General features: G+C 33.1%; 4 protein-coding genes and 1 non-coding gene across 6 annotated transcripts; 4 read left to right on the top strand and 1 right to left on the bottom strand.

The window, feature by feature from the left end:
• Positions 1-527: 527 nt before the first annotated feature.
• Positions 528-65,405, top strand: Tmhs (Tetraspan membrane protein in hair cell stereocilia). Of its 2 annotated transcripts, none has more exons than XM_088234949.1 (4): positions 528-1,424; positions 40,272-40,370; positions 48,520-48,675; positions 62,247-65,405. In XM_088234949.1, the coding sequence occupies exons 1-4, from the start codon at positions 1,022-1,024 to the stop codon at positions 62,471-62,473; spliced, it is 885 nt and encodes a 294-aa protein (XP_088091075.1). In that variant the 5' UTR covers positions 528-1,021; the 3' UTR covers positions 62,474-65,405. The 2 variants fall into 2 exon arrangements, with proteins under 2 accessions (XP_088091075.1, XP_088091066.1); XM_088234940.1 differs by having other exon boundaries at positions 62,241-65,405.
• Positions 12,092-18,793, top strand: LOC148284777 (uncharacterized). The gene is made up of 2 exons (XM_088234929.1): positions 12,092-13,142; positions 18,658-18,793. The coding sequence occupies exons 1-2, from the start codon at positions 12,231-12,233 to the stop codon at positions 18,661-18,663; spliced, it is 918 nt and encodes a 305-aa protein (XP_088091055.1). The 5' UTR covers positions 12,092-12,230; the 3' UTR covers positions 18,664-18,793.
• TRNAM-CAU (transfer RNA methionine (anticodon CAU)) lies at positions 24,589-24,660 on the top strand. Its single transcript has one exon. It is a non-coding gene; the product is annotated as a tRNA-Met (tRNA).
• A 424-nt stretch (positions 65,406-65,829) lies between the features above and the next one.
• On the top strand, positions 65,830-68,295 carry LOC148284774 (pre-mRNA-splicing factor 38-like). The gene is made up of 2 exons (XM_088234958.1): positions 65,830-66,531; positions 68,019-68,295. Exons 1-2 carry the CDS (start codon positions 65,852-65,854, stop codon positions 68,221-68,223), a joined length of 885 nt encoding a protein of 294 aa, XP_088091084.1. The 5' UTR covers positions 65,830-65,851; the 3' UTR covers positions 68,224-68,295.
• Positions 68,296-75,034: 6,739 nt separating this feature from the next.
• Mon1 (vacuolar fusion protein MON1 homolog) lies at positions 75,035-86,759 on the bottom strand. Its single transcript, XM_088234924.1, has 9 exons — positions 86,341-86,759; positions 85,160-85,314; positions 83,008-83,208; positions 81,559-81,729; positions 81,208-81,280; positions 79,141-79,316; positions 78,301-78,421; positions 75,922-76,305; positions 75,035-75,310 (listed from the first exon to the last, which is right to left on the bottom strand). The coding sequence occupies exons 1-9, from the start codon at positions 86,617-86,619 to the stop codon at positions 75,170-75,172; spliced, it is 1,701 nt and encodes a 566-aa protein (XP_088091050.1). The 5' UTR covers positions 86,620-86,759; the 3' UTR covers positions 75,035-75,169.
• Positions 86,760-109,266: the final 22,507 nt, after the last annotated feature.

The following is a 109,266-nucleotide window of genomic DNA, read 5'->3' as shown; positions in this document are numbered from 1 at the left end:
AGTGCCATCTATGAAATTCAGCATAAAGCATTTGGCCATCTTATACAAGATGTAAAAAGGAAACAAAATTATTCAGGGTAAAACTTTTAAAGATTATGATTTTAATATACACAATCAAACGTGTGATTCTACGTTATATTTGTTTTATAAAAACAAAAAATACTAATTTTCATTTATTTGTAGCTAAATAGCGAATCGGTTAATAAAATAATACTCACCTATTGATATTATCTAGAAGCTTTTTACCTTACACTTAACTATTAAAATAATATCCAAGTGAAATACTACGTTTTTTAAAAGAGTCACTCATTCGTTCAACTCATATATTATGCAGAGCTTTTAAAATAAGTGTATTTAATGTTCACAATGACAAAATATTTATATATGTTATTTTTTTGACCATCAGAATGTTTTACTGCCATCTGTTGTTAAATTTCTGAAACAAATTAAAGACCATCTTTCAAAACTGACAGAAATGTGTGTGTTTTGTGTTATTTCTTGTTTCCTGCCTCTGGCCGCTGGTTTTTGTTATGATCTTTTCCTAGTTAAACTGCTGTGCTTTCTAAATGGGTCGGGCAAATAATAATAATGTGTGGAATTTTAATGCAAACTATTTTGTATCGTAACGCAGGTGTGTTCAGGTATTCGGTATTCAGTGCATTGTGGGTTTCGCGCGGTGATCGGTTGTCTTACAACTGCGACTGTTGGAAACTAACTTATAAAAAGTTTGTACAAAGTCAAGAAAATAGCAATTTGCACCGTAGTTTTGCTTAAGTTTTTCTAGTGAATATTTTTATAATACGTGTGCAATGTACAAACGGTTAAATACATCGTAACATTAAAATATTATGTGAAACAAAACTTGTTTTTAAAACTACACGGTTTCGAATGTGAACAGTAATAATTATTACGTGTCCTGATATCTCGTATTTGACGTTTAATTTGTGCAGATTGTTAGGTTAGGAGTAGGCCATTGCGAGGCTCATTTGTTTTGAAGTTTTCTTGTTTTTTTTCTTCCAAAATGGGGTCCAAAATTGAGTATGTTGAACCAACGCACATGTACGCTACGAATTACGTCAGGAACGCCAAAGCAATTGGAGTCCTTTGGGCCATTTTCACAATTTGCTACGCTATTATAAGTGTAGTGATATTTATTACTCCAGAATGGATCGGAGATATGGAATCGGAAAATTCCGGAAGGTTCGGGATCTGGCAGTTCTGTAAAGTTGTTGACAGCGGGGAGGTTTGCACTGGAAGGCTCGAAGACTTTTTCTCTATTCCTGGAATGATTTTCCAGATTGTGACGGTTCTGATGGGATTTAGTGTTATTGTGGCACTGTTTACAATCTGCACTATGTTTTTGTTTTTCTTCTGCAAATCGACAACCGTCTTCCATATTTGCGGATGGATGCAGATGCTGTCAGGTAAACAATGATCAACATGATCAAAATACTATTTTTTTCATTAATTAACTAATATTTATTTAGGTATTTATTATGTTTTTATTGTGTCCAAATATTTTTGGGCAAGCACTGAGCCCTGAATTAAACGCAATGAATTTCATAGGTGCGAAGGTTTTCATGATCACTGTTATCAATATGTTTCTTTTTTAGGTGATACCGTGTGTGTTGGATTTGTTTCGACGTTTCGGCTACCATTGCAGTAGCTATCTTCAAGGTAAATTCAGAGTTACCCTGAAGATGGCTCCTGCAATGGCAGTTAAAACGTCGGAACAAATCCAACACACACGGTATCACCTAAAAAAGAAACCTATTGACAATGAATATCATCAATACTATCAGCGTATATTGTATAAATCAGTAATGTATGCTTTTTTATATCATTTCTGTTCTAAAAATCTCAATATTTTTTAGGATATTTACTTTCACACATATGTAGTATGTATGTTTTAATTGGATGTGAAAATTCCATAGACATTCATATGTTTTTATTTATAACCCCTTACGGATTACATTCATTCAACGAAATATATATATTTTTTTAAATTTATAATTATTCTATTGTTCATGAAAATATTTTTTACATCTGTTGTTAATGTGGTCCGAGTCTTTTGAATATTATTTTAGTTGAGGTTTCGCGCCTACTTGGACGTCCCTATTTCCTATACAAATATTATTATTTTACTTAGGGATAAGAATTTTCGAGCTGGTTGTTTCATTGGCCCTAAAGGGCTCGGTCAATCGGCTCTTTGGACCTCATCTGGCGAACCACTTAAATTTCCTCTTTGTATTTATTGGAATTGATCGTACAATGTCCTTCTCGGTCTACCTCGTTTTCTGCATCTATCAACATTCGCATCGAAAATCCTCTTAGCAGTTCTTGCGCTGTCCATTCGCTCTACACGTCCAAACGGACGCAGCACCTTACATGCATGTCTTACCCTTATGTAGTGCACGGATCTCGACATTTGTGCATCTATTATACATCGTTTTACCACAAATTCGCCCGAGAGATCGCATTTCGACAGCATTCAACCTACTTTTATAATTATGTTCCCAATTCCATACTTTGACCTCAGTCATATCTCAAAATATGACATTTGCAAATAACTGCCTTTTTAAATTTATTTTAACAGAGAGGGAAAACATTTTTGAGAAGCGAATATGGAAGTCTAGGCATTTACAGGGCTTATGACCTGTCATTGGCTGGTTTGCGCATTGGTCATGCGCTTTGTAGCTGCACGATGATTGGTTATCTAACTTTTATACATCAACTTTAAAATACCTAAATTTTGTAAATGGGGTCTAGAACTCCAATCGTCTATGCGCTTAATAGCTGCAGGACGTGTTGTAATCTTACTCCTTTTTATTATTCATATTATTTTATTTTTTTTAGTATCATTAACACACTAAATTTATTTGTCAATTTTTAAAATATAATAGTGATAAATAATGTTAGAATAAGTATAGATGTAAATATTGTGTTGTAAATATATATTAGACTATGTCACATAGAACTAAATAAATAAACAAAATAAAAATAAAATAAATAAAATGTGTAAATGGGGGCTAAATTTCTAACTGTCTATGCGCTCTGTAGCTGCAAGACGTCCTGTAATCTAGCTCCTATCTGTTATAATTTTTTATTGATCTTAATTGAAAACGAGGAACTAGAATCCCAACCGTCCATGCGCTCTGTAGCTGCAAGACGTACTGGGATTTTTATTAATTGTACAGCGCCCTTGAGGTGGTTTTCACAAAAATAGCGATATATAAATGATCCAATTATATATATTTAAGTGGCCACTTTACACACTGTGTAACATTCACCATTCTGTCCATGTTTGAACATCCAAATTTCCTCAACTCTTCCATCTGTTGACTTTTGTGAAGTAAACGAACTGCCTTTTTGCTTATAACGGCAGTATAGCACTAAAATAGTGGCTACACTTTCAGATGCCTATTTTATTTTGGCTAAAACCTGATATAGGCACTTCTAGCTCTAACCCTGAGATTTAATTCTCCAGATCTCCAGACAGTCCAGTTAGGAGAAAGTATTTTTTTATTTTTTGTTTAGTTTTTGACGGGCTTGATGCCAAATGGCAATTTCCAATTAAATAAAAGTTCAGTTTTTATAATTTAAGTAACAAAACATATTAAATAGAAAAGAGATAGTCTCTCTGCTGTCTAATTTTGAGCCATTTCAGTTGTCTACGAAAATCAGAAATGTGGTCATATTTCCTAAGACCAAAAATATACCTTATGCATTTATTCTGAAGTCGTTCAAGTTTATCGAGTTGCTCACAGCTTAAATCAGTCATGGAAACATCAGCGTAATCTAGAATGGGTAGTAGTAATGCTTGTACCAGAGTGCATTTAGTATTAATGGGTAAGAATTTTTGCAACCTTCTAAGAGAGTGTAAACTGAAAAATATCTGCATGAGCTCGCCAGCATAGATGTTTATCCATTAGTACTCCTAGATTTTTTATAGATTTCCTGTATTGGATATTTGTACCATTGACATTAATAGGATTAAGTTATGATACGTCTAACTTACTAAGCAATCTCCAGCAATTTAATATGGCCGTTTCTACAATCTCTATTCTGTTAAGTAATACGTAATACTATTTGTATTTACGTAGGTTATGTAGGCAGTAAAATAACTAAAGGCATTTATGACACAAAACTGACAATCGCGGCACTGGTTGTTTCACAAGACTACTCTTTACGGTAAGTATTTGTTATTTTGTTGATTCAAACGCTATTGTAGTACCGATAAACGACAGCACTAAATTGCCTGAAGAAAGTGCATTGAAAAAATAAGTATATACTACGACTATACAGACAATATTGCTTCGAAAATTTGCTTCATATAATGATAACATTGATGATTCAACGTCAAATGGTGTATAAAACTGCTTCAAAAACTGAAATAAAACTAATACAGTTTGGTCCATTCGACCTAATTAAGTGTTTTGGGTAATCCTTAAGTTCGTAATAATGTTCTGAATGAAAACCATCATGTTTGATTTCACGTGTTTATATTTTTTTAACGTTAAATCATCAGTGAGGCCATGTATGAAGCAAAAATTAGTCGCATGGAAAAAATTTTTTTTTTTTTTTAGTGAAAAAAGAAATATTAGCGTTCTTATAATTTACACAAATATTTCAATTTTGGTGGCCATTTTCAACGAGTAAATAACCCACTATAAGAAAATGGAAATCAAGTTGGGGTAGAGTGGGGTTTGAACCTTGGGCCTCTGGCCCGTGAGTCTGCAGCACTAGGCACGGAACCACAACCCGATTCAAATTAATATCCCCAAATTAACCACTCTAGAGAGTGCCCTAGAGGGCAGTGGTCGGCAAACTCATTAGTCAAAAGAGCCAAAGATCAGCATTACGACGATTAAGATGTTTTTTAAAAGCCAAATTTATTTTCTTTAAACTGTTTCCTCTTCAAAGCCAATGAACCTTATTATGCAGTGAAGATCTCCGTATTCAATCTCTGTTATTGAGTAAACATTCTTTAAATTAGCGATGTAAGAGATTTAATGACAATTGTGTTGACAATCTTGCTCACCAAATCCAAGACATTTTTTAATTCTTTGCATCTTGATAAATGAGGCAATAGTAAAAAGCATCCCATGATTAATTTTTTCTTCGAAAACAGAAAAATAATCATTCTCACTTCGGTCATAATTTTAGCTCCATATGTTAAAAATTCAAAAAAATTCATCAAGTTTAATATGATGCTTCTCCATGCATTCGATTACAGTATTTGCAATATCTTCAATAATTCAAAAGACGATAGTCCTAGAAGTTCTTCGGTAGAACCTGTCGACTAAATAATTTAAACTAAAAGTGTTACTTGCGTTGAGCCGCACTCGAGTGGCCAAAGAGCCACATGCGGCTCGCGAGCCGATCACTGAATTGCACCCCAGGGTCCCCAGGTGAGACATAACATGACAAGACCTTAAATATTTCTTATAACCCCAACGGGTTTTTAAAAACAATAAATAGTTTTTTTTAAATGTGGGTGAAATCAGTAGTGTGATGGCAAAATAGCATATCTGTCACTTTTTCCAAAACACTCATCTTTACATAAAACGTTCTAAAATCAGATGTTATTTCATCTAACAAAAAAACATATCTCTAATATGTGTTAAAATCTACACTGTGCATAATGGCAAAATGGTACAAAACATATGTCTCTTTTGCAAAAACTGCCATTTTTACAACAAATAAAAACTTGCGAAAATCTGAGGCTGTTTCATACAAGGAAAGGATATATCTCGCTAGAGTTTCTTTTAAAATAATAGAAAAAAATGGGATTCATCTGTTATTTTCACACTTAAAGCTGTGTGACAGAAGGAAATTTTTCCTTGTCCTGTAGAGTTTAAATAATGACGCTATCGCACTACCGAAACACAGAAAGTCAAAAGCTCAAAAGTCAAAGTCAAAAGCACCCGTCCAGGATTCTGGTTGGATTTCACAAAGGAAACCTTCATCCCCCCGGACACGGCCAATGTACCATCACCAGGTAATAATATTTTTTAAATTGTGCTAAAATACAATACATGCAAGGCCGTTTACAAGTGAACGATACAATACTGTTCTGTCCCAGGACTTGACCATTGTCCATGTGTAAATAGCAATTTGTAGGACAGGACATTATTCCGAGACATTGTCACGGAGATTAACGGGCAGGCTATCTTCGCGGAAGAATGATTACCCTCACCACCGCGCGCGGCTGCATTGTCCTCGTGTGAACGCGCACGTACTGGACCTTATGACAATGACGATCTACTCGACGCGTGCGTGTCGCTCCCACGCTTTTTTTTTTGCCGAAAACACGGGAGAAAAAAATATTTTTTGATATGTAGTTTTGCTTTTAACAATTCCAATATATCTTGGTTTAAAATAAATAATATTTTTCGTCGTGTATCCGTTTTCGCAGGGATCACGTGTGAACTTCGGCAGAATTTTCGTATTGTCCCAGCGTTCTATCTTGCGCTGTCGAGGCTGTTTATAGAGCTGGTACAAAACAGTATTATCCTTTATATTGTATTGTCCCTAGGTAAACGATATTTACCCATGAGAATTTCACCAGTAACATAAAATAGAGGAGTTGTCACATTATATCATTAATTATGGTTCCGTAAATTATTATTATGCCCAGATGTACTTATAGTTACTCACACGATTCACTCACACCTTGGTGTCAAGATTCTTTACCGTTCGCGAGCATCGAACCCATGACCTCGGAAATAGAAAGCACACCTTTTTCTGAGTTGTCTAAAATTGAGACTACAATAAATTAACCTTGGTATTTCAAAAAATCACTCAAGCTATTATTTATTTATTTTTAGAACAAAAACCAAATTACTACCGGCAGTCATATAGACCCGTATAAAACAAAATATAAATGGGCCAGTAATCCTTTATAACTCCCACATCATGGGAGTTACAAAAATAATAGGGATTTTTAAAAATAATAAAATGCCAATAACTTTTAAAACAAACAAAATGAAAGCAAAGGGTTGGTCTATGTAAAAAAATGACCTAGGAAAGTGTTGGCAAACCTTTTTGAAAAGTGGTTAAATTTGTAATAACAATTACACAAAAATGTTTTAAACAATGTTACTTCCCTAAAAAAAAGTAATGTAAATTTTATAATTTCTTATTCTTTTTTGTGTTAAATTATCAGTAGTATATTATTGTGATGGAAAATTTAAAGTAAAAAATAATTGAATTGAAATAAAAGCTTCATGTTCTAAACCAGGCATTAAAAATACCTTGGGGTTTACTTCCAATGAGAATAAGGAAATATAATTTTGATAATTACTAGCCACATAAAAAATATTTTTAAATTTGTAATTTTCAATTCCCACAAAAACGGTTATTCCATTGGCCACGCCCCTAATATGTCACGATGCATGTTTATTTGTTCCTGGCCATTGAAATTTGTTAAGAACATTATCACGTATATTTTTCACAACTTCCTTCCATATCCTATTTCCCACCTGCTGACAAGCCTCTAAAGAGGCTTAGTGGGTTATTTCTTTTTTTTTTAATCTTGACGTCACAACACGTCGCGTTTTTCTATCAAAGTATTTTTATTAAATTTCAATCTTTACATTTATGTATGAAAACATTTCTCCGCAATATCCATATTGATTTAAAAATACAATTAATTATTCTAAATTCATTTCATATATTTTATCGGTATTCGTAGTATGTGATATTTCCTATTCCCAAATTATGAGGAACTTCAGCCCTACGGGAAATTTGATACAATAAATGTTTTATTGCGCGCGGTAAAAATTGGAGCAGTAAAATGTGCAGCAGTTTCCTGAAAATGTACGAAAAAAATTATAAAAAACATTTTGATAAAAACGAACTACTTTGAATTACGCACTGGTTCATATGAATCAACCAATGATGAGAGAGTTATGGAAGGTTTCCGGTTTGCTTTCCGTGAATGGACCAATGGGCAGAACTGATCGAGAATAAACGGAAGAGAACCTCTGACGCCACACGCGGAGTTATTTCAGAAATACAAAACTTTAAAAAATCGTAGCGCTGATAATACGACATATACATTTTTTAATATTTTTTTTTGGCTTAGTTTAATGACATTAACAAAAAAAAATAATTATTAACAAAAAATATATAAACCACCGAACTTCTTCATTGCATGGTTTTTGGTTAACACACCGAGGTATAACAAATAATATCTAAACTCATCACGCTATTTTTTCAAAGTAAGAATATCACTTCTACATCATGATACTAACTTTTTTTTCGACTCACGGGTTGATAAACAATCAAATTATTCTGACATTTTAGTACTTGCGGATGTAGATGCCAAAGTTTCTAAAGTTTAGATTACCAAACACAAGAACGCTCGTCTCGTCGTGAGTCGAGACTTTGACGAGTTATTGGCGATATGGTATCAAGTTTATGATTTGATAAGATAGAAATGCGATTCATTGTAAATTATATCAATTTTAATAGGAGAAAGTAATTAAACAAAACATATCGTTGACAGAAATAAAAAATGCTGTAAGATAAATAGAAAAAAGCCTAAAATGAAAAAGAAAACAATCAAAATATTAACATTATTTTGAGTTTGTCCAAATTTTTGTAGACAAGGACTGGATTCAACTCCCTGGGGAGCTGTTCATATTAACATATTACAACAGAGATGAAAAACAATAAAGATAAGGTAATATAGAAGTCTAGGCATCTACAGGGCTTATGACCTGTCATTGGCTGGTTTAAGTGGCCACGTTACACACTGTGTAACATTCACCATTCTGCCCATATTTGAACATCTATATTTCATCAATTCTTTCATCTGTTGATGTTTGTGAAGTTAAAGAGCTTAAACCTTTATTTATGCTATAAATAGGTACAAAATATTTTATTCTAAACATGCTGCCTATAGCTGTTCTTAATCGTTTACATAATTTGGTAATATGTTTATCCTATTTTAAAAAAATATCAATAGTAATGCCCAAATACACATATTCATTAACTACATAATTTTTTTCACAGTTACATATTATGACAATATAAGCTTGTATTTTATTATCTCTAAGCTTTTTATCCAGCGCAAATCACGTAGATGTTGTGAGATGTGAGAACATTTACTCCCGTAATAAGCCTTACTGCTGCATTGAAAACAAATCGAAGTTTACCAGTTTGGTATTTTGGGAGATTTGCGTATACTCGTACATGCATTGCATTCTTTTTGCATTCCATCACAGCGATATGTGGGATGTGGTCTGCAGTGACTGAACTTACAAATCGGACATTTAAAAAGTGACAATCTATTTCTGACACCTTTCTCTCTCATTTCGCGATATAATAATATATGTCCATGCTAGATTTATCTACTTGCAAAATCACCGGAAATCGGCGATCTCATTGATTGCTACTCAAATCTTACAACGTATGTTTATTGCGTCGTTAAATTGCAATGAAATATTTCCAGAAACAGATAATCATGAAGTAAGATACAATACAATATGTAATAACGTGAAAATCGTTCTCAATAATCGTCGGAAAATAAATCTTTTAGACATTCACTAATTTTCTCATAGCACGTTGTTTACAAAGGTACTATTTTAGATTGTTTAACTCTTGTGTGGCTGGCTGTGATGTCACACTAGTCTACATACGATACTTGTGTTTTTTGTAAACTTTAATCACCCTGGATTTGGAAAGTAAAATTTGTATAACTACGCTGATTTTTAATACAAAAAATATTTATCCTTCCTGCGCGAAGAATAAATGTGACTCCAATACAGCAATAAATATGCAGGTTAAGTAAATAACAGCATTTATCGATATTATTCCTGGCCGATTACCTTTCGTTCCCATCCTTCCTTTGACCATCCTTATGGTACCTACCTAACATCAAGATATAAGATATTCAAAATTAGAAGATTCGGATTTAGAACAAAAACAATACAACATTTTTGACTTGACATAAAATCGGATAAATAGTGGTTGGAATCGTCGTGCGTCGTGGAAAATATTGTAATATTAAAGTGCATATGTGATCCAGTGCCAGAAATTTAAGAACATTCAGATTATATTAAAGGTAGGTATCCACTCCATGTACCTATTCCTTTCTCAAATATTTCCCAATTCACAAATCTGAATGAAATTCGATTTTCATTTACGGTCCGCCTTTTCGTTAACAATGCACAAGAGAAAGACCGAAGATATAACTCATAACAAGAAGACTGAGACGCTGTTTTTTGGGCGGGGTTTGTTTGAAAAAAGATTCAGTTGGTTATTGTCAGCGATAGGGGGTGCACGCACGCACGTAAGATGACCGGCGTATGTAGGATTATGCTGCAGATGTCTTAACCCAGTTGCGGTTTTTTAGTTCTAAAACAAGTTTCGTATTACAAATATTATTCGAAGATTCTCTATTTGGAAACTAGTATTTCGAACATAATTTCCGAAGGGCTATTTTTATTTGATATTGTGCCGTTGACATGTTACGTATCACATAGGACATGTGGCGTTCGCAGTGACATTTTCATTTTAAAAGGAATCGGCAAGTGCTCAGCGTTGACAGTTAAATTCTAATAGAAACATCTGCTGAATGTAATTGTGGTATTGGTCAATAAACTTTTGTGCAAGTATTGTATAAGAATAGTGTAGAATTAATCTACGTATGTCGCGTGGTTAATAATAATTTAAGTTTAAGTTTATTTTCACAGAACCACAGAAAAAATAGTCATTTATAATTATATTACTTATATATTATGTACTTATACACGGTTTTTCAGGGCCATACCGCGAAACTTCAGAGGAATACTCCTCGTGGTAAGCTTTAAAAAAAATCTTAATAATTTTTTTCCAAAAAGTCATTTTAAAAAAAAAATTGTTATCTCAAAATGTAGTAAATACTTAATTTCTCGGACAAGCAGTCCCTCCACAAACCCCTACCCCTCTCCTACCCAGCCACTTCCCTTGTCCGTATCTGGTGCATATCGCTTCGTTGGTCAAATACGTTTTTATCGCATTTTTTTTTGTCGGGGAGGGGTAGGGGTTTGCGGAAGGGATGCTAGTCCGAGAAATTAAAGATTTACTACGTTTTGAGATCATTAAAAAAAAACTTTTTGGAAAAAAATTGTAAGAATTTTTTCAAAGCTTTCCACGGGGAATGTTCCTCTGAAGTTTCACGGTCTGGCCCTGAAAAACCATGTATGTAGCAGTGGCGAATGGTGATTTTATTTACAGGTAAGCTATAAAAAATATCATATATTTGTACCTACATAGGAGGTACATAATATAAAGTAAGTAATATATACCATAAATAGATATTTTTCTGTGGTTCTGTGTGATACAACAACTCTCATCCATGAAATCAACTCAAACGATGTAACTTCGTGATATATTATATTATATAGATATTTTGTCCAACACTTTAATATATAATTCATTAAAAAATAAATAAAAAATACCACTATGAATTCAGTCGATATTGGGTATTCAATTGAAATGTCAACTGGCCGAATTGTTTCTAGTAATTAATAGTTCTAAACACGGCCGCGTGGAGGGCTATATGTCCCGCAATATGACGCATGTCAGTAATTATGGTCTTATGTCAAAGGTACCATCTCAAAGAAAAATAGTCCTTAAGAAACAATGTTTGAAATACTGTTTTCTAAATCAAGAATCTTCAAACAATTTTTGTAATATGCAAGTTTAATCTAGCAGAAAAAACCCGCACATTCAAAATATTGTTACGACCCATGACGCCAAAGAATTCGAATTTGGCGCCGGGGTCTAAGCTTACATAATCGACCACTAGATGTCAGGTGTTACTAAGGGCTGGGGTGACGCCAGCTTGGTGACGCCACTACGAATTGCTAGGGGAAGATAGAAAGCTTGGTATCGAGAGAGAATTGTGCAAAGTCCGATAAGTGTGAATTAAGCGATAATTGATAAATAAACTATTTAATTACTAGTAAAAACCGTGTTATTATTTAAGAGCCGTCATAAATTCAGAAGTGGGATTCATCCAAATTGCGAAAATCGAGTTAAATTGTGTGTGCCTTTGTTCTCTTTGTTTACTGACGCTACACTACAACCGGTTGATTGTTTTTGTGTATGCCACCGATTGTTTGGACGTTTTCGCCACATCGTGTAGGACATTATTTAGTTTAATATTTCTTGTGCCTTATTCGTGATTTTCGGACAATTTAATTGCCAAAGTTTCGGATAAGAACACTTGTGCGGAAATGGATAGTTACCACCCGGAGGAGGCTCAGCGTCAGCGGCTCGAGACGGATAGAGATTCGGAGGGGGAGTCAGCGAACACCATCCTAAGGCAGCTGATGGAGGAGAAGCTTCAAGGGATGGTGCAGAGCTATTTCTCCCAAATCCATTTTGCGCCGCCGAGGCACGCGTCGTCTTCTTTGGGGCAGGTGCGAGGGGAAAACATTATTCCTCCTTTCAGTCCAGAGGACAAGAGCACTAATGTCGTCTTATGGCTTCGCAGAATCGACCAACTGGGCGCCATTCACGGATGGGACGACTACACCAAGTCGTTCTTCATGCAGTCCAAGTTGTCGGGCCAAGCCAGAGACTGGTTCAACCGGCTCGACAACTACGATCTGTCGTGGGGCGCCTGGAAGGTCAAGCTTGCGAGGGCTTTTCCGAGACGGCATGAATTTGCGGAAGCCTTGGAGGAGCTAGTGGCGAGGAAGAAGACCAGTGGAGAGTCCATGACTCACTACTTCCACGCCAAGCTCGCATTGGTACACCGATGCAAGATAGACGATGAGGATGCGATATCCTGCATCATTCGGGGTCTACCAGTCGAACTGCAGGCGAACGCCAAGGCTTTCCAGTGCTCGACTCCGCAAGAATTGTATGCAGGATTCTTGTCTTCACTGGATGGGTACCAGACGCCCTCAGGAAGTGCAGGTACCAGAGGTGCTGTCCGATCAGCCCCACAAAGGACATTTGGAGACAGCCGTAACTGGTCTTCTCGTGTGCTGCCAGCCCCACTGGTGACCTGTTATAACTGTGGGAAGAGGGGGCACATTTCGAAGGAGTGCCGCCTGCGGGACCAGAGGGCTTGCACCAAATGCTCGAAACGGGGACATTTGGCCAAAGATTGTCGTAAGTCAGTCCCGGAGAAGTCAAAGGTAATGTTGATCGGAAAGCCAGATAATATATTTTATAAAGTGGGCAAAATTAACAACCACGCTGTGAGGGTGTACTTGGATAGTGGCAGCCAGGTAAATATATTATCATCAAAAATAGCAGAGGCCTTGAAGCTAAGGAGATCAGTAAAAACTGAGCCTCTTATTGGGTTTGCTGGAGGTATCACTTTCTCCTTAGGTGAAGTAATATTCCGTCTTCAGATAGACGGGATCGAGATGGATACAAGGGCACTTGTATCTGATGCAGATATGAGAGATGCAGATCTGATTGTTGGGCAACCAGTCATCAATAACAGTGAGGTAATATTTACAGTTAGTCAAGGCATGGCTCGGTTAGAAATGGATCAAACACACCACTTAGAGGAGATGGATGTTTGCGAAGATCCTCGCATCACAGTGGAGTTGCAGGAAGATACTGTGATAGATGTTGGGGAATCGAGATATGTTCCGGTGATTATTAAAGGTAATGCTGGAGGTACGGTTTGTACGAAGCCACGATACTTTGAGTTAGGTAAGATAAGTTACATGTTACCAGCCACCATCATGACTGGAGAGAGAGGATTGATGTCTGTCTCCAATATGGGTCACCAACGAATTCAATGGAGTGCAGGACAGGTCATCACTCGTGCTGACTTATGTGCAGAACATGTTCTGAGAGAAAAAGTTAACCGTGAGAATACATCTATGAGAGTCATGTCAGGCCAAATGCCACATACAAGTATTATGAGAGTGAGAGTAGGAGATATCCAAGTTGGCGAAATACCATCTGATAGTATGAATGAACTGTTGACAGTTCTAAATAGACACACAAAAGTGTTTGCAGATCACGAGTACGATCTGGGGACCACCAATATGGCAGAGATGTCAATTAGTTTGACTACAGATAAACCTATATTTTACAGGCCTTATCGTTTATCCTATGCAGAAAATGAAGTTGTTCGCTCCAAGGTTAGAGCCTTGTTAGACGCAAACATAATAAGAGAATCGAATTCAAATTACGCATCCCCTGTTATTCTTGTTAAAAAGAAAACTGGCGATTACCGTCTGTGTGTTGACTATCGAGCGTTGAACGCCATCACAGTTAAAGACCGTTTCCCACTGCCTCACATCGAGGACCAACTCAGTCGATTGGGAAGTACTAAATATTTCTCAAGTTTGGATTTAGCTCAGGGGTATCATCAAGTTCCAATCGCTGGGGACTCTATTCATAAAACATCATTTGTAACCCCTGATGGACAGTACGAGTATGTGAAAACACCATTCGGATTAGCCAATGGTCCGGCAGTGTTCCAACGCTTAATTAATAGAGTACTAGGCAAACTAAGAGATGAAAGAGTTCTGGCGTTTATGGATGACATTCTCATTCCGTCAGCAGAAATTACTGAGGGCATTAATTTACTTGAGAAAATACTTATACGTTTATCAGAGGCTAATTTAAAACTTAATTTGAGTAAATGTTTCTTTCTTAAAACCAGTATTAGTTATCTTGGTCATGAGGTCCAATCAGGAGAAGTCAGGCCAGGGAATCTAAAGATTGCAGCTGTTATGAGTTTTCAAACACCCATTAACGTACATCAAGTTCGTCAATTCATTGGGTTAGCTAGTTATTTTAGAAAATTTGTTAGAGATTTTGCAAAAATTGCACAACCTCTGACATCGCTTACAAGAAAACAGACAGACTGGAGTTGGGGTGAGCCCCAGGAAAATGCATTTCAAACACTGAAAAGTACTCTCACTTCCAGACCTGTTTTAGCTCTCTATGATAGAACATCAGAAACAGAAGTCCATACGGATGCATGTAAAAATGGACTCGGAGGGATTTTATTACAAAAGCAACAGGATAATGCTTTAAAACCGGTATATTATTTTAGTAGAGTAACAACAAAAGAGGAAAAACATTATCACAGTTATGAATTAGAAACACTTGCTGTAGTAGACTCACTTAAGCGCTTTAAAATATATTTAATTGGACTACATTTTAAAGTAGTTACTGATTGTATCGCAGTCAAATCGACTCTAACAAAAAAGGATATAATTCCGAGAATAGCGAGATGGTGGTTAAGTATTCAGGACTTCGACATGGAAATTGAATATCGACCGGGAGATAAAATGAACCACGTTGATGCGTTAAGTCGAAATCCTATTGATTTGCTTCCAGCAAATGTTAACGTTATTGCGCAAGCTGACTGGTTCTTAACATTACAACTGCAGGACCCTAAATTACAAGCGATCATTCGCCTTCTGCAAGCAGAAGAGGCTGATCAACAGATGATTACAGATTTTGTATTTAAAAATGAACGACTTTATAGGAAAACATTGCACGGGGATAGATTAGTAGTACCAGCCGGAGGTCGCTTTAGTATAGTTCGAAAGAATCACGATGATATTGGACATATTGGTTTAAAACGTTGTGAAAACAGGATTAAAAGTGAGTACTGGTTTCCAAAAATGACTCGGTTCATAAGAAAATATGTAAGCGCTTGTATAGAGTGTAGTTTTAGAAAAGGTAACTACGGAAAGGCTGAGGGAAAACTTCATCCGATTCCTAAACCCGACAACCCCATGATTTGTATTCATATCGACCATCTAGGTCCATTTAACCAATCGAGACGTAGATATAAATACTTACTAGTAGTAGTTGATTCTTTTAGTAAGTTTGTAATAGCAAAACCCGCTAAAACGGTGAGTTCGATGGAAACCATTAGACTTCTAGAAGAAATATTTGCATATTTCGGTACTCCATCACGTATTATTACAGATCAAGGTAAAGCCTTTACAAGTAGATATTTTAAAGAGTTAGCTGTCCGAAAACAATTTAAACACATAATGAATGCTGTGGCTACTCCACGAGCTAATGGACAAGTTGAGAGAGTTAATAGGACTATTTTAGATGCTATGCGTACCAGCATAAGCGACCAGACGAAATGGGAAGAGAGTATTCCTAGTATTATACGAGGTATTAATAATACAATCAATGAGTCGACAAAAGTGTGTCCGTTTGAACTAATGTTTAGTTTCAAAAGTAGATTACTACCGGATATGGAAAGCTCTGACCGCCAGGAGCCAGTAGAAACTTTACGCCAGCGGGCTCGAGGAAACATTCAGAAAGCTGCGATACGAATGAAAGCGCAGTATGATAGAAAACGAAAGCGGGCGAGAGTATATAAAGTTGGTGATTTGGTGTTGTGGAAAGGCGCACCAGCTTGTACAACAAGTGGTGTCAATAAGAAACTGGATGATAAATATTCAGGGCCTTATAAAGTATCTACGGTGATAGGAAATGATAGATATAAAATCAGGAGTATTAAAGGTATCCGGGGATATAAAAACTTCACAGCTATTGTGGCAGCCGATGCAATGAGACCATACGTTTCTTTAAACGCAGTGACGTCGGAGTCAGATGAAAGTGATGGAAGTATGAGGGACAGAGAAGATCTTATTGATTTACTAGAGAGTTAGTGTTTACTGAAACTGAATTGAGTTCTTTATGAAAAGTTAAAAATAAAGTATAATATTACATAGTTGGTTGCTCAACAAGTAAGTTTGATGAATATCGATTCATACGCTAAATTGAGTTTTATATGAAACGTTAAAATGGAGTAGACCATTACATAGTTGGTTGCTATATGAGAAAGTTTGAGAAATATGGATTCATTCGCTGAATTGAGTTCTTTATGAAAAGTTAAAATAAAGTATTACATAGTTAGTTGCTCAACGAGTAAGTTTGATGAATATTGATTCATACGCTTAATTGAGTTCTGTATGAAAAGTTAAAATGGAGGATAATATTACTTCTTTGGTTGCTATGTGAGTAAGTTTGATGAATACTGAATCATACGCTGAATTGAGTTATATATAAAAACTTAAAAAGAGAATAATACTACATATTTGGGTGCTATGTGAGTTGACGAATATGGATTCACATGCTGAATTGAGTTCTATGAGAAAACTTAAAATAGAGTACAATGTTGCACATGTTGGTGTTATGAGAGCAGCCAGATACATACTCAAGTCAAGTAGTATTGAGGAAGTTGGAAATAAGTATACGTTTGAGAGTTTGACTGCCATGTGGGCAAGAAATTTGAAATTGAGGCCTTATAGAGTACTAAGATTCGTGTGGCAACTTGAAATAAAAGTAGAGCAATGTGTGTGATCCAAAGTGAGTTTGGACACTGAGTATTTAAAGCTCCCATGAGGGTAGAGCAATGTGTGTGTGTATGTGTGTGATCCAAAGTGAGTTTGGATACTGAGTATTTAAAGCTCCCACGAGGGTAGAGCAATGTGTGAGATCCAAAGTGAGTTTGGATACTGAGTATTTAAAGCTCCCATGAGGGTAGAGCAATGTGTGTGTGTATGTGTGTTATCCAAAGTGAGTTTGGATACTGAGTATTTAAAGCTCCCACAAGGGTAAGCTAGGTGTGTGTGTGCGTGATCCAAAATGAGTTTGGGCACAGTATATTTCAGGCTCCCACGAGGGTAGAGCCTAGAGTGAGTGTTTACACCCAGCCAGGTGTATCCACTAGTGTTTAGCTTCCACGAGGGTCAAGCTAAGAGTGTGTAGCTTCCATGAGGGTCAAGCTAAAAGTGTGTACCAAAACAAGTTTGGGCACAGTGTGTTTCAGGCTCCCACGAGGGTAGAGCCTAAAGTGAGTGTATGCACCCAATCAGGTGTATCCACTAGAGTTTTAGCTTCCACGAGGGTCAAGCTAAGTGTGCTCCAAAATGAGTTTGGGCACAGTATATTTCAGGCTCCCACGAGGGTAGAGCCTAGAGTGAGTGTTTACACCCAGCCAGGTGTATCCACTAGTGTTTAGCTTCCACGAGGGTCAAGCTAAGAGTGTGTAGCTTCCATGAGGGTCAAGCTAAAAGTGTGTACCAAAACGAGTTTGGGCACAGTGTGTTTCAGGCTCCCACGAGGGTAGAGCCTAGAGTGAGTGTATGCACCCAATCAGGTGTATCCACTAGAGTTTTAGCTTCCACGAGGGTCAAGCTAAGTGTGCTCCAAAATGAGTTTGGGCACAGTATATTTCAGGCTCCCACGAGGGTAGAGCCTAGAGTGAGTGTTTACACCCAGCCAGGTGTATCCACTAGTGTTTAGCTTCCACGAGGGTCAAGCTAAGAGTGTGTAGCTTCCATGAGGGTCAAGCTAAAAGTGTGTACCAAAACGAGTTTGGGCACAGTGTGTTTCAGGCTCCCACGAGGGTAGAGCCTAGAGTGAGTGTATGCACCCAATCAGGTGTATCCACTAAAGTTTTAGCTTCCACGAGGGTCAAGCTAAGTGTGCTCCAAAATGAGTTTGGGCACAGTATATTGCAGGCTCCCACGAGGGTAGAGCCATGAGTAAGTGTATACACCCAATCAGGTGTATCCGCTAGAGTTTTAGCTTCCATGAGGGTCAAGCTGAGTGTGCTCCAAAAACGAGTTTGGGCACAATATATTTTATGCTCACCATTGAGCTATTGCATGTAGTATTGTAACAAAAATATTTTTATTGCAGGAATAAATTTGGATTGAAAATGTAAATGATGTGAGACATCAGGGTAAGGTCGAGCGTTGGGAGGACCCAACGCATTTCTAGGGTGGGAGAGTGTTACGACCCATGACGCCAAAGAATTCGAATTTGGCGCCGGGGTCTAAGCTTACATAATCGACCACTAGATGTCAGGTGTTACTAAGGGCTGGGGTGACGCCAGCTTGGTGACGCCACTACGAATTGCTAGGGGAAGATAGAAAGCTTGGTATCGAGAGAGAATTGTGCAAAGTCCGATAAGTGTGAATTAAGCGATAATTGATAAATAAACTATTTAATTACTAGTAAAAACCGTGTTATTATTTAAGAGCCGTCATAATATAGTATACTTCTTTGTATGAAAAAATAAGCTGGAATAATTGGCTAGTTTCTTGGCTTACCGCAGGCGCTGGGCGCGCTTGATTAAAATTTATATTTATATTAGGATAAAAATACAAACGGTGGAAATGATTTAAAATAAATGTTCATTATTTATTTGTTTTTCTGTAAATAAAGTTACAATAAAACATTATTATAGTTAGTCAAATATAATGGTAAGCTGCACATAATTGCTTCTGTACACGGTTCGCCCCTGGTATGTAGGTACAAATTAATTAATATTTTTGTAGATTACCTATAAAATAAATCGCCGCTCGCTACTGCGCCATCTGCGAAAACCATTAATTTGTTAGCTATTTCAAACTCATTAAAATAAAGTTCAACATCTATAAAATCAATATCATTGTAATTTTAATCTCTCTACTTACAATATTATGCACTCTCGAAAGTCTTGAACCTAGATCCGGATTATATTACTACGGTATGACTTTATATCTTCATAAATCGTAAGCTGATAACTGTACTCGTGACTTGCTACGGGATTAGAGAAAATCATTGTTATACTATTGTTTGATAGAGAAAGTCTTAAAATTACATACTCTCATGTCGCCTGACTGTATACTTGATTTTAATAGCTTTTCTTGGCAATTTCTACACAATATGTAATTAAGTGTAAATTTAAGTATAGTATTTATATGTACCGTACATAATATAAAAACACATTTTTACTAGAGACTGGTTATTTTGCAAACGCTAATGTTATTACGTAAATTTAGCAGGGTTCAAGTAGCATATTTTTATATTGTCGGCTTCGTGGTGTAACGGTCAGCGCGTTTGCCTACCATGCAAGAGGTCTCGGGTTTGATTCCTGACATGGTTGATATAAAATATTTATTTAAAATGGTGTTTTCACGTTAGAATAGTTCATAGTTTCTGGACAGGTACCTGAAGTGTAATACTGATCATCCTACCTTTATTTAACAAAATTGATTAAGACGCGCTGCGATTGGTGTACCAATGCAGTGCCCTATGCACCATTAGGTGTGGAAAGGGAATGATGATGATTTATATTTATACGTATTAGTGACTAACCGAAGTTTTGGCTGCAGTCGGGATTTGAATGGCGTGATGGTTTATTTATTTGTTTTTGAAAATGAAAACAATCCTTAATGTCTCAGGCTAGCATCCCTTACACAAACCCCTGTCTCTTCTACCCAGCCGCTTCCTAGTCCGCGTCCGGTGCGTATCGCTTCGTTAGTCAAATACATTTTCAATCTCTCTTTTTTATTTAAAATTTAAAAACCCGATTTTACAAAATAAATCATTAGGTCTTTTAAAATCATTATCATTCCCTTTCCGCACCTAATGGTGCACAGAGCACTGCATTGGTACACCAATTACAGCGTATCTTGATCATTTTTGTCAAATAAAGGTAAGATGATCAGTTTTACACTTCAGGTACGAGTCCAGGAACTATGAAATGTTCTAACGTGAAAACACCATTCAAATAAATATTTCATATCAACCATGTCGAGAATCGGACCCGAGACCTCTTGCATGGTAGGCAAACGCACTGACGATTTTTAAAAATACATCGTGAAAAATGTTCCTTTAAGGTTTCGTAATATGGGTCTGAAAAACCGTGCATATATACATTAAATGTATAAATAATAGTAGGTATTGATTATTACCAAATTTTTAAAATGCTTATTATGTAAATATATTAGGTTACAAAAATATTTTTTTGAAAAAGTTTATTGCTTCATTATTATTATTATTATTATTATGGATAAGTTAAACAGCGCCATTTTCGTAATAAAATACCTCGAGGGCGCTTTACATAGTGATTCTATTGTTAAATTAATTTAATTGAAGCGTTTAAATTTGTAATTTAATTAAAACAATTTATTTTGTTGTCACATGCTACGGATTTATTCAAATGATTTAGAGAACAAGTGGGTTTTAAGTTTTTTCCGAAACATCACTTCACTTTCACAGCCTCGCACCTCTGCTGGGAGAGCATTCCATGCCATAAGGCCTGCGACCGCAAATGCGCGTTCACTAAATTTAGTGTGCTGTTTGCGTAGAGGTATAATAACTTTTCCTCTCGCCGTAGACGTAGCTGATCTAAGCGTGGGACGCCTGTCAGCTAGTTCATCTGGAATGCATAGTTCCCTTAGATATTCCGGAGCAGAGTTGTGCAGTGACTTATACATCAGCCAACAGAGTTTGTATTCGACCCTCTGTGGAAAACGTAGCCAGTGTAGTTTCCGAAGTAGTGGAGTGATATAGAGATTCCGAAAATAAGTCTCGCTGCGGCATTCAATACATATTGTAGGCGAGTCATTTTGTTCATTGGTAGACCTGCATAGATACCATTACAATAATCGACTCTAGACACTACAAACGCATTTATTAATTGACGGGCGGCATCAACCGGCAAATTTTTGCGTATGCATTTAATTTGTCTTAGCTGGTAGAAGCATGAACTTATCGTTCTACCAATTTGAGCGTCAAGAGAAAGGTCAGAATTGAGTAAAAAAAAAAATTGCTAATCCCAATAAGTCCCAAACTGTTCGTAAAAAATATATATATTCAGATTTTAAAAAAATAATGTAATACATATTTGTAAATTATTTTTAAAAAAATACAAAAAAAAAACATTCAGGTGTGCATTTTTTTAAACATCATTAAAAACGGCGATTCATTACCGCTTCATCATCAATGTTTAGCACTCGCTATAATAAATCAACACTACGGATAATACTTATTGTTTTAAATATAGTTGCCTAATTAGCAAATGAGCCAATCTTTTTGTTATCATATTTTTGTTTTTTAGAAGGTCGTGCACGCCATAACAGCATTTCTGGTACCTGTAGCACAATTAAACTATGAAATCTGCATAGGCAATATTATTATTTTCAATTCACCTTGTAATAAAGTGAATGTTTTTAAGCTAGACCTGATACTTACATATATCCGAATTTGCCTTTTAATATTTGTTCACATTTCCTAGTATCTGGACTGGCACCTGATACGTACGACTGATCATATTTTAAATACTAAAAATGATCAATGTACAAGCAAAAAATCACGAGATAAAAGTCAGAATAAAGGTGGCACGATACTCCTTTTCAGGATGCGTGAGCTTCTTTGCAGTAGATACTTTAATTTAGACCTCAAAAAGCGCATTGTACGATGTTTCGTTTTCTCAATACCTCTTTTACGGCTTCGAAACGTGGACACTCGCCCAAAGCACTTCAAAAAGGTCGAAGCCTTTGAAATGTGGCGCTACAAGAGGATATTAAAAATCTCTTAGGTAGACCGTGTCCGAGTGGTCAAATGAGTGTTTGCCTACCATGCAAGAGGGTTCGATTCCTGACATTGTTGACATTAAATATTAATTTTAAAATGTGTTTTTACACTATAGTATTTCATAGTCCCTAGACTAGCATCTGAAGCGTAGTAATAATAATACCAAAAATAATATTCGGCTGATTTATATAGCGCCATTTTTTTTTAAATCACCTCAAGGGCGCTTTACAATTGTTTATCTAAACTTACATTCTAACTAAACTTAAGTGATATATTATATTTCCAGATTTAAAATTGAGGGTATGATAGTCTAAAGAAGTGGGATTTTAGTTGGGATCTGAACTGACTGAACGGACTGTCGATGATTCGTAAGTTTGAAGGCAATTGGTTCCAGGCAGAGGGGCCGGCGGCGGCAAAAGCACGATCTCCAAATCTAGTGTTTGGGGAGCGCCGGATTTCGACAAGTTTTCCTCTCCGTGAATCAAATGCTGACCTAAGAGTAGATTTTCTTCGACATGTATTTTCCCTAATACAAAGGTCCGATGGGTATTTTGGAGCCATTTCATGAAGGGATTTGAATACTGTCCAGCACAGCTTGTATTTTGTTCTCTCTGGGCTTTTTAACAAGTGCAAATCTCGAAGATGTTGTGAGATGTGAGAATATTTTTTTACTCCCGTAATAAGCCTTGCTGCTGCATTGAAAACAGATTGAAGTTTATTAGTTTGATATTTTGGGAGATTTGCGCATATTCCATTACAGTAATCTAGACGCGAAACGACATAAGAATTTACAAGAGCTTTAGTTGCATCTATGGGAATATTTCTCCGCACGGATTTGATCTGTCGGAGATGGAAGAAACGTAAGACTTATCACTTTACCTTCATGGAACAAAAAGGATTAAAATTTAAAAGTTGTGTTTTATCAGAAGAACGTCAGTTTACATTTTAATTAAAATCTAATCTACCTATAGTCGGGGTCTACGTTTAAGGCGCACGGAAGGAATGCATTAGTCACAGACTATGGATGTAAAATTGCGTAATTTTACCAAAAGGCGCGGTAGAATACCGTAATTTACGGTATTTTAGATGATTAACATGAGCGGTGGTCGTTCAAGGTCACAAACTTAAGATTTTATTAAGCGGCCTATGTCCACCGAGCTTGTTAAGTTTCAAAACAAAATAACATTTTTTTATCAAAAAAACGTTAAAAAAGTACATACCGAATGACCTTGAACGTCCCATAATAAATCTCGACAACCACTAGGTGGATCTAAACCTGGTTTTCACTGTCATCTAACGTGTTCTAAAACAAAGCTACTCGTATTTGTTATATCTTCGAAAAATAAAAATTAGTTCGTCATATTCGTTTTTTACCGTAAAATACCGCGGTAATTTTACCGCCTTGCATCTCTAGTTGTGACGTTGTCCGGTTAAGTTTTTTAAAAAATTAATTGATCGTTATTCAGGAATATGTTTTTTTTTGAGATATAAAATAATTTTATTGCTTTTTATATTTAATATATATATTTTATACCTCTTAAAAAAAAATTTCTTACTAAAATTTCAAATATTATAAGCACACATTGTTTAATTTTTATAATCCATATCTAAGCATGTTTTTTTTAAATATAAAACGGCTGTGTTATTTAATATTCATATTTTGTATTTAATATTTGTTATAGTGACTATTCTTAATTCTATGGTCGTAATATTTTTTATTTAATATGATGTATATTTTGTATTTAATATTATAAAATATATATTTTGCACCTCTCAAAAAATTTACATAACAATTGATTAAATTTTATATGAACACTTTGTTTAACTTTTTTATTATTTTTGTAATATATTATATCTAAGCATATTTGTATGAAACTGCCGTGTCATAGTATTTATGTAACATAATACTTATTTCTTACATTATATCGAATTGTTTATTTTTTATTAAAAATATGCATTTCTGAAAGGTAAAAGTCACTGCGTGCCTTGTATAAATAAGTAAATAAATACATATTTAAATATTATTGAATTTCAAAGCGCCAATTGTTATCGAAACTCAACCGGGCTTATGTGCGCCTTGAACGTAGACCGCGTCTATAGACCTTGTCTACCTCTGTCATATGCTTTTAAGATTTAACGTTTTGGGGTGAATATTGCATATGCAAAACTGATCCAAAATGAAAATTTTATCATATTTATATTACCGGGCTTTCAAAATGATTGTACACTAATTTAAATAGCGTAATTTTGACGGTGCCCTCAGTGAGCAGAGTGGCGCAGCGGAAGCGTGCTGGGCCCATAACCCAGAGGTCCGTGGATCGAAACCACGTTCTGCTAGGTATTTTTTTATATGTATTTTTATTTATTTATTGAAAATTACCACATATTACAAAAGTAGTTTACATTTTAACCCCTTTCATCCTGTTATATTTTTTAGCATTTAAAATTATTATTACTAGGTATATCTAAATTTATAACTTGCAACTACAAGTAAACAGCGGACGTTTTTTTCTTTCAGAGATACGCATCTATGATGGCACACAATACTTACTTCTTCCACTTTCATGCTTTATAGTTAGTATATTTTTTATTTTTTTAAAATTTTATTTATTACCCTTATGGATTACATACATTTAACACAATATATTTATATAAAAAAATCATATTCTACTGATGATAATATTTTAAACATATTTTGTAAAGGTTGTCTGAATCTTTTGTTTAGTTTCGTCTAGTAGTTTATTTATAAAATGTTCTTTTGTTTCTTGTTAGATAAGGGAAGAGTCATATACCAACATTAATATTTTGTTTTGCTGTCTTTGTTGCCTGTTTATGTCATTTCGATTTCCTGTTCCCCATAGTAGTTGCATATAATATATTTTAGTTTTTACATAGGCTTCATACATTCTAATTTTTTCCGGTTTTGGAAAAAAGTATTTTTTTTTTAAATCCTCGATAATGTCGCCACTTTACTAATTATTTATTTATTTTTATTTCACGTTTTACACTATACTACTCGATCAAGAGTTTATATATGATATAGTAGCTTAGGTGTAAATATTTAATTTTTTCATATATTTTCTTGTATTTAAAAATAAATTTATATATTATTATTTGTATAAACATGTTTATTCTGATCTTTCCGGCTGTTAATTTTTATATGTTATTCATGGTTTTTATAAATGTAAATAATATTATTAATTCAGTATAAATATAATCTTCACCAACAAGCTACAAAAAGTGGCTTGGTGAGATTTTAGTTTTAGTAAAAATATAACAAGTGAATTTTTTTTAAATTGTAAAAATGTATAATTATGCTATTAAATAAAATAAAATGTATACATAAAACTTTAAAAAAATATATATATGAATACCTCATTGGGCACAACTCGTGTCGAGGCATGATTTAATATATTTATTTATTTTATTGGGTAAACAAACAGTATGTACACAAATATTGACAATTTCTTTGTATATTAGTGTATTTGTGAAGGACACCTATGCATACACCAAAAAAATTTTTACACTTAATACATATATACTTATGGTGTCTAAAAAATATACATAAAATAATACATATTCATACTTAAATCCACACAGATATATACGGGGTGTTCATGAAACCCTGTCACATCCGAAACCACGATGATCAGTATGAGCAAGAAGATATATTGGCACATTAAAAGAAATTTTTAGAACGAATAAAATCTAAAAAAAAAAAAAATTAGAAAAAGCAAATGGTTTCTGACTTCTACAAGGGAGAGACAAGGACGGGGGGAGGGGAAGTCTGATACGCCAAAAATGCGCGGCCGCGCTCCCGTCGCTTCTCTGCAGAAGTAAGCAACCATTTGTTTTGTTTAATATTTAATTTTTTAAAATTTTCTTTGTTCTAAATATTTTTTTAAATATGCTTATATGTCTTCTTGCCCATACTAATCTTCGTGGTTTCGGATGTGACAGGGTTTAAAGAACACCCTGTATACATAAATAATAGTGAGAAAAAAAACATAATAATATTATTAAGTACAGCTCACATATTTTACTACTGTGCAGACATTAGGTCAAGTAACAAGCTACCAGGGGCGAATGCTCCTTATAATCGATTACATGCAGCTTACGATATTTTTTTGACATCGAAAGTAATGTTTTATGTTACAGTATTATTAGGAAAAAACACATCACCAAAAAATATATTACTTTTCATGGGTAAGTAAATTTATATCATATTCCTTTATTCCATATAGCGACCAGTTGCGCCTCTATTGGCCAAAATTAATATTACTGGATTACACGAGATTGCTCTGCTGACTTAAAAACACTCTTTTAAATACGTCTTTAACCTAAAACTTTAGAATCTTGTTCGAAAAATTACACTTGCGATTACAGTAAAATCTTGCAGCTTTCATTAATGCAATTTAGTCTTCCAATACTTTTTCATAAGGCCTAGTATTCTTTAAAATACATCAATTTGACTTACGACAGTCCAAGGGAGGTGACAATATACGCACTCGTTATGTGTGAGAAAGAGATAAAGAGTATATTTTGTATGTCTTAACACGGAAGTTACAATAATAAGTAAGCAATTGATCATACTTATGTTTCGGTGGTTTGAAAGTAAATTTGCTTTAAAATAAATTAATATTTTGATATTTTAATCGAAACGAATTGACATTTGAATCCATAATATAGTATAAATCCTTAGTGGGTTTTAAAAAACAAAGATTCGCTAATTGTTTTTTAATTGTAATTCGTTTTTGTGCATACGGTGACAGTTGAATATTGTAGGTTATTCTTCAGTATCCATTTAAACTTTAAAAATTAATTTAGGGTTATAATAAAAACGTTACTAGTGTACAGTGTTAAGAATAAACATATATTTTTTCCATTAAGCTGCAAGATTTTACTGTAATCGCAAGTGTAATTTTTCGAACGAGATTCTAGAGTTTTAGGTTAAAGACGTATTTGAATTAGTGATTTTAAAGTGAGCAGAGTAATCTCGTGTAATCCAGTAGTAATAATTTTGGCCAATAGAGGCGCAACTGGTCGCTGTATGGAATAAAGGAATATGATATACATAAATTTACTTACCCAAGAAAAGTAATATATTTTTTTGGTGATGTGTTTTTTCCTAATAATACTGTAACATAAAACATTACTTTCGATGTCAAAAAAATATCGTAAGCTGCATGTAATCGATTATAAGGAGCATTCGCCCCTGGTAGCTTGTTACTTGACCTAATGTCTGCACAGTAGTAAAATATGTGAGCTGTACTAATAATATTATTATGTTTTTTTTCTCACTATTATTTATGTATACAGGGTGTTCTTTAAACCCTGTCACATCCGAAACCACGAAGATCAGTATGGGCAAGAAGACATATAAGCATATTTAAAAAAATATTTAGAACAAAGAAAATTTAAAAAAATTAAAAATTAAACAAAACAAATGGTTGCTTACTTCTGCAGAGAAGCGACGGGAGCGCGGCAAAAAGCACACATTATGATAAAACTGTAATTACTTTTTAATATTATTATAAAATACATAATTTACTGCCTTAGAACGGGGAAGCTATCCCTAGTTAGGCAGTTTATATAAACCAACAGCAAAAATAAGAAATATGTATGTTTACTTTTAGTACTTAATTAATTTGTTGTATAAATAATTACTTGTAAATTGCTGTAATAAATATGTTAAAAATGAATAAATAAATAAATAAATAAATAAATGAATAAATGAATGAATGAATGAATGAATGAATAAATAAATAAATAAATAAATAGTAGGCAAACCAACGTTCGGGCAGGACAACGTCTGTCGGCTCCGCTAGTAATAAATAAATTACAGCAAAATGACAAATTCGTGACGGTTATAAAATAGTTCAATGTTTTCTACGTTTTTTACAAAATCGCTCTAAAATTCATGCTTGAGTACTCGTAACAAGCCGATAAGTGTGGTACATTTTATTCTGTCGTCTTTGTCACGTTTACGATTACTCGTAATATCCCCATGATTTTCTTTTATTTTATGGGTAAATTATTTCCGATAATATAAAGTATTACAAACCTTTTTTGCTTATGTTGTAGATGCTTTTGGCATGCGGTTGTTTTGATTTATGAGGAACGAGCTGAACCCGGAAACACTTTTCTATTGCTAGATCTGAGCACATACTGGTATATGGATTAAATGAACACAGTCGAAAGTTTGATATTTATTATTGTTTTTAGTTAAAATAGATATATACATATACATTATTATTTTCGTATTTTAGATTACATCAATTTTATTTATATAAAAAAAATATTGGTGAATAAATGAGTATATGAATAAATAAATTAGTCACTAACAGAGAATAAATAATACCAATGTATTAGATAAAAAGTAAGCAGATATATCTAATTCGGGACCGTTTTCACAATGCGAAATATCGACGAAAAATAAAATGTTCAGGTTTTTTTTTATGATAAAGAAATAACAACTAAAATAATAAAAAAAAACAAAAACACCTAACTCAAAGAATGGAAATCAATAATATAGAAAATAAAATCGGGTTGTGGTCCCGTGCCTAGTGTCTCGGACTCACGGCTCAAAGATCCGTGGTTCGAATCCCACTCTACCTCAACTTGATTCCCATTTTCGTAGCGAGTTATTTACAACTCGTTGAAAATGGCTCTCAAAATGAAATTATAAGAACGCAAATATTTATTAAAAAAAAAAAATAAGTGGAACTATTAATTTTAAAAATTAAAACATTCCGAATTTTCACAAAAATGATGTACTCGTATCTACGTAATATATTGTGATAGGGATATAACATTATTAATGGTTTTTGTTATATATGCCTATGTGTAGGTATGTTAATTTTGTTTTATTTCTCAATTAAATGATAATCTAATCCAATTCGACTCGCTGCAACTTCGCACATAATATTTATATCGTTTTGCTAAAATTTCATTTTGCCAATCGATGGATCTTTCGTATAGAATAATCGATTTCCGTCAAAAAACACGTTTTTTATGTAGATATTTCGCTTTGTGAAAACGGTTCTCAATTGTAAAAGTAACTACTAGATATGTTTAGGTAAATTAAGTATGTACAAAATGCAGGTACATGCGATGAAAAAAAAGTGAAACTATGAAAATATCGCCTTATGCTTTCTCCCCAGAATTTTAACCTAATGTTTGTAAAACTATGACGCATCATTATTTTCAATAAAAAGTAATATTATGCATAGTCGTCTAATTATAATTATTTATTCAGTAAAACTTTTTCGACGATAAATGGCGTTTTTACCAAATGGAAAGCTTATCGTTGAAAGTTTAATAAATTGCTACGTAGAATAAATAGGTTGGTACGTAAACGCTATTCACGGTCACTGAAATTCTAAGTACCGGCGAAGAAACGACATTTGAATGCGTTTTTTTGCGGTTTGTACTAATCGATATAATTGAAGATATAGAAATCGGAATAGTTCGCTTGAATCACAAAACGATACCTCGAATAAATTTACCTTTCAGACGTAGATTCATTTAAGATTAGGTATTATTTATTTAACCATCTGATACAAAATAATCGTAATTTTAATAAAGACTCTTGGTTAAAGGTTCTAATCTAGAAATCTTCGAAATTGAACGCGATAAATAATAACGAAAAAATAATCAAATAAAACTAATATATTTGCTTTGTGTAGAATCATTAAAATGTCGTTTAATATTGCTCTAGAAAAACCCATAAGAGATGCAAGAGTTGAAACAGCAGGAACTATGTTTAGAAAGACCACCCAGACATTAGCCCAGGCAGATGACCAAGACTTAATCTCCAGATATATAGAATTAAGAATAGTCCAGAAGGAGCGTAGAATCATATTTGAATACATCGGACTAATCCAAAATTCCCCCACCATGCCCTACTTTCGCCGCGCGCATTCGTGATGTCGCTGCGTAATGTTGCACGATGGGAAAAAATAAAATCATAACACAAATGTAAGATAACAAAAAAAGCAATCTGCTTGTTTCGCTAAAATGTTATTGTGCACGCGGAAATATTGATTGACACAACAGAGTAGATAAGTAAAGAGTCATTTAATAAGGGTAATTGAACTAATGAAATTTGAACTTAAAATATGTTAAAAATATTAGATGTTTTAAAGATAATGTCGGTTAAATGTCTACCACAGAGTTTTTTAATCCAAGGTCCAATTTTCATTAGTTCTCTCATTAGATGAGCAAAGCAGGGTACAAAAAAATACTACCCTGGCAACACTAGCAAAATATCAATTTTCTTTTCTTCGACAATCCGACATGGAAAAATAATTCAATTTTTAAGTAATGTATTTGCTACTTACACATTCATTAGTTAATTACAATAAAATGTTATCCCATCCTGTTTCTTTAAGATCCTAGCAGTATTTCTACACTTTAAAAGTACACAACACGGCATAGTTGAATTCAAATCAGGAGTTGCGTACTGAGCGATGTCTACAATGAAACTAATGGGTTAAAACGTAAACCTACTCATTTATGAGTAGCTGAGTCGCCTTTTGTTTGATGTGCGTATGCGGTTTCTGGACTATTCTTAATTATATGAGGTAGATATACGACCAGTGGTTTTAATTATTGTTGTACACCTATCTGCGTAGGAACATTTTTTTTTAATTCACCAATACCTACAATAGGTGGTCTCGACGTCCGCCTTGGACGCTACTGCTGACAGTTCGTCTTTGTTGAGATATTTTTTTTATCGTTTCATTTATTATTATTAATAAGTTTTAAATTAACCAAATCTGTTTATCTGTTATTTGTGCGCTTTTACTTTTTACCTCAAAATGATTAGTGAACGAGTTTTTTTACATAAAAAATTACGTGATAGAGTCACGATGACTTTTCTGCATACATTTTATAGAAAGTTCAACATAATTCATTTTACTGCTTATGTCATTCAAGCTTATGATCAAAATGAAAAATAAATTATGTACACGATGTTACAAAACTTAAGGCTTTCAATAATCAAAATAAAGTTATTGAAAATAAAATTACTAATAAATGTCTCTTTTGCTTAAGAAATCAAGAGATGAGATTTTTTTAAAGCATGTGGATGTGCATATATGGAAAAAGTGCTGAAATGTTACGCGGTGTGTATAATAACTTCCGGTACGTGTAAATAGTACTTTAATTTTAAATACACCTTTTTAAGCGATGCATTTAGTTGTTCATATTTAATAGAAAATGTTTTTTAATTAATTAATTTATTTTATTGTAAAAGTACACATGGATAAATATTAATACACAAAAAATAAACTAAACCTAATAAATACAAAAACCTCACCAAGCCACTTTTTGTGGCTTGTTGGTGAAGTTTACCCATATAAATATTTATCGTACTTAAAAATAAATATCTTTACATAAACAATTATAGTCAAAATAAGGGGCAGTAGTTAGACTGTATCCGCTCAATAAAAAAAAAGAACAAAAAAGCAACAAGAAAAACAAATATATCATGAAAAAAAAAATACATATAAATCAAATTTTAACACATTATTTATAAAACATTAATATGAAAACTCTTGATGACGAAGCCAATTAATATTTTTTTCTTACCTTTATACATAGAATTCCTCTGTACGTGTGATGTCACCTTACTCCCCCTAAACGGCTAAACCGATTTACGTGCGGTTTTCAGAGAAATATAGATCTTTGCGCTGTGCGTGTTCGTAGATATTAATATCTTCAATCTAATATGTAAAAAAGAAGTAAGGAGCATAAATGTTTTATTCATCGATCTACCAGGGTTGCATTCGAGGAGAATGCATTTACAAAAAAATTGAAAAATGTTGTTTTTTAGTGTATAAAAAAAAAGTTTTTTAATGTTTACAAACAATAATATTTTTTTTGTGGATCTCAATCAGATTCTTTCCTTACATTCCTTATAATTTCTACCCATTTGTTTCTTTTTACTGGAATTTTTATAATACTGAAATAATATTAAATTCAATACATATTTAAAAATCGGATTTCTACATAAGTACACACCTCTGTTGGTGAGAAGACCGGAGTTTGACGTTTGAAAAAAGAATGCCATATTTGAAAAAATATTTATTTTATGTTTTGAGATTAAACCATAAACAAGTACCCAGGTTCCTACTTAAATTCAATATTTGAATATTATCCATTTTTAGTTTTGGAATTTAATCACAAACAATTACCTAGGTACCTACTTATCAATGAAAAGTCTTTTTTCAAGATAATAGCAGGCAAACCAACATTCGGGCAGGACAACGTCTGTCGGGTCCGCTAGTTACATATATTATTAAATCTACGGTCAGTAGGAATCAAATTAAAAATGTAAGGTACAATATAATTTAATGTTCTACTGCCATATTTATTACTAATTTTAGGGATGAATAAACTATCATTATAAGTAAAGCGAGTGTTATAATTATGATTTTGATAAATTTTAAAAATATTAAAATTATATTCCTTTGAAATGATGATATTGCCAGCAGTACAATTCATACAAATTTTATTGCCAGCAATGACGGACAACAAATTTACGAAACTAGGCAAAGACAAAAGACAATACTTCTGCTCCCAAAGAAAAAAACAAATTACGGACAAAGGCATTATACTTTTCTGGCCCCTAAGCTATACAACTTTTTAAGCAAGGACATAGTGGTGAACAAATTGAAAAACAATATTTTCAAAGCTCGAGTCCATAAATGGATTGCTAAAAAGACTAGACAGGAAGCTGAGGAATATGTTTCAAATATAAGAATATAATGTTAGTTTCTTGAAAATACTTTTTCGTTTTATTGCGGTAGGTATGTTTTAATTTTTTTTTTAATTTCTTTTGAATATTTATACAATTGATGTAAAAGTATGTACAATTATGTATAAAATAAATAATACACTGACACTCCGAACGTGCCAGTGGGCCAGTGGAGTGGCTACATCCATAAATAAAAATAAAATTATACTGAATGTACCGTACCTATTGTATAAATATTTTTGTAAACTATGTATTTGTATTTTATATTGGATTAAATAAATAAAAAAGTTCAATACACGACAAATCATCACCCGTCAAAAAAGGATAAAGAAAACTGACCTTTGAATATCCAATGGCATCCACTTCGATCCCTATTTTGTTGAGAACATCAATGTGGTGATTTGTGTGGTTTTGGTGAGCACAATGCGTGATGAAAATTTTGAAGAATAAGTTACAGGAGCAAGCGTAAATTTTCGAGTCCTCGTGTTTTTTCGTTCAGACTACCGGATCTTCCTCGAGCGCTATCATACCAACCAAGCGAAAGCGATGCCCGCCATCTCTGGGCTAGGGATTCAACTACACGTTTAATTCAAGAATTCAATTAAACGTGACGTCATAAATCGATTTAATTAATCCTTTAACAGGGACAATCATCGTGTAAAATTAACCGCTGGCCACGACACGGTGTGTAAAGTGCTGACAAACATTTCAACGTGGATTTGGAATCTCTTTGGGACGGGAATAAATATGGAAAGCTATGCATTTTCAAGGCATACATACATTCTACCTTCTCAGTCTACATAACGTAAAGGGTTTAACTATCCATGATGCTGACTACAGTGAAAATACTTGTTGTTTTTTTTAATTTGTTGATAAACTATTAAACTATGTCAAAAAAATATTCAAAAATATTTTTATGTACCGTATTATGATTGTTCATCGGCCTCGTGGTGTAATGGTCAGCGCATTTGCCTACCATGCAAGAGGTCTCAGGTTCGATTCCTGACATGGTTGTCATCAAATATATTTTTTTAAACGTGTTTTTACACTAGAATATTTCATAGTCCCTGGACTGGCACCTGAAGCGTAAGACTGATCATTTTACCCTCATGTAACAAAAGTGATAAATATACGCTGCGATTGGTTTACCGATGCAATGGCCTTTGCATTATTAGGTGCGGAAAGGGAATGATTATATGATTGTTTAAAATTTTGTGATTTTGAAATCACTCCGCCTGTGACGTCACAAGTTCTCTTTGATGAGTTTTCCTGACTGGTGGGTTGTCTTCCTGGTAAGAACAAACGTGTAACGGACGGTTTCAGTTTGCGTTTGTAATTCTCGACCTGAGTGCCTACGGCCCGTTGTATTGCCGTACACTGTAGCTAACTTCGTGGTTGATAATGGTTTTTGTCCGTATAGGCGACTCTGTAGCGGGTGACGAATTATTGGTCTTAGGAGGGAACATTATTTTTAATTAGAAAAAATAATGATAAAAGTAGGTAATGCGGTCGAAATGCGATCTCTCAGGCGAATGTGTGGTAAAACGATGTATCATAGGTGCACAAATGTCGAGATCCGCGAACTATGTAAGCATTGTCGACAGAATCTAGAAAGGAGTGAATGGACAGCGAAAGAACAGCTAAAAAGATCTACGATGCGAATGTTGATGGATGCAGAAAATGAGGAAGACCGAGAAAGACATGGCACGATCAAGTCCATAAAATACTTGAAGATGGACATGTCAAGAGTAGGAATAATCGGAGTGCGTACATGAGAAGATTTATGAATTTACATTAAAAAAAGCGAGCTAGCGAAAAAAAAGGAAAACGAGAGAAAAAAGGAAATGAGGTCTGTATGCAATGACAGTGATGTGGCGTTATATCCTCTTTGCCTACCCCTACGGGAAAACGGCGGGATGGTTTGTTTGTTTTATTGTTTTGTCTATATTTTTTAAGGGACCGTGTTAAGGTACTATACCGCAGTATCGCAGAAAATGTAGAAAGTTACATTACAGTAATTTTAATAAATCTGTTTTATTATAATAAACGCTCTAATTAAATATCGATGACTAAAAAGTGTTGTAAGCCAATGAAAAAACCACAAACTTAGTAATTTTTTTTTCATTAGCAACGTTGTCTTTTTAGTACCCATCTACTAACTACCTTGGAAATTTGACCGTCATTATATCCGTAAATAATAATTTATTAAATTTTCTCTACATGCCTCCGATTGATTCAGAATCCAAGCTTATTTTGCCGTGTCGTGTGGATTTGTAGGATACGTGTAAAATGGGACAACAGCTGTTAAAATGTGAAATTTATATACCCCTGTAGACTCAGGTAGATACCCTACGATATTTTGAGTGTGTTCAAATGTTTGCTGACAAACTCTGAATTTTACCGCGAATGTTACACCAGCCTGTGACAGGTCTAAAGCCTTGCAAATGCCTAGACTTCCATATTCTCTTCTAAAAATATTTTATATTTCTGCTGTAATATTTATCAGTCGTGTATGTTTGAAATAATTAATGAAAATCGGTATTACATATGTGAATTCAGGAAATCACTTTCTATTTCAAGATTAGCGAAGCCTTTTTTTCTGAGTAACTTTCTTTAGTTGACAAAGTTGCTTAATGAATTAGGATTCATTTGCTTTTTACGAAAATTAATTAGAAACAGGTTTATTTTCGATTTCTTTCTTGGCATTATTAAAGGCTGTCCACAAAAAATGGACATGGCTTGTTTATTATTTCATAAAGCGTGTATGGTAAACCCTGTCACATCCGAAGCCACGCTGATCAGTATGAGCACGCAGACATATTGGCATATTAAAAAAATTTATTTAGAAGCGTTTTAAAACTAAAAACCAATATTTAAAAAATCGAATGGTTGCTCACTTCTGCAGGGGATGAAACAGGAGTGCGGAGGGGGTAGCTAGCTCTGCGCTCTGCAGAAGTAAGAAACTATTTGTTTTTTTAATGTTTTTTTTTTGTATTTTGAAATGTTTTCAGGTCTTTCCAATGGCCATGGGTGTCGATAAATATAGGGGGAATGGGCAATAGGAAATACAACTTTAATAGGGAAATACAACTTCAATAGGGAAATACAACTTTAATAGGGAAATACAACTTTTGTAGGGAAATACAACTTCAATCGGGAAATACAACTTTAATAGGGAAATAAAACTTTAATAGGGAAATACAACTTTAGTAGGGAAATTCAACTTCAATAGGGAAATACAACTTTAATAGAGAAATACAACTTTAATAGAGAAATACAACTTTAATCGTGAAATACAATTTTTTAAAAACATTTTTAAAGTAATAAAGATCCTTATTTCTTTTTTATTTAATTTATATTTTTTAGATCTAAATTGAATAGGTACTTTAATTTCATTATTATTTTTATTTTTTCTGTAGATATGAATTGAAATTTTCGATTTACTTTGTTATATTTTTTATCTTGTTTTGATTACATTTATGAGCACACACTATTTATATATGTGTATATGTTTATTTTCCTATATTTAAAATAAAATCAAGTAAATGGCTTTTCTTTAATTTTAATTGTATTATTTTACTCTATTTTCTTACTTAAAAAAAATAATTTAAACCATTTTTATCTGGTTTTGTTAAGTTTTTATTTTCTGTCTTCTTAATAATATTTTTCAAAGCATCAAAAACAAAATAATATTTGTTCATTATTTTATACGATTGTATTATGTCTGTACTATTTTACTTGATTATTAATTAAAACTAATGTCTGAGCACCCGATGACAAACTATTATTTAATGGTTTATCGGGACAAAATATGTAATACTTTGTTTTTTTTAAATAATGTATTAATATTGTAATAATGTGTGTATTTTATTGAATAAAGACTCAAATAATTCTTCCATATTCTCTTCATAAAAGTGTTTGCCCTCTCTGTTGCAATAGATTTAAACATTTGACCTTTTTTATCTACGAATAGACGTGTACGGTATGAAGTATTCTTTATGCAGGGAATAAATAACTCAAAAAAGTAAATAAAAGTAACATGACACTAGCCTTGTAACCTACTTAAATAAAAACGAAACGGGTTCTAACTACGGAGAAAATGCAACTGAGAAACTACCTACCTGAGATAAGTAAGTCGAGCCTATCTAAACCAGATACGATCCCGGGCCGATCTAAATAGCTAAATAGATTGGAGGGCCGCAGAAACAACACTTACGGAATACAGAGATGTCATCATTTTCTTATTTATTACTGTCTATCAGTTTATACTTTTTTTATAGTTTTTTTTCTGTGTATTTTTTTTCAGTTTTATTTATTTGTTCATTTTCATAATTTTTTTCAGTTCCATATACTTTGACTGTTCTGATTTTTTAGTTCCATAATTTTTGTGAAATTATCATATTTTTTAATATTATTCAATTTTGTTAATTTATTATCTTTAGACATCTCCAATAAAAAATATGCGTTATTTTATATTTAAATAAAAAATGCTTTCTACCTCGGATCAGGTTTTTATTTACTATACCTAGTGAAAATAGACAGTGCCTTATATGTTTGCTTATATTTTAATTTTTATTATTTGTATATTTTTTACCTTCTTCACTGTTTTACAAACAGATCATAATAAAATTTGTTGCAACCGAGATAAAGAACACGAGATAGAGAACGTAATATAGAAGTCTAGGCATTAACAGGGCTTATGACCTGTCATTGGCTGGTTTAAGTGGCCACTTCACACACACACACACACACACACACTGTATCATTCACCATTCTGCCTATGTTTGAACATCCACATTTCCTCAACTCTTCCATCTGTTGACTTTTGTGAATTAAAAGATCTGAACCAGCCAATGACAAGTCATAAGCCCTGTGAGTGCCTGGACTGCTTACCGTCAACGGACCAATCGGCAAAACTGACCGAGAATAAGCGAAAGATAACCTTTGACGTCACACACGGAGTTATTTTATAAATACAAAACTTTGAAAAATCATAACGCTGATAACACTTCAATTTTTATCGCACGCTAGAAAACATTTTTTTATCGAATTTCCCATAGTATTTTTGTAATGAGTATTTTTGTAATGTCTATTTTTGTAATATGTATTATTGTATTGTGTATTTTTTTGTTGATGATATCATATTGTAATGTGTTGTACTTTGGTATAATAAAACGATTAAAAAAAAAGATTAAAAAAAAATTTAAAATCTATTAATCACCGATGTCTTATAAGTTTTTTGATTCGATATAAATTATAAAAACAAGTTTGCAGTTATGTATCATGTGTTATGAAGTCATACATATTAAATTAATTATAAATATCTGTCATTGAACTTAAATTTTCACTTCACGGTCACTATCGGTCGTGAAAGTTATTTAAATATATTTATTCATTAATTGTTGATTGATTAAGCAGTGATGTGCCGTAATCTATCCACACCTCTTCAATTATAATTTTAAATGTTTATGCTTCTAAGGCCAGTTGGTTTTATCAACAAATTTTTAATGTCCAAATGTTTGTAGACAAAAACCGGATTTTATCCCCCATCTATCAAGATTGAAAGATATTATTCAAACATGGAGAACATTTTTAAGAGGGGGATATAGAAATCTATGCATTTATTAGCCGTCAGTTGCTGATTTAAGTGAACGAATTATTCATTGAAAATGCACTTATTTCATTACCTACATCTTTTATTTATTTTTACTTTTTTGAACCTTATTATGAATAATTATTAAAAGTTACTCTTAATAATTATTGAAACATTATTTATAAACATATTTACCATTGAGATATAATATATAAAGATGACACCCCATACAAATCGGAGCTAAAAAGCAGTCCCCAAAGAAAAGGGAATGACCAGCGGAGGGAGCAAGTGTCGTCACGTCATATCACGTCGACTTTGGAAAGCAAAGCACGTAGTACAGTAAAAAGCACGAAATGTTCACTTCGGTCTAATGTAAGTTCTATTCAGTATGTCGCTCCCTTCCGCATACGCGTCACCTTTGTTTGTCGTTTCACTATTCGCCTGACTAACTGAGCAGGACAGAGACAGGAGATAACTCACGAATTGGTAACATATTAAGAAGATGTTTCTTGACATTAAAACTGTTTTAAACAAGTATTGATTAGGATAAGAACATTATTTACCGGTGAAAGGTTATACCATCGTTTTTCCAAATCGTGCAGTATCTAAGCGTACATACAGGCATTTTAGTAATTACGAGGAGACAAAAGTTCAAAACTAGCCGGGGACTGCTCGCAACAGATAAAAATCCGTTCTATCAAGAATATGCCAACTGGCCGCAAGTTGAGGGACCATATTTTGAACGCTCATGATTACTCTAGTAATAACTTATAATTACTCTATTTACTATGTTTCGGTAGTCAAATAGCAGAAGGGACCATCTGTAATTTTCGAAAATGATCAGGAGAGCTGAAAAATAACTCAATTTTAAGACTTTAATTCGAAAACTAAAGAAAAGTAGTGTTTTTTTTTTTTCAATAATTCATTACCATTTTAAATAACGCCTTTTTTAAATTTTATTTTTTGCGTGTCTACTGAAATATTTACTAAAACTCATGACAAATAAAAATCCGAAAAAAATACAGATGGTCCCTTCTGCCGTCTGACTACCGGTATATATACCTCAATATATACAGGCTGTTCTTTAAACCCTGTCACATCCGAAACCACGATGATCAGTATAAGCAAGATTACCCTTTGTGTTTCAGAAATCATAATTGACAAAAATCACACTCACGAAGTATGGGGCACTAAAATAAAATACTTAAACTCACTAGAATAGCATTATATCAACTCATTAGTTAACCAAAAAAATTTTGATAATGATCCTTAAGATAAAAATAACTTCATTTAATTTACTTTCATATAATTTTTAATTATCTATCCTTATCTCTGTTTTGTATCAATACCCTGAACTCCTTAATAAAGATACCAGTTTTGAAGATGTCGCGAAAGCGATGAAACCGGCCACTGGATATTCCAAATTTGTGGATTAAAGTGTCACTCGTCTATTATTTATATAATAAATTACAACGAACTTCCATCAAGAATTTTCACTTACAATCTTAAATGTTTTACATTGAACCGTTAATAAATAAATAAAATATATAAATGTATTATCATGGGAATTTAAATATATTTTATTTGTTTCAGCCATAACTCTTGGTGCTGGAGTAGCATTATATCCAATGGGTTGGGATTCTGCAGTAATTCGTGAAATCTGTGGACCAGATGCCAACCAGTATGGGATCGGTAAGTTTCTTCGTCAGGTTATACTTAAAAAAATAATTATTTTAATTTAATGCTCGTCCGAATATTTGTACGCACGTTGCAATCACCAAGATTATCAATTTATTTTTCTATTGTCTTTCTCATCATTCTTCATGATTTTCAGAAACATACAGTCAACAATGAAAAAAATACATCATAAAGATAAGGTTGAAAGACAGACCAGCAAGTTTCTAAATAAAATCATTCCCTTTACGCACCTTATGGTGCATACGGCACTGCATTGGTACACCAATCGCACCATATCTAAATATTTTTTATTACATGAAGGCAAGATGATCAGTCTCACGGTTCAGATGCCAGTTCAGGGACGATGAATGTTCTAGTATAAAAACACATTTTTTAAAATAAATATTTTCTGTTAACCATGTCAGGAATCGAACTTGAAACCTATTATATGATAAGGAAATGCGTTGACCACTACACCACGAGGCCGACTCATACAAATTTCAGGAATTTCCCACAAAATCCCTCTCACTAAGGAAAATCCAGTCCTTAACTCCTCTCTTAAAAATAGTTTTTGTCTTTTAGAGCTTAATACCTACGCTCTTCCGAAATATTAAAGAATATAATTATATAATAAATCTATATAAAAATGTGTTTTGTCCGTATGGGCGACTCTATTAGCCAGTGGCTTATCATTACTCTAAGGTAATAATACGTGTACAAGTTAGCATATTTTAAACAACTGTTTTTCGAAGATAAAGAAAAATGTTTTTACGTAAAACTTTCCATTTATAGGTACAGCAAGATCGCCATAAGATCATGGGATTTATTGTGAAATGATTTTTCAAACATGAAAATGATTATTTGCTGCATTAAGTGAAAATTATGACGCCATAGTATCAAAATACTTATCAAACGGAACAAACTATTACTTCCTCTAAAATATTCATTGGACATAGATCACGAATTCGTTCGATACGAATAGTTTGCGTTCGATGCGTAATTAAATTATTGAGAATAATCTCACCTACATCAGTAAAGGTTTCGGTTCTGTTACTGTTAAAATGAACGCGGCTTTCGCCTCATACGGCAAACGTTATTTTTTTGCCTAGGTTGATTTTATTGCACCGTAACCCCTTTTCCGTCACCCATTCTCCTTTCAATATTGGGTCACGGGTTGTGGTCCCGTGGCTAGTGTCGCGGACGCACGGTTCAGAGGTCCAAGGTTCGTACCCCGTTCTACCACAACTTGGTTCCCATTTTCTTATAGTGAGTTATTTACAAATCGTTAAGAATGGACCCCAAAATGGAAATATTTGCGTAAATCATAAAAACGCAAATATAAAGGGTGTTCTTTAAACGTTGTCACATCCGAAGCCACGATGATCATTATAGGCAAGAAGACATATTAGCATATTTAAAAAAAAATTAGAATGAAAAAAGTTTAAAAAAAATATATATATAAAAAAAACAAATGGCCGCTTACTTCTGCAGGGGAGAAGCGAGGGGGGTGCGACCGTACGGTTGACAGTGTGACAGACTCCCCCCTCCCCCCTCATCGTTTCTCCTCGGCAAAAGTAAGAAACCATTTGCTCTTTTTGAAGTTTTATTTTTAAAATTTTATTTGTTAAAAAAATATATTTTAATGTGCCAATATATCTTCTTACTCATACTGATCATCGTGGTTTCGGATGTGACAGGGTTTAATGAACATACTGTATTTATATTTTCTAAAATAAATCTTTCTCAGTATTTTCATCCCCAGTAAACATACTTACCCAATTCCTCTACCTGTTTCAGGCTAACCCCATTTATGTGTAATATATCGACCCCTCCTACGTATAATGTCGTAACCCACAAATTGTCGGTATAGGGTTTTATGTATTTCGTCTTTATATTATTATATCTAAACTTCCAATTTGTAACATTTTTTTGGGACGCATACTGTCGTATCTCATATTTTTTAGAAAATGTATTACTGTACGAACCCTAGATATAATTTTTGCTGGACGAAAACGATGACCGAAAGCGGCGTAAGTATCAGTTACGACTCTGTTTTTCGGACTAGACAGATATCCTCCGCGTTCATCGTTTTATATTTTTAAATGACGTTGTTCGTTTTTTTTTCTGCATGATCCATATCTGAAAAATAGAAGAATTGAGCTAACTAGAGCACAAAAATGCGATTTAGCATTAGAAACTTAATCTACACCAGTACAATTAAATAGCTAACAACAGATTCATCGTATAATAACCAATATCCATATTTGCACGAATAAAAACTAATTGCTTCATAAACAAAAAAAGGTTTATTGCACTATATTTGATTATTTTAGAATATTTTTTATAATTTAAGAATATTTTTTTTCAGATAATCCCGATGTAAAATCTTGTATGTTATTCATACAATATTTTACTTTACGTCTTTTCCGAAGCATAATATCGTAAGTGCATTTTTACGAAAACCGCAAAACAGTTAAAGTTTTTTGTTTACTTATATGAAATACGATATAAAAATAAATATGCTTACGTTTTTTTTTTAATCTCTCTATATTTAGATTTTATACTGGACAAAAATAGTTTTAAATCCTTCTCTTCTAAAATCGCGTTTTGTGGGTTACGATATTATGCGTAGGAGGTGTCGATATGGATGTACCAATGCAGTGCCCTAAGCACCATTACGTGCGAAAGGGGACATGATGGTAATGATGTAGCGCATGACATTAGGTCGCGCGGTCTTCTCTCTTCTGTCATTAAGATTCATTTATGCTTCATTTCACAAGAAGTCAATGGCACTTACGTTTAAAGTGACCTAAAATCCACAAGTGATTCTGTTTTCCATACACCGTGTTAATATCGAAATCGCGCATATATCATTACGATCATTATTGCCTCAGTGTTATGTAGATGTCCTATCGCATTTTTCATTTGGCATTTTCAGTTTAAAGAGGGCAGTCTGCATTAGGAAAAGTATAAACGATTTTTTTAAATTTAATTTAATTTTTTATTTATTTTTCAAAAATATTTACTAAATAGTCTAAAATTAAAATCCTGCTGAGCTGCATACTTACAACTTGTCAGCAGGTTCTTAATTCAACAGAATTTTGAAAAAAAAATAATAATATCATGGACAGTTTATATACATATACAATTTATATACGTACAAGGGCGGGCATATTGCCTTAAGGCAATTTCTTCCTACCTACCCAAACCGTTTAGTTTGAGAAAATTACAAGACATATTCTAGGTAATTAAGCAAAATCTTGTAATTTTATACAAAAACTTAAAACAAAAATTAACTAAAAATTTACACTATACTATGAAAAAAAGAGAGGAGAGGGGACGTATTCTAGGTAATTATGCAAAATTTTATAATTTTTACACAAAAACTTAAAACAAAAATGAACTAAAAATTTACACCATACTATGAAGAGAAGAGAGGAGAGGGGATGGGAAGGAAAAAAAAGGAGAAAGGAACGCCTCAAACATGCGATCAAATACCAAGTGTATTTATACGAAATGGTAGTAATGAGTTATGTATACCACTGCACATTATTTGAAATAAATCTCTAAATGAATGTATATTTCCTGACTTGTGGAAGATTGCAAATGTGATTCCAATACATAAATCTGGAGACAAATCATCGGTCAAAAATTATAGGCCCATTTGTATTCTATCATGTTTTGCTTAAGTTTCTGAGTCGTTGGTCTATGCAGTAATTTTACTTTACTTTAATCCACTCGTTTGTCCTCAGCAAAATGGATTTGTTCCAAAGAGGTCTATTGCGTCCAACCTAGTAGAATTTTGTGATTATATTTGCTCATCAATGAATGAAAGGTGTCAATTGGATGCCGTGTATACTGACTTCCAAAAAACGTTTAATAAAGTGAACCATCATATTCTAATTTTTAAATGGAAGCAATTGGCGTACATGGTAATCTTTTACCTGGGTGAAATCATATTTAGAAAATAGAAGCCAGATTGTTTGCATAAATGTATTTGAAACCAGTACCTGTGACATCTGGTGTGCCACAAGGATCAAATCTTGGGCCGCTTTTGTTTTTAGTTTTTTTATAAATGATCTTGGCTCTTGCTTAAAATGTGATTTTCTGCTGTATGCTGACGATCTAAAGATATTCCGTAGAATTGAAACATCAGCTGACAAACAAATGCTCCAAAAAGATCTCGATACTTTGAGTACTTGGTGTAATGTGAATGATATGCACCTAAATTTTCAAAAATGTTACAAGATAACATTTACAAGGAAAAGAACAACAAAATATATAAATTACAGTATTAACAATATGAGCATTCATTCAGTTAACACGATTCGAGATCTAGGAATAATTCTTGACTCACGCTTTACATTTACCACTCATTTTGATAATATCAAAGAAAAAGCCCTAAAGGTGTTGGGATTTATATTCAAAATATGTAAACCTTTTAAATCTGTATCATCGATAATTTGTTTACACAATTCATTAGTTCATAGTAATTTGGAATTAGGATCTGTAGTCTGGTCACCAAATTACATAACTCACATTAATTTAATTGAATCTGTGCAAAAAAATTCTTCGTTTCCTAACATTTGAATGTAACCTGGGCAGTACCCTTCAGTCTTATGATCAGCGCCTTGAACATTTTGGTCTAGATAAATTGGAATTTAGGAGATTTTAGACTTGATATATTTTTATAAAATATTAATTGTAATGTTGATTCTACATTTTGTTTGGAGAATGTATCCCTCACCTTTTATAATCGGGTTGTGGTCCCGTGGCTAGTGTCTCGGACTCACAGACCAAAGGTCCGTGGTTCGAATCCCACTCTACCCCAACTTGATTCCATTTTCTAATAGTGAGTTATTTACAACTCGTTGAAAATGGCCCTCAAAATTAAATATTTGGGTAAATCATAAGAACGCAAATATTTCTTTTTTAATAAAAAAAAAAAAATGTCCCCAGTCGGCGATTGAGATCGTACACAACATTTTATCTTCCAACCTTCAATAATAATATGGCGCACTTTAACGCATTATCACGTATGTTAAGATTGTATAATTATGTAGAAACAAATGCTGATATTGATATCTTTAACGATACATGAAATAATTATAGGAAAACTCTAATGCAATTAATAAAATGAAATAGTCACTTATGTCAGTCAGGTAAAATAATTTGTAATAACCATTTAGTAATAATTTATTGTAAAAACTTTTATAACAATCATAGAATTCAATGAAGCTAGCCAATTAAAAAAAATATCCACATGTTTATTTATTTATATTTTTACGTTGTTTGTATTCTTTTTTTTATACAGAATAATGTTCCCTCACTGGGGTGTCCCGTGCCGAGGAAAACATTTTACAATATGTGAAACATGCCTTAGATTAGCTATTTAACAAAGTCAACATAATAATAACAATAAAAAAACGTGATTAATCCAAATAATCTAATTATAATTAACATAATAAACAATAAAAAACTAAAATATTCATAAAAAACATAACCTGTTTATATAGGCATATAAAAAAAAATCATAAACACTGCATACATTTTACCTATTTGGCTTGATCCACTCATCGATCCGTGCGCAACCCACCTCCACTATCCATTTCCTAATACCAATTTTATATTGTGAGAACTTACTAATTGTCCTTATAGATAATGGAAGTATATTGTACACTTAAACCGAGTAGTAGGAAAATCCTCTTTGACCGAAGGTTGTTTTTATTTTTAATTTTTTTGCAGCATCAGGGTGGAGAATCTAGTAACTCTTGTACTTGTAACGGAAGGTAGACAATAATGTTTACGTGCGTATAGTAACAAAGTGTTTACATAAAGTTGTTTTATAGATTTGACACTAAGATTTTCAAATATACTGAGGGAGCTAGTTCTGATTGGGACTCTTAAGATATTTTTTATTAAAGCTTTTTCTGCAATTATTATTTGCTTGATCAGAGTGTCATTTGCAAATCCCCATCCAATTATCCCATATTACAAAACTGATTGAGTTATTGCGTAAAATATTTTTACAAGTTCTTTTAGGCTAATTATATTTCTTATAGCTTTCAAAAAGTAAATTTGCTTTTTCAATTTATTTTTAATATGATCAATTTGATTAGTCCATCTTAAATTCCCATCTATTTAAATTCCCAAATATTTAATTGAATCTACTCTGTCCAACGATTTACAAATACATTCAATATTCGGAATATGTATTGATTAATTTGGTGTTTATTTTGTAGAACTCCATATTTAAACTTATAATCTTAGAAATCAAACACTGATTTGATTTCGTTTGAAAATGCCCGAACAAGGCGAAACAATTGTCACGAAATTTTTGTTTTTATATTTTTTATATTTGTAAAAAAAAATAAAGTGTTCAGTAGACTCAAATCAGTGTTTGACTTCTAATATTATAAGTCATATGTATTGTTTGTGAACCAAAATAAATAAAATTACTGAGGTCGCACGTAACTGTCCCCTTAAAAATATGTATTCATCTCAAGTATTCAGTTAACTATTCTGGGGTTCGAACAATATTGTAGTGAAAGTGCGCCGAAATGCTGTAAGCCCAAAACCAATATTGCATCAAGTCTCCGATTCAAATTACTTAAACATTGAGTGAATATTTGATTATCCGAGTATTTTTCTTGTAAGCGTCTGGTGATGGACAAATAATTGCATTTTGATGATCTCCAAGATCGAAAGGCAACTTTAATGGAGTCATTTAGATATTATGTCTAATGATTTTTATATTGCAACACGTTACCTTAGTACTACAATATTTAAAAAAAATATTTGTTCTTTTACAATTTACGCATTATTTTTTTTACATTTTCTCACTGGGGTCCGTGCCGAGGGAGACATTTTATATAATTTTAAAACAAGCCTTATTAAACATAATTATATCAAATACATATAAAACATAATAAAAACAACGATATTTTGAGCTTGTCCAAACTCCTGTAGACAAGGACTGGATTCAACTCCCTGGAGATCTGTTAACATCAACGTATTACAACAGAGATAAATAACAATTAAGAGAACGTAATATAGAAGTCTAGGCATCTACAGGGCTTATGACCTGTCATTGGCTGGTTTAAGTGGCTACTTTACACACTGTGTAACATTCACCATTCTGCCCATATTTGAACATCTATATTCCTTCATTTTTTTCATATGTTGGTGTTTGTGCAGTTAAAGAGCTAAAACCTTTATTCATGCGGTTGAGATTCATCTCATTAAATTGTTTTACCTAAGTACATGCTAGGCAACGCCTGAATTTTTTTTTTCAATTTCTATACTTCTTCATGGACCAGGTGGATTTATCAACAATATTTTGAATTTAATTTTGAATTTTGAATCTGGCTGGGTTTCCTCCCTAGGGAGTCATTTAGCTTTAAATCTGTTACAACAGAGAGGGAAAACATTTTTGAGAAGGGAATATTGAAGTCTAGGCATTTACAGGGCTTATGACCTGTCATCTGCAAACATAGCATGTGATAACAAAATAAGTTCCCACTCTATAACAACTCGATTTCCATTTTTCCAGCATAAGTTATTTACGACTTTTAGGAAATGGTCCAAAAATTTAAATATTTAAGTAAATATTAAGAACTCCAGTATTTATCTTTAAAAAAAAAGTTGTTTTAATTAAACTACAAATTTAAAAGCTTCAATTAAATTTATTTATCTATAGAACCACTCTGTAAAGCGCCCTTGAGGTATTATTATTATTATTATTATTTATTTATTTTTTAATTATAAATCATATAACACAAAGTATTTTACAAGTATGATACGTTGAATTACATTCCTAGGAGTTACAACAACGCAATTCGGGACATAAATAATATTAACATTAAAAAAATAACACGTTTTGAGAACAATAAAGAAACAAAGCAAGTTCAGCACCTTTATAACTAAATATAGCACAAAAATATATACGCCGAAAACCTTTTCGACTAACCATTAAATTACGAAAATGGCGCTATATAAGTTATCTATAATACTGATAATAATAATTTGGACATACTCAAAACATTGTTGTATTTTAATCTTGATAACTCCGCAGGGAGTGAAATCCAACCTTGTCTACAAACATTTGGATATACTCAAAATATTAATAAAAAAATAATGTATCAATTTTTGTGGTTGTTTCCAGGTCGCTGCAGTATGCGCTGGGCGTTCCAGCTGTCCATCCTCGCCTCCCTGGACGCCCTGATCCTCGCCTCCCTGGCCTTCATACTGGCCACTCGGCACATCCAACTGCAGGCGGACTCCTCCAACTACCACACCAGCATCCACATGCCCTACCAAGGTTCTTTACCCTCATGTTCTCCGGGTGGAGGTTGCGCACCTTTAGCGCTTAAGTAATACCCGGTATCACGATTCTGGCTTCCCTGTAGCTCAATCACAAATAACTATCGACGTACTTCAAAACATGCTAAGCATTTGAGCGATCACAATGAACAATAATGAACATGCTCAAGTTATCGCAGTCATAAGTCAACGCTTGTGTAATCTCTAAGTCAACGCTGGTGTCGGTTTGTTTTTTGTTTTCCTCGTAAATAAATGCAGTTTATTGGCGAAAAATCGGCGTTGACTATAAAAAATAATACAATATATTGCATTCGCAAAATAGTAAAGAGTATCTAATACAAAAAAGTGAAAATGAAATTACTATGGCGACTGCTTTTCTTGACATTTGGCTTGCCAACCGCCGGCTAAATGCAATTAATAGCATGATAAATAATAAATAAAAATAGCGTTTTTACAATATTTTCCATATTTACACCGGTGAAATTCAAATATGTGATTGCGCAGCAGGATTATACGCCGCGAAACGTCAATATTTTGACATTTAATGTTAGGTGTTCACGGATGTTGCATTGTGATCGCGAATACGATAAGCAACCATGGTGAGAAATTGTTATTACGTCGCTTATTAGCGCGTCGATAGTTATTTGTGACTGAGCTACTGACATTTATACTGTGCACGACAAAAATACAATTTTACGTTTTGAAGTTAAAATGACTACGCATGTTACGATAATATCTCTGCGTACTATAATGAAGATAATTGCCGTTATTTATTTACTCCAGCTAGTGGCATTGATTGTTGCTTCATTATATAAAAAATAAATTTAAACGATTAAATAAAATATTGTGTCATCGCCAATAATGATCATCATTCCCTTTCCGCACGTAATGGTGCATAGGGCACTGCATTGGTAAACAAATCGTAGCGTATCTTGATCATTTTTTGTTACATGGAGGGAAGAGCCTTACGCTTCAGGGCCGCGATTATGAACTGCTATCTTCATCGGTATATAGACGGTATTTATTTATTTATTTGGCGGACTTATGCATTCCATTCTAACGATGGTAATACAATTTCTTATAATAAATACAGGCACTAATAAAATAAAATATAACTAAATAAAATTAAAGCTAGGACAAAAAAAATAAAAATTACTACCTCAAGACAAGATCCGGTCTATCTTGGTGATTTTTAAACCTATGAAGACTCACACCCAAAAAGTCCAGATCTTGTCTCGAGTTTACAATACGACACAATCGGGACATTGGTGCATGCAAGCCATAGTTTGTGCTGTGTTGATCGAGAAACAGCACATTATTATTTCGCAACCGGTGGATCGGAACATTGAATGCCACCTGTTCCAGTAACGATGGTACATCAATTAAGCCGTTCAGTAAATTAAACATAAATATGGAGTCAATGTTATTTCTGCGTTTTTGTAGACTTGAGATTTTTAACATTGACTCCATTTCTCCGTAAGTATAAACTAGTATCCATATTTATGTACGAAGGTGTGTATATTTGTATTAAAATTCAAAGTATCTTCGTCGGCAACAGGTAATTGAACACGTTTAAAAAAAATGTTTAAATATTATATTTTTCATACAGAAAACTTAATTTAACTTTGTAGATAAAATTGAAGATTAATTTTAACTTCCCAACAGAATACGTACCCTGTGCCAGTCCAGGAACTATGAAATACTTTGTGTAAAAACGCATTTTTAAATAAATATTTCATGTCAACTATGTCGGGAATCTAACCAGAGATCTCTTGGATGGTAGGCAAACGCGTTTACCACTACACCACGAGTCCGACTAAAAAATGATAATTTGGACATTTATTAAAAATATTTCGAGTCAGTATGTTTTCGATCGGTGTATTTATAAACTCTTTTTCAATATATTAAAACTGGTGAAAAGTACTTCTTAATATTTTGATTCAGTCACACACAGTAATCATAAATGGATAATTTTAAAGAAAACGCTTGTTTTGCAAATAAAATTCGATGTGCTTTATAACCATACACCATTATTGTATGATTTTTTTAAATTTTTTTTTTTTTATGTGGCAATAAAATGCAATGTAAACAAACACACAGGTTGTCAGAGAGGATAGAGCGCCATATAACTATGTCTTTACATACATACCCCACTTCCTCTACATTCCTAATCTTCTCATGCGCGCTCGCCGATTATACCGGCTCTTGACATGTCCATCTTCAAGTATTTGTTGGATTTGGTCGTGCCATGTCTATCTCGGTCTTCCTCATTTTCTGCATCCATTAACGTTCGCATCGTGAATCCTTTTAGCCGTTCTTTCGCTGTCCATCGCCCTACGTGGCCAATCCAACGCATAACTCCTTTCTTGATTTTGTCAATAAGTAACTGTTAATCTCAGCCTAACATAATGTAGGGATCTCGAAATTTCACAAAAAACAAAATCAGAAGCGGGCTAAAAAAACATTAAATTACGTGCCATTAATTAAATCACTAAGTATTTATGAAAATAACAGGTAAATACAAATTTAATGACATGATATAAATAGCAATAAAACAGTAATTGAAAGTAAACGTTATGTGAAAAAAAGCAAAGTAAAATAATGAAATTAACGGCAAAAGAAATGTAATAATGGTTAACTATGGTTGATTATGACAATAAGACTTAATCTTGTGCAAAATCCCCCGCTGCGTCAGAAGTAGTTTGTTATAAAATTTGTGGAATTCATTCGGTATCCACTGCTTTAATACCAGCAAACCGTTGAATTTTGTTGAAAATATGAGTATTATTGCTGCACTATTGGTGTTTAAGAACAAGCTATTTCAGTAGTGGTATACCGGAGGACTCCAATGTTTTTTTAGCATTAATAGAATCAGAATATATGAACAAAATGACATTCATAACTCAATTTTGCAAAAAATGTGACTTCCAGCCTTTTAATTTTTAGGTACCTACAGATATAAGAACTTGCATGCATAATGTTTGTACTATTTTAAGATCAAATAAATGAATAATTACCCAATGCAAACACATAGGAAATGGGAAGCATTTCAAATGGTTTAAATTTGAATTGGAAATTACCGATTCCCTCGATTTTGGGCCATGAAGATTTCGATTAAAATATAGTTGCAAGCATCATTAAAATGATTTTAGTTCAATCAACGTTTTGAAATAATTTAACTGGAACTAAAAATGCATAACGAAAATAACCCAACGCCATAGATATTAAGGGAAATAACTAAAATCATTTTGCTTTTGCCAATCTTACTTTTACATGATTTTATTCTTCTATATGAACACCTCACTAGGCACGACTATTAAGGCTGTAGTCTGGTAAAACGCACGCAAAATGAGGAAATCATACGATTTTGCCATTTTAAAACTAATGTTTTTTTTTTAATTGCGCAATAATAAAGAAATAAAAAAACATAAATAAGATAAAAACAATAATTTTTAAAGGTATTTCTGTCAAAAAATATACTTAAAAGTTTTATGTAACTAAAATATAATTACTTTTAGACCGGCAGATTGCGCCATTTCAAATTTAGACTTAACTTAGGTATCTGGGTTCTCATATAAAGTATTGAACTAAATTTCGTCGTAATATAATAAATTGAACATAAATGTGACCACAGCAAAATCTTATTTTTTTGTTTTTAAAAAGACATACAAGCATTTTAAATCACATACATTTTTGTGACATTTTCCTTTATTTCTACGTAAAATTATGCTTTCGGTAATAATTAAAAAAAATATATTTATTGAAATATTTTAGTTGAAATCTTTTTTTATAGAATTGCATTATCTTTTTTTTTAAAAAAGAAGATAATTCTGGTTGTAATATTCAATACCCAACGATATCTTATTTACGTTTTTATTACCTTCATATCTGTCCTTAACGGTACCGGTAAGGGCAGGTATTTTTTATTTTTTTAAAATTGATTGTTTTTATCTATTTTATATATTTTTATTATTGCGCGATTTAAAAAAAACATTCGTTTTAAAATGGCAAAATCGTATGATTTCCTCATTTCGCGTGCGTTTTACCAGACTACAGCCTTAACTGTGGTTCTAATTATCTGTGCCGCGATTATGAACGCTATCTTCATCTGTACATATCGAGACGGTACACTTAACTTCTGTACTATCTCTATCTACCTCGGTATGTTCTACCGACTTGTCATCTCGACGTCATATGATCGAATCCAACCAATGAATTACCCCGAAAATTTAGTTTGCGTTCCTTACTTCATTAAAATAGTTCTCATTTATATTTGAAATAGGCTTCTGTGATAAAATAGTGCCCACTTCAAATCGGTTACCAAGACGCTATGCTTAACGATCGTCTGATTTATCTACCGAGCGATTACAAAGCCAGCTTCTTCGTCGTCTCGATACGTTCTCTCAGGAAGATAGTAAAACAGATGGAAAATACGATATATAATTGCTAAATTTATTTTTTATAGTGGCAACATTTTGACTACTAGATGCTCTTATATGTTAATAGGCCAGAATCTAGACACATTCTCTGTGCATCTAGGCGTTCGATTTCAAAACTGACAATTATTTTGGAATTTAATTCGACTTCAAAATTTACTTATTTTTCTCTCATGTTTTTAATAGGCTTTTAAGAAAGAAAAGTGCCAACCTTCAAACCATAAGAAATTAAAATAAATCGTAGTTAATGGAAAAATTGCTTGGTGTAATAACTTTTTTGACACATTTAATGCGTATGCGTATCGATGTGTACTAGACCTGTCGGTATAAACCGATGTACTTACATCAAATTTGAAGGTGGGGTGGGGGTTGGTAGTGTATCTTCGTAATCGCTAGGGAGAATTTATCTTCAACTATGGCGTCATAATGAAGCTATGTCACTTTGGTGCCTAGATATATGTGCCGTGACGTACGCCTCCTACGTATCTTCGTAATTGATCGGGAGAATTAATCTTCAACTATACCGTCATGGTGAAGGTATGACGTCCTTAGCTTTCCATCATAATCGCGGCCCTGGGCTCTCATTCACAAAGACGGTGGATGTAAACATGGAATAGGTGTGGGATGGATGGAATTCAGATCGGCAACAGGGATCTTTTGTGACCCAAAAATACCTTTGGAGCCATGAGGAAAGGTATACCAGACTATTGTTAGACCGGCAATTATGTATGGCTCTGAATGCTTGACTATGTACAATTCCTACTCCAGGTAGTTTGACACAGCAGAAATGCAAATGCTCAGGTGGTTGGCAAGAGTATCATTAAAATACAAAATTAAGAGTTCACGCATTCATGGTAGCCTGAGTGTCACTGATCACTGTTTTTGGGCTGACCAACATAACCAGGGCTGGTATTCCAAACACATTCGTGGCCGTATTATCTCGTGTGTTTACATACAAAATACACGAGATAAACTGTTTTCTCGTGCCACGAGAGTGGTTCAGAATAGCACCCCAGTAGCAAAAAGACTATTTCCTTTAATTTCAATGAGCATATTGAATTTAAAAGAAATATAGTTTTTTAAATGAATTACTTCAAAATGGCACAAAACTACTAAAAAATGTACAAATACTTGCATGGACTGACAGTGATTGGTTACATCAAATTCATTCTGAAATAAGAGATATATTAGTTATTTTGCACCAAGGCAAATTTGTACTGTCAAGGAGCATATTGTATTTATTTTTTTATTATACGGCACAAGTGCCTTTTTTTAAAATTTTAATTTTTTAATTTTTTTTTTTTTTTTTAAGGAATAACCCGCTAAGCCTCTATTTTGAGGCTTGTCAGCAGGTGGGATAGAGGGGATATGGAAGGAGGTAATGAAAAATACACCACAACACCCAGACCAATTGAGAAAAAAATCTTTCTTGGATTTTTTTCTTGCAACTAGCGGGAATCGAACCCGCGACGCCAGTTTCACAGATGGCCGTCTAACCAACAATATAAAATATGACAGGATAATGAGTTAGTTAGATATACAAAAATTAAAAAAACAATATTAAAACATGGGTATAAAAAGAAAAAGAAAAATAACAATATATATATACAAGTCATGTATGTCAGCATACAAAAGATATAAAAAAGTCAGTATATTATGAAAATAAGTTAACATCGGATCATTGCCATAAGTAGCTTTTGCAAATAATTCGTTAATCTTTACTGTAGGACATCATAAAATATTCATAAAGAGATGATTCGAATTCACAGAGACTCAAGTTAAAAATGTCAATATGAGAGGTTCATTCATTTCCTAGTCTGTGTATACGCGGTATAGGTGAGTGATAAAGATAGTTGGTGTGAGAAGGGTGACAATAATATATACTATTTTGTCTAGTTCTACGTGTTGGTATATTATTATTAAATCTAGGTGTTCTAATTGAATTTAGAATTAATGATTTCATATAAAAATATTAAATCAGTTATTGTCCTGCAATTTAACACAGACATGTAGATAATTTGTTTTATAGGAATATGCAGTTTGAAATTAATGAATCTTAAACATTTTCATTCGATTCTTTCAACATTATTTATGTGAATTTCGTAAAAAGGGAACCATAAAGTAGATTTGTACTCCAATTGGCTTCTAACCAAGGATATTTACAAAAGTTTCATTATTTCAACTGATTCAAAATCCTTTAAGGTTCTAAGAATGCAACCCAAAGTTTTCATTCTTTTAGAAGTAATGTGGCTTTTGAATTCAAGTTTTTCGTCAAATATGACACCGAGATCTCGAATCTCTGTGACTTTCCAGTTGAATGTTGTTTATTGAATACAGAAATAAAATCGGAGATTTATTTCTACATAAAGATAATAATTTACATTTATCAACATTTAAAGATAAATTATTGGAGATACACCAGTTATTTAATAATTTATATTATACATAAGTTATTTATCTAGTTAAGTTCCACCATTCAACTATATACATTATTCGTAATCATTAATTTACTGATATACACAGCCATATTTTCTCCCATGAGACAGTTTTAAAACAGCACAAAATCAAGATTCTTTCAGTTGCATAAGAATGCTTCGATCTGAAAATAACTAACAGATTTTCTGTTAACAAATAATATTATTCTGTATTGTTTCAAAGGCATTCGGCATGAAACAATGCCTATCCATGGGAACATTTCTTGCTCGTTTACAATTTGCATTTCAACAATACTGCAATGATTATTTTGCAAGATAAGCCTATGGATAGTACTATTTTAAAATCTTGTAAATCATGATAATCTAAAGAAAAGTGAGATTACTACGATGGATTTGGTACCACTTTCCTTTGTATCAAATTAATGATTAATATAAAGACATAATTGCAGCCTTCAAAGCATTCTATTGGATAAAAAATACGTTGGATATGTGAGTTTATAATGAGGTAGGAAATTGATGATTGGATGAATGCTTTGCGGACCGGTGAATTTGATTTCTTTAATAAGTCTTTTATTTTTTTTTGTAAATAAGACTATGGATGTAGAGCAAATATGACTTTCAAAAAGTATACACTGTAAAGTAGCATGGTCTGATTAAATTTCTTATATTTTCACAGCCGTTCAGATACCCAATGACTTTTTCTGTTTTATTATGCCGTGTGTTATTTGCACTGTGCCAGTTTAGCCTCCAGTTCATCACTTTTTCCATCCATCTTCCATCCGACATTTGAGAAACACGACCCGCCCAATTCCACTTTAGCTCTGCTATTCTTTTATCCATATCCATTACTTTGGTATTAATCTACTGATTTGTCGTGCGATTCCTCAGGGAGATGTTCAACATACTTCTTTCTATCGCTCTTTGCGTCTCCTTAAGCTTGTGAAAAATTCTTTTAGTAACCTTTTTTCTTCAGGTGTATTGTGATGCTTGCAGATTTCAGAATAGTTAATACTCCAAACGCGGCCCACCCTAGTCTTCTTCTTTCTAATTCAGCTTCCAAATTATCTCTTATTAGTCTAACTGTGTGAACTTAATATACGTATGATTCTACTCTCAAGTTGCGTCTCAAAATAGACACGAAGCCGATGGAACAAAAGGCATCATCCCTTGGTGCACATGTGCATACCGAATAGTTGTGACTAACGTGTTTTTGGTTACCAGGCAGACCTCTCGGACATTGGTAGTCGCTTTCATCTTGTTGACAATAATAAAATATGTAAAAACAGTGCTTTATTTATTTAGTTGTTTATTGTTTATTTTTTATTATGAACACTTGACTAACTTTCTACTCAATGTATATTGTTTATTTAAATCATTGTTAAGTTTCTAGTAGTCATTCTTCAATGCGCTTTGTAGGTGCAAGACGTTCGTTCAAGTAAATGTCATAAACTATCAAATTAATTCAAACTTAAAATTCATAAATAGGGTTTAGTGTAGAATGTGTTTTAATCCAGCTCTAATTTTGACGATTTTTAAAAATAATAAAAAAAAACAAAATGGGGGCAAAGTTTCATACCATTCATGCACTCTTTAGCTGCAAAACACGCTGTAATCTAGCTCCTTCTTCGCAGTCTCAATCCTGGGGATTAGTTTGCAGCAAAGTCCTGCGTCTTGTCCTCGTCCTCCATTGGTTTCTATTCTCTGCAGCCCTATTCGGCTCGACGTATGAGGCGTAGTTCAAATCCTGGCACACTTGCTCCAAATACTCCTGTCAGGGACGCCCTCTGTAATTTGTCCCCACAGACATTCCCTCTATTATGTTATGTAGGAGGCCCTCATAGCGTATAATTTGGCCGATCCATTGGGCTCGCCTCTCTGAGATGGCTTTAATTAGTTACCTCCCTTCTTCGATTCTGCTGAGAACCTCATCATTAGTGATGTAGTCTCTCCAGGAAATTACTAATATTTTTCTGTAGCACCACATCTCAAAGGCCTCTAGTCTTTTTTTATCTCTTTCGGTAAGGCGCTATGTCTCACAACCGTACATCAATATGCTCCATTCATATGTCTGGGCAATTTGCTTGTGGAGTTTTAGGTTTATATTTTTTGACTCAAAAATCTATTATTAAACTAAATTATAATTAAAAACATGGAACTAGAATCCCGACCGTTCATGTACTATGTAGCTGAAAAAAGTGTTGGGATATTTATTGTACAGAGCCCCCGAGGTGAATTCCACAAAAATGGCGCTATATAAATTATCCACAATAATAATGATTCGACTTTGCCAATATTCTAACCATTGATCTATAAAGATATAAGGGCTGTATTGAACTTCTTGTTGATGTGACTTTTGTATTACTTATATTTATTTTCAGTCCTACTTTATTGCATTGGTTTTTGTGGTTTGTCAAGATTGATATTATTTCTTTCCCCGTATTAGCTTACAGGAAAATGTCATCGGTGAATCGGAGGATTGTTAGTACTTAAAGTAGTAGATTCTTAGAGTATTTGCAATGATTTTTCTTTCTAAATCACATTGTTATCTTCAAGAACATCTGTCCATTACACTGCTCTGAAAAAATATGCGTATAAAGTGTGAGTAAAATCAGTAGATCATGAAGTTGCAGCAAATAATGCACGATGGATTGGTCACGGTTTGGACGTTTTGTACTAAATTCAGTGAGCGTGTAATTACTTGACAAAGTACTTGACCATCTACCGTTTAATTGCTGATTACGAATGAGGTAATCTCAGGAACAATATAATTATGCAATAAGAGAAAGATTTTTAAAAGTTATTTCTGATGGTACTATTTAGCCAAGCCAAAACAATTTGTATTTTTTTTTAATTTTAGAAAGAATAAATTGTACAAATAATGAATATTTTTTTCTGAAAATTGGTGACATGATTAATTTCAATTAAGTCTTACTCAATTCAACTCCATGGGTCGCTTGTTTTAAGCCAACTCAACTATCTGGTGTTTTTTTTTTTTAATATTTGTTGAAATGAGTTTGTTTTTATCTCAGAGTAATAATTCACTCCCGCTTATAAACATGCCTTTAACTCTATTGCATAGAACAATAGGGTTTAAAATTTTTTGTTTGGTTTAACAAATAACGTTTAACGGATGGTTTAGGTTTGTGCTTGCAATTTTTGACCCGAGTGCCTATGGCCCGTTGTATTGCTGTAAACTAAAATTGGGTTGTGGTCCCTTGGCTAGTGTCTCGGGCTCACGGATCAAAGGTCCGTGGTTCGAATCCCACTACCCCAAGTGTGTTCGAATCCCACTCTACTCCAAGTTGGTTCTCATTTTCTAATATTTATTTACAGTAAGTTAAGTTATTTACAAAAGAAATTATAGAAAAATTTACCCCCAAAATGAAACATTTAATAAATCATAAGAATGATAGTATTTAATTTAAAAAAAAAAAAAAAAAAAACATTAGGTAACTTCGTGATTGATAATAATAGAATGGTGTTTGTCCTACTACTCGGTCAAAGTGTACGATCTACTTCCATTATCCATAAGGACAATAAGTAAGTACTCTCAATATAAAATTGCTATTAAGAAATGGATAGTGGAGGTGGGTTGCGCACGGATCGATGAGTGGATCAAGCCAAATAGGTAAAAGGTGTGTTCTGTTTATGAAATTTGTTCTATTGGTCTGTATAAATTGGTTATGTTTGTTATGATTATTTTAGTTTATATTGTTTATTATGTTAATGATAATTAGGTTGATTAGATTAATTACGTATTTTCATTATTATTATTATGTTAACTTTGTTAAATAACTAATTGAGGGATGATTCACATTTTGTAAAAAAATTCCCTCGGCACGGGGCACGGGACACCCCAGTGAGGGAACATTATTCTGTATAAAAAATAGAATACAAACAATGTAAAAGCATAAATAAATATGGGCGACTCTACAAGCGTGTGGCGTATTATTACTCTGAGGTTTTTATTGTGTTTGAAAGAATGAAAATACTCTTTTTTTTAATGATATCTGACTAATGTTCTTCTTCTCTTGTGGCGTAGCGCATTCTGTCAGAGTTTGCCACCTTTTCCAACAAACCGGGCTTTATTTCCGAAACGGTAAATGTTATATTGGCTTCTAAATGTTTAAGAGTTGTTCATTCACTTTTCGCGTACCTTGCGTGACGGTCCCGGGTTCAATTCCTGGGAAGTTTGACACGTAGATTAAAAGCACTAGGACTTACACCATTTCAAGAACGATGGAAGAGAGGGGACGTAATAGAAACTTATAAGATACTCAACAATTACTATGACTGCAGGGGCATGAGATGTATCAATTAAATCCCAACACAAATTTACGGGGTCATAACTGGAAGCTCTCTTGTCCCCAATTCCACCTCAATCCCAAGAACAACTTCCTTCCCAGCAGGGTAGTTTCAGACTGGAATAAATTGCCAAGTCTAGTTGTCCATTCCATTTCGGTCAACCAGTTCAAAAACCGTTTGGATGCTTTTTTTAAGGTAGAAGAACTTGGACAAAAAGCAGTACACCAGATATGGGCGCATCTGCTGTAACGAATAATAATAATAATAATACTAGCCAAATATAATGACTCTACTCTTAATTATTATTACACAATGTTTTTTTTATGCTCCTATAAAGGCAGTTATGGAATGGAAGAGACTCAATAGAGGCAGTTACTATGTGAATTTATAAAACCACTAATTTAATAAATTGTATTTTTAAATTATTCTCAATTTCTTTTATGCATACTAAAATTACCTATTTAAAACTGGGACATTTAACACTTTCGTTAGTTTGAGTAGTCATTTACTAATCTGCAATCATGCTTAACATGTTGATCGCCGTGTCAGCCACCGGTGGCTGACACCGAGAATTCCAATTAGGCCGTGTCGGCCACCGGTGGCTGACACCCTCATCTCCTCAAAAATCTCCTCAAAAATACCTCAAAACAAACTAAATAATTGTTTTTCGATCTCATATTAAATTAAAAACCTAAAAACGTAAAAATATTTTTTGGACATTTTACAAAAATCCTATTGGCGATCAATATGTTGATATAAATTCTCACAAAAATCAAAAGCTTAACTTATTTTTATGAGGTCTGTAAGTGTAATAGTTGTAAAAACAAGTCATTAAAACTGTTTAGTAAGACTTGCCTGTCTACAATTTATCACTGAAAACAAATTTAAGTTAATATTTTAGAGAAAATAATGAACCTATTAAAATAATTATTATTTTATTCTTTTTTTCTTTTTACATACAAAATATAACATAAGAGCTGTGTTAATACACTTTATGCGGTAAAGGTAGATCTACTTAATTATAGTGTGTACGTCCGAAGATGGAAGATAAAATTGGGCACTTTTATGGGTAAATACATATGGTGTGTACAAAATCATCAGTCTATGCCATAATCCAGGGAGAAAATATGTGAACATATTTGTAGGAAGAAAAGTCAGACCATGCATCCTCTTAATGGCCATATTGCATTGATTAAAATTTGTTTACTTGTTTCAAATAGTGATAATAATAACAATGTCTATTTGATTCGAGAAAAAAGTCTACATTCTACTACATTAAAAAAATATTTCAACACATTTCTTAAGCTGAGTTCACACGAGGACAATACTGTCCTATCCCAGCTCTGATCGTATTCAAACACACATACATACACGACGATGCATGCGGTGGTGGGGGTAAGCCATTATCCTGCGAAGATAGCCTGCCCCTTCTGTCTCGAAAACAACGTCTTGGTCCATCGTCTTGTCCTCTAAATATTTCTTCGCACTAGGACAATTGGTCCGAATCTGGATGAGACAGTATTGTCCTGTTTTCGTCTGAACTGTGCATTATAACGATATTTTTTTAATGTAATAAACTTCTCTGGAATACATACTGTCTGCCTAACTAGGTAAAACCTGTTTTATGGGCCTGCCACACACTCGACGAGTGGCATGTGAAGTAGCGAGGAGAGAAGGCAGAGACGTAGTGTGGCAACATTACTCGTCATGTTGCACGTCATGCTCCTCGTCGTGCTCACCACTCTCTATTTTGTTGGTTTTTTGAGCATGAGTCAAAGGACCGGCAATATGAGGTGTCCACATAATCGCACGGCCGCAGTACGCATCGAGCACTCACACAAGATGCACGCGTCATTTTTGAATGATTTATATTTCTTTGTATGACATTGATATAGTTAGCTATACTAAAAATGCATAGCGCACACGTTGCCACAGTTTCATCGTCCATTGTATAGCAAAAGAAAAAGACAATTGCGGAGTGTCGCAATTAATTGCGCGAGTAGAGCAGTGTGTGGGCCTCTGCCCAGGGCAACATCGGGCGAGAGGGCGGCAACGCGAGGAGCATAGTGACGAGCAGCGCAATGAGCATAGTGCGACGGGCTATTAAGGCAGACATTTGTAATGCAAGAATAAATTATTTACCAAACAAGATCAATAATAGTTTGAACTGAAAGCTAATGAATAATAAATTACTTTCTATTAATAAATATGTTGAAGCAATTTTTTGCAATGCCCTGCCTTCCCAATTTCAACGGGCAATTCTTTATAAATTGGTTGAGTTTTAACTAATGAAAATTTTTGCGAATGGCAGGAAAGATATTCCATCCCAATGACTGTCATACTTTTTCCATCTTTATCAAAAGTGTAACAGATTCTTTACCTTTTAGGTGAAGTCAACAATGCGTACGTGACTGACGCCGTTTCCATCACCGGTTCCCGCAAGTCCATGGCCCTACAACCTGTCTTGCTGATGCATCCCCACTCCGGGTCTGCCCAGCATCTCAACCTACAGTCCCCACTGGATGTCGACACCTATTCTCAATTTTCTAACAGAACTGGAAGGTCCAAGCACTCAGCGAGGGGAGAATACTCGACTAGCATGCACAATTTTCAACTGTAAATTACAAAACGTTCAAAATAATAGCGTAAATTATATATTTATTAGTTAGAAATAGATTTATCTGGATATAATAATTATTTAACTTACTTTGTGATTTTCCACTTAAATCGGTTTACAAAAATTAACTTTAAGCACACTTGAGATGTATAATTTAAATTCAAGCTGTACACTTACCTAAGGATCTTACAAATCATCCTATCATAATAAGCGGCAGCCTCGGTGGTGTAATGGCCAAGATACTTAATTCATGTGCCGAAGGTTCCGGATTCGATTTCCGGTGAGAGGACAAAAAAAGTGTTTTTTTTCCAAACCTGGGTGGGTGTTTCTGGCCTGTTGTGAAAATAAACTTAAAAAAATATAATAAAATATTTATTAATTTTTACATTGACCGATTTTTTAACAGTGATGAGGAAATTGAAAAAATAATAATATGGATGTCTACAAGGAAGTTTACAGGGTTTACGATCTGTCATTGGGTTGATTTGGTGATTACTCTGCACACTATGTAACATTCTGCCTATGTTTGAACATCCATTTCTTTAGTTCTTCCATCTGTTGATTTTAGTGACCTTAAAAGGGTTCTCTGTCTCTGTTGATTTGCTTATCAACATTTGGATATATTAAAAACATTGTTATGTTACTAATCAAAAGAAAATGCTGACCGGTTTCGGAGCATAACTGTTCTTATCCTGTAAATGTCTTGACAAAACTAAACAAATGTAAATAAATTACTTAATAATCGTACTTTATTCCGTCCATTTTAAAAAATTGTCAATGCAGTAAACTTTTCTGAATATGCTCTCTTAATTTTGTTTGTTTTACATTGTATTTTTGATTATAATATTAATGGTAAAAAGGAAATAGAGCTATAAATGTCGCCACCAAATAGTTAAATCAGCCACTGAACTGAGTGCCTGGCTGTTCATTAAACGCCAGCATTTAACTGAATGACTATGCCGTTCTTAGCCTATTTAATTTTAATACAGCAATAATAAAAGTTTTATTTTTAAATTCAACCTCTTATATAAAGTTAGGTTAGGTTTATGATAGGTTAATTTAAGTTTAATGATTTTTAAAATAATATTTCTTTTTACTTTTCTTTATCCTTAATTTAATTTAATAATAAATCTTTAAGTTAACTTAACAGGTTAAGTAAAAGAACTTTTTTATAATTATTAAACTTATTCTAACCTAACCCGACGGTTTTTGGTTCGGCTGTTTCCAAAAGACTAGCTTACAACCAGCCAACACATTCAGGAGAATGCCGGCATTTAATTAATAGCCTAGCCGCTCTGTTGAGTGCCTGATTGAACTATTTGGCCACGACATAAATACCACTTCTCAGAATTTTAAGTTACGACTGAAAATATTCCATCACGCAAACATAGGCTTTGGTTTATTAAAGATTTGAACGGACTGTACAGTGTGTTGAATGTTTAATAAGCCTAAGTTGATGTGTTAGTGCCGGTTGGTGAATATTTTATTTTAAAGTCACACACACATAAGCTTAGTTTATCAAAGATTTGAATGGGTGTATGTGAATATTTCTTGAGGAGTATTTTTTGCTTTTAATGATCAAAAAACCATTTTAATATATACATTATTTAATTTACCTATTTAGTTGTAAAATTTAAACTAACAAATTAACTTTATTTCGAATAACTACAGGTACTTAAAACATTCCGATTAAAATTAATATTTTATTGGTTTTCAAACAGTAATTACTGAATCCATTGTTCTATGTGTTTATTCTATGAATTAGATTTGTTTTAATCATTGTCTCAAGGTTGACGCCAGTCACTACGCTAATAGATGATTATTAAATTCAATAATGTTCTCAATGCTCTATATTTTAGCCATTGTATAAATATGTAAAAGGTTATTGAAAATCAAGGATGTTTGTTTATGAATTATATATGTACCAAGATTTGTAGTTATTAATAAATTACAATATATATTTTGTAAAATAATCTAATTACCTTATTTATGTTGTTACAGTGTTCATTTTTAGTGAAAGAAAAAGTTACAAATTGAATATGTACTAATGTGAATTATTCGTAAACGAAGAAGACTAATTTTTTATCGCATTATTATTGTGTATTTCTCTTGGGTCACAATCCTGGGGATTGGTCTGCAACAGGTTTAACTCGTTCTTGACAATTTTTTCATATCCGTGCAACTGCTGCAGTATGCATCCTGATCACTTAATCCATTATAAGCGTCTCTTGGGTGATCTATTTCGTTTCTGCCCTCAGCTGTTCCCTCTGCAATGGTATTAGGCAGGCCTGGGTGCCTGGTGTTACGATCTATTCAGTTTGCTCTAAGGATTTGACTCTTTTAACCGGCCCTACTTAATACCTCGCCGTTGACCAATGGACCCCAGCAACGTCTTTGATGCGTTTAATGCCGGTCATAGCAACACTTGCAGATCTATCATCTCAACCGACGACCATACATTTTGTTTTATCTGTTATTGAGTACAGTTAATGCCTAAACGGAACTGTAATGATCTGACTGTTTATTTTTTTATGAAACACAATATTACTTCATATTTTTACAGCATGCAATGCTATGTACATATTGAAAAAAAAATTAAAGCAATGAAATATGTATCAAACCGTTTACTTTTTAATGGATTGGATTCGAATAATGTTTTTGTTTTACATTTTGTGAATATTTTAGCAAACATTTTCCCTGAGTTATTAATTTCACATAGAAAAAACCAAGTCCTTACAAAATATTGCACTTTATAAAACAACGAATAGCTGCAACATTGAACTTGTAATTTTGGTTTTGATTAACATTGTTGTAGCTTGTAAAGTAAAAATGATATTAATTCAGTATTCTTATATTAGATCTGTAGTAAATTAATATTGCCATGTTTGTACTGTTTAGGTAGTTTTTTAGTTTTATTGAATAAATTATGCATTTACCTGTGTGTTTTTATTTATGATTTTAATTAATACTGCTCAAAAAGGTAAATAAGTATTCCATTCAGATACGAGGTAAGTAGGTTTCGCAATTACAATGCCTCAACTCCTGTTTTTTTTTAAATATGGGATTATTACTTTGAACGCAGAATTCTTAGAAGTGACGTTAATCAAAAGCAGGGGTGATTAGGCCTGTGAATATAAGCATTAAAAGATACTTGAAACAGCCCTCTCCGGCAGAAAAAAATTTGACCTTAGGCTGGTGTTGTTTTAAAAATGAAGCATGAATGGATCGTATGACACGTTTATTAGTTAGTAGAAAAAAAAATAATAGTAGCAAATGTACGTAGGTACCACTCATATGTGATTTGTCTTAGGATATTTTTTTTTGCTAGCAATCCTAAGTTTTTCTTGTTGTCTATTGTTTGTAACTGTCAAAAAAGTTAAGATGGCGAATCGGACCGTGAAGGACGCGAAGTCCGTCCGCGGAACTAACCCTCAATATTTAATAGAAAAAATCATCAGATCGCGTATATATGACTGTAAATATTGGAAGGAACAATGTTTCGCCCTAACATCGGAACTTTTAGTGGACAAGGCTATGGAATTACGCTATGTCGGAGGCGTACACGGCGGGCATATACATCCCACGCCGTTCTTGTGTCTTGTTTTGAAAATGTTGCAAATACAACCTGAGAAGGAAATCGTCGTGGAGTTTATAAAAAACGAAGAGTTTAAGTACGTCCGTGCGTTGGGCGCTTACTACATGCGGTTAACCGGCAGTTCTACGGATTGCTACAAATATTTAGAACCGTTGTATAATGACAACAGAAAACTTCGCCGGCAAAAGCGCGATGCCCACTTTGAACTACTTCACATGGACGAATTTATCGACGAATTATTGAGAGAAGAACGATTGTGCGATATAATTTTGCCCAGGATTCAGAAGAGACATATTTTGGAAGAAAATAATGAACTTGATCAGAAAGTTTCAGCGCTTGACGACGATTTTGACGACGTACAGTCTGACGAAGAGAAAGATATCCCTGAAAGGAAAGAAAACCATAAACCGAAGACAGAAGATAAATTGAACAGAACGAGGGAAAAGGATAGAGACAGAAGGCATAGGTCAGTAATAATTACAGTTTCATTATTATTATTATTTCATACACTAGCAGCTATTAAGTCATAATGCAAGTATATTTTATGCGCTGTGTTTTAAAATTAAGAAAAAAATGTAAGTTTATGTGTGTCCAGGCGGTTTTTGAACTCATTAACTAAGCTCACCCTAATTACTTTCTCGAGAAGGCCATTCCATTGCTCCATGTTGAGGAAATTTCATATTATGCGCTAATTATGATTTGAATTTCTTTAATTCGCTTCGTATTTCCAATAAAAGTTTAAATGGCATGATTGTATCGAAAACAGACCCCATTTGATGATTGTCTTTTCTTTATAATGCTTTGATTCCTAAGTGATGGTTTCCTAAGAAAGCTGTGCCGTCATGTAATGGCGGATGACGCCATCAAAACGTTGGCTGTACAAACCATATAGTGTAAGTTTTCTGGAGAACGTTGAGTGTGAATAGAAGGTCAAACAGCGGAACGGTCATTTGCAGTACGACCGTTATAGCGGTACAAACAGTTTAGGGACATTTTTTCTTGTGTAGCAATAAACAATTGTGTTTTTTAAAATGAGTGTAAACGTGAGCTGGTATCGAAATTTTGATTGATTTTGCAAAAAAATCAAGAAAAAATTGAAATTTGCACTAATCCTTGAAATGCACATTCTGTATGATAGAGGTGCATGATGGTGCTAATAGTTTATGGGGGTATTTAGCAAGTATTATGTTATATACATCACATACAAATAATATAATCGCTAGATCCTCAACACAAAGACAATTTAAACAAATACAAACTAATTCCACTTTCGGACAAAGAGATTTTAAGTATTATTCAATTAAAATATACAACCTACTTTCACTATCTATTAAAACAATTAGTAATGAGAAAATATTTAAAAAGGCCATAAAAAAATGGATAGTGGAGCTAGATAGAAGTAAAATGAATTGTCTCATTCGCCCAAACCAATATTGAATCAACTGCTCCACAAGTGTATAGCTTATGTTAGGTTTTTGTTATTTTTGCTGTGCGTTTTGTAATATAAATAATATAGAAGTGCATATATACCTAGTTTTTAAAAACAGTCCGAATATTTTGTTAATTATCTCTGTTTATTAAGTTAGTCTTCTTTGTTTATTCTCAAATGTAAAAACATTTAAAAAATATATATTGTCAAGTGTCCTCGGCACAGGTAACCCTAGTTAGGTCACATTATTTTTATTATTGTTTATAGTTTGTCAGAGTAAAATATGAATAAATAAATACATAATTATAGTAGAATTTAATCCAACAAAAAGTATTTTGGATACCCAAATTATTTAAGTTTTATTGTACAAACAAATCATACACCTTTTATTGTCACGCCCTATACAATTTCTGTTGTTTTCCCTAACAAAACAATAAAATGCTGTTTTGTCTCTATTGCCCACTTACAGTTTTATATTTCTGTTCTGCCATTTGACGGATGTCTCATTTCATTTTCAATTCTAGGTCTAGAGAGAAAGAGCAGCGAGATAGAAGACCAGACCGAAGGGATGACAAGGAAAGAAAACGAGAACGGTCGCGGAGCAGAGAAAGAATTAGGGAGAAGGAAAAGGATAGGCGCCACAGGGAGAGAGAAAGGGAGAGATATCACAGGCCGCCAGTTGACCGATACGAAGATCAAAGAAGAAGAGAGCGGGATAGAAGATATTAGTCCTGTACAATTTATATTTAAGTAAAATAATGTTAGTCGATTCAGAAAAATTAAATGCTTGCGATTTTTTTATTTTGCTATTTTATTGGTGTTATATTTTTGTTATTGTTTTTTTAAATAAATATTTGCCCTCTTATTATTTTATGGGCCATTTTCAATGAGCTGTTAATAACTCGGTTCTAGAAAATGGCAATCGAGTTATGGTAGAGTTGGGTTGGAACCCTGGACCTCTGATCTGTGAGTCTGCGACAATAGCCATGATACCACAACCCGGTATTGAATTATTTACCTCTACCATCACTCATGAAACATCAGGAAAAGTATTGAAAAAAAATTGTGTAGTTTGAATCAATTGAAAAGCGTTAACTCCCTGTAAAGTTGCAAAGGCATTATATTTTTGATGTATTTATAATGGTATTTATTCATAGAATTAAGTTATTAATTATAAATATTATTTTCGCTGTCGTTTGGGACTCAACTTTTGGGCATTATTTTTTTTTGTTATTTAAATTGTAATAACGGAAACATCGTTGTTTAGCTAACAACATTGCTCAATGCATTTTTGTCACATTTTGTTGTGTTTACAGGATGACGAAAAAACTGCTTATTTGATTGAAAGCTCAACTACATGACTACTTTAAATGTACTATTAAAAACTGAAGTCTTCTTTAAATTGATAAAATAAGCAGTTGTTTATCCTGTAAAAAGAACAAAAATTTCTTACGCAGTGTTAAGTGAGAAAATTCAGTTTTGAGTATGAGCTGCATTGAAATATTTCCCAAAACTGGCATCTGCATTAATCATGTTTGCGTGACAATGTAAATTTTTGTTATTTTTCTAAAATTAACAAATGTTTCTCACAGAAATACCCACAAAAAAATTCAGTCTTATTTTGATAAGCTCCATCCACAGGGCAAAAATGTATTTTTTTACAAGAAACTTTTAGCGATTATTTTTTCTTTTATACTGTACTAATAATTATTGTTATATTTATTTTATTAAAATATTTTAAGGTCAATACAAAATGAATGCTCAATATGCATTGTCAACAAGGCGAAATACGAGGGTCGATTGGTATGCTCCATCTGTGACCTATTTTAAAATGGATGAGAATAAGTGTCATTACCTCTTTTTTTGATGTAGTTCCATCAGACTTGTATGTACTTCTTTCGGTGATACTCCAACATTTCTATATCTTCATGGTAAAACATTTGTCTGACCCCTGCCACAGGGGTGTCTATCTACACAGCACATGACCTCAATATCGTCCAAAAATTTATTTCCGCGCAAATGTACCTCAAGTTTTGGCAATAGCTGGTAGTGACTGCTAGATCAGGTGACCATGGAGGATGTTCAACTATTTCAAACCCAGCTTTGTGAATAGCAGCTATTGACACTAGCGCCTTGTGTGCTGGACAGCATTGTCCTGGTGAAACTGCACCTTGCAGCATTTTGCAGTGGTCAGCGACCTGTTGTAACTAAACCGTTGCAGGTTTCAACTTATCGCTCGGTACTTTATACGCCGGCATATTAGGCTACATAATATTGAATTTAGATTTAAAAAAAGAGGAAAAATAAAATCAATTTTAAAGGAACAATTTATTATAAACATTTTAAGTATCTAAAGCACTCTGAAGAAACATTGATTTAATATTTAAGTATATAGTTAATGTAAAAAAAAACATACTAATTAACATCCCAAATGTTTTTCTTAAACAGGAAATATAACAAATACGTCATTGTTATTTTTAAAACTACCTTTCCTTCCACTGTTCTAATGAGTAGATTTACCAATACTTCTTGTTCCTCTATAAATTAATTAAATATAAATTTAAAATGCTCTCTTAAACACCCCAATAAAATGATCACAAAATCAACCATGCAATTAAAACAGTAAATACATACTACTTAAATTTGTTGCGTTATATCATCAGAATGCCTTTGATGTAATACATTATTTCAATTCATATTTTTGTCTTCCAGATATTCACAATTCAAATACAATATACAGCATTAATAAAGTTATATTAGTACAACAATAATTTGTAATACATACATACATAATTATTGCTTAAATCAATCTAAAATAAATAAAAATATATTCTCAACTAAAAATAAACTATAACACAATTGAACAATAAGTGTATCTCCGAATTTAATATATATACAGTATACTGTATTAGCCCGAATATAACACGATACAATTTACTCTAAATATTTTTCTAAAAAAACATTTGCGTTATATTCGGGTGTGTCCAGATTCACATGGCCAAGCCTGTTTGCCTATTGTACGCACAGTTTATGCGTGCGTTTAAAAAATATTGATTTTTATGTTTTGTTCCACGGTTTTTTATTCCTTCTGAAAACCTATGTTGGGATACGGGGAGTTATAATGTAAGAGATGATATAATAAGAAAGTTGACCCGGAAACAGCAATAGGAAATCGGATGTAAAAAATGTATTCTTACGCACGGTAAAAATTAGAGCATTAAATTGTACAGCGAAGTCTCCTAAAAATGTATAAAAAAATGTATTTTAATAAAAATGAACTACTTTGCATGATGTCACTAGTTCTTCCGAACCAACCTCAATTATAGGAACCTTGTGATAGATTTTCGGTTTACGGTAAGTTAACTGACCAATCGGCAGAACTGATCGAAAAGAAGAGAAGAGAACTTGAGACGTCACACGCAAAGTAATTTAAAAAACACAAAACTTTTAAAAAATCAAAGCGCTGATAATATTAAACATAAAATTTAAATAAAAAAAAATTGGCTTGGTTTAATGGGTGATTAAAAACTATTTTTAAAAACGTACAACTTCCTCGTTTTAAAAATATACACTTGATTTTATAATATATTGAAGGGTTAGACAGGTGTTTTTGATGAACCATTATTTTAATACTTAATAAATATATGAACTTGAGCAGATATTATCTAGGAGGGGAAGGTACGCTAAAAACGAATTAAAACCAATAAAAATAGATAAAAAATATTTTGGGTATATCCTAACGAATAAACACCATGATAGAATTAAACTTTCTGAAACTTCTTAATGTATGTAGGTTCTGCACTGCAGCTGATGAAACACCGATACACATTCTATATTAATATGATGATTTATATCACAAAGGAAGCTGCATCCTTGGGAAACTGGTTAAACCTGAGTCTGTTAGAGTGCTCGCCCCTTACCTAATAGTCCGATACTTTAAGGGCCTGAGTTTGGAGGGGGAAATTGAGCAATATGAGAACACTCGCCCTCCACTCGGTAGCCAGGCTTAAAGACCTAGGCTTGGATGGCAAGAACTAATTTATGGGGACCCATCACAATAGATCTACGCAGGTTGCAGTGACGTCATATTCAGAATAAGAATAATGTGCAAATGTTGGTCAAAAACATTTTTGAGAAAGGAATATGAAAGTCTAGCCGTTTGTGAGGCTTCACCTGATTGTATTTATTATTTAGTCTGTGTCCGAGCAGACGAAAAATACAGTTCTGTGTGTGAAATAGAACCAGAATCCTAAACAAGTGTTTTCAATTCGATGATTACTCTTGAGTAAAAATTCTGAAAAAGGAAATCAAGTGAAGATTAGCCGGCCTCGTAACGTGATTGACACATTCGCTCCTACAATGTTTGAGATTCTGGGTTTAACTTCTGGTAAGGTCAAAGTGAAATAATTATGGCGTTTCTATGTCCCTGGACTGGAGCCTGAATTGGAGTACTGACATAATGCCAGTAAGTGCGAAAAACGGAATAATGAGGAGAATCTAGAAGAGTTCACAGGATAACGAAGTCTCGCAATATGATGTATTGATCTTTATTTGATAAGTCTCTTACAATAATAATTCATCTAATGATAATCACAGATTGTAAAATGTTATGATAACATAAAACTATGTAAATTACAATATTTACATGGAAAATACTTAATATTTTAAATTTTATTTACATAAACATACATTCATAATTTCATGTAAACATTTCTTTAAGTTATAATATATTTTACACTATAAATTTGTTAACTAGAATGAAATATATGCTTTAGGTGTTAGCATAAGTTGAGCCTGTTTTTTTCAAATTTAAAAATGAGTAACAAAAGTTAAACGAAATAGTAAAGATTATACGTCATTAAAAAGAAAATTTTCAGCTCTATAAGATATAGTGTTTGCTTTTATAAACTTTCAAAATGGAGTGTCAAGTTGATGAATGTAAGTACTTCCTTCTGTTCGTGTTCAATCAAGGAAATAAAAGAGAATACATTATTGATTAATTTGTTCTCTTCACTTGGAAAAACACAGACACAATTTATGTATAATACCCATACTTAAAGTAAAAGTTTTATAATGAAACTTTCATGGCAGTTTTTGAGAAAGGCGTTCTTATTTCATACCAACCCCAATAAGTCTCCTTTATTATTTTACAACAAATAAGTAAATAATGTTTTCTCCTTTATCCCCTCGGTTGAAAGTAAACAGAAGGGTTGGAAATGCTTATTTTTATCTACTTGATTTTCCAATTTGAAGGCTTGTAATGCAATAAAATAATATATGTAACGTAAAAGCAAACACATTATCTTGCAGAGAAGAAAATTTTCTTTCGAATGACGTATAATCATATTTTAACACCCAATGCATATGACAAGCCTAAATTATTTTATTTATTGAAAATCTTACGCTAATATCTAATTAGTAATGTGTAGATCGATAAGTTTGCAAAATCTTTATAAAATCTTCTAGAAAAGGGGTTATTCAAAATAAACCACTCAATTTTTACTTATATGCTGTGTCATTATTATAATATCGACCATAAACAGGCTAAATGACTGATATGCCATATATGTCATAGAGGCGGCCTCCGTGGTGTAGTGGTCAAGAAGCTTGACTCACGTACGGAAGGTTCCGGGTTCGATTCCCGGTGAGAACACAAAAATTGAAATGTGATTTTTCTCAAGCCTGGGTGTTCTGTGATGTAATTCACCACTGTAATTGGGCCTCCTGGCCTGTTGTGGTGCAAAAAAAAAAAAGAAAAAAAAAAAAAGAGTAAATTTTAAAAGTCAAAGATTTAAAAAAAAAATTAAAAGGTTTTTATGTATAATTCGAATTCGGAAAATCAGGTTTTTTCCGAAAAAAGGGTAAATTTTAATTATGTATGTTGAAAATGAATGCTTGAAAATGAAAAATGAGCTATTAATTAATTTAATGAAAAGGCAACACTTTTGCATGTTACGCGTAGTTACAAGTGCTGTACATACCGTATGTAAATGAAAGTCATTGTTTGCTGAACATCTCGGTTAAAGTAAGCTGTTTGACTGTCATCATACGTTTCTGGGCAGCCAAGTCGTTATTTTGCAAATCGCAGTACGTTTCCACCTTATTTTTTTTTCTAAAATTCTGAAAGCGATTCGGATAGTTGGAGTTTGGATAATTGTAGTTCTATGGCATTTTAAATCAATGTCAAACAATGTAGGTAAAACAGGTGTTATGTAAAATCTATTAAGGACTATGTAGGATAAATACCATAAAGGATAATTTGTATTATTGTTTAGGTTTATATATTTTGTATTTTACACCACAAACCAGTTTACCATTGATAACACAAGTTTCAGGTATTTAGAACTACCCATCATCAGGTGTAAAATATAACCTGGTATTCTACTTATTTTATATTTACCTAGGACGGTGTTTTTCAATCTATGAGTAAAAAAATATCTGGCGACCCCCTACCCTCAAGACTTTACTTAAACTTGTGACTGCGAGGAGTCTCCCAAGCAAGGCATAAAAAGATCGCTCTTTACTTTTGCCTTGCTTATGACTGCGACCCCAAGCAAGGCTTCGCGACTCCCTGGTCGCAGCCCACAGGTTAAAAAACAATGCCCTAAGAAAAAGTTCAGCGCCATCTATGAATGCAATCAAAAAGAAACGGAGACCTACATACCGTCAGGTTTCTGGCACAAGTGTGTAACTACAATTTTTTGAGAAATGAGAGGTCATCATAAATAAAATAAATAAATTGAATTGAATTGAATGGAATATATATACACACAAATAATCTTTGTTTAAAAAAATATTTCATATGTTATAAATATTTTATAATATTCAACTAGCGGTTTTATTTGAATTGTTGATTTGGGATGAGCTTTTAACTTTAAAAGTGCAATATTTCACAAGTAAAATGTTTATTATCAACTTGTGCCAGAAACCTGACAATATTATTATTATTTAACACTTAATTTTTTTTATTTTTTTATTATATTCTTTATTTTATTTTTGTACCACAACAGGCCAGGAGGCCCAATTACAGCGGTGAATTACATCACAGAACACCCAGGCTTGAGAAAAATCACATTTAATTTTTGTGTTCTCACCGGGAATCGAACCCGGAACCTTCCGTCTGTGAGTCAAGCGTCTTGACCACTACACCACGGAGGCCGCCAATATACATATAAGGGTGGGAACTCTTCCTACCTACCCAAACCGTTCAGTTTGAGAAAATAAGAAGTACATATACAGAATCTTATAATTTTATGCAAAATTTAAAACAAAAATTAATTAAAAATCTACACTATACTATGAAGAGAGGAGAGGGGATGGGAAGAAAAGGAGAAAGGAAAAACTCAAACATTTAGATAGTGAGTATGAGAGTATTATGAGAACATACTAGAAAAAAGGGGCATAATATCAGCTAAAAGTTGCCGGCCTTTCTTTCTAGTTATGTATGTATTTTAATTAAATTAACAAAAATTAGGCTATTGCATTAGTTCCCCGTATTCAGGGTAAATCAGTAATATTTTACAATTGTTCATTTTTATGATTTTTGTTAAATAGTTGATTGAATCAGCCTTGACGAAGTATCACAATGCAAGAATCAGGGTTCCTCACCACTAGCGCTTCTACTGATGGAGTGTTTCATGAGATTACCAAGAGATGGCACCCCGAACCTCGAATGCTAAAATGTTGGCGCGTTCATTATGAATATACGGTCCTCTTCTTTCTTGATCCATCTCAGCAGCTTGTCGACGGCAGCAATTGCCATGTTCTTGTCTATTAGAGGGTCAAAGGTGACGTATAATTCGAAACCGGTGGTTACCTAGAACAAAACATGCCAAATATCAAAATAAAAAGTAATAGGTGATTTCTTATAGAAATAAAAGACTAACAAAACTTAAATCCGCAAAATTGAAATATGCTGTGACCGGTTTCATCGCTTTTCAAGGTCGCTGTTCAGGCAAAAGTTACTAACCCTAAAAATGACAGTTTTTAGTAAAATCTGCCATTCGAAGCGTAAAATTATGTTCTTTATGAGGCAAACATCACCAAGAAAACTTAGTTCGGTAGATCTGAATTACTTGTTTTTTTTTTTTTTACTATGTGACTATATTATTAAAACATGAAAAAAATATGTTAAAAAATATTTCTTTAATTTCCTTCCTTTTACTAACTCTTATAGCTTGCATTGTCCAGATTATAAACAAGCAAAAGTTACTTAACCAAATTTTAGGCACCTTAGCTCATTAAAAACCTTCCAGATATTTAAAAATATACAAATGAAATTTTTTAAAAAGACAAAAGTGAATTATGTTGTGTACATAAAGCCTCAAAATAAAAAAGTCAGATTTTTCCTGTTGTTTTTTGGGTTAGTGACTGGCCTGAACAGCGATGATATGATAATTGTATAATATGTGTATTACGAGCACTTACCCACGCTAAAACTGTAGATTCCGTATTAACTCTAAATATAAGATTGGCAGGTCTAACAGAGCTATGTATCTGCCCACAAACCTTCCGATAATTATCTAAGTAATTAGGTTCGGATTTCTTTGTTTCTTCACTCGAACTTGCGTTAATTTTGTTGGACATGCTACTCGACTCCAGAAAGTTATCTTCGGACTGTCTTGCCTCAGTTCTGTAGGAGTTGTAATCGGCAGCATCGGAGCTAAACAGTTGAGCAGTGGAGCGACACTTGTACAGAAAGTGTCGCATTTCTGGGACACCAATGTGCCGCAAGGGTTTGCTCGTGGGTAAATTCTTGCTTTGCAACATGGCTTCATTGATGGCTTCTAGACAATTTGTTCGTCGTAATTTCTGAAAAATAGTAAATGAACTGTTGCACTTTTTGAGATAAACATCGCTGTAAATAAATTCTATGATAAAATCCTTTTTTTGTACAGAAAAGATAATAAAAAACATTAAAAATTGAACTTATTCGAAAGAGCATGATTGTTTACATTATTCTTGCCAATAGACGTCCAATCCATATTCTGCAAAATGACGACAATAATCGAAAAAAAAATCATGAGATAAATGATGACACCTTACGTAATATTATTATTCATCGCACCAAACCTCAGAACAGATTGTGAAAAGGTGAACGGAGTCTTAGTCCCAACACTTATAGAAGCGAAACATGGAACTGGCAGAGGAAGGATGATAGGAGAGTGAAAACGGTAGAAATGCGATCTCGTAGGCAAATGCGTGGGAAATCAATGTATGGCAGGGTTGCGAATGATGAAATCAGACAAGAGTGCAAATTTGAGACAGGTATAATTGATACGAATGAAAACCGTTCACAAATAGAAAAAATGCATGATGAAATAATGGTACTGGTTGTTTAACTAAAGCTGGCGCGTTCGCAAAACTCACACAAATGCATTTAAAATCTACAGGTGTTGATTAAAAAAAGGTTATATTAAATTTTAACCCAATGTGCTATCTTATTTAAAAATTCTGTGTACATTTCTTGTTTAATATTTCATTATTATCGACAAACTAAATTATGAAAAAGCCAGTTTTTGCAGTCAATGCTTTTTGTACTGTGCATTTTAATAACACTGTTTTGATTATAATTATAATTAAGACAAACTATTAAATAAAAAACATGCATGTTGAAAAATAAATAAATATACATGTCATTTTCTTAAAATATTGTTTTTTTTAGCTCTAATCCTAAAGAAATTTTTAAAAACATTTAATATAATATCCAATATTCAGTTCATTAAAAATGTTTTTGTGTAAGTTTTGCGAAAGCGCCAGCACTATATAATCGACCTGCACATGATTTGATTTAACGAAAATATATATTTATTAACAAGCGTTTTTAATCCATAGCTTAATGCATATACATCGAATATATATTATTATAATTTTACTATTAAGAATCACAGCGAAATTCAGACAAACGCAGAAGCATCCTGTGCATATTTTATTACCATATCAGTAGAAACTAACAAAACAATAGTTGCGTATGTCACGCTCATAAGCGCGTCTAAGCACAAGAGAGACAGATATTATTTTCATAATGCGTATGCCGTGCGATGTCATACTACGAGCTTATTCACAGATCCTACACAATGCATTTGTGTAAGTATTGCGAACGTACCAGCTTTAAAAAATTAACCAGTATAATAATGTATGGCAAGAATTAATGGTAACGTAGGACAAGGACGATCAAGGAAGACGTGGCATGATCAGATGAACAAAAATCTCAAGTCTTGTCATGTCAAAAGCAGACACAACTGAAGGGCATGTATGACACGATGTATGAATGTGTGGAAGCCATCCTCTCTGCCTACCCCTACGGAGTAATGGTGCGATGGTAGAAAATCTTTCGAAAATTGTAGTGTCTTCAAAACAAAACATAAAAAAACTTTTGGCATAGTTGAATCACAATTTATACTGTGCCATTTCACTAATAATATATTTTAGCTTAAGATTATTAATTAAATACTTTATACATATGTATATATAAATACATTATACAATAGTCTGCTTGCTTGTTGTGTAGTGGGCACATCCGCTTACAATTCTTGAGGTCCCAGATTCGATTTCTAGCAGGGTTGACATGAAATATTGGTTTTAAAGGTGGTTCCACACTGCAATATTTCATTGCTCCTAAACTGGCACCTAAAGCATAAGACTGATCACCTTACCTTCCAAGCGTACGCCGAAATTCGAGTGCCAAAGCAGTTCCCTATGCACCACTGGGTGCGGATAGGGAAACGATGATTCTTATAAACTTACTCAGGAAAATATTCTATATATCATAAAATAAATCAGCAGTGAAATAAAAATATATCGTACTTCAGTGATGGTATGTTTAGCTTGTGATAGAGAAAAGAAGGCATCTCTCTGTACCGTGAGCAGCATGAGGCAAGCTTGGCAGTCATCTGACAGGTAGGACACATGCCCGTGCAAGAAACCACTGAAATTTAAAAAAAATCATTGAAAAAAGTAATAGCCAAAATAACAAGTTTTAGTGATAATATTGATTTTTCGTAGATTTCTTTTGATAAAAATATAAATAACATTTCTTATATGTATAGTCTTTTTTAAGAGATCCCATGTAGGTTGAATGGGTTCCAACATATCAGCTACCGTTGCAAAAGCCATCTTCACGGTAAATTATGTGTTGAAAAAATTATGTTTCCAGGGACAATCAAATACTTTAGTGGAAAATCACTTTTAAACCTTCCCGGGAATAGCACCCAGGATCTCAAGCATGGTAGGCGGGTGCGCCAACCATTACACTATGAGGCAGACGTTCTCTACTAAATTTCCTATTTTTATCTGAGGGCAGCCACCGAGTCAAAAACACTAATTCAGGATTCTGGTTCTATTTTACATACATAATTGTATGATTCATCAGCCCGGATACAGACAGATATTATGTAATATTTGAAAATAATTTTGAATAAAAAAAAGAGTCGATTTTACATACAATAATTTAGAATAACCATCAAAATATTATCCTAAGCATTTTTATCATAAAAATGATAAATACAATTTATTTGTTCTTTTAAAATTTGTGATTAACTTTTTTTACATTAAAGATAATGTCCCCTCACTGAGGTGGGGTGTCCCGTGCCGAGGGAGACATTTTATGTAATTTTGAAACATAATATTTAATAAAAAAATATTTACCTTGGATCGAATTTAGGAAGACATATTGGAGTCCAGCTCTCAGCTGTCTTGAAGGATTCCGAACTTTTCACCAAATTGAATATTAAGTGTATATCTGAAGGATGTAATGTATACTTTTTCATTCTAACAAGGGTTATTAATTGATTTCCTGTTAATAAAATGGCGAAAACTAAATCCTGCAAAGTGAAACATTATATTTATTGTTACAATTACATTGTTAACATTTAAAACATGCATTGAGAGATTGGGATTTCTTAGGAAAAATCCGCTTGCACAGCACAAGATTGAACTGTATAATTTGAGGGCTTAGATCACATGTGGGCAACCCCAGACCCATGGGACATTTTGATCAGGTACATGGAAATGTGACGTTTTGATCATACCAAAATTTGTTCATAAACTCAATACATCATATTTTTAATTTTTCAAAGCATCAAAAACAAAAAAATATATGTTCATTATTTTATATGTATACAGTATTATGTCTGTACTCTTTTATTTCATTCTTAATTAAAACTAATGCCTGAGCACCCGATGAGAAACTATTATTTAATAGTTTATTGGGACAAATATGTTTTAACACTATGTTTTCTTTTTATAATGTATTATTATTGTAATGTGTGTATTTTATTGAATAAAGAATCTTTAAAAAAATATATATATCAAACATGTGCGTGATTTATTGAAGTTTTTTTATGATACCCAGATAAATAATATTACTAGAGAGCTAGCTTGAGGTGATTTTTCACAAAAATGGTTCTTAATAAATTATCCTTTATTATTATCATCAAATGTCATATTCAATAGTGAAAAGATATAGCTTTTAATTAAGGGTCATTAATGAGTGTATTTTATCAAAAGCGCTAAATCCGATTTCAGAGGAAGTTAATAAATGCGCTCGGAACGTTGAAATAATTTCAATCCAAAGTGTGTCAGAATGTGTATGTTGAATAGGATTTTACTGGACTAAGACAGCAGTTATTTATCAATAAAATTATTTCAGTTCAGAGTGCATCACATGTCTTTTTAATTATGATTTAATTACTGAGATTTATTTTTAAACGGTTTTCGCTGTATATAAGAACTTATACATGTTTTATATGCAGGGATGGTAATTTTGATATTCTGGCCTGCAACTCAGAGGGAAATTGGCAATCTGGCCCAGACTAGAAAACGATTGCCCATGCCTAACTTCAATACTGCCTGCATTTAAAATCAACATAAAACTACTAGAGAGAGTATCGAATATACGATTGTCTCTAACACTTTTTACATCTCACTTTCGATGCTATATATATATTCACAAGTGAGAGACAATTTGATGCATCCCGCAGGCCAGTGGCTGTACCACTGCTACAGAATGCCTGGTACTCTCGAAGCTACGCTAATGGTAGTCCATTCACTCGCATTGCGAGCATTAGTAAATGGTTTTTTCATGTTTTTAGCGATTATAATTTAAATATTATCACTTTTGATTTCAAATATAGTTGATTGAAGCAAGTGCTGATAAATATCAAATTTTTTAGATTTTAAATCTCTCATTTTTGCATGTGTATTGAATGAATATACAGCACAACAACGCGCAGATTTTTTTAGCACAGTAAGGGAAGGGTTAAAAGCTATAAACATGTACAAATAGTTGTGTGATGGGTTGTCGAAAAACACATGTGAAAACAATTTTTTTTTAATATATATTTTTGCTTTTGCCAAAACACAATACTATTGGCTGAAATACCTGTTTTAAAGAATTCAAATAATTTTGGTGAATAAAAATTAGGTAGGAATAAACATATATTCAGTTACAAATTTACATTGATATAATTGCAAATTAATTTTATATTTCTTCTGTTATTTTTGTAAAATTGTTCAGTTTGCTCTAGTTCTGTTTTAATTTATAATATATAAAGGCATTTCAGTTATGTTACGCAGCTACGTTAATGAAAATATATATATTTTTTGTTTATATGGTGAAATTGCCATTCAGATTATTTACTGGAATAAATTAATATCAACAAGATTAGAAAAGGAAACTATCCTTATTAAAACTAGTTTAATAGTTAATCTTACCTTAATTTTACTGCAAGCAGAAACAATTGCACTTGTTATATTATCTCGCATATTCGGAGCAAGAGGCAAACACCTATACATAAAATACAAACATCATAAATTTTTCTTCATTGTTTTTTTTCTCATTGGGTGGTAAAAAGAGTGTCGTGTGAAATATTAAACATTTCTTAAAGAATGAGGCCCATTATTAAAAAAAAAGTAAAATCTATATTTCTTTAAAATTTTGGAAAAAAGAAATAAAGCAATTAATTATTCATATTAATAGTTTTAATTTAAAACAAGAATCATTATTTGTCTTCCAACAAATTTGCTAAGATGTGTGATGAATTTTATTTTAAGATTATTATTTACCTGACGGCTCCTAGTAAAAAGGCAGGATCTCGTTCCATAAAGTTTAATAAATGGTCGATGAGCCTTTCTACTCCAGACAGCAGTCTTCGTAGGTCGTAATTACGTCTCTGCTCAAATATTCTGGTTAGTTGAGACAGTGACAATACGGACACAATTTGGTTGAAGACAAACCTAAAATGATAAATAAAATTAATTTATTTACTTAATAAACGTCCAGAGGGCTCTTACAATATACAGTTAAAAGTACATAAAACATTATAGAAAATAAAATAAAATCATAATTACTAAATTAAATATGTAATTAATACTAAAAAAAGGGAATAAAGTGAAGATGAGTAGAGAAACACGTTAAAAAGAGGAGAATTGAGGGGATGGCCATTCGATGGATAGGATAGCTGATTTGATTGCAGCAGGAGTGGTGTGGAGCGAGTCCAACAGCTCAGCATAGTTATTAGCTGTTCTGTGGATGCGTGCCAGGGGAGAATGGTGGGTGAAATTTGTCCTATTGTACTCACACTGAAACATGTGTTGGAGTCTAGTGGTCCTTGTGGGTACACGAAAGTTTATAAGGGACAGTAATTTTGGGCAATCTATTAGGGTGCATATCACTTTGTGCATTAGAGTGAGGTCAGCAATTGTCATTTTGGTGGAGAGCAATGGTAACCTCAGCACAGACATCAAAGTTTGGTAGCAAATTTCTAGATTTTTAGAGGTAGAAAATGAATATAAAGGTTACAGCTCTATTATATCACAGAAAGCAGAGTGGTTATCATGTTACGCCTTTATTTCCCAAGTTTGTTCCTATTCCATACAACTATTTTACTCTTCTTCATTGTCTCGCTCAATGGTGAGGGTTGTGATATTCAGGACATTAGGTGTTTAATACCGTGTTCAAAAGGGACCCAGTTAATTCCTTTATTTGATTGGTACATCTTATGGTAAACCAACCTCTTGCTAACTTAAATTAAACTGTCCTTGTCACTACTAGATTTTAAATATTTCTTGTTCTTTCTAGTAATTTGTACGACATAGGATATGATATTATTTATTTCATATGCTGGTACGTCAGTTATTTTTTCTGCTTTGATGCAGGCTTTCATAGTGATATAGGTAAAAACAAAACGGAAAAATAGTTAAAGATGCTTAATCGAAAAACATATTTTGACATCAACTTTTCCGAAACTGCAATTTTTTATTACTAAACTAAAAGATTTATTATGCCTTCCAAAAACTTGTCAAAGTTTAGATACATAGTGTTATTTTGAAATAAGCAAAGATGCACGATGGCATATTCTAGCGTTGTAGCCTAGATGGTGTTTTTGGTTTTCGTGATTGGAGGATCGTGGTTTTGGGGAGACAAGTTTGCGTAAATTCTTTCGAATTTCATTTATTTTTTTTATTTTTCGATCTTTTACGAACTTACTGTTGCAATGTATAAAAAATACTTACGTCAATTGTAATACAAGCTGTGTTTCATTTTCTCTAGTTTTGGAAACGGCAGCCAGGATCAGAGGTCCTTTGATCAAGAAGACTATCATACAAGTCGGAGTATGGATAGACCTGATTGTGTCTGTACCTGACTCATTTACAACACTAACTAACGCTTGTATTATACCACAGAGGCCTGCTAATTTGTCCTCATTTCCATACCTAAAATTAAGATAGAAAAGTAATTCAATAAATTTAGCGACTACGTTAAATAGTGCATAAATAAATTTGATAAATATCAACATTATAATTTGACTAATTGACATTTGAAATCTGAAATGATTGACTATTCAGTCTGTCACAAGTCAAATGGAATGAAATGTTCTGTGGGTAGCAAAATTGTATGACAAGTGACAGACCGATGTTTTCTTCGGACTTATATTGTAAATAGTTAACTTGACTCTGAATCCAGTCAGATAAAGAAAACAGTTATGTGAGCAGAGGCGGTTCCTTAGTATGTGCATAAGTGCAGTGCACTTCCAAATAAAAACACTTAAAAATAAATTATTAATTAAAAGTAAAAATATGTAATATATAGAAAAAGGGCTTCATTGCAACATTGAACTCGTACGATATTATAATAATAATAATATTTGGCTGATTTAGATAGCTCCATTTTTGTGAAAAATCACCTCAATGGTGCTTTACAATTGTATACTTAAACTAATATTATAACTAAGCTAAAGTGACATTATATTTCCTGATTTAAATTGAGGGTATGATTAATTAAAGAAGTGAGATTTTAGTTGGAATCTGAACTGACTGGTACTGTCGATGATTCGTAAGTTTGAAAGCAATTGGTTCCAGACAGAGGGGCCGGCAACGGCAAAAGCGCGATCTCCAAACCTAGTGTTTGGGGTGCGTCGGATTTCAACAAGTTTTCCTCTTCCTGAATCAAATGCTGACCCAAGAGTAGATTTTCTTTCACATGTATTTTCCCTAATACAAAGGTCCGATAGATTTTATTCTCTCTGGGATTTTTAACCAGTGCAAATCTCGAAGATGTTGTGAGATGTGAGAATATTTTTTTACTCCCGTAATAAGCTGCTGCATTGAAAACAGATTTAAGTTTATTAGTTTGGTATTTTGGGAGATTTGCGTATATTTCATTACAGTAATCTAGATGCGAAACGACATAAGCATTTACAAGAGCTTTAGTTGCGTCCATAGGAATATTTCTCGATACGTATTTGATCTATCGGAGATGGAAAAAACCAGCACTTACCGTTTCATTGATCTGAGAATGAAGAGAAAGATCTGAATCTAAGTGAACCCCCAGTAGTTTAACATTTATACTAGGGGTAAGATCACAACCTGTGATTGAAATTGGAGATCGTTCTAAGAGGTATTGTTGCATTTTTGTCGCTCTCAATAGAAGCTCAGTTTTAGATGAATTGAGTTGGATTCTGTTTGATGACATCCAGTTACTGACGGTTTGGATGCATTGAGACACGTGATTTTCAAATTGTTTTTATCTTATATGCCATTATATTCATTATTTAATATCAGCGCCAAAAGATCTAACGAGATCGGCTCTAGCGGATGATTTTCTTATCTTTTCGCATGCGCAATCATCACCGTGCGTATTCTCTCTTGCACGAGATTTTACTCTGAATTTGTATTAAAAGTACCAGATCTTCTAAAATCTGGCTTGAGCGAGAAACTATGCTGCATACCAGAGAATCGTGCGTTAGAAGGATAAGACAATATACCCTGTGTACTGCCTGTGCCTGTGCAGAGATGTTAATTTGTAATGGCACTTGAAACATGCGTACTGATGGAATATTAGTGAGAATTTAAGTAATTTAGTTACGCATAATGTGCTTATAATGTTATTGTGTATGAAACAGCAAGCAAACCAAAAAAATGGTGGATTTAAAGTTAGCGGTTGTCATCGCACATATTTTTACTGCTCGTTAATTACGTCACTTATCATAATATTAAACTCAATATTCAAGTTGACAAAATGCAAGGAAATCCAATGCCAGTGTTTTTGGCCAGGAGCCGTCTGTGTCTGTGACTGAAACAGAACCAGAACCCCGAGTGTTTAAGATTCGATAGCTACTGTCAGGTAAAAATCCTGCAAAAGGAAATCGATCGGAGTTATAATTACCTGGAGTAAATAGGTTTTCCTGCGGAGCTGAGAATAAAAACATGTTTCTTTTTGCTTAACCACTCTGGGTTATGCATATAGTCATCTCCGTTTAGACTAGATTTATCTTCTTCCGAATTTAAACTAGCGTTACTCACAGTTCGTGATAAGTTAGCCTGAAACAGATACAAATATTCAGTGTAAGAAATGCAAGATTAATTATGTAGTTATTATATTGATATATTGTGATAAAATTTCATAAATAATAATTTTCAAGAATCAAAATTATTCATTATGCAATTATCTTAAGCTGACACCTATTTTGTAAGAGTAAAGCAATAATTCTGCGATAATCTATAAGGCTCAATGTCGTCAATTGTATTATAATAGGAGAGTTTAGCCGTTTTGTGGCGTCATAATGAACTGTTTGAAGTCTTTGATAAAAAATGTTAATAAAAAACATTAAAACACATGTTTGTATAAATAAAATAGAAAAATATACCAGTTTTTAAATTGACATCGACCCTCTACAAAATGGTGGCAAGAAAAATATGAAATCTGACATTGGCCCTTCTAAATTCGAGGCACAGAATTTACAATTCATTTTAACATTTCCAAGTTTGTCAATAAAGTAAACCATATTTTTTTATTAAAATTGAGAATATTTCTGTACATCAGTAATATGTAACCGGCAAAGACAACTAAAAACTTTGATTGATTATTACAATTTCCGGTTTCAATTTCTGGCAGGATCAACGTGGATTCTTGGACTGGTACCTGAAGCGTAAGACTGACTACGTTACCTTCATGTAACAGATGATTTACACACTTGCATTGATGCATCAATGCACAATTGGATGTGGTGATGATGATTTCAATATCGGGATGGAAAATTTAAGCTGACAAAAATCTCTCACTTTTTCTATAGTAATCGAAGACCAGGTATTTACAACAGAAATAAAAGAATTTAATAATAATTATTGCACAAGATACATTGGAAGAATTGCATTTAAAGAGATAGTTGACAACTTAAGAATTGTATGAAACAGAGAATAGGGAGGATACAATAAAATAACCCCTTATAAATCGCAAAAGTTCTAAATAATAGACGTTTTGTGGTGTAAAAGTAAGAAAACTATTAAAAACAAGAAATGGTTAGTGAGCTGGAAGAAAAATAAATCAAAACAATATTTTATGCTTACATCTTCACTTGATACCTTACTGGACGGTATAGGTTCTTCTTGTTCACAATTTACTTCTAGAACATGGATTCCTTCTTGGATTTCGTTGATTGTACTATTTGCATTGGCGTGAAGATGTCTATTCTCTAGGCTGGTGCTCATTTCACTGGCAAATTCTTCAAACGAGTCGGTAGTAACGAGCATACTTTCCTTGCAGGCTCCTGGCTCTATATCACTCAACACCTCGCTATCACAGGGAACTTCAAATACTGTTTGCGCCTCAGTCGCTTGGGAGGCCATTTTAATAGGATAAGGTAAATAATACTTATAAAACAGAACTGTTATTGATACCGTTCATATCTATATTTTATCGCTAACTTGAAGTTTGACGTTTGAAGAAAATGTTGTCAGTTGTCACATAATATAAAATTTGACGTATTGGAAATCCAGTGTTGGAAGTAGAATAATAAAACCAAGGTTTTCTTTTGCACGCCAAACCTGTGACGTACAAAAGAAAGTACTTCTTGTATGGGGACTTCGAGTTCGCCCGGAAATGAATCAACACCGGTAATGTAGATAAGTGTTGAACGAATGCCCACAGTCAGTTTACCTAGTATCGTATTGAGAACAATGCAGAAACAAAATCTCACATTTCCTGTGTGTAAAAAATTGATTACCAAAACACTTAAATTATTGATGACAAATTATTGCTGACATGCGCGGATATCAGCCATATCGATAAAATCGCTGGCAGCCAAATAAACAGTAACATAAACACTATAGAATATCTCAGGAGTAACTCACAGTTAATCTGCTTCAACATGTAGTTAAATTATTCAGTTTATACAATTCAGTTACAACAAATAGTTCGGACATTCATACACTCAGTTCCAATATGTAGTCCAGTTCAGTGCTCAGCAACTTCAAGTAGAAACGTCTAAGTAGTTACTCTCTCTGAACCTTTTCCTCACTAAGAATCCAAAAATTACCCATGATCCGAACGGGGGACCAAACGACCCCAGCGCGTACTTGTATATAGAGTCACGAGAATAAAAAAATTGGAAGTGTTTATGATCGTGCAACAATTTATTCATCTTTTAACGAACACATATTTTCCTCATATGTGTATTTGATTTATTTTTTTAGTTTGCCGAATGCTAATGTACATAAAATAAAATCGACTCTTGTATTGTTTACGTATTTTGTTGTTTAAATACTAAACGATTTGAAATTTTTTTAAAAAAACAGTGAAATGCTTCTTTCTGCTATTTTTACGTTTACAAAAAATATAAGGCAAATAGTTTTAATAATACTTAAGTTATCGAATAAAATCGGTATATGGGGGATTCGAATCCCCCCTTTGGTCCAGCTAGGTTAATATATTTATTCTAGATGTAATAAAGTACTTGATACGGTAATACTTGCAAACGTTCTATAGATTCTGTCATCCATTATATATTTTTTATCTATCTCCTTGTCAAACGAATCATCTATTTCCTCATTATCATTGCAGTCTAACGAATCATAATTTTGTCATTTTCATTGCAGGTTTTCAGATTATGTCCTAAAATAAAACACTGCTGACAAAGGAAAAGATAAATTATTGCACCACCTCGAATATGTTTTTTCATGACTGGCTGGAATGCAATTTGCATGAAAATACGTTTTTCATTGAGAACACTAACTTTGAAATCTTTTTTATGACTTTTTTGGAGATAAAACACATACAGTTATCCTTACTTTTTTATCCATCGCCTTATATTTTAATCATCTAGCTATTTTCCTTTTTTGTGGTTTACTTATAAAGCCTTTCTTTTTTAATTGTTTTTTCTTCATTTTGCCCTGTATGTTTCAAATGTGCATGTAGTAGCAAACAGCGTTTTCTTTATTTGTCGTTTTCCTTTCCTCTTTGGTGTATCAGGGCTGGTATTCTAAACGAAATTATAGCGCGGTATAGCGCGTTTTTACGTACTAAATACGCATTATAGCGCGCTGTAAACGCGTTCGGAATACCAGCCCAGGTCATTATAAAATCTCACGTAGATTGCTTGATGACCCACAAGTATTCTCGGCTTCGGTGTTTAACGGACCTGATTCAATCAATTAATCAGTTGCGGATATTTCTTTATTATTTGAAATAAAGTTGTTAGTCACATGATTTTCGCCGTCGTTAGTAATTTTTTTTTACTATTTATAAAGAAGGAAAAATTTAACAATGTTTGAGTATGTCCAAATGCTTGCAGACTGGCTGGATTTTCTCCCTAGGGAGTTGTTCATATTTAAATTTATTTCAACAGAGAGGGAAAACGTTTTTGAGAAGGGAATATGGAAGTCTAGGCATTTACAGGGCTTATGACCTGTCATTGGCTGGTTTAAGTGGCCACTTTACACACTGTGTAACATTCACCATTCTAATGCCTAGACTTCCATATTCCCTTCTCAAAAACGTTTTCCCTCTCTGTTGAAATAAATTTAATTATGAACAACTCCCTAGGGAGAAAATCCAGCCAGTCCGCAAGCATTTGGACATACTCAAACATTGTTGAATTACTACCTGGTAAAAGAAGAAGTATAAAAATTGGAAAATTGTTTTCAGGCGTTGCCTAGTAGGTTATTTGGTTCAGCCGGATGAATCTCACCAACATCATAAAGGTTTCAGCTCCTTTACTTCACAAAAGTCAGCAGATGGAAGAGTTGAGGAAATGTGGATGTTCAAACATGGGCAAAATTGTGAATGTTACACAGTGTGTAAAGTGGCCACTTAAACCAGCCAATGACAGGTCATAAGACCTGTAAATGCCTAGACTTCCATATTCCCTTCTCAAAAATGTTTTCCATCTCTGTTGAAATAAATTGAAATCATTAAATCATTTTATGACTTTTGACAAAAAACTGTCTTATTGCAAATGAAGACAGTAGTTATAGTTTCATTTAAATTATTTATTTATAATTATTGATGGAATTCCATTGTAATGATGTGATAACTTGTATTTACATATAAGTTATTAATTAAAAAAAATACTAGGAAAATTTTTACATGAAGGACATAAAGGTTAAAAGTTAGATAGATTGGAAATTTTAGAAATAAATAGGATAAAAAAAAATAATAATAATAAAGTTGATGCATGCCACGGATTGGAGAACCTTACTGGATGTCAAAAATAAAATATAAAAAATAAAGAATAATTTAAAAAATATATATTTATAGATGACATAAATAAATTGTCTATGTTTTTATGAATGTATGTATGTGTATGCGCATGGGTGTATGTACGTGTGTGTGTATGTACATGTGTATATATGTGTATATTTATATATACATGTGTGTATATATGTGTATGTCTGTATGTATATGAATCAAAATGTGTATCCGAATAAGTTTATATTTTGTTTGTCTGTGCTCTATATTAATTTGTTAAGTATTATAATATATTAAAAGGTAATTTCCTAGCTTGGAACGGGGTATGTACCCTTGTTAGCTGGGCAAAGCGAATATGGAATTGTATTTTGATAAAGAGTGTGAATAAATAAATAAATAAATAAAAGCGATAGAATTTTAATAAATCAGCAGATAGAATTCAAAAACTCACCCTTATTAGCCCCCTTAGCTGGACCCTGTACATTGTAATAAAACAATAAATACTTTTCATATGATAAAATCTTCTCTTAAAGTACACCCCCAACACATGTTTCAATAATTTGTCTCACTCTGTTCCATTGAAATATTGCGTATTGTATCTTTTTCAACTTATTTTTAAATGTACCAACACTTAAGATAATATTTAGTTTTATAAAAATTATCCTTACACTGTATAATATTCACCAGTCTGAAGATGCCCATTAGAGGGTGAAAGTACTTATAGTGTTTAAAACTGTCGGTTCTTAAATTTAAAAATAAAAACATGTATTAAATATAAAAAGTATCTTAAGTGACATTGGCATGCTTTATCCGTAAAATGAGGACACATTATTTTTATTATTTAGTATTGTAAATTGAATATAAAAGATGTCATAAATAAATAAAATAAACGAATTCAAAAGGTATGCCATGTTTGTGATAAAGTGGTTATCTTTTTGAAAAACGACAAAGACAATAAAAATATTTGTGTACAAATATAACGACTTCAATTACTCGAGAAATTCTCACCTCCTTGTTTTTAACATTTAACGCTGATTCTCTTTCAATTCGAATAAATATTTTATACTCTAGAAACAGAAGCGGCTGTCAAAAATAAACGAAACCAATTTTGGATTTTAGCATTTCATAATTTAAATTGAGGGCCGGCTTTTGGAGGGAAGACGAGGCAACACGACTAAAATTATTGTCACTGAGATTTGTGGGATGTGCCCCTCGGTTGCGAAGAGTCGGCAAGAGAAGTATCGTTGTTTGTCGATTTATGAAAAATGACAGAATGAAAAATAAAGTTCATCATCATCATTCTTTTCCTGTACCTAATGATGCTGTTCGGGCCAAATCTCAAAGGCATAAATATAATCTACTCATCCATAACCGTCTCACTTTCCATTTTCCGAGCGCAGCTCCACACAACAATAATCATGTGTGTGCGTGCTTGTCAAAACCACAATTAATCTAGTAACACCAAACTATTGAGATGCTCCATAAACAAATTATCAACAAGCAAGCTGCGCCGGCGTCCACGCGGACCGTCATTTCCAAACACAAGCTGTGCCAGTGTTCACCCAGACCACTAACTCCAAACACAAGTTGTGCCAGCGTCCACCCAGACTGCCAACTCCATACATAAGCTGCGCCAGCGTCCTTCGAGACTGCCAGCTTCAAATACAAGCTGTGCCAGCGTCACAAAACCGTCAGCTTCACCAGAAGGTTCCAGCACCACGTGACGCCTCAACACAATAGGGGGTTAGTGAAGTTGCGCAACCTTCCCCTTCAGCCATCAAGTCCACTCTAAATGTTCCTTCTCCGGGACGAGATATTCTGAACACCTCGTCCACTCTACAACAGTTGCATAAGACACCACTTTGGTACACAAACCATTATTAAGATCTACATCTTACAACAGAGATGGAGAACATTTAAGAGAAGATAACATGGAAGTCTAGTCATTTGAAATTCAGTCCATGTCTACAAACATTTGGTCAAACTAAAATAAGGTTGATATTTATGTAGTTTGGTTTATTTTTATACCTGCTCCAATAAAAAGTACAAAAATTAGTAAATATTTTCAGGCGTCGCATGTGAAATAATTCAGATGAATCTCAACCAACATCAATAAAAATTTTAGCTCTTTAACCTCACCCAAATCATCAAATAAAAGAAATACGGATGTTCAAACATAGGCAAATTTGTGAATATTATGTGGTGTGCTGCCGCCATGATAAAGGCGTTTTTACATAAAACAAAATCTGAGAAAATAAATATTTTGTTACTCGGAAATTGAAAAATTCGCCGTGTGAAAAATACTACAAAAAATAAGTATATTGGAGTTCGAACTGTCAGTAAGGTCGCAGTGAGTCATATCTTGCTGGAGGGTGTGATTCTATAAAATGCTGCGAACGCCCAGTTGCATTCCACCGGCAACACTACTGACTAGTCCAACTCGTTAGCGTCCACGTCGCGAACCCCGGGCAATGGGATCTCATAACGGTGCGCGGTGTGATCACAGCAGACAGCGAGAGAATGACAGGCGAGTTTTTAGCGCCTCATAACTAAAACCAACCAGCTAAGGGAAGGTAACCGCGACAGAAAATTCACCAGAAAAGGCAGCGAGAAACCACTCTGGTCATCTTTTCCCAGGAATCAATACGGCGAGTAGATCAATAAGCAGTCGTCCTGGCTGCGAAATGTAAAATTAGCGCAGGACAGATACATATTATACTTTCGCTGTAGTGATCACTAACGTCGGGGGGACCCGGGAAGGCACTAGAAGAAGAAGAATAATGTATTATGATTTGCCCTAACGGAATATATATATTATTTTTTATCAATTTTACCTTATATGTTTAAAAATTAATAATTTCATTTTCTTAGTAAAAAAAATACACGAAAATATGTTATACTGCCATGAAAAGACGTTTTAATAATATTAATTGCTTTTCGAACTAGTAACGCCGACCTAATGATCAATTAACTTCGAAATTATCAGCAGACGCGCCCATCTTAAATTGAATTGAATACGATTAGGTACATTCATTTCAGATGTTTTTAAAAACGGAATATAAGAAAAAATAAGTCAATTACATATCTTTTACAAAACCAAGTATTTTATAATTATATAAGTCTGAACAGCCTTTTATATTTAGTAATCTTCAAGACTTTTTGCAGTTATGTCTCATTTATTAGTGAAAATAATAGGGTTGTGGTTATTTTATGAAGATCATTCAAGTACTAGTAGATGCGTATTATTTCCAGATCCGAATATGTATTTGTCTCATTTAAAAAAAAAAAGTTAGATGCGTCCTTTTTTCTTATGACCAGTTAATTAGTAAGTAAGTCCTGTAAATGACTAGACTCCCATACTCTCTTCTCTAAAATGTTGTATATCTCTCTTGTAATACAGTAGAACTCTAATTATCCGAATCAATCGGGACCGGATACCGTAAAGTAAAAAAATTGGATAGTTGTTTTTTTTCTGAAAAAAAGGTCTATTTTAATAAATTATTGTATGTATGTTAAAAATGGGAGAAAAAACTATTTTGAAAGAAAAAAGGCTTTTATTTTAATTAAATGAAATGGCAACACTTTTACATGTTAAGCGTAGTTACAAGTGCTGTATATATTAGTACAGTGTGTACGTACTGTACTAATAATGAAAGTCATTGCTTGCTGAACATCTCGGTGAAAGTAAGCTGTTTGACTGTCATCATCTGTTTTCGGGTAGCCAAGTCGCGCATCCACTTGACATTGTAAAGTCGCATGTTGTCACACTTGGAAATTCAATTCGGACAATCAGCGATTCGGATAGTCGGAGATCGGATAGTTGGAGTTCTACAGTGTATTAATATTATTTCGGTATAGAAAATTCGAGTTTATTTTATCGACAGATATCAGTAAAACTTTAATCGACTCTTTGTAACCGTTCGCCACGGGGAGCAGATATATGAGGAGGCAACAAGGGCGGCGATAAAATGTATATCTAAAAAAGTATCTTATAACGATACGAATATAAAATATTTTTTTAGTAAATATGTTTATTTATTGAACACTTTATATACATAAACAATATATATACATATAAGGGCGGGCATATTGCCTTAAAGCAATTTATTCCTACCTACCCAAACCGTTCAGTTTGAGAAAATTACAAATACCTGGACATACGAGTATTGAATCTTATTTATTTAATTTTTTTAGGGGTTTTTGCAGCTATTACATAAAAAAAGTAGAAACATATTAACAATAGTAGAGGCAATTAAAAAAATCCACTGTAAATCTAATAATACATAAGAAAAGAGTTAACGTATGTATGTATGTGACGTTTGTATTCATGTGTGTATGTAAATGTGTGTGTGCGTGAATGAATGGGGGAGAGGGTGCGTTTGTGTGGGTTTAAAAAAGTATAAACAAATTAATAATTTAAAACTTGTAATTATATTGAAAAGGGTACAGGAAAGAGCTTGGTAAGAAGTGTGATAATAAAAAAAATAGTTTATACCTACTTTCGAAACCTTTTTGTTAAAATTTAAGTCAAGAAATGTTATAAATTGTATTGTTTAAAAGTATGGTAAATTTCAAAACCTTATTCTGAAAAAAAGCATTTTATTTTAAAATTTAATTGATGCACACTGAATGAATAATGTGCAATGATTCCCATACAATACGGTAGGTAACCACAAAATGCAGTAAATACGATATGATTTTATACAAAATTAATAACAATGATTAACTATAAAAAAATAAAATATAAACAATTAACACTATACTATAAAGAGAGGAGAGGGATGGGAAGGAAAGAAGAAGGATAAAGGAACAACTTAAATATTTAGATAGTGACATTTCAATCTTGACTTTAATGTAAATAAAGAAGGGGCGTCTCTGAAATTAGTGGGTAGATTATTCCACAATCGAGCAGCTACTACAAAGTTAGAGTCAAAATTATATAATAGAGAAAAATTATTATGGAGAAAAAATATTTTATTAAAATTATTTAAAAAAAAAACAGTATAAAAAATAAAAATTAAAGTAATTTTTACGACTAACCAAATAAAAACTGAATGGGACGGTATTTCAACAGAAACAATGAAGGATTTTTTACGTTCGTCCACCATCCTTGTGGTCTCGTGTTTAATTGTCAAAAAGGTGAATTATTGATTCAAAAAGTTTTACTTTGAAATATTTCATTGTCTTTGTATTGACACCTAAAGCGTAAGACTGACCAGCTTCATCATAATTTCGTCTTCCGCACCCACTCCAATCGAGGCGTATCAAGATCATCTTTATTACATGGAGGGTAAGATGATCAGCTTTGCAGATCCACATTTTAAACTAATATTTCACGTTCACTCTGCCTGGGGTGCAATTTTATGATAAATCTTCTCCCTCCCCTAGAGCAATGGTTCCTAATCGGTGCTCCGCGAGCTTGTTCCAAGTGCTCCGCGAAATAATGAAAACCAAAATTTAATGTTGACTCACTTACTGTGCGATTTGAGTTGCAGATAATATGGTCTGATAGCAGCACCCTTGCAAACTGAAATTGTGTGCTCACACCTCACAACAGCGGTCAAGTTACCGAGAACCGTTGCTCGGTTACTATCACTTCCACGCAGGGGATTCCCCTTGCGTTATTGCGTTTATCTAGCTAATAGACAGACCCTATGAATTAATAATCTTTTGTGTGTTTATTTCAATAGAGTTTTTGTGTATGCTGTTTATAACATAATTATAAGTGCACCATTAATGAAAAAAAAATTATTACGGTTTTTAACCTCATATTTGTGTGAGCTAGGTTTCTCGACATTAACTAATATTAAAACGGAGAAACGCGAAAAACTTAGCAATTTGGATGAAGAAATGAAATTAGCCATATCAAATTTTAGACCTAATATCGCTGAAATTTGTAAAAGCCGACAAGCTCAGGTGTCATTTATTTTATCTTATTCAGAAAACATACAGTCATAATAATAAGTATTAAAAACAACCTTTTTTTAACATAAAAAGACCAATTAAGTTTTCATAAATTATGCAAACGATATTAACATTAAATGTGACAAAAAAAAAAAAAAGAATTTCAAGTGAGAAAATAAAAATTGTTAACATCTGCGTTTTCCATGGAGGTAATACATTAAAATAAATAAAAATACCAAATGCATATTCCGAGCCATCCACGCACACACATGAACGTACATATAAAACATACACAAACATATATTATGTACATTACATGCGGCACATATACATAGCATAAACCACTCAAGATGCACATTCAGCAACTATCCCAAATAATTAACCTAGTATATATATATAATTGGTCATAATATTCAGGGTTTATCGCTTAACCTGTCTTAATTAAAATTTTGCGGCTCATCGGCAGCCTTATTTTTTTTTTGCACTGGAAAATACTCTATATTATAAAGATAATTATACTATTTTTGAAAATTACCCTTAAATAATTATTTCTAGAAAAGATATATAATGTTTAACCTTGCGCCTGTGAGGACAACAGTCCAAGATGCAATTATTTCACCTGCAATATAGAGCAACGACTACAAGAAGAAATTTAGCGTTTTATATTGGGTACAATGTATTATATTCTGTAAGACTAATAGCTTTGTGCACAAAATGTCTGTCTACATAAAACTAACGTCATGCAGTACATTATTTTCACTACGCACTTTATTTCCGCCATTGAGACCTGAATAACAAAGGAACGCGGCTTATAAAGAGACCACAGGGCGTGACAACGCCCAGTCATCCCAAGGAGTCAGCCCAACGCAGTCACTCAGTTCCAGTATGTAGTCCAAATGCAGTCACTTCAACACATGATCGCCGTAACACTCGCGTGACATAATTACATAAATTATTTATTAGCCATGTAATAAACACGCATTTAACCTCAAACTTGTGTCTTTTGTCAATTTGCAAGTGGGGCAAGAGCCCCAAGTTACCACAACCTGGATAATCGTACACACCTAACCTTCAAATTATTATTATTTAGGTGCATTACATTTTTAAATATTAACCTACAAGTAAATCCAATTTGAACATTTAATAATGTTTTTGTTATAATGGTAAATAAAAATATCTCACATCATGGTTCTAAAACTTTGAGATAAAATATAATATAAACTAAAATCGGAAAACAATGATAATGAAATAAAAACAATGCACAAATTTTATTATAAAATATATATCCAGTCTTCTGTCTGCTAACATTTGGACAAATTCAAAATATTGTAATAAGACCAACTGGTCCAAGAAGATGTTTAAAAATTAGAATTTTTTCCTGTTTTTTTTCAGGTTTTTCAGGTTTCCTAGTATGTGAAATAATTCGACCAGGTTAATCTTTTCGCAACAATACAGATTTCAGCTTTTGAACTTTACTTAAATCAACATTGAAAGCCTCACCCACTTACCCGGATCTGTTTTAAAGGTCTTGTGTCTTCTTTTCAGATCAGCACATTGCATTTAGCTGTAGTAAACGGTCAATTTATTTAAAAAAAGAATAATTTTTGTTTCCAAAATATTTGCGTTTTCCTATTTCATAAATTTATATTAACTGCTTTTAATGCCCCTGTCGCTGTCAGAGCAACCTTAGTATATACAGTCAATTCGCCTGTCACCGTCATTCAAATTTTCTTAATTCTGACGGCAATAGGGTACGTTAGTTCATAAGCTTGTTAGTAAACCGGAAGAAACAAGTCCGATCGGGACCAAAACCGTTACCACCCCTCCACTGGCCAAACAATTCAAACCTATTAAGCCGAAAAGAAAAGGATTGTTCATAAAATAGATCTATTCTTAGCACCACCCTATTCAAGACGAAAACTTAGCATCAACCTATTCAAAATCTAGCTTCCTAGTCAAGACTTGTCAACTAATCTATTGACCGACCTGTCAACCAACCTAACAACCAACTTTATTAACCACACGGAATATGAAAACCCAATTATACATACTCGGACAGCTCCTCAATAACCCACCACGGCGGCGAAGAAGCGCCCCAGCCCGCCCCCCGACCGATAGCCTCCCCGATTACAAATCTTCAATTATATTTAAAAGTAAAATTAAGTTTTCTGCATGAAAAGAAGAATATGCATAAATTTTTGTCTTCTTAACATGTTCAATAGTTTTTTATTTTTTTAGACATCAATGTGAAAGGGGTCTAAAAAGATGCATTTTGGATCACATTGAATGTAAAAATTATAAAAAAAAAAAATCCATATTACTTTTGGCCCTCGACCGAGGTTTGAAGTTTATAACTGCCTGAATATTTGGTTAATTACTTTATTGATAAAATTATTTTTTTGTTAGTAAAACTATAATTTAATCACATTACAAATTCGAACACGTTTTAAAACTACCGAAATGCAAAAAGTTTACACTCCGCGGAACTGATTCCGTTAAGCGCCTGGCTAATATTGACGAAAACAATGTCTCATTAAAACAACGCTACTAATTTTTTACAAAACAAAGTGCAACTCACGCCCTTAGATGCTTATTTAATAAGATTTAATGCACATTATAAAATTTATTTGAACTGATTTTCTTACTTAAATACGAAATGACAGTCGGTTTGGCGCACAAAATCGACTTTTTTGAAAACTTCAAGCTCTGGTTGAGGGCCAAAAGTAGTATCAAATATTTTTTTTGATATTTTTTGCATTCCGAGAAATCAAAAAGGCAACTTTTTAGACCTCTTTCATTTCAAAATTCGGAAGAAAAAAAATATTGGCCCACCTTAATGTTCAATTATAGGTTACCGACGAAGATACTTTAATTGTTCATTTAAATACTCTAATTTACGTACACAAATATCTCTTTTTCTATATGTCTATAGACAGTCGAAAATAACTCTGTTAACTTTCCATTGTAGTCGGGGTCCAGCCCTACGCGGTAGTGTACCCTATTCGGTCTTCGTGGCGTAGTGGTCAAGACGCTTGACTCTCACACGGAAGGGTTCGGGTTCGACTTCCGGTGAGAACATAAAAATTCAATGTGATTTTTCTTAAGCCTGGGTGTTCTGTAATGCAGGCTTCTTGGCCTGTTGTGGTGCAAAAAAGGCAGTAAAAAAAGCAAAGCAAGGCAAGTAGATAAACCCTCTTCCTCTTTACGGAAATAGACAACACATGACTCGAGTTCGGTTCTGTGTTGCCGCCATGAAGATGATCCTAAAATCAACAGGTGGAAGAATTGAAGAAATATAGGTGTTCAAATAATGGCTAAAAGGTGAATATTACACAGTGTGTAAAGAGCCAATGACAGGTCATAAGCCCTGTAAATTACTAGACTTCCACATTCTTTTCTCTAAGATGTTCTTCATCCCTTTAGTAATTTGTTCATATTACATATAGTTGACAATAAAAAGTAATGTGAAAACTAAAATAAATCTTGTACAACGCCAAGCTAAATATAGAAATAAAAATAAATTAACTAAAATTAAAAATAAACCTTTTTAAAATGAAACAATATCATATCTCCTTATATTTTATTTGATCATTCTTCCAATGGCTCCACTCCATACTTCTTTTTCCTACTCTGCGTTTTCCTTTAACTTTCCTTGTAATTGATACTGACGATTTCGCACTTCTCTCTGCATTTGTCTATTTGTATCCTTTTTAATTGTTTTTTCTTATTTTCATATGCGTCTTAAAACTTATTCGTTGCGATATATATAAATATATATAATATTTTAAGCATTCTTCTATAGCGCCATATTTCGAATGCTTCAACCCTCTTTGTGATAGCTTGGGTGAGATTTCAGCTCTCGACGCCGTATATTTTACCTAAGTTCAAAAAATGTTTCTGCCTCATGAGCCAATCTTAAGTTTAAGCTTATGATTGACCGTTTTGCGGTTCATTATAACCAATGGTATCATTGCATCATGAACACCATTGAAGTGCTTAATTTTCACTACGAAATATGAGAAACTGGTAGTTCTATTAAAAAAAACATTATGAATAAACATGATATTGTTAATTATTGCGCACCTTGTAAATCACCATTTTGAAAACAGTGTACGCCCCTGGCTGTTGCTCGTTGAACTATAAATAATAGGCTAAAGTTCACTCGAGCGCCCGAAGGTAAAATTGAATAAAAATGAGATATTTTCTTTTTGTGGAAGACTTTTGAGATGTTTTCTCTTTGCATCTGATTCTTTTCCAACCATTTTCGAATCAATTTGATGTCCAGAGCTGATATTGTAGAAGGCTAGTTTAAAGATACAATAAACGTAATAATATAGTTATATTGATAAATATTTATTTAAAACTTTTGTACGCTGTACTTAGTATGTAGTTCAATGATTAAATTGCTATTTCTTTCATCTAACCAAAGTAACAATACTTAAGAAAACGATTTACAGAGTCAACTAAAGGGTACTCGCAAAGGTTTGCCTTCGACCTAATAAAGCTCAGCCAAAATCAAGTGAGGGTTTTTACTAAAGCCCTCACAGGGCACTGCAGATTAAACAAACACCTTGCCAAAATGAACCTTTCCGAAACTTCTAGATGTAGGTTCTGCAGTGCAGATGAGGAAACACCTATTCTTATTATAGGTGAATGTGATGCTTTACATTATGAAAGGAGCCTCATCCTCGAGGGACCTCAGGTTAAACCTGAGGATATTAAAGAGCTCGCCCCCTGCCTAATAGCACGATACTTTACGGATCTGGGCTTGGAGGGGGAGATTTAGCAAAATGTAAACTCTCGCCTTCCAGACAGTAGCCAGGCTCTTTATAAACCTGGGCTTGGAGAGGGAGATTTAGCAAAATGTAAATTCTCGCCTTCTAAACAGTAGCCAGGCTCTTTATAAACCTGGGCTTGGAGGGCGAGAACTATTCACGGGGACCCGTCACAATAGATCTTCACAGGTCGCAGTGACATCAGGAGCTTGAAAAGCATTGACCCCCACCTCTAAGAATAAGAATAAGAATACACAGTCAACTAAAAAAAAAATACCGAACAAGTTTTTGTTCCTAAAATATGTGCTTATTTGCGTTCTTACGATTTTACCTAAATATTTCCATTTACGGGCTATTTTATTTTAGTCTTTAGTAACCTTGTTTGGAAGAAACAAGTTTTTCACACACGCTGTATTTTATAACAAGTTTATTAAACGAATATATGTCATTATATTTCACGAGCCCATGATCCGTAAGTAAACAATAATACTGTGATAGTTGCTAACTTTCCTAAGCTTTTGAGACTCGCTAAATGAGAAAATTTACAACTTACTTTTAGAGTACCTACGGAGGGAAGGTGGTCGGTTATTTATGAACCCAGCCACGATTTGATTCCGAAGAAAACTTTTCCTAACTTATAATTGGATAGGCTCACTATAGAAGTCAATATTCGCCGATACAGATTTTATTACTTTGACATTCAAATAAATGGGATACGAGCTGAACCCGGCAATGCTTTGCTATTGCTAAATTTTAGTTCATACTTGTAAATAGATTAAATGAACACAATCGGTAGTTTGATATTAATTGTTGTATTTAGTTCAAATCGTTATTTTTGTGTGTTCAGTTCAGTTCAGACAGGGAATTTCGATAAATAGATATTCGAACATTGTTTTTCTGTCACTGTCTTGCAGATGCCTCCCCGACACTGCGCGAAAAAGACAACTGCATGTCAGACCCTTTGTTAGATTAGAAAAAAAACGACGTTCCGTTGTCCCGTTTTCCGCTATTGTAAAAATAGTAAATATATTACACATTTTTGTTTTTTTTTATTTTTAATATTTTTTTACAATTTACATTAGAGATAAAACAGAGTAAACAAAAAATAAAGAATAAGTACATAGAAATTAAATAAATATTAACAGTAAAAATAGTAAACTAAAAATCCCACAAAGGCGTGGACATTTATTGTAAGTATTAAAAAAAAAATTAACAAAACATCGCAACGATGAATCGAGGTTCGTGTTGCGGACTGACGAATCAGAGGTCCGAGGCTCGAACTCCACTCTACCCCAACTTGATTTCCATTTTTAGAAACTATAAGTAGTAAGTTATTTACAACTCGTTGAAAATGGCCACCAAAATTTAAACATTCGGGTAAATCACAAGAATGCATATATATATATATGTGTATATATTTATATATATATATAAAGGTTGTTTTACACCGTAATTCCGTTCCAAGAGACACCGGCGTAAAAAAATCGGCTTAAAATGAACACAAATATAATTGAAGATATAAGGTTAGGCTCCGTGTCAAAATTTCAAGAACAATCGAACATGTTTATTTAATACATATCCTATATGTTTTAAAAAAAAATTATAAATGTATTGAGGATAACAGTTTAAATTCGTTTACAAAATAAATAATAATCTAAATAATGTTTTTTTTATAATAAATACTAACTCACCAGTTCATCGGAACTAAATTAAGTTCTTACACTTTTTTGAAAAAAGTATCCAATTTTATTTGCTTTGATTGTTGCTTCTTTTTTTGCAGAATCATATCATAAACCACAAACATTTGAATATTCTTTTAATTTTAATAATAATAAAAACACATGTAATCATAACTTTTTATTTTTCTTAAAAACAAAACGAAAACTAACTCGGAAACAATTTCACAAACACAATAGGCTCGCGTACACGGTAATAGAGTAAAAGAACGTGTAAAAGTGTGTCTGCTATAAGAATCGCGGCGCTTACTGTCGTCTGGTGTCGGCCGAACCGGGGAATTCCACGCCGGCACAACCGGCGTAATTAAAAACAAAACACCAGTTTCCAAATAGAGAATCTTTATATAATATTTGTAATCTGCAAGCTTGTTTTAGTAATAAAAAACTGCAACTGGGTTGAAGATGTAAAATAAAGCGTACTTTTTTGTATGGAGAATAAGCTGAGGTAATCGGCTAGTTTTCATCGTTCACTAAGAACAGGCCGGGCGTTAGGCGCACTCCATAAATATTTATTTGTAGGAAGAAGTAAACGGTAGTGGTGATTTATAATCATCATCATCATTCCCTTTCCGCACCTAATGGTGCATAGGGCAATGCATTGGTACACTAATTGCAGCGTATCTTGAACATCTTTTGTTATATGTAGGTAAGATGATTAGTCTTACGCTTCAGGCATAGGCTTCAGGGAATATGAAATATACTAGGGTGAACAACACATTTTAAATGAATTCATTCGCTTTGCTTCGATTCGCCCCTGCTGTAAAGATAATGCTAGAACCTTAATTGCAAATAATAATTAAAATTAAATCTACCTGTGCATATTTTTTTATTTTTCTCTTCGGACCAATTCTCAACTATATCCATATCTACCTACCCGTCTTTTCCATTTCCTAGCGCAATGAAGTGCGTAATGCGTAAACGCAACAATAATTCTACGTGTGAGTGCCGGAAAAAAACGTTGTATTATTAGTACTAATCTTCTTCGTTTTTTAATGGACTTTTAACCTTTCAATTTCTGACCAAATATAAGAACTAATCGAACATAATCAAAATATTTCATCAGGCAAGCTGTGCCAGCGTCCATTTAGACTGCCAGATCCTTACAAACTGTGCCAGAGTCTCACGACCGCCAGCTTCACCGGGGTTCTAGCACACGTCACACCCCATCATCAACAGGTTAGTGGAGTTGCGCAACCTTCCTTCGTCGACAATACAGTCCAGTCTAAATTTTCCTCTTCCTAGGACGAGGTATTCTTCACACCTCGTCCACTCCTCAACACATACTTTCATATTATAATTATTTTCTCTTGTTTAAAAGTAGAAAGGAGAGAATGCTGATCTGGGGTTATTCCAGATCCACTGGCGAAAAGATTTCTTAAGATCGAGTAAACAATAACTTTTTATTTTTGAATGTACTATCTCATTATCATCGCAATATTTAATTTTTTTACAAGTGGAATGATATGAAGTGACCTTTCATGGGTACGCTTTAAAAAAAAATTAGCATTGTATTCAGTCATATATTATGTAGGATTTAGGTTGTTGAGAAGGTTGGAATTCCTACCCCAGTTAGAGATTGACAGAAGACACAAGGTTGCTGTTTGGTGTTTATTTATTACATGGCGAATAAATAATGAATTATATCGCACGAGTATTACGGCGATTAGGAGTTGAAGAGACTGCACTTGAACTACATGCTGGAGATGAGTGAACTGAACTGAAATAGTTGGGCTGACCGATTGGTGTTGCCACGCTCTGAGGTCTCTTTATAGGCGACGTTCCTTTGCACTTCATTTCTTCATGGTAGGGACGATGTGAGTGTACTGCAGAACGATGATCCCGATTTCATGTCCAATACTGATAGAGTTGCATTAAATGTGATATTGGATTCTACAGAAAATGATGACATTGCTTTCTTCGGCCATCACACTTTTTCAGGTGAAACGTTTTAGCACGTATGTGTCATCGATTATGTATTACGAACCCTACGTATACATACAAGTATAATTGGCCTTTAATTTTGGGTTATTTGTAAATTTTGTAGATTTTTGATTGGCTATTGTTTTCTTTTAAAATAAATAATTTAATTACGATTTACAATGGATATTTTAGCTGTGCATCCTACGAGTTAATACGTGAACAAAATAAATGAATTGTGTTAATAATTATGTTTTTTTTACTACAATGCTTTAAAATGAAGCACCTGTACAAGTTCTTTGGCAAAATTAACTTAATGTAAATTTAAAGTACACATTGATCTGTCTACTCATTATTTAAAAATTAGTCAACTCATTTTTCAATCTGATTATTATGTAAAACTTTTCACATTACCGTGTAATTTTGAAAAAAATATCCTGAATCTGTCAGGAGTGATTAAGGTCCTTTTCTCTCTATTCATTATAAGGTGTCAGCGGAAAAGCTTTTGGGATTTTGTAAGATAATGGATTTAAAAATTTCCAGAGAGTTTTAGTTTAATTTACATATTTAAGAAAACAAAAGACATTACAATAGTTAGACCGAGGCTGTTCAACCTTTTTAGCAGTCGGGCCAAACGAACGATTCAGAAATTTTTGGCAGGCCAAACAGTTTTGAATCGACGCGACAGTTCCTATTTTAGTTACTTTTAAGACTTGTGTTATAAAAAATCCAATTTTTTTATTATTTTTATTTTATTAAAATAAACGGCACTTAGTGCCTTTTACATATTAGTTACAAATACAATGATATATACATACATAATTATAAGTAATACAGAGCATTTAAAACAATAATCTTAATTATCAAATTAAGAAAGTCTAAAAAAGATACACTATATTAAATAATAAAACATTACCAGTTATAGAATTATCGATGAAAAAAGATAATTTAGTATTAGAAATACTTTGCACCAGTTAAAAAAAACTAAGAAAACTATTTTGAATAATATTAAACGAAAAAATAAATAAAATATATGTATTATTATTCAAAACTAATACTTAGGGAAACAGTATATATTTATGTTAAAAAATATATAATGATGTAAAAAAATGATAAAGAGAAAGATTTTGTACTTATAAATTAATTCAAGAAAAGAAACGAAAAAAGAATAAAAAAAACACCAATAAAGAAGTATGTATTATGAATTATGAAATTATTATGTATATTTATTATACACTTGCTGACCCGACAGACGAATTCTAAAAAAGTAAAAATATGAATATTAAACAAAAAGTACATAAAAGGGAGAAGACATTGTATAGCTCCAACTCTACTTTCCTCCATTTCCCTCTGCTTCCATGGATATTTATATTTCTTTGTAAAAATTCACAACCAATAATAATTCATTCAGTACATATGAATTAGTATAAATTAAGAGTTAAAATCAAAAGTTAAAATTAAAATCAAAGTTAAAAGTTTTAATTAAAAGTTAAAATTAAATTTAAAATTAAGAATTAAAATTAAAAAGTTAAAATTGAAAGATAAAATTAAAAGCCAAATTAAAAATCGAAAATCAAGCAAGAGATAAATTTAAAATGTCTTTAACAGATCTGATAAAAATATGGTATTTACAATGTAATACGTCGTTGTCACTAAAACTGTCATTATAGGTAATCTGTATTCTTCGAAGAGTGCTATTTTTCAAATAATTAGTCATTGAGTTAGGAATGTCGAAGAGTACAGATTGACGAGTTCTATGGACAGGGAGTCGATATGAAATGCTTCTAACAATTTCTGGGCTATCAATAAGGTTATTAACAATTTTGTAGAGAAAGCTCATATCCAACACATTTCAAACACTGTTTTTATATCACTCTCTCTGATTCTCCCGTATGAAAAAATGAAATTTTGAATATGTTTCATTATTGTGGACAATACCAGGGTCTGCATTGAAGAGAAGAATTATGTAAGTGTATATTATTATTCCCTTTCCCTTTTCGAACCGAATAGTGTTTAGGGCACTGCATTGATACAACAACCGCAGCGTATCTTAATAATTATTGTTACATGAAGTCAAGATTATTAGTCTTATGCTTCATATGGCGTTCCAAGAATTATGAAATATTTTAGTGTAAAAACGGCTTCGTAAATAAATATTTCTAATGCATTAATGATATAATTTATTTTTTTAAATTTTACATATGAATATGAAAGTGCAACAATGACTGTTAAAATTGATGACGACACTAAGACTTAAGAAATAAAAATACAAAAAGGTGTGCGACAAGGTGACACAATTTCACCAAAGCTATTTATGTTAGGCCTAGAATATATATTTAAAACCTTTGACTGGGATAACAAGGGGCTGAAGATAAATGGCACATATCTGAGTCACCTTAAGTTTACTGATGACACCATAGTTATAAGTGAAAGCATCGATGAATCGAGTTTAATGATTGATGAATTGCACGAGGCTTCTAGTAAAATCCGTCTGAATATGAACATTACAAAAACAAAAATTATAACATTTTTTGGTATAACATCAAACCAAAAAATGTTATAAAAAATCTGGTAAAAATATAAGTAAAAATAAATTGCAGAGTCATCTGCAGGCGTTTACTAGTACTTAATTTAACTCGGCTGATGAGTCTTAACTACATAAAATTAAGTAATCTGCTAATTAAATACTTAACTTCAATATCAATACATAGATGGCGCTTCCAACTCGCTTGTGGATGGGTTCTTGATTCGTAGCATATATACAAAAACCAAAAATGTTACCTGGTGTGAACATTCGCTAAAATAAGCGTAATGGGGAATGTTGTAGTACCTACATAAAGTGGCCACTTAACCCAGCCAATGACAGGTCATAAGCCCTGTAAACGCTCGAATATCCATAATCCTGAATCTGAAAAAATTCTACCTCATCTCTGTAGGGATATAAATAATAAAAAAAATAAATTATAAGTCCAGAAAACAAGATTATCACTGTTAACATTAAAAACCTTGAAATGGTAGATGAATATATATATCTTGGACATAAAATAAAACTGGGCGAAGAAAAACAAACGGCGGAACTGCCAAGATGAATAGGAATGAGTTTGGGTAGCTTTTGGAAAACTTAGGCACATACTTAAAAATAAAAAGATTCTGATTTGTCTGAAAATGAAAATTTACGAATCATGTATACTGCCAGTGACTACATATGCATTTGAGACCATGGCCCTCAAACAAAGAAATGAATAAAAGCTCAAATGCACACAGCGATCCATGGAAAGATCCATGTTTAGTATAAGCCTAACAGATAAAATAAGAAATTAAGAAATTAGGAACAGAACTAGAAAAACGAATATTGTGGATCGGGTAGCCGGACAGAAGTGGTAATGTGCAGGATATGTTGCGAGATAAGACCTCGCAAGATGGACCCCTAAAATTTTAAGATGGAGACCTTAGGAGAATAAGCGAGGTGTCGAAAGACCTCAAAAAAGATGATCCGACGACATAGCTGCTGGAGGGGGTTTGGTAAACATTGGCTGAGACCTATATCCAGCAGTGGAGGACAGAAAGCTGAAGAAGAAGAATAATAAATTACTGTACAGGAAATTGAGCCCTATACCTCTTGCATGGTAGGCAAAAGCGCTGTCCATTAGACAACGAGGCGGACAAAGCTATTTTTTAGAAAACAATTTCGAAGAAAACTTAATTCTTTCAAAGCTAGATGAGAAAATTCAGTGGAATTTGATAGAAAAATGTTTTCTTACACGCGAAGTTGATATTAATTGCACGGCGAAGGTTTACGAAAATGTTTGTAGAAATTAATAAAAAACTACTTTGGATTATGTTACAAGTTCTTCCGAGAGTATAAACACAAATTAATACATGATGCCAGGTTTACAAGTATGGAAGGGCTATCTGTTCCTAGATATTGTAATAAATATGGCAAAAGCACACTGCAATACAGTATACCTGAAGTATTTAACATGTTATCAAACAATATTAATAATACCGAGTTAAATAAAAAATAGAAGTGAGACGTATGCTCAAATTATGGCTAATCGAAAAAAGTTTTTTGTATTTGTGATGGTTTTTTATTTTTTATAATGTAATGAAATGTGGTAAAATATGTTATGTTTTTCAAGTAAAATTATTATTTATGTAGGTTAAGTATGAATAATCGAAGCAATTTATGAGAACCGGCTGACGAGTTGTATGTGTACAATTCACCAGGACTTTAATAAAAAAAAAATGAAAACATCAACTAATGGTAGTGTTGCGATAGATTTACGGTTTCCGGGAAGCCAACTTACCACTCAACAGAACTCACTGACTAGAGCTTGTGACCTCACTGATGGAATAATAAAAAAAAAAAAACAAAAAATCATAGCGCTGAAAATACAATACATAAAAATATTTTTATTTTATTTTAGCTTATTTTGATAGTAAAGAAATAAAAATGAATTATAAAAAAACCACTAAACTTTATCTTTCTCATCTATTTATCTTTAAAGTTTTTTCCAAATAAATAATATATTTCACTAACGTTTCATTGAGCAAAATAAGCTCTAGACCATTACTTCTTGTTTTACTATACCACGATACAGGGTGTGCACAAAGGTCACCGTAGTAAGAGAACATGATCTTAAATGTTAAAAAAATAATACATAAATTGTAAAATAATAAATAAAAAATATTAAAAAAGCATTGCCCAATACTTAACTAATTTTACACAAGCTCAAGGTGACGCAAAGAGAAGAGGAAAGACGAATGTTGAACATTTGAAATTTTTCTAACCGTGTCACCCGAAGTCGAAATCTGCTATTTATCAAATATTTTAAGAAGAACTTTTATTTTTATGCCTCAATGTCCAGAATGTATAGTTGAGTCAATGAGGAACTTCAGCCCTACGGGAAATTGGAAACAAAAAATATTTTTTTACGAGTGGTAAAAATTTGAGCATTAAACCATATGGCAAAGTTTCTTGAAAATGAACGAAAAAAATATTTTATGGATTAAAAAAAAACGAACTACTTTGAACCACGCAACTAGTTCATATGAATCAACCAATGATAAAATAGTTGTGGAAGATTGATTAAAGATTGAGATTGCCTACCATCAACGGACCGATCGGCAGAACTGACAATCAAAAAACTTGAGACGTCACACGCGGAGTAGTTTCAGATATACAAAACGTTAAGAAATCATAGCGCTGATAATATGATACAATAAATATATATTTTTAAATTGGTTAAGTCTAGTAGTCTATAAACAAATAAAATATATAAAAAAACACTGAACTGTCTCATTTGTCACACTACTTGGATTTTTTGGGATAGATCATTCGGCTTTTCGTTGATCTCATCGCCATTAGCACAGTGTGAGATAAAAATTGATTGGCATTAGGAGCGCGCGGTAAAGTTTTTGATTAACTCTTAAAAGACTGTGGTAAATAATCCCTTTGCGCGCGGTGATGTAATAT

Source organism: Micrasema longulum, unplaced genomic scaffold (genome assembly GCF_059751315.1).
Source record: "Micrasema longulum isolate JH-2025_06_02 unplaced genomic scaffold, ASM5975131v1 h1tg000090l, whole genome shotgun sequence".
In the NCBI taxonomy this organism is placed as follows: Eukaryota; Metazoa; Arthropoda; class Insecta; order Trichoptera; family Brachycentridae; genus Micrasema; species Micrasema longulum.
This window is presented reverse-complemented; position numbering and strand designations above follow the sequence as displayed.

Excerpts from the sequence above, each read along its gene's own strand:
- Tmhs (XM_088234940.1), top strand. The coding sequence starts at position 1,022 with ATGGGGTCCAAAATTGAGTATGTTGAACCAACGCACATGTACGCTACG. Across the intron at positions 1,425-40,271 it reads ATGGATGCAGATGCTGTCAG|CCATAACTCTTGGTGCTGGA; the intron begins GTAAACAATGAT and ends TATTTGTTTCAG. Across the intron at positions 40,371-48,519 it reads TGCCAACCAGTATGGGATCG|GTCGCTGCAGTATGCGCTGG; the intron begins GTAAGTTTCTTC and ends GGTTGTTTCCAG.
- LOC148284777 (XM_088234929.1), top strand. The coding sequence starts at position 12,231 with ATGGATAGTTACCACCCGGAGGAGGCTCAGCGTCAGCGGCTCGAGACG.
- LOC148284774 (XM_088234958.1), top strand. The coding sequence starts at position 65,852 with ATGGCGAATCGGACCGTGAAGGACGCGAAGTCCGTCCGCGGAACTAAC. Across the intron at positions 66,532-68,018 it reads GATAGAGACAGAAGGCATAG|GTCTAGAGAGAAAGAGCAGC; the intron begins GTCAGTAATAAT and ends TTTCAATTCTAG.
- Mon1 (XM_088234924.1), bottom strand. The coding sequence starts at position 86,619 with ATGGCCTCCCAAGCGACTGAGGCGCAAACAGTATTTGAAGTTCCCTGT. Across the intron at positions 76,306-78,300 it reads CTAAACATACCATCACTGAA|AAATTACGACGAACAAATTG; the intron begins GTACGATATATT and ends ACTATTTTTCAG. Across the intron at positions 75,311-75,921 it reads AATCTACAGTTTTAGCGTGG|GTAACCACCGGTTTCGAATT; the intron begins GTAAGTGCTCGT and ends GTTTTGTTCTAG.